Genomic DNA, 144,179 nt, shown 5'->3' with positions numbered 1-144,179 from the left:
ATAAAATGCTCCAAAAATCCTAATAAATGCTGCGTAAATTCCCTAGCAAGCTGGGGAGGTTGGCGCTTGCTTCTAGAAGGCTGGGCATAGCCTTTGCCCACAATCCATGGGTTGGGCAGCCTGTATGGGTTGCCCCATACTTGCCCTACAATCCTATGAAGGCTGTAACCTCCTGAAAATGGCCTTATTCTTGCCTTAGGGCTGTCCCACAGCCCTTCCATGTCTGGTGGGTCCCAGCCTAGGCCTTACTGGCCCACATGGGGATGGTTTCACACCATTCCCATGCCCATACTAAGCTTTGGGGTAGCCCTATGGGCTAGCCCCTTGTCCTAAACATACTCTACTCAGTGATCTGGCATCCGGTACCATAACCACTGACATCATTCTAGAGGGAGACTCACAGTGCGGACTGGCACTGTTTCATGTGCAGGACAGTTGCACATCTGACCTTGGACTCATGTGCAGGACAATGCACACCTGGCCTCGGACGGCTAGATCCCTGGCTCGGATGGAACCAATTCACCATCCCAAGTCCTGCACCTTCTGTACATAAATGTCTACGTGGAATCCAAGTGCGGGATGCACGTGACATCCCCTTCTGCTTAACTTGATGGAAGCTGCATAGCCTCCAGATAATCCGTCAATAATGCCGGATAGTCTTTGAAAAATTCTCTGTCAAGCCATACCGCTTCATGAGTTCCTCGGTCCTGAAACTTCGTTGATGAGGAACTGGCGTAGTCTTCGTTCGGCCTGAGCCATGCTTGAAACGGTGCAGAAGGATCTGTTCTGGAACCATTACTTCTGCTTCATCCACAATGTCTGGTTCCGCTTCGTCTTTGACCTCTGAAGGGGGTGGACCTGCATATGGCTTTAACCAACTGACATGAAATACATTGTGCATAGTCTAACTTGGAGGTAGCTTTAACTGCATAGACACCTCATTAATCTTTTTTCGGATGGGAAATGGTCCAAAGCTCCTGAAAGACAACTTTGGGCATCGCTTGCCCACCTGCTTCAATCTTTGCTTCATAATCCGAAGATACACCCAATCTCCTTCCGAAAATGTCATATCCCTTCGATCTTTATTGGCCTGTCCAGTGTAGGCCTCTTGTGCTTTAGCCAATCTGTCTTTACTGACTCTAGGATCTCCTGGTGGTAAGACTCCGTCACTCTGTTTGCCTCCGGTACTCAAGACAAAGTCCCAGTTCATAACGACTGGAAAGGTCTTCCAAACGCTACCTCATATGGAGTCCTGCCAATAGTAGCTGAAGAAAAAGAGTCAGTCCAAATAGCTTGAACTAAAGGCAAAAACGATTCCCACTTACCTTGCTGATCATGGACATAACACTTCAGCACACCAAAGGCCAACTGGTTGTATATCTCTGTCTGGCCATCTGCCTGTGGGTGGAAAACGCGATGCTGGAGAGTGGGAACGCTCCTCCAGAGCCAAGATCCGCGCCTTCTGCTCATCCAACTTGGCTGTCTGTTCTCTGTGAGTGACGAGTGCTCGCATCATCTGCTGGAACATGTCTGTGACACTCAAGCCGGGTGTCCTAGCTGGGCTGCCTAGTGCACTCTGGTCCCATGGTTCTGGTTCTCTCTCGTCGCCGAAGCTCGCCATAGCAGGAAAATGCAATTCCTTTCCGGAACGCAATCTGACCATCCACTATCTGTGTGGGAGACTTCCGGAGGCTAAAAACCAACCGTCCTTCGAGGGACAGGAGTCACTCCGAAAGGGGTAGTCCACCGGCGTCTAAAAACCAACCACATGAGCGAGAAAAATTTTCTGGTTTTCTTTGGCTGAATCTTTGTCCTTGAATTAGGCTCTGATACCATTGTAGTATGCGGAAGCTTCGGAGAAGGATCGGTACTTCAAAACTCAGAAATCAGCACTCTTTTCGCGAGACGGAAATTAACGCACAAACTGAAAGGAGATGTGCAGAAAATAGAGAGAGAAGGGGGAGATGGAGAGGACACAGTATTGGGTCCCAATTACCCTCTGTAGGGCCCCCACCACCACGGATGGTGTATTTGCTTTATTAGAATGATGTAAATCTGAAAACAAATACAGAAAACTTGACCTTTCTTGGCTGGAAAATCCTGCCCTTGACCTGAATCCTTCACCCCTTTGCGTTAGCAAGCCCTTGGCTGTCTTGGCCCCTTGGTTTGCTTGAGCACTTGGTGAAAAATGAGATGAATGATGGGATTGTGGACCTCTACTATTTATACTACCCTTCAGGGGGAGTCGGCCAGTATAAGAGCACGCGACCAGCAACATAAGAGCAGGTGACCAGCAGCGCTCCAAAAATCCTAATAAATGCTGCGTAAATTCCCTAGCAAGCTGGGGAGGCTGGTGCTTGCTACTAGAAGGCTGGGTATAGCCTTTTCCCACAATCCATGGGCTGGGCAGGCTGTATGGGCCGCCCCATACTTGCCCTACAGCCCTATGAAGGCTGTAACCTCCTGAAAATGGCCTTATTCTTGCCTTAGGGCTGTCCCACAGCCCTTCCATGGCTGGTGGGTCCAGCCTAGGCCTTACTGGCCCACATGGGGATGGTTTCACACCATTCCCATACCCATACTAAGCTTCGGGGTAGCCCTATGGGCTGGCCCCTTGTCCTAAACATACTCTACTCAGTGATCTGGCATCCGGTACCATACCTGCTGATACACAGAACCACTGACATCATTCTAGAGGGAGACTCACAGCGTGGACTGGCACTGTTTCATGTGCAGGACAGTGCACATCTGACCTTGGTGGACTCATGTGCAGGACAATGCACACCTGACCTCGGACGGCTGAGATGGATCCCTAGCTGACTCGTCCCGGAATGTGGGCTCACATGGGACCAGTTCACTATCCCAGGTCCTGCACCTTCTGTACAGAAATGTCTACGTGGCATCCAAGTGCAGGATGCACGTGACATCTCCTTGTACAGAAACTTCGAGATGTGGACGCATCTTGCTTGGAGTTATTTAGTCAATGTTTCTGATTAGATAGATTGAGCTCTCCTCTAACAATGTATCTCTAGTCTGACATATAGTTGTTTTAAATATATAGATACGATGAGTGACCACACCTGTAAAGTGAAGCTGGCGATCATCAAGACTTTGCTACGAGGCACTGGACTTTCTGGAGATACACTGTCAAAGGCCATGGCAGATTATGTGGAGATGGATGATGCGAGTTTAGACGGCGCCATCGAGATTCTTGGGAGATTCAGTATGCCCGTACGACCTGGAGAGGGTACATCCTCCTAGCCACATGCAGGAGTGGAGACTTTTCATGCACACACTACAGCGCATCGGTAAGCTTCTCGATTGATAAAATAGTAATGTCATCCTTTTTATATATATAGAATTCTTAATATATATATCCTTTTGATGTCTTTGTTTGCTTAGGACTCCTATCCCAGGTACATCACATCACGAGAGTCAGCGGCTTACTCCTGTGTACCTCCTGGTACTCTGAGTACCTCCTGGTATTTAGGTGACACCTGATTCACAGGCTAGTGGCCGTTCGTCCCGTAGGTATATCTTTTATGGCGATTATGGATTAAATATCAAGTACTTTTTAAGAACTCACATCTCAATATATCGTATGTTTGTATTGCACGTAGGCGTAGAGTAGCACACCACCAATGCCCCCACTAGTGCCGATGCGCACGTGCACTGGCACTTTGGGTGTCACATGCGACATCATGCCTGACCGAGGTATCCTTTAGGTAGGAGCCGACATCGCCTTCAGACGTCGGACGAGAGACCTTTGCATGTCTTATCTACAGCGAGTTCATTTATTATGGCAGTAAGTATTATTTAACATAAAGAATATGAATTACAGTTTTTTATTTGAATTACTAACTGACTTTATTTTGCAATGCAGCGATCAACTTGAGGATGACAAGAAATATGTCATCAACACATTGGAGACGGAGTTTGGGACAGGATGGAGTCGGAAGTGGTTGTTTGCTGAAGCAAATGTGCAAACTCATGAGTCATCGACGCGACAATGCACGGTAAGTAGAGAGAGAGAGAGATGAAACAAAATGAAATGCTATATTTACGTCTTTAAAAGGCCAAAATGACCTATGAGACCAAAAAGTTACCACGAGAGAGCTCTGATAACAATGTCAGGTAGAACAGCGGTAGTGATGGTTTGCTACGAAACAAGCGTGAGATCATACATATCTGTGGTCTCTCAATCTGCGTTCATGAGGCGGCTGACAAGCATGGGGCCCATATTGCTGCCGCATACATCAAAGCTGGGGTGACCATAGTGTCATAGAGAGAGAGAGCAGAGCTGGAGCAGCAAATGGGCAGCGTGGGGGGTGCTACGACTAAGGGTACTGCGGGTACTCAAGTGAGGGTACTGCGGGTACTCAACTGAGGGTGCTGCTAGAACTACTGCCACGAAATGCTAGAAGACTGCTGGCTTCGATGGTCTACTGCTAGGCCAAGTTGATCCAGGGAACAATGCTTGATTGCGGGTACTGAAGGTTGAGATGCTGATACTGGGGTTGAAATGCGAGATAGAAGCCTTGGTAGAGGAGGGGAATCGAATCCCGATACGAACTTTCTTTCAGTGAACTTGAAGCTGAAATTACCCTGTACACAGCTAGAGCAAGAAAAACGAGTCTGAGGGGAATCGAACCCTGACAGTAGCCATATGAGGCTATCACCAACGAGACTCCCCACCACCCACCCTTGTTAGTAAGTTTTCAAAAGAATAAAAATCATGACTTCACAATGAATTAACTCTTACCGAACATAGGTTGATCCGTGAGTTGACACATAAGACTAATAGTCCTCATCGTCATCTCTGAGATTAACCATCATTAAAATTTCATCTTCATTATCCTTGTTGACTTCTTCGAACTCCTCCATCGTTGAATCTGTGTTGACGTTCATTTCCTCCGTAGGCTCGACATCCATTGTTTCTTCCTCTTCGGTGTCTGTAGTGTCACAGTCTGGATCGTTGTCGTTCTCATCATCTACAATGTCATCATGATCGGAAAGAAGAATTCTACACCTCTCTGACGTCGATGTGTCTGTAGTGTCAGAGTCTGGATCGTTGTCATTCTCATCATCTACAATGTCATCATGATCGGAAAGAAGAATTCTACACCTCTCTGACGTCGATGTGTCTAGATTCGAGGATGTAATCAATTCATCCTGATCCGCTTTCTCAGAGTCAATGCTATCAAACAAGTGTCGACCTCTAGGTTGGACATGCACAACTTGCCACCATAGATGAGCATTTGTATTCTTGTAAAAGAACGCTTGCTCAACATGAGTTGGCAGAATGTAAGGCTCTTGTTGTACGCAATAACTTCGAGGAGTGGACGGACCAAAATCCGGACGGTTCTCTTTTCATTGTGGCATTATTGCCTTTATACTCGGCACGAAACCAATCCACCTTCAAAACCACCTGTCAAAATACACGAATCAAAACTTTAGAATTATGTATAGCTTCAAGAAATCTACTGTCATTGTTGCATGAAGAGAGATGTCATTTACTTGCTTGAAGATACGATATGATACTTCATAAATGCCGACTATGGTTCCCATGTAACCAAGTTCACTGTCGATAAGATTTGTGTCTCTTGAACTTGCACGTGATAATTGCTTGAAAGAGGCAACAACGCAAGAATCTTGAGTTAGACGTAAGTCGTCAATAGATTTTATCCGAAGATGTTGTCCCATAAGCCCACATGTTAGTATACATTCGAGCCTAGCCCACATGTCCCATAAGCCCACATGTTGGTATACATTCGAGCCTAGACCAATAAATAAATTATTTAAAAAAAAAGAGATTCATTTGTTTAGTTTAGAGTTTTCAAAACCCAACAAGTTACCTGTCTTTCACACCCGATCATAAACTCTCTTTGTTCCATTGAGATTGGCTCATGATCACTAACCGCCCGTTGCATACGGGTGTATAACCAATCCATGAAAGTAGGTACGTTCCCGTTGTTATTTACATTGGTTTGACGTCTGGATCTCCTCTTTTTACGTCTGCCAACTCGTTTACTTGGAAGTTCCTTCTCGTACTCATCAACGAATTGTTGCATGCATTCACTATTATAGACAATGAAAGTAGAAATATCCAATTTATCTTGGACCTTAAGTCAAAAAGGGACTCCCTTACCGGACAATATCTCGTCTGACATGGTAGAAGACGACTCATATATCCATACGCGTGGAGCTTTAGAATCGGTTTTCTCAAGGTATTCATCACAAACGTAATACATGCATTCTTCAAGCATCCATCCCTCCGCCATAGAACCCTCTGGTCTTGCTTTTTGACGTACATAACCTTTCAATACTCCCATAAATCTCTCGACCCAAAACATCCATCGAGTGCTCACAACACCAGCGAGCTCTATCTCGTCCACTAGATGGATTAGAAGATGAACCTGGATATCAGAAAAGGAGGTTGGAAATTCCTTTTTCCATTAAACAAAGAAGCTCTATACATTCATGCTTCTTTTGTGGAATTGACCCTTTGGCAATCTCTTTAGATGTAATCCATCTAATCAGTAAAAGAAAGAAGATATTAGAGATATTTTTGTGAATTAAGAAGATATCAAATAAAATTTTATACTAAAAATTAATGACCGATAAATACCTTGCAACAAGCGATCCAAGGCGATATATTACATCTCGGACTCCTCTTGTAGTACATCCATCAATAACAAGGGGTAGAACATGCTGCATACATGATTAATCCGATCAACAAAACATGCAAGAAAATAAAAACCTATAAAGATCTGGATAGATTTACCTTCACAAAATTATGCCAATCATGTGTTTTTAAGCCAGACAAGCTCTTGTCATTTAGAGTGAACATGTTTCGACAAGATGCTCCATATCCTGTAGGCGTACGAATCGACTGAATCTTCCTGTTGATAGTCTTCACCTCTTTTATCTTGAGCACCCATGGGGCAAGCTCGTAGGTTGTCTCACGTTGAGTTTCATCCCATAAAGTGGCCATAGATTGGGCTTTGAGTTTTGATCCTTTAAGTCATTTCTTGGTGCCGTTGTGTCTTTCAAGCCAACGAGGTGTTGCCATGACGAATGACCAACGTTCTTGAATATGTGCATAGGATCAAGAAGATGACAAATCCTCAAATCCTTCCAATATTCCAAAGTATACCATATCGAAGGACTTTGAGCTAGAGCACGTTTTCCTCTCGCTTGCTTCTTTACAGCGTCATCATCATCGCCGCTTATGATCTCCGACTCCGGATCGATATAGCGGGTCCAACAGTCCACTTTAGATCCCAATCCTTCGGTGTCATTGGTATTGGACATCTCCCTTCTTCTACCTTTCCATTAAAATGTATGGCTTGTCTTTTGTCTCGTAGATAATGATCTTCAGATGAAAATCGTCTATGTCGAAGATATATATTTTTGTTGAGGTTTTTGCTATAAGTCGATCTCAACCAATCACCACAAATTGGACAAGCTTTATAACCCTTGGTACATATCCCTGCATGGAAAACATAACAAAGTGGATTCACGCCATCTAATGCTACACCCATCTTTAAATTGCGTGGTTCTTTTGCAAAATCTGGCCATCGCAAATCAATATGCTCAAATGCAGGACTATCTGATGGAATTCGCATTACTCCATCTTTGCTCTTGTGCTCCGCTCCCCATGTTATAAGCTTAGCTAATTCGAGACTTTGGAACATATGTTTTATACGTGGAGCTAGGGGAAAATGTCTCAATACCTTTCTAGGGACCTTACCTTTCTCCTCTTATAACGAGGCGTTTGACATTTTGGACACGTCACACCGTCCTCGTACTGACCTCTATATAAAATACAATCGTTGGGACATGCATGTATAGAAGAATAGTCAAGTCCAAGACTACTTCACCTCATCATGTGATGCAGGAAGGAATTGCTTGTCGGCAAGAACTTCTGAGAGAGTAGCCTGCAAGTTCATTAAAAATATGATCAATAAGAAGCAACCATGTTTAGAATGTAACAAAAAAATATGTTAGATTGTTACATACTTCAAAAGTGTTGAAATGGATATATTACTCCATCCAAAATGGTTTTGAAGATTAAGAATAAGTAAGCTTGCACTGAGTCGTGTCAGCTTCCTGCGTAGATACGCTTTAGAGCTTCTTCTCAAAGATACTTCTCGTTGTTTTATTAGGAATATCGCTTGCACTATTATTTTGATACCAATCCTCAATAAAATCAGACATGCCATCGTCGTTATATCAAAGATATCATCACACCCATTAAAGTCTTGAGAATATTGTTTCTTTAGTCTTGCATACGCATTAGGATCACTCTTGCGTAGGATCCTCATGCACTCTATTGACATGTGAGATACGTCATGTGAACGTTGATTTGTGATATTGTCGATGTCATAATCCGGAATCTACATATTTGAAGGCAAAGAAGATTGTATCAATAGCATGCTTCTATATAAAAGAAAAGAGAGATGTGCATGGAATTCAATAATTATCACAGATACAAAATAGTTAGAGACAATAAAAGATGATTATCAAATTAAATTAGAGACAGTAGAGAACGTGGTGCAAATTAAAGTGTAGAATTAGGGTACAAGAGGTCAAAATAACATTAGGAATTGTATGCAATGAAGCTCTCAACCCTCATCTATTAAGGGTGCTAGTGGAGGTCTACGCCATCCATAATTGATCAGCAATTCATCACCAGCACATAATGATCTAATAGCATTGACAACTATGTATCTTTCTACATCCCTACTCATATGTCCTGGTTTATGACTATTCTCACACTCCACAAACGTGCAATTGGTTCTTGAACTCATCCCTCGACTACTATTGATTAAACCTGCAATGTTTCCTTGAGAGTAAGGTCTTCCGTCAACATAGAGTCTTTGTCCTTCTGCATGTGTAATCCCTCTATCAGAAAGAGAGGCTGCATTGAGACATAACCCATAAGTACTCATGCTCTGAATGTAGCAAGTAAGCTGATGCCATGGACCCCATCTATATATAGGTCCACAAAAAGACATAAGGGTGACCTCTGAACGAGGGGACACATGCAAATCCTGTGCAATAAAGAGGCCTCGTCCTGCTCCACTGATGGTAGACAGAGCAATCATGTAGCGATTGCCCCCCAGAAGCTAAAAACCACTCCATCTAAAGGAAGTGATCCTCTCTGCCATCCTCCGTATCGTCTTCGATCATACATCTGTACTAGAGAATGCAAACGAGTAGGCAACGGGATGATCTCCACCCGTCTCAGCCTCCAAAGCAGGAGGTAGAGGATGTCGAGAAACCTCGAGCTGCTGCAACTGACAAATGACCTGTCCGTGCCGTGTGCGAGGGACGTGCACCACTGATAGTGAAGTCATCCTCGTCATCAAGTGAATATACCTACATATATAATATGGTTGCATTATATATGAGCCTTTGATTTATAAAATAACCAATAATAAAACTAAGGGAGAACAGTCACATACCATAGGTCGATGTCGCTCCTCAGGTGGTGGTGCTCACTTAAAAGTACCATGAGTCATCTCATGTGAAAAGCACTCCCATCGTGGCCTCCGATATGTGCCACGACAACGAGCGCACCAGCATATAATAGACTCATCGTAGTAGAAATCATCGTAAAAACGGGTTCATGTGCAGTATTGGAACTCTGTGCACCCCAACCACCACCAGTAGGAGATGGCGGTGTACCCTCTGATTGGTCCAAATCTGATTTTCAAGTACAATAAAAATATGAGTCATTTATCAAATGATCGAAGTTAAAAAATCAATAAAAGAAACAAAACATTGAAATCTAACAAGTTCTATGGTATATTCTAATGCTTATTGTGATATGAAAAATAAACAAACGCTACTGTATGGTGGAGACAAACAAGAGGAGGGCTGATATGTGCCTGGAGACATGGCAATACTTCCGCAAGGAGAGACGCCTACGCATCACTTTTCCTCAATAGAAGGTGTGTGCCTTTGCTAACGTATATTAGAATTAATATGAACTTTGCTAGATTGATTCTAACTATTCTCTAATCTATGTTATTTTGTTTAATCAAATTTACATAGACGGCAGCACGAAAGAGACTGCAAGCTTGTCACACATCTAGACTAGGCCGGATGGGACGAGATGGATTTGTGGCCACATTTCTGAGTATAGACCGTTCAAATTTTAACTTTCAAAGGTAATATTATTGAATGAAGAAATCAATAAGTCTTTGGTTCTATCTTGATGCAGACCAAAGACTATGGTCGTGCGCCTACGGTGCAGGAGATGGAGTATGCCACATACTACGGCTACCGCACTTTGCAAGCAACACTTGCTGATAGGCCAAATCCACTTGTGGGTATCACTGTTTTGTTTTGTAGTTTATTTTCATGTTAACTATAATATGTTCTTATTTGATTTCACTAACTAATGCAGGAGCAATATGGCGAGGACGACATGACAGAGGTGGCTCGACAGGAGGTCGAGGGGCGACGCCGAGAGGCTGAGAGAAGCGGCGGCGTGATCGCGGGTGGGGGCACGGGTGGTGGCGCTGGTGATTGGTGGTGCTGCGGGTGGGGGCACGGGTGGTGGCAGTGGTGATGGTGATGGTGATCACGAGTCCGATACTAGCGACTCGTATAGTGATGGCTCATGTAGTGATCATACTTAGGGATCTGTTTTGTATATGTGAGGATTGATCACCACACACTCTAGACACATGTACATATATTTGTTGATGATATATATTGACGTATGTTCGTTGCATCATTGAATTTGTCTATTGTCAAACAATTAATTATTTGTCGGTAAGTTAATTAGCCTAAGTATCTATGAGAACGTTATTTATTTATCTTTACGTTTAAAAAAAACAAACCCTAAACAAGGAAAGAGGCGAGGCACGTTGTAACACATCAAAAGAAGCAAAAGATTGGCAAGCATCAACAATTTCTCAAAAGCTCTTGGAAAGCTAGATAGAGACAAATCAGAATCTTTATCGCAGTTCCAGTCTGTTTTTCTATGTTAGGCTCTAATATTAACAAGCTTTTGATTTTCATAATTTTTGCAGAGGTCCCAGATTCTACGCTACGTATCAACTCAAGCTAACTTTCAAGCCTAAAGATCCGAACTATGAAGTTTCAAAGCACGTGATTTCAAAGTATCAAGCTCAACATAAGCTATTACGATTACAATACCATGTACCATGTACCATGTACCATATACCAATTGCAAGTATAAGGTTCCAACATGATACCAAATCAAGTGCCAAGTACCAAGTACCAAGTACCAAGTACCAAGTACCAAGTACCAAGTACCAAATCTAACCCTCTCTCCTTGTTGATACCCCACGGGCTTCAAGCTCTACCTGTCGGCTATCACCTCGCAGCTACAGCTATGGAGTTTAATGGCCCTCCTTATATATAGGAAAGCATGCATGCAGGCCGACCAGCCAGATAGTCGTGTGGAGAGGAAAAATGTGACAGGGAAAAAGTGTGTGCATATGTGGTACAATGGGCAGTGCCTAGGACTGTAACTCTAACAGGAAATAGTACTGCTTGAGTCTAGAAGGGCTTCATGAGAACTAGACACTATTTGAACAGGCAACAGACTCTGGAGCTCATGGTAGGCTACCTTCAAAATTTCCAAGGGGGTCCCTCCCCTCACGAGCTCCTAATAAAACAGAGAGAGAGTGTGCACTGTGCGTGTGTATGATATATATATATATATATACATACATATATATATACATATATACATATATATATATACATATATATATATATATATACATATATATATATATATATATACATATATATATATATATATATATATATATATATATAATATGTCCATATGTGTGTCAGGGAGAGAGAGTGTGAGTGATAGGTATATAGAGTCTAATTTTCATTTAATTTAAAGTTTCAATTTCAAAAATTAACAAATAAAAGAGAGCTAGATAGCGCTGTTTACCATAATTCATGTTCGTTTACGCCCGGTCTGACTAATCTCTACAAAAACAATGACAGCATCGAGTACAATCACAATTGCAAGGAAGCAAGCGGCAAAGAGAGAGAGCAATACTAGATAGAGCTAGAGAAAGAGAGAGAGAGGCGCTTATAAGAGTATGTATATATATATATTCCCATTGGTATAAATCTGTTTTTTTCCGTTGCGCAGGCGTCGCATAAGCGACGAATCGCTTATGCGATGAAATAGTCGTCGCTTAAGCGACCTTTTCGTTGCTTATGCGACGACTTAGAATTTTTTTTAAAAATTGACGCTTATGCGGCGTAGAGTCGCTATAATATTCGCTATAACAGCGTCATCGTATAAATGACGTACCGCAGCGACGCCAGTAGCGACTCTAAATAGCGTCGCGTAAGCGACGAAAAAGAGTCGCTACTGGCGTCACTGTGCACCCAATGACTAGTAGTGGTTTACGTGGAAAACATCTTGTTGGACATAAATGCCCACTCTGTGTCTTTGATCACATTTTGAACTCCTAGTTTTTCATTCGCCATATGTTATCCCATGCACTAACATCATCTTATGATACTTCTCTAACAGGATATTGGGATGAGGAGATAGAGAAAATGAACCTACATTGATCAGCAACATAGCCATTTGTGTAGAATTCCCTTGCCAGTTTCTTGTACCTAAACAACACTCTTTGTATAGAGGGGTTAGGCACAAGTCTCACAAGGGAATAGGTGGCAAAGGAGTGGATTTCTTCACTTGTAATGTACACACAGAGGTTGTGCTTGCCAGAGTCATAAAAATACCATATGCAAGATACTTTAAAAGTGGATAATAATTACCTTTACTCTGTTTTAGACTGTCTTGTAGGAGTTCTAGTCGCAAACAAGTTACATGTGTGACCATGAAGTGGTCTTTATTCTCACCTTCTTTTTCAGTTCCCTCTTCCACCTCCCCTACTTTCGTTGTTTCTTTCATGGATTTTGAAGAAGCACCTTTTTTTTTTGTAGACTTAGAAGATCGACTTAGATTTCTTCGTGGAGGAGCCCAATCATCATTGTCTTCTTCTTGCACTGTTTTCCTTCTCTTCTTTGTACTTATTACTTCTTGGCTTGCTTGCCTGGTAGCAGTGCTCTTTAAGCGTTGTGCATGCTTTGGAGATTTAACTACAAGTTGGTGGGTTTCCATTGAATGTGGATCAATCTAAACACATTGACATATACAACTCAATAAAACTACACAAAAAAAGCATAATTGCAAAGGTTACAATAGATATAACAGTGCTCTTGCTGGCCATACAATGAAGTAACCTTTGCTTTAAGAAATAATTATTTATGGGAGTTAGTTATGTAAGCATTTATTACTAAATATAATTATTAAAAAAATTAGATTTTGTATATTAATGACACTATTTATAATGATTGAATAATGTTTTATGATTAACAAAAATAATAATTTTTTTAAACAAATGAATATATTTTTTAAAATTTATTCTTATATATGTATAGGATTAGTGTTTAAAATTCAAATTCATTTTCATTAGTTTTTTGTGTGTTTGTGAATTGTTTTTGTGAGATATAGTACTTTGTAGATAGAGATCTCTTTCTCTTCTATCTTTTTTTAGTCTGCGTTTTTCTTTACTCACATGGAGAAAACAACTTTTCACATTTTTATAGGAAGTTTAGAGAGTGATCCTATCATTAAGATTGTGCAAGGACATTTTTATATTACTAAACCTGATGATTATGTTGGAATGTTATGTACTCATTTTGGATTGAAAGTTTTTGCAATCGAACCACAAGATTATGGTGTAGATCATCTTATATCTATCCAGTCAGCTAGATCCACTGGAGAGGACCCATGTTATATCTTTGATAAATATATAACAATAGAATACCTTGTTATTCCAATGATAGAAGAGTCTAGCAACATTATAGCAAGCACACCAAAGCAAGTCATTATTGATCTTACAATAGAAGATTCTCCCAACACCACAGGTACACCCCTTCAAAAGAGTATGGTCAAATACTTATTGTCTGAGGAATCTCATGTAGGTGTTCTTCATAGGATGTTATCAGAGCAAGCACAGATATTGAGAAGGTGGAAGAGATTCCTCAAATTTACAATGGTAATGTGGCTTTTAAGTTACTGAATGTACATGATTCTTAAGCCTCTCCAATGCAAGCAATGGAGTAGGCACATGATGGCCATTGTTGGGTGAAACCTATGGAGAGTCACGTAAAGTTTCTCGGAGTAATCCGAAAGAGTTCTTGTGGAGGCTTGTTTGAGTGCACTTATGCCTTTGTGTGGAAGAAGAACTATGAACGGTATGCTGAATACAACATCATGGATTGGTAAGCTTATTATCTTAGCTCAATTTCAATAAACCTTGATTAATAAGAGTATTTATTGGGACTTTGTAATTTTTAAAATAATGGGCAAGCTCAGAGAGAAGCTTCCCTCGCTGGACTCAACATCAGATGGATATGGCTCTCTAGCTTGTTTTTACTGCAAGAACAAACCTATATACAGAAGCATGTGTGGTGCTACAGTGTACTATTGTATGGTGCTACAGTGTACTATTGTATGCCTACTACAGTGTACTATTGTATGGTGCTATAGTGTACTATTGTATGCCTGCTAACCCACATATGACCGGATTGTTGATACATCAAGGGGAACATTTGCATGAGGTGCAAAGGGGCACATCAAGGCAAGCATTGCAAAAGATAAAAGAACTTGTGCAAGAGGAAGTTTTACATACAAGTGGTATATATCCCCTAATTCAATATCAAAGGTAATGCTAACTCCATATTTTTTATTATCATTCTTATCAACTTAATTCTACATAGTTTGTTAAGTTCTCCAATTCTCTTGTAGATTCAGGAGGATGGTACATGCATCTAGAATCAACAGCATAGTGTAAGGTGCAGAGTCCACTATCCTAGAATTGAAGAGACAATGCGCTTTTGAGTTCTTCCATGGTAGTAGTTTTCCTAGGCAAGCTTTGGACGTGTCAGAGGGGTGTTATGTGTTTAAAATTTCAACCAAGGACCCACATCGGCGGGTTTAGATTTGGTGAACCATATGCGCTGAACAGGAGATAGTGATTTGAGAAGGGCTTGGGTTTGTTTTGATCATGTTAGGCATGTGTAAGGATGGACAACAATGGCTGCACATGTATATGATCCAAGGTACAGTTTGGTCTTGTAAAGTTCTTAAAAATTTTGAACTTGTTTTCAGCTGTTATATGATGGCATGCAGCTTGCAAGAGCTTATGATAATTGCATCTTGTGAAATGAAAGAGCAGTGAGTGGCACACCAATGCATGTGTGCAACCAAACTATATTGGTGATAACATTATAGTTAGCCAGCATTGAAAACCCACAATTATAAATCTTGAGGAAGATAACTCATTACATCGTTCAGAGTATGTCATATAAAACCAACCACGCAAGAAACAAGGTAGGAGATTAAACTTTCCACAATTATAAATCTTGAGGAAGATAACTCATTACATCATTCAGAGTATGTCATATAAAACCAACCATGCAAGAAACAAGGTAGGAGATTAAACTTTCCACAATTATAAATCTTGAGGAAGATAACTCATTACATCATTCAGAGTATGTCATATAAAACCAACCACGCAAGAAACAAGGTAGGAGATTAAACTTTCCACCCACTATACAGAAGGTGGTTGCACAATGCAGAGGGATTAGCAATTGAAGCAGAGGTGTAGGAAATTGTGGAGAATGACATACACGACTCAATGTGGGCTATACGTCAAACACCACTACACAACAGGTCACTTGCCAAGGATGGTTAGGTGGCTAAGATGGAAAGTGTAAGAAGAGCATCAAGAACTGCAGGCAAGGTGTTCTAGCTCCATCTTTCTATGGTACAAGAGAGTGATCAGGGGGCTAGAGGCGTCAGTTCATGTGGTTTTGTAACAACATCGTGGATCATACTTGGAGAGTATATAATACTATTTATCAATCACCTGCTAGACTCCAATTAGACGAGGTAAAAACCTTACTGTGTGGATGAGATCTGAGCATTGGAGGCTGGTGGATTTGAGTTGTAAAAGGGAATACGTGCCAAGAAGCAAATGATGCAACCCATCGGTCAACAAAGTACATAAGTGGGATATCGGATATGGTAGCAAGAGAATAGATTCGGCAATTTCAAACACAGCTATGGCCTTTGAGCATTTATTCATTAAGGCCAGGAGATGGAAGTGTTTGTAATTGAGACTGAGGAATCGCTACTCCGTAATGAAAAATATCGGGTGACTATGGGAAAGAACCCATCATGCACATGTCTTGATTGTCAAATCAGGGTAGGGGATGGTAGACCATATTGTGCATGCAAGCACAATATCGTTCGCCATATTGTGCATGCAAGCACCTTTATTTTGTGTATTTACATATTTTTAGGTTAGATGGTGAACCATAATATGTTTATATATTAACCCACTCTAAAAAGAAGGACCTAATGAGAATGTTTAGCTGAGGAGAACATTCTGAAAAGGACCTTGTACTATTGATGACATTGTACTATTGTTTTAAAAATGTCCTTCATTTTACGATAGTAAAATGTCCTTTTATCATGGTTCTATCAACTCTCTATGAAGGTCTATTTACTATGTAGTTATGGTAGATTATTTTTTGCAAATAGTATTTAAGGTTGCAGCTCTTACAAGTACTTAGTTGTAGGAACCCTTATGTAGTTATGTGAGGCTACCATGATGTCTTTAGTCTTTGCCTACAAGGATGAGGTAATAAACTTTATGGAATAAAGTCTTCTTTTAACTATAGTTTGCCTTGTCATTCTTATTAATCGCCTTGTCAAATTTTAAGTTAATTGTTGTTTTTAGGAAACAGTATGTGGTCCCGATGCAATTTATTTTGGGGAATAAAATTATATTTCTCCATCAATTGGTAACTATGTTATCCTATTCAATTTTGTATCATTCATTGTTTTTCATGACATGAAGTCACATGCAAAGGCATCCAATGATATGCGCATGTGCATTAAGACGTGCAATACTCCTGAAGTGCATGCAACAATGAATAGATTTCGTGTTGCGAGAACCTATTTATATGAAGCACACGAATCCTTATCTGAAATGGGATGTACAAAAAAAAAAACAATACATAGTCACTCTTCTCCAAAAAAGATGACTTCATTATTGGGGTGTAGGATTTTGAGGGAATAGTTTCGACAGTGTGATGGATGGGACCGTGTCTTCTTGGATAAAGTCTAAACTCTAGAAGAAAAAGAAGAAAGGGCTATGGACATGTATAAACAATAGATCCCTTATGTTTTCCCATATGATACATGCTGCACACGGAATGAGGATGGGGGATGCCTTTATTATTGACATTAAAAAAGAAGAAAGGTGATTTTTTTTTTGTTTGGTGCAAAAGTAGAGTACACCTCTCGCACTACTATAAATATGGAGATAACCTCCATACAACTTTGTTAACCACCATTTAGCTAAGCCTTCTCACATCACCCACAACCCTTCTTCATATTGTTTGTGATGGCATCATCAAATATTAGCATCGAAGTTATTGCTGCACGTATTTCTAGGGAGGCCACCAATGCGGAGGTTAAGCAAAAGACCGTATGGTGCACAAGTATGGAAAGCTCTCACATCCTTACCACTTCCTGGTAGTGATGATGATATTTCTCAAGTGAAGACCAAAGTGGGGATTAATTTCCATATGGCGATCCCATGATTTTATTGATGATGCGTTTGAGTGTCTCTTTCTTGAGGAAGTGTGAAAAAAAACAAATGTCGTTTACTTACTTTGTGCCTTCACCCCGAAGGATAAGCAACACCCACCATGACATAAGATTTGTACTTGTAAGTTGTATGTGAATGAAATTGGTTTTATTTCCACTTAGAAGCAGTAACCTCTATCTTGAAGATGTAATGTTGTCATGTTTTTCTCCTAGTAGGCATCGAATCAAACATAATGTACTCTAAGTTCTAGTTATAAACTAATAAAAAATTTCAATTGTACACACGTTTTAAAGCTAGCTCTCTCTCGCCCTCTCCCTCTCAAATAATTATTTCATGACTCTCTTTCCCTCTTTCTTCCACTCTCTTTGCCCCTCACTCTCTTGATGTAGAGGGGAGGGAATCTCTTGATTTCAAAAAAGTGAGTGGGAGAGGGGGAGAGAGAGGAAGAGAGAGGAAGGAGAGAGAGGGAAGAGGGCGGGAGAGAGAAAGGGAAGAGGGTGGGAGAGGGGGAGAGTGAGAGGGAAGGAGAGAGGAAGAAGGGAGTGTGGGAAAGGGAGAAATAGTGGGATAGAGGAAGGTGAGAGAGAGGGAAGAGGGTGGAAGAGAGAAAGGGAAGAGGGTGGGAGAGGGGGAGAGTGAGGGAAGGAGAGAGGAAGGGAGGGTGGGAAAGGGAGAAATAGTGGGATAGAGGAAGGTGAGAGATAGGGAAGAGGGTGGAAGAGAGAAAGGGAAGAGGGTGGGAGAGGGGGAGAGTGAGGGAAGGAGAGAGGAAGGGAGGGTGGGAAAGGGAGAAATAGTGGGAGAGAGGAAAGGAGAGATGATGCATAGGAAGGGTAAGGGACAGGGAAGGAGAGATTATGCATAGGAAGAGTGGGGGAGAAGGCAAGGAAGGAGTGAGGGAAGAGGCTGGGAGAAGGGGTTAAAGAGGGAGAGGGAAAACGAAAGGACAAGGTTGGGAGCAGGACAGAGAGAGGGTGTGTAATATTTTGTGCACATGTGAGTTCCCAAAAGAAAGGAGGAGAGAGAAGGAGAGAGGGAAGAGGGTGGGAGAGGGATAAGTAGAGCGAGAGGGAGAGAGAAAGGGATGAGGTTGGTAGAGAGAGAGATAGAGGGAAGGAGAGAGATTAAGAGAGGGAGGGTGGATAAGGGAGAAAGAGTGAGAGGGGGAAGATGCTGGGAGATGGAGAGACAAAGGGAAGAGGAGAGAGAGAGAGAGAGAGAGAGAGGGAAGGAGAGATTATGCGTAAGGAGAGGGAGAGACAAAGGGAAGAGGAGAGAGAGAGAGAGAGAGAGAGAGAGAGAGAGAGAAGGAGAGATTATGCATAGGGAGAGGGAGAGACAGAGGGAAGAGGGAAGGAGAGATTATGCATAAGGAGAGGGAGAGACAAAGGGAAGAGGGAAGGAGAGATTATGCATAGGGAGATGGAGAGAGAAAGGGAAGAGGGAAGGAGAGATTATACATAGGGAGATGGAGAGAGAAAGGGAAGAGGAGAGAGAGAGAGAGAGAGAAGGAGAGATTATGCACAGGGAGAGGGAGAGACAGAGGGAAGAGGGAAGGAGAGATTATACATAGGGAGATGGAGAGAGAAAGGGAAGAGGAGAGGAGAGAGAGAGAGAGAGAGAGGGTGGGAGAAGGAGAGAGAGAGAAAGGGAAGAGGTTGGGAGAGAGGGAAGAAGAGAGAGTGAGAGGGAGGGTGGATAAGGGAGAAAGAGTGAGAGGGGGAAGAGGGACAAGGAGAGGGAAGAGGGTGGGAGATTTAGAGAGAGAGAGAGAGAGAGAGAGAGAGAGAGAGAGAGGAGGGAGGAGCTAAGTTTGGGGCTAGAGGGGAGAAAGTGGGCTGGGTGGTAGTGGAGGCTATAGGAGATAGTGGTGGGTAAGCTGGAGGTAGTGGTGGAGGGATTGGAGAGAGAATGCCCACATTTTTAAGAGAAGGGATTGGAGAGAGAATGCCCACATTTTTAAGAGAAGAGTTGCCTGTAAAAGCTCCCTCCACCAAGCTCTCTCAAAAAACACACTCGTGTAAGGTTTGCATTTTGAAAAGGGCATTGGCCATATTTGAGTCACATGCATCATACAATGTTATTTCCTTCTTGTGTCCTTCACATGCCAGCCTCCATGTTTGACTCTCTCCTTCAAGTGTTGGCTAGTTTGCTAGTAGTCATCACAACATAACAAATTATAAATAACCATAGATATAAATCAATCCACCCATTTTAGATATGATAACACAAGTCACCAGCTTGTTAGAGTAAATAAGGGGATTACCATAGGCATTGTTTCTCACTAAATGTGTAATACGGATCTCCCACCAACTTAACCAATTCTCTAAGGTGGGAATGTTAAATTTCCTTACTCTTTTGATCTCCACCAATTCCAGATTACCTTGCTTTGACCCATTGCATCTTCTTTTGTCCAAGCGATTCTCCATTGCTCACATAGTTATCTGTGCTCCATTTGGACTTCCTTTCTCACATATTAATGAGTAGTGTGATTGATTAAGCTTTGCTCCCAATTAAAAAGGTTATGATCTCTCATGAACTTCCATTTTATTGTCTTTTCCCCTCCATTTAATACTATTCTTAGAGAATTCCAATTTGCATGACCTTCATTTGCCATGAAACCATGGAGTTGTTTCCATTGTATGGTTCAAAATGGTCGAAAAAATAACCTAAGATTCTGCATCTTCCTGTTTCATCTTACATGTGGCAATAGTCATGAACTCTTGCATACATTGAAAAAAAATTTGAAGAAAAAAAACCTTTCAATGTACTAAATGAAATTAGCATCCAAGGGAAAAATTAAATGAATGCAATTGCGGTAGCTTATCGAGCTAGTTGTATTATAGCAACTAATAGTCGAACAACTATATGAGTTGGGTAAGGATGATGTTCTATGAAGGTGTGTGGAAGGAGATAAATTTGTGCACACTCTGGAATTACTGGAAGACACTTCATTATGGAAGTGATAGCATATAAGGTTCTCCAAACAAGCTTATGGTGGCCAATGTTGTTTGGTAATGCGGGCTGAATTTGTTAAAGGTTGCGATGACTATCTATTGTTTGCTGTACCATAGCAGAGGGACTGGATGTCCCTCACCCCAATAATAGTCTAGTAGCCCTTTGTAAAAAACCACATATTACTTCACAAACTGTGTAGACGCTATAGCTACTAGGAAGACTCATTCTCGTACCACTACTAAATTTTTATGCGACTTCTAGATTTTAATTGCTTTTGGAGATTGTGAGTGAGTGACCAAGGGCCACTTACAATGAGGTGAATGATCACCAAGGATCATTTCCAAATTTGGATGGCCTTTGGAGATTGTGACCAATAAGGTGAATGATCACCTCACCAAAGCTTTATGATAGTATATAGGAAGTCTTCACCCTACTATCCACCACAAGCGAATGGCCAGTCAGAGAGCACAAACAAGATATTACATGGCATTCTAACAAAAACTATTCATGCAAGTAGAATGGATTGGGAACACAACCTTACAATTTCTCTATGGACTTGTCCAACATCATACAAGGTAGCAACGAGTTGCACCCCATTTCGATTTTGATTTATGGGGTCAACGTCGTGTGATGCCCATGGAGTACATAGTTTCTAGTTTGAGAATTGTTGTCAGTGAGAGATTAAATGAGAATGTTCCCATTGTCCTAGAAAATTTGGAAGCCATGCATGGGTTGATTGTAGAAAAGATCTAACATAAAAAATTGTTTGACCAAAACATCAAGGACAAGAAGATTAAGAAGGCTAATGTGTAGAATCGGGAGTAATAAGTTAAAACTCAGAGGATTGGGACCTTTCCGGTTAGAATTGAGACCATGGATGGTATTAAACCTATGGGTGCATCAATGGAAGAAAATTAAAATAATATTATAGACCCCTGATGTAGGATATGCTAGCCCAAGAGGGAGGAAAAGAAAGAACAAGATAAGGTGAAAAGACTTTTCCAACAGGAGGCTTTAGCCAGGATCAACAAAGTAGAATAGAGAATGGGTAAAACCTTATCTTAATAAACATGGCTACACTATCATCCATGGAAGATGATGACCTAGGTATCGAGCTTGCAAGGGTTAATATTAGTGTCCGTATTGTTCTATATAATGGAAGAAATGGACCATTTAAGTGCAAAGACAAAAGACATCTCAACAAAGGTACCCCTTTGGTCCCCTAAGTCTAGAACAAGATTTGAATTTAGCAATGGCTCAGGGGAGTTCAAGCTCAAATGATGATCTAATGAGCTAAGAGATTGGCACTAGGGAAAGGCTAGTCAACGTGAGATCTCTAACAGTTCCCAAAGGCAGTAAATTTTCACATCAATGTTTCCGAACAAGAAAGAAGTGGGTTACGACTAACCTTCTAAAGGCACAAGGTTACTATGAAGGAAATAAAGAGGTTTGGTTGTCGAAGCAAAAGGAAGATAAGCCTCTATCGTGCAAAACTAGAAAGACCGATGCTACTGAGATGACCGCAGAGAGAACATAGCAAGGTAAACCAAGTCCAACCAATTGGGTTTCAAATGCAATGCTAATAGCATAAGGGTACTACCAAGGTGCCACAAAAATTTAGATACCAACAACATAAGGGTACTACCAAGGTGCCAAAAAGGGTACATAAGGTTAAGGTGCCAACCGGGTGAATGCATGGTATGGTGGCTCATATAGCTGTGTCCATGGACACTAGCTATTGCACTATATTTCAAGGGTTGGTTTATGTTTCAAAAGTCACAAAAAAGAATTATATTATATTATATGTATAACGAATTTGAAACTTCCACGTAGTGGGGTTGCTACGTGGGTTTCCTATTTCTTCAGAAGCCTTTGTTGCTTCCTCCTCCCTCTGTACCTATCTTTCTCTGCCCATCTCGGATTTGAAACTCCCACGTAGTGGGGTTGCTACGCGGGTTTCCTCTTTCTTCAAAAGCCTTTGTTGCTTCCCCCTCTCTATCTGTACCTATCTCTCTCTGCCCATCTCCTCGTCATCACACACAGAGAGCCGTATAGAGAACCTCTGTCCATCTCTCTCTCTCTCTCCCTCTCTCTCTCTCTCTCTCTCTCTCTCTCTCTCTCTCACACACACACACACACACACACACACACACACACACACACACACACACACACACATTAACAGGGTATTCCCATATTTGCTTGAGGCTATTTCCATATCTATCCTTGGTTTTGTTTAATGGAAGGCAGAGAAGATAGTATAGAGCCTTCAAATCAGGAAGGATGTTCTGTTGCGATTTGATGGTTTGCAAGCAACTCTTCACAGGCACATTTCATTTCATTTCAGGCATGTTCCCATTCTTCAAGAAGAAATCATCTTCTCACTGAGAAGATGAACAGGATGCAATTAGAAAGTATGAAGCTTTTACGAGAGAGTACCGAAAAAGGCATCGGTTACAGAACCAATCACCGGAAAAGGCATCGGTCACAGGTCATAGACAATAAGGAAGACATCGAATTAAGGAAACAAAATGTGCAGGGAGCACCTAGTTGAGCACATTTTGACAGAGCTAAAACCTTACTACGGAAAAAATGAGAGGGCAGATATCGTTAAGCAAGTCCTCAGTAATGAACAGCTTCTACCATATACAGAGGACAAATAAAAAAGTCTCTCTTTTGGTCTGTGTAATCAATAGCTCATTACAGGTGGTGTTGAAGACTCCACAATCCTCGGATGAATTGTTTTTGAAGCGCAGCACTCTGACAATGCTTGTTCATAGATTAAATCATGTTTTCGGATATGGTGACAAAGACCTCAGCCTTCTTCAAGCTGCAAAGCTTCTTAACATTCACCCAAGAAACCTTTATGCTGCAGTAAGTAGAGCTAGTAGTGATGCTCAGGCTTCTCCATTGCCACTGGAAGCATGTAAAAGAACAAGTTCCCATTCTAGGCTGACTGAAGAGGTCAAGGAAATAGTAGTGAAATTTTGGACGGAGCATACAAGGGTGTCTCCAAGCAAGAAAGATGTTTGTTGGCTTCAAACTGGCTACAAACAATCAATCAAACATCCAGTACACTTATTGGATGAATATCAGGTACATACCTCTACTGTGGATAAGAGCGTAGTTTGTTATTCATGTCTTGCATATCATGGTGTAGAGGTCATGGATTACTCATTGAAGAATGCTATATAGCTCACAATGCCCTGGTATAGCACATTGACTAATGCACAAGACTATTTTGCATGATTATGTAGTGAATAGCAGTCTCTACGAGCTATATAGCATAGTTAACCAATTAAAAGGATGCTTCTTGGCATATGTGTATAGCTGGTCATTGGAGATCTGCTCTAACAAGTCGTATGTCCAAAAATAGTCACATATTGTTCTCAAGCCTATAACAGAAGGGTTGGACATGGAAGATATGTAAGAACCAATCAATATACTAGATAGGGTGCCTGAGTTTGAAGATGAGAGACCCATGTTTGAGGGATCATTGGATATGTAAGAACCAATCAATATACTAGATAGGGTGCCTGAGTTTGAAGATGAGAGACCCATGTTTGAGGGATCATTGGATATGCTTGGCCAACTTCTTGTCGAGGGGGGAGACAACTATGCAGTCAATGCAGAGGCTAATAACGTAGAAGGAGTAGATTTCTATGTGCTGAAATGTGTAAAAGCAAGGTGGAAGACAGAGAAGGTTCTTATGGACACTTGGAAAAACAAGCGCGCTAGAGGCACATATGTTATCACAGGTCTTTATTATAAGCAACAAATGGAGAATTCCAATCACTACAAACTGCTCGATGACAAGAGTGTGAGCCACACATATTCTCACCTAGTTAGGTCGATCAAGTTTGGCATGCCCCTTGTGGATGCTGCCTCTAAGATATGTATTATTTATCCCCTCAACTTCACGAGTCCATTTACAATGCCATGCCGTATGAGGCTTCTTGAAATCTTTTCTATGTATCCTTTTTATATAGTAACCTTTCTTTGAAACCTTACAAAAACATTGTTGAGAGAGTCTCATGTGTAATCAAATATGTATGCAGGTTCTCATTTCTTAAACCTGATTTGTTAAATTTGATTTGTATGCAGGTAATTTCTTAAATCTAATTTGTGGAGGTTGTCATTAGCAAAACCTTTGTATAGCACAATTCTTGTACTATACAGCACAACACATTGCCCCTCTCACCCTAAGTTCACCATGACTGGTTATGCTATATAGCACAATTCATGTACACAACACATTGCCCCTCTCACCCTAAGTTCACCATGTCTAGTTGTGCTATATAGCACAATTCCTGTACTATACAGCACAACACATTGCCCCTCTCACCCTAAGTTCACCATGTTTGGTTATGCTATATAGCACAATTCCTGTACTATACAACACAACACATTGTCCCTCTCACCCTAATTTCACCATGTCTAGTTGTGCTATATAGCACAATTTCTGTACTATACATAGCACAACACAATGTCCCTCTCTCACCCCAAGTTCACCATATCTAGTTGTGCTATATAGCACAATTCCTGTACTATACAGCACAACACAATGTCCCTCTCTCACTCCAAGTTCACCATATCTAGTTGTACTATACATCACAACACAATGCCCCTCTCACCCTAAGTTCACCATGTCTAGTTGTGCTATATTGTGCTATATAGCACAATTCCTGTACTATACAGCACAACACATTGCCCCTCTCACCCTAAGTTCACCATGTCTAGTTGTGCTATATAGCACAATTCGTGTACTATACAGCAGCACAACACATTGCCCCTCTCACTCTAAGTTCAGTCTGGTTGTGCTATATAGCATTGGTACTATACCACACAACACAGTGCACAAGACACAGAACCAAGGATTAAGCAAGAAAAAATAGCATAGACAAAATAAGATCCAATTCTAGTTGAGCCATAAATCGTATAATAACTTCACCAGTTGTATTATATTCAAGTTAATGGTGGCTGTTACAAAAATGAGGGTGTATACAAAAAGGATAATGGGGGTGTATACAAAAAGCCTCCAATGTAGTGCTTGGTTAGCGCTTGCATATTTCATTGCCTTTGTCTCACGAGCGTTTATAGTATTCGATGACAGCAGAGCAGATACATTATCCTTAGGATTATACATCATGTTATCCCATGCGTAACGCAAGGGATCCTTAGCACACCTCCACTTGACCATCCATGGAAATAAGGTCCTCGTCAAGAATTCTGGCTCTTGAGATTCATCCTCCGGTTCAAATGAGGGTGGACATATACAACATTCCCAGGGGCCCTTCATGCTTTTGTACCATGTATCATCAATCAACAAAGTGTCTTGGGCAGAAAACCGTGGGTGCCATAACAAGAAGTCATCCCTTAATAATCACCTTCAAAAATATTGGTTTGTCTGTGGAATCAGAGATGGGGATACCTATCACATCTCTGAAGGTCAATGGTGCAACCTGGCATCTCTCTTGTGGCAAAATATCCACAAAAAAGGATCTTTGTAGTTTAGGAAAACATGCCTTCAACACTGCATATACAGGTTTTCCTTGACCATACTAGTCCATAAGGTAACATGAAAGTGTGCCGCAAGTGTAGAGAGGAATCTGAGAGCATCAGGCCTTACAACATATTGAAATTGAGGCTTTCTATCTTCCTTTGGGGGGGTGATGATGTGGTATAAACTGGATACTTTACCATCAATCCATGTTTGAGCGACTCCCCGATTATATGTTATTATATACCTTTTCACTAGTAAACCATTGACATCGAGCAATATGCATCGAGTCTTGACACGCAAGGGCGTACATATAACCTAACATGGGATTGCTGCAAGACCATTGTCCTATTCTGTTTCCATGAACATCCTCCTCCACACTGGCATTGTCCTATTCCACAGTGTCATTTCTTAAACTCACATTGTCCTGTTCTCTACAGTGACATTGTCCTCCTCCACACTGGCATTGTCTTGTTCCACAACCACATTGTCCTCAACGTTGGCATTGGCACCACAATGGCTATTATCCTCCTCCACACTGACATTGACATTGACATTCTCTTGAACACTGGCATTTTCCACAGTGACATTCACAGCTGTGTATTAACAGCCTCTTCCACAGTGGCATTCTCCTCCACATTGACATTGACATTCTCCTGAGAACATTGGCATTTTCCACACAGTGACATCCACAACTATGTCTATATTAACAGCCTCCTCCACAGTGGCATTCTCCTCCACATTGACATTGACATTCTCCTGAACACTGGCATTTTCCACAGTGACATCCACAGTTGTGTCTATATTAACAGCCTCCTCCTCCACTCCACACTGACATTCTCCTGAACACTAGCATTGGCCTCTACCACACAGTGACATTCTCTGGAGGGTTGGATGTTTCTGCACATGCATGTCAAATATTCATTTATGCACATGCATGTCAAATATTGCAAGAATAGGAACAACCATCACAAGAAGTTGTTCATTTCCATTGATGTGGCTACAAAAGAAAAATCCATGGCATGTGGCTGTTGGAGAAATAAAAGAACATTCATTTAAAAAATGAATATAGACACTTGCAAGAATAGGAAAGCCATAACAAAAAGTTACAACAATGAATATAGACACTTGCAAGAATAGGAAAGCCATAACAACAAGTTGTTAAAAATGGTGGCTACAAAAGGGAAATGCACAATACCATCATTAAGCATATAACTTTTGCTTTGTAGCATAATTTTTCTTTTTCCTGCCATGGATTAAGGGGACATCAAATTCTTCATCACCTAGTTGTTTTGGGGTGTATCGTAGGCACTTTGGGGATGGCTTCACAGGTTTTGGGGAGGGGTTTCTCCAAGATTCTTTGCCGCTTTGCTTATCTCCCTAAGTGACTCGACATATTGATCATCCAATAATGACTCTGCCTAACTCTTGCGTCGCACCTCTGGGTTTTCTTCAAATTGAGAACCCCCCACCTTGTCCAAACCAGCATGAGAGCATTGTTCTACATGTATATATGTAGAGACATTAGAAGATCCCCAAAGAAACTTGAAAGATACAGGTTTTTATTACGAATATATAAAATAAATTTACTAGTCGCATGCATTGACATGTTCTCTGGTATTTGCATGGTCTCCTCTGCCGCAAAACCAGACGTCGGCTTGTCACTACCTGAAAATGAAAATTCAATGTATTCATTACTCTAGAACCATCAATGTGTAGTACTTACTTTTTATACCAAGTCAACAACTTACCGGAACAGGGATCTATCTTAACAATTGCAACAACCTGACCTACCATGTGCTTTGCCCTCTCAGACACAACTCCACTACAGCCAGGGTATTCACATACACCTTGGGATATGCACATGTGTAAAAAGCAGATCATGTGATAAACATGGCAGCAAGGCAAGGAAAAGGCATCAAGGGCCGTTGCATCAGAGGGGTCCACATCCTGCACAACTATATGAGCCAACGACACAAGCTTCATTGAGAGGATCAGTAACTATAGTAGGGGGGAGTGGACGAAATGCATGCAGCCCTGATGTCTCAGCCATCCTCTTTAGGCTAGCACAAAAACTGGTGTGTGCAGTTTCCTTTGTCAATTCCTCCTCAAAGCTTGCCGATACAATCTACAATACAAATAATAGAAAGAAGACTTCAATCTCATTATTATCATGGAAAGTCCTAACACAATCTAGCTATATGACAGTATTTAGTTTATGCTTCATAATACAACTATATAGCAATCATCATCCTTAGGTGGAGGCTTCACTATAGCTATATAGCACATATCTCCCCTTGATGAGACCTCTTGAATGCGATGTAGCACAAGGTGTGCTATATAGCATAAGGTGGTCCTTAGGTGGAGACTTCACTATAGCTATATATACTATAGCTATATAGGAGAATCCCACCCTTGATGAGCTTCTTGAATGCTATATAGCACGAGGTGTGTTACATATAAAAGGAGCCTTTCTATGACACAAGGTGTGCTATATAGCATGTGTTGTGCTATATAGCACAAGGTGTGCTACATAAAAAGAGCCTTGCTATGACACAATCTTTCTTAGATATAGCATGTGTTGTGCTATATAGCACAAGGTGTGCTACATAAAAAGGAGCCTTGCTATGACACATAATATTTCTTAGATATAGCATGTATTGTGCTATATACCACATTCTCTACTATATATCACATTGCTATATAGCATCATCAATACTGTATAATATACTCATTATGCTAAATAAGATCATGAGTGAACTTTAACATATTCATTGTGCTGTGTAGATAATGTACCATGATATATCTAAGAAAAATTAGCTATATAGCACACTAATTGTGCTATATAGGAAGCCTACCATGCTATATCTAGGAAAAATAATCTATATAGCATACTCATTGTGCTACATAGAAAACATACCATACTACATCTAAGACAAATTAGCTATATAGCACACAAATTGTGCTATATAGAAAGCATACCATGATATATCTATGAAAAAAGTCTTATATAAAGCATGGTAATTGTGCTATATAGCAAGCATACCATGTTATATCCAAGAAAAATTTCTTATAGAAAGCATGGTAATTGTGCTATTCAGTATTATTGGTGCTACATCAAAATAAAGTTGATACACAATAGGTAACCAATGCTATATAGTACACTAGCAACCTAATGTAGACATGTGGCATGAAATTTTGCTATGAGCTTTATGAGGCAGTCTCGATCACCTTGATCTATGGCAAGTGCAAGCTCTCGCTCGAGCTAACTAACATAGGTGCTATTGATTTGCTAAGGACCCTCCTCCCTATGCAGATCTCTCATTCTATCTTATAATGTCTCCTTTGATTACTCTATAGAGCATCTCACATTCCCCAACCTTTGAACCGCTACATTGTGCAACTCAACCAGCTCATTCAGCTTTGTCTGGGTGAATTGAAAGGGTGTTGTCGTGCACGTGGACCTTTCACAGTATGTTGCTTTGCATCATCCCCTCAGATACAATCATCATCTGCTCTTCCCACTTTAAGCGCTTCTTTTCCAGATTGTGTCTCTCCTTGCTGCTCTTCATTGCCCTCTCTACGACGAATGGAGCCCAAGTGATGGTGTACTGCTCCTTGCTCTCAGCCCTTTTTGCAACCTCACAATTCTCCAGGGCAAATGCTTTTGCAAATTGATGCCCAATCTCATAATTTAATGGTACTTCTTGATAGACATCCCAATGTCAATGGACCAAGCATTCTGCAAACTCTGGCTTCACATAATATGATTTAATCTTCTTGCTATTTCCTAGAAGGGGCTTTGAGCACAAAAAAACAAAGCTCCAATTTTCATGAGAGATGTCATTCTTCCCATACAAGGTGTGGGGATCCACTCCTACCATGGAAAGACCCCGATCTTCATGAAAGTACTGTGCATAGCGACAAAATTTTTTGTGGTGAGGTGGGGCAACTTCCTTGATCATGAATGTGCTTCCCTCTACTTTCCCAAAAGAAGCTTGTGACTTCATTGAAGAGCCTGACCTTCCCATCCTTCACTACACCATATGCCAAAAAAAACACCGATTTAGCATTGGATGCATTAGTATTCTTGAATAAACACAATCAGGGGAGAGAGAGAGAGAGAGAGAGAGAGAGAGAGAGAGAGAGAGAGATTAATGAAATGCATGCAAGCTTGTGTGTGTGTGTGTGTGTGTGTGTGTGTGTGTGTGTGTGAGAGAGAGAGAGAGAGAGAGAGAGAGAGAGAGACGTGCAATATTTTGGCAACGTGCAAACTGTGTGTGTGTGTGTGTGTGTGTGTGTGTGTGTGTGTGTATTGCATATGTGCAATAGGTAAACAAGCAAACCTGTCCAGTGAACACATAGAGCAGGAATACACATACAATAGAACAAACACAGAGCGAGAATACGCGACAAGGAAGATAACGTTTTAGTCACACCATAGTCCAAACGAGTTTGAAATGACTGTGGGCTCATTATTGTTAGTAGTGGCCGTCCTACGCTCGTTATTGTTAGTAGTGGGGAAGTTGGCAGCCCTTCCTATAGTAACAGCCTCTGCTATATGGCTCTTTCACAAAACAGTTTAAAATTGTTATGTGCCAACTAAACCTATGCTATAAATTTGGGCTATATAACTCATATAGTATTCCACCATACTATGCTTAGACCCAACCACTAAAACATCAAAGGTTAAGCAATAGCAGAATACATAGGTCAATGCCAATAAAGGGAGAGAGGAAACTAAAGGCAAAAAATCAATAATGTGGAAAAGAAACTGCAGGTACAAGCTTGTCTCATTGATAAACAAGCCAAGAAGAACCAAAAGGAAATGGCTGAACTAGAACTACCAAAGGAAAGTAACATCACTCACAAGGGTAAGTGCAAAGTTGAGGAGGAAACTGCCATAGTTTCTGTCAAAGATCCTATGATCTGTTTTACCCAATGGTTGGAAGGGGCAATGCACAACTTAAAAAGGGAACTGGAAGATCTCCAACAATAATATCCTTCAGCAACCGCAACAAGATAAGGAAAGGCTACCACACAAGGGAGAGGAACTAAGAGCTTAGAGCAATTTCGGAAAAAGGAGGCAAAAATGATTATGTCAAGTAGTGCCATCCATAAGGTGGTCCTAGGTGAAACAAACTCATGCTAAACATATCACAAGGTCAAGGGGATAAATTTTTTAATGAAATCATGAAAGTCGACGTGAAAAACCAAGAGATACTCACAACTGACAATATCTTGAGTTTTTCACATCCAAAAAAATGCATCAATAAGAAAGAAAGACATACCCACTCTAGGACATAGGAAAACACTTCAAAAAATAAAAACTCATAAGATTTTTTGATGTGAAAAACTAGTAAACACTCACAATTATGAGCAACATGAGTTTTTCACACCCCAAAAAGCGAGTTTACAAGCAACAAAAATCATGCATAAAGACATGAAAAACTACTAGATACTCACAACCGTGAGTACTTGAGTTTTTTATGCCCAAAAATTTACATCAAAATAATGATCTAAGGTGACAAGAGGATTCTAGATGGTGTGAGGAAGCATCAATTCAAAAATGAAATAAAATGAATTTTTTTCGGCATGAAAATTTCACGTCCGTGAAAAACCTAGATTTTCATGGTCGTGAAGAAAACTGACCACTAACAAATTGGCACGTATCACTAATCCCTATTTAGGACTTAGCTGCCCATACTTGGCCCTTTGGGCTTGTATTTATACCCACTTGTCCCCAATTTTTAGCTATCTTATTTCAAATCTTCTTTTTGGCTCCTTGCTCTTCTATGCTGCTACATGGTCAGCTGCTCACCATCACATCTACATTGCCCCACACCTGCACCTCTCAAAGCTCCTTGTCAACACCAAGGTAGGGGTTCATCTCCTCATCTTGATAATCTTGTAATGTTTTCCTTGTTTTATGCTATGTGTTCAATGTTTTATGTTAATCTCCTCCAACTATGCACCTTTGCGTTTTTCTCTAAGACTATCCATGTTCCCTTACATCTTACTAACTTCTTACCCAAAAACTTCGCACCATGTCTTGTTTCATACACTCAAAGTAAGCAAACCCTAAAAAACAATCATGCGATGTTGCACCCCACCAAAGCCCTGCTTGTCAACAATCAAACATACAATAGGAATACTTTATACACCCTAAACTACTCAAGAACATCTCTGTATTGAAAACATCTTGGCCGTGAAAAATGAGTTTGGTTTTTTATGCCAAAATCACCATCTCAAAAAAGAGGGCAAGTGACCCAAATCAACCATTATATCTCAGATATTCACACCCGTGAAAAACCATTGATTGGTTGTCACACCAAAACTAATATAAAGACTTCTTACACCTCTGCTCCTCTTACTAACATTATCCTGATCATAAAAGTCACATTCCCTTCCTTAACTATGATTTTGTCCTAAAATTCACGGTTTTTCATGCCCTTATAATTTCTAATTTTGCATTTGTTCTTATAACTAGCATGCATTACTTTTGTAAAAGAAATGAACCTACTTTTTTGCATGAATATCTCTAATATTAATGATCATGAAAAACCAATCTGGTTTAAAATTTGTGCTCAATTAACATGATATCCACTAATTCAATATTTTTAAAGCTAACCAATTCATCTTTAGTCCTTTTCAATGACTAACCCTCATAATTTTTTCGACATGAATATCTTTGGATATTCACGGCCAACCAAGCTGGTTTTTCATGCCACCTCTCAAGCTTCCTCAAATGGTTCAAAAGTGCTTAATCTTTACTTCTCATCCATCATTAATAGTATTTTGCTAACAATAACCACCATCCATTTAGTGTAAATATTGCTAAATATTCATAACTATGAAAAACCAGACAGGTTTTTCACACCTAACCAAACCTAGTCCAAAGCAGCTCCAAGTTTCAGAAAGCTACAAGTAGTACTACTACACTATTAAAAAAGCCCTACCAACTAAAGAAGCTAGCGTAATGGATTACAGGATGGCTCCGAGTTAAAGAGACCAAAGATTCCGACTATGCATCTTTGGACCTAGAGACTTAAGCAAGATCCAGCACAACCCCCACCAAGAAGAAAGGAAAAAAGAAGGCGTCTCGAGCCCAGAAGCTCACTCATCTCAGACCATACTTGTGAGATGTGGTTGAGAAGACAATGATTAACAATAAGGGAAAAAACCTCTTTCTAGTACCACTCCCCAGAATGCCTACTTTTTTTTGGAAAGACCAGAGGTAAAAGAGAAACTACAAGCTATTGGCCTAGATCAATATGTTTAAACTATCAAAGGTTATCAATACCACCCTTTGTGCCGAGTTCATCGATAAGAGGACAAAGACGAGGAAAGTGACCATGCCCAATGGAAGCACAAGTCAGTAATTAGGGCCCAAGACATAGGTACAAACAGCTCACGAAGCTGCAACCAAGTATGACAAGCTATTTAAGGCACATGCCACAATAGAAGAAGCCATCACAGTGCTCCTAACAGAAAAAGATCAAGAGATAGCTCAACTAGAACATCAATTAAGCCAATAGATTTAAGCATAGCCAGTAGAGCCAAGCCCACAACTAAAGAACCTCATAGAGCATGCCTCATAGCAGTTGGCTTCGTTGTCGGTGGTTCCTCGTGCCCCTTCTCAAAATTTTACTTGTTCAACTAACACTCTCCTTCTTACAATATGATACTAGCATTAGTAGTGAAGATCTAACCGTGAATGACCCTGCCTTAATACAATAGAGACCTCTGATAGGGATGCAAACCCTACTATAATAATGGTTATTTTTCATAATGATATATATCTTACCGACTATACAACACCCTATAGTTCTTAATTTCAGATCATGGTGTAGAGTATTAATGAACTCTATAATTTTAAATGAAAAGAGATTCTAGAACTCTTTATGCCCCCTAACCTTCTCTCCACCCCTGTTAATTTTGAAACCCTTTCTAACTCTTTTGCTTGGTTCCAAACCCATGGGTGGATAGAGGCCTATAATAGATGTACATACTTAAGTCTTCATGAAAGTACCTTATACCACCCTTATGGTATCTTAAAACTTTATCAAAAAATCTATAAACATCTAAAACAAATTTTGATATATGTGGTATATAACTTTTCACTAGAACAAATTTTGACATTTGTGGTATATGACTTTTCACTAGAACATATTGAATATCCTACTGAAGTATCCCATGAAGAACAGTTAGAACTTAATACATTTCTAAATACCACTAAACCCCCACCAGTGTCGAAGCCTGATGATGACAAGGAAGGGAAGGTGCATATCCATATGCATACCTACTACATAGAGCTCTATCTTCTAAACTCCTCCCATCTCATGGGCAAGCCCTTGAGCGTACTAACTAACACTAAGGGATAAACTAACATAGAATCTTCTTCTTTGCAACATGACTTTCTCACTAACACACTAGCTCCCGAGAAGCCACCGGCCCCGAAGCCTATACCAACAAGCTACATGGAGGTAAATCCACAATCTATGTAGTTGTTTGTTGCGGAGTATCCTAATGAAGACGTTTTGGTGTAGCTATTGAATACCGAATATGAAGACTTGATCAGAGTTGGCAACCCAATGCTCAAGCCAAAGTTGTTCTTCAAGATGCTCATGCAAGTGACTCCATTCAACCCAACAAGGCTTTTTCTTGAGAGGCCTACAGTACCGCTTCTTACAGCCTACCCTATGCCCCCTATCCAATCAAAGCACCCATGCCAAAATTGGAAGAATCAATGCCAATGGCAAGGGAGGGTACTCTCTACGAGAATGTGACAGTATCCACCAATAGAAGCATCTACATGTGAGTGGGTGGACCCGCTCTACATGATGCCAATCAAGAGGTGGTTCACCCCAACTACCTTTGCATCAAGGCAAGGGATGGATTCTTATGTCTACTATAACTTCCCACTCTTTGAGTATCACTTTTGACATCATAGAGAGCAGAGAAAAGGAATATTGTTATGGAACAAAGCATGGAGGCGGTCCTAGACTTGACCATAGTCATGTCTACAATCAAGAATAAATCATACATATTTAAGCTGGGAGACATGGCTTTCAAGCCTTCAATGTTTTAAAGGACAAAAAAAAACATCACATAGGGAGGATGTTAAAGTCCATTTTGGGCTTAACAAAGGCACTCCCTACTACGGGAGCATCCAAATGAGTGTTATGTAATGACACTAAAAAAGTTGTATGTATTTTGAGAAAAGCTAGCAAATGACCAAGCTTAGTAGATTAGGATTAAGTTTGGGTATCCAAGTATGAATGAGGACCAATTCTATATAAGCGAATTTCTCATAATGAAAAAAGGACAATCCCTCTTGTTCCAATTGAGTTGTGTGTGTCGACTTGTTCTTATCTTGTTGTGTGTGTGTGTGAGAGAGAGAGAGAGAGAGAGTTGAGAGGAGATTGTATGACTCTTCGTACATGTGCCTCGTGCTCATTGTGTGAGAGTGACAGAGGTGAGTCCGTGCAAGGAGGTGGGAGTATATTCTTGGTGGTGACAAGAATAAGGAAATCACAAGAGCTTGGAGCTAGCAGCCAACTGGTGGAGCTTGGAGCTAACAACCACTAGTGGAGCTTAAAGACTGCATCTTGAGCCAAAAGCAAGGTAAGTCCCTTACGACAAGTATTGTTTATTCCACATTCGCTAGAATTGTACAGTTCTGGTGAGGTTGTGAATGAGCCATAACAGGTATGTCTTTAGATGGGGGAGACCATGGTGGGTGCAAGCTTGGCCTCTGGTATGATCTTATCGACTAGAGAACCTTGACCTTGCAAGTACTTCCAACGAGCTTTCATGCATGTATCCTCTCCTTCGACTCCAATTCATCACCAACACAAACAAAATCACACTTGCGAATGTATTCGCCAACGAAAAAGCCTCATGCTGTCACATCGAAACATACTCTCATGTTGTGCCATGTCATCTCCCCGTGTAGCTGAAATATGAAAAGATATGGCGGACCACCATCTCCCCGTGCAAACCATTCCATGGTGGTCTTGCCACTCATTTCGCCAATTACAGGGTGCAGGGTGCAGATCGCTTCTACCAACTACCTAATGATCAAGGATTCACGTCACTTCCACAACTGATGGAGGCCGTGCATGAAGAAGCTCTATATCGCTTTTCATACTGTCTTGACAAGTTGCCTACCATCACGACTACCCAAAGCTTCCCACCGATGTGCCCCAGTGGATCAGTTCCAAACTCTACCACTTACCCACCAACTTCATGGCACATCTTGGAGCACCCACAACTTCCACCTCGGCATAGCTTCACCACCAAATTGGATGACATGAGAATGCAGTCACCATTAGAAAAGAGGAATATTAACCTCTCTAGGTTGACATGGTTTCACCTATCATAATATAGATAGAGCGATAAGTGGTAGTGACCTTTAGTGTCGATAGCATCTATTTAACAAGGAAAGAATCTCTTAAGAAAGAGCTACAATACATTGACAAATATAAAAAAGAGAGAAAGGGAGAGAGAAGAAGAAGAAGATTGACTATCCCAATAGGCCTACCTCCTGGGGACTATAGCCCGATGGTAGTAACACCCATACCTAACAAAGGAGGTACTAGGTTCAAATCTACCCAAGTGGCATATAATTTCAATACTAACTTGCAAAAAAAAAGGAACCTAGTGGGTTTATGCTGAAATTGTTACATATGCTCCATATCTAAATTGAGCAGACGATTTGATAAATAGGCTCCAAGCAACCAAGTATTTTATGAAGATTGATCTTCGTACCGTTATCATCAGATCAAGATAGCTCATCATGTCATCAATGAGACGAACGAGAGAGAGAGAGAGAGAGAGAGAGAGAGAGAGAGAGAGAGAGAGAGAGAGAGAGAGAGAAATGAAATGACATGGACTAGGCTTTCTAGTATATGTCCCTAGAAAGGGCAATTGAAAAACTAGGTACATAAGCAGAGAGCTCTCATATCACTCTAATACATCCCTCATGGGCCGCTGACATGTTGCTCAAGGTGGTAAAACATAGCTGGCGCGAGAAGGTCCTGCGATGATGGGTGATGATGGGCCGGATCCTCCTGTGGTGGCGTGGCCGTGGGCGAGGGCCATAGGGTCTCGGGCGTCGAGCTTTGCATAACTCAGTGGCTCTGTTGAGTGTCACACCTCTCGGCCGAGCTCCTGCACTAGCCTGTGGTCTGATTACGATTTTTGGATCAGCCCTTGGAGTGTTGGTATGGAAGAAGTCGGTGGAGCTCTCTGTGCTGGTTCTCGAGCAAGTACAGCTGATCTAGATCTCACTAAGGACTCCTTGTGTCTACGGAGCTCTAGAAGAAAAAGTCCCAAGCATCTCTAACCCGGGAAGTCCATGATCTTGGAAAGTGGTCCGAACCCAGCTCGGAAGAGGCACTGGAACCTCCCCCGAATCTCATAGTATACAGGGCATCGGCATATGTAATGATCCTTTGTCTCAAGCTCTGTGTGACAGAGCTTGTCAAATCCCCACGGATCCCCTCGTGATCGACCTTGGTTCGAAACTCGAATCCTGCAAACAAACGAACAAACAAACAAGCAACCCAACCATGACAGCCGTGGGCAAGCCCACAGTCTTGGCTGTCCCCACCGAGCCACGAGCTGAGCTAACTAGGTTGACGTACCGACCAATCTCCTCCTCGCGACGTCCCATACCGCCACGAAGCTCCCCTCGCGAGCCTCGAGATTGCTGCCGGCCTCGGCTGCATAAAGCAGGTGCACGTCTGCACTAGATCCAGGCTCCAAGACCATAGAGCTCTCACAAACTCGCGAGACTCTCTATCATTACAATAACTAACCTTGGCCACCCTTTTATAGGCTCTTGGCCGGTCATCGAGCGTCCACACTTGGCCGCCCGCCCTCCATACTTGGGTGACCGCCCGTTAGTATTTCCCTAACTCAGCTCGTCAATCAGCCTGCCTAGTTCCAAGCTTCCCCAAACCTCGAAGCACACGGTAGATACCCACTGTGCACATGACGTACTCCCCTTCCTCTAAGAGCTCACTCCTGAGCTCACTAAAAAGCCAGGGTAATCTCTCTGAAGAGAAGTCAATGTCTCCCATGTAGCGTCCTCCTCAACACGATCCTTCCACTTGATCTTGTATTCCGTGATAAGCGTATGACGCAATCTTCGTTCGCGAAAGCCAGGAATCTTTTCAGGTTCATGCGGAGCAAATGTCATGTCTTGGACATCTATGATTTCTTGAGGAGTAACTAACTGATCTGCTCCACCCAGTACTTCCTTAAGTCTACTGACATGAAATACAGGATGAACTTTCACATGAGAAGGCAAATCCAATTCATATGCAACTGAACCAATCCGTCGTGTAACACGAAATGGTCCACAGTATCTAGGGGATAATTTCGGAGATCTACCTGTCCGTAAAGTCTCGGAATCTTTCGGAACTCGCAAATACATCATCGTTCCTTCAGAGAACTCTCTAGGTGAACGATGTCTATTAGAATAAAACCTGTCTCGATCTTGAGCACTTCTAATAGATTCCTTTGCAACTTGTAACATTTCATGCATATCTTGCAAAAAATTACGTGCTGCATCATGCTGAAGTCCTGAGAATCCTACTGTAACAGGTGATCTTGGTTGAAAACCATACATAAGCATGAAAGGACTAAACCTTGTACTCGTATGCTTAGTACTGTTATATGCAAATTCTAAAATAGGAAGATAATCCTCCCATGAACTCTGTCTTTTGGATACATATGCTCGAAGCATATCCTCCAAAATCTGATTCACTCTTTCAGTCTGGCCATCAGATTGAGGATGATCAGAGGAACTCAAATTCAAAGTTGTTTCCAACTTCCCAAAAACAAGTTTTCAAAAATCACTCGTAAACTTAGAGTCCCTATCACTGACTATTCTCTGCGGTAACCCGTATAGTCTAAACAATTGCTCGATAAATTGCCGAGCTAATTGCGTAGCTGTAATAGTCTTCCGGGTCGGTAAAAATCTAACCATCTTTGTCAAGCGATCTACCACAACCCAAATAGAATCGTGGCCTTGATGTGTTCTTGGCAATCCGGTAATAAAATCCATGGAAATACTTTCCTATTTATTACCTGGGATTTGCAAAGGATGCAACAACCCAGCCTGTCTAAAGCGTTCAGCTTTATTTGCCTGACAAATCTGACACTTGAGAACATAATCTTCTACATACCCTTTCATCTTCGGCCAATAAAAAGTGTGTTTCACTAATGATAGCGTCCTATGTACCCCATGGTGTCCAGCAGAAGGGGCGTCGTGACACTCCCTCAGAATCTTGGACCTAATGTCCGGGATCTGTGGTACATAAATTTTGTCATTACGGAATAGCAAACCATTCCGAATCATCCACTGGCCTCCTGCAACCTGAATGGTAGACACCGAGTCTTGGTCAATCAATGAGCTCCCGTCCTAAATCTTCTGCCAAAATGGACCAAAATAACTATCGGTCCTGCAAAGCCCTCTCAATGACTGAAATAAGTCAGTAGAAATCTCGGTGAACGACAAAGTATTCACCTCTCTAATCCGGCTAAGCGCATCTGCAATATTATTCATGGACCCTTTCCGATAACGGATCACAAAATCAAAATCTTGCATTAACTCTGCCCAACGAGCTTTCCTTCCTCTCAAATCATCCGCATCACACACATACTTGATTGACTGATGATCAGTCAATACCACAAACTTGGAGCCATATAAATAATGTCTCCAAACCTTGAGAGCATGAATCACAGCATAAAGCTCCTTCTCAAGGGTTGGCCAACGAGATTGAGTGTCGTCTAGCTTTTTACTTTCAAAAGCAACCAGTCTACCATCTTGAAATAAAGCAGCCCTGATAGCATAGTCACTGGCATCACTTTCAAGAACATAAGGCCGATTAGGATCAGGCAATGCTAAGATAGGTGCTTCCTTGACTTTATCTTTCAGAAGTCTGAAGGCCATATCCAAATCGTTATTCCAAGTGATAGGCTGATTGGACTTACGTCCACGACCTTTCAATAAGTCGATCATCGGTAGTGTGAGCTGAGAGTACTCCCGTACAGATTTCCGAAGAAAAACAACAAAACCGAGAAAAGAACGAAGTTGTTTCACTATTCGCGGTATAGGCCATTCCAAAACCTTCTGAACTCGGTCATAGTCAATGCTCAATCCATCTCTAGTGATCTTGTGTCCCAAGTAAATGATGTCGGTCATAAAGAACTCACATTTACTGAACTTAGCATATAGTCGATTCTGTCTTAAAATAGATAAGACAATCGTGAGGTGTCTGACATGATCCTCAAGAGTACGACTATAAATCAAAATATCATCCAGGAATACCACCACAAATTTTCCCAAATGTTCACGAAAAAGATCATTCATCATTTGCTGAAAAGTGGCTGGAGCATTGGTTAACCCAAAAGGTAATACGAGAAACTCGTAATGGCCATACCTAGTTCGAAAGGCGGTTCTTTCGACATGCCTTTCATGAATACGTATCTGGTGATAGCCAGTACGTAAATCTATCTTCGTGAAATATTTCGCTCCTGCTAACCGGTCAATTAGGTCATCTGATCTAGGGAGAGGATAACGGTTCTTAATGGTCAGCTTGTTTAATCTTTTGTAATCTATACACATTCTCCAAGTATTGTCCTTCTGTCTTCTAAGCAACACAGGTGCATCCCAAGGTGATTTACTTGGATGGATCTGGCCCATCCTCAAATAATCTTTGAGTTGTTTAGCCAACTCATCTTCCTCCGCTTGGCTCATCCTATAAGGTGGAATACTGACAGGATGAGTACCAGGGATCAAGTCAATACGATGATCTACTGCCCGTTCAGGTGGTAAACCCGATGGCAGTTCCTTAGGAAATACATCTTGAAACGAATCAAGTATCTTCTATAATTCTTTGCTTTCAAACACACTTAATTCATTCACATCCAAGGAAGGGATGAGAAAAGAAGAAAGTGAAATCAATACACAATGGAAAGCGGTATACAAAGAAGAATCCATTATATTTCCAAAATCAATTGTATTTACAAGAGGTCCCTGAGAGGGATGAATACAATCACCTAAAATACTATACTTGGTGTCCCTATGCTGAAAAGAAAAAATATGACTAGACCAATCTATCTGGACGTCAAGAGTCTTAAACCACTCAATCCCTAATAACAAGTCTACATTTTCCAGATGCATAACATAGCATTCCAGAGTGTCTTTGTAGTCCTGAATCTGGATTGGAAGTATCTCCACCTTGCGATCCCAAACTTGTCTGCCCGCAGGTAGACGTACCTCATAGGTATGGTCGCTGAGTGTCGTATCAAGACTCAATTTCTGCACAAGTTTGTAGTTAACAAAGTTATGCGAACTGCCAGGGTCTAAAAGAATGTGAATTTTATGGCCATTCACTTCTCCATAAACTCGGAGAAGATCATGCATGCCAAATACCTTAGAATTGAACAGACAATCAGAACAAGTACTAGGGCGAGAAAGTACAGTAATTGACGTACCTGTCAAAGACAACTGGTTAGCTGCCTTTGGCTTGGGTCCTGCTTTAGTCTTGGTACCCTTTTGCTTCGGGCACTCGTTACGCATGTGTCCTTTTTCTTCGCAGATAAAACGTCGTCCTTCCTTCTTGAGCTTCAGAGCCCTAAGGAGTCGTTTCTTCTTCGCTGGTGTCGAACTTGAATTCTTCGAAGGTTGGTCCGAAGACTTGCCTTCAATCGTGTTAGCCATAGGTGCGGAGAACTTTCTGTTATGCTTGTTCCCCTGCTCGGTAACGAGTTTTGACTTGGAAGAGACCATCGTATCATCATAGATATGAGCTGAATGAATGGCCTCGTTCAAAGTTTTACATTTGTTATTTTTAACCTGTAATCGGTACGAGTCTGGTAAACCAGCTACGAAAAACCCCAAAAGAGTAGTGGGATCCATCTTTGTAGCTTTCATCTGCAAGTCACGAAACTTTTGGAGGTAGACCTCATAAGTGAGGTGCTGCGAGGTCATGGTCAAAGCTGAAAACCGGGCAACAACATCCTCTTTCTTGAGGAATTCTTTCTTGAAAATGTCTTCAAATTGTGTCCAAGTCGTTGGCTTTGGGTTCAGTTCCTTCCACCAAAGCAAAGCTTTGCCGGACAAGAAACATACTGCTAATTGAATCTTCTTTCCATCATCATATGGATGAAACTGAAAGTGAACTTGCCACTTGTGTAGCCACGTGTCCACAATCTCCTTGGTTCGCTGCTTTTGCTCGCCCTTGAACGGTTCCGGAGTAATATTGGGGCCTAAAGCAGTAGCCAAGGTATCCATACCCGAGAAAGTAGAGAGGGTAGTGGTCAATAGAGCGATGGAGTTCTGCAAAGCTTGCATCTGAGCTGCGATTTGTGCCTGACGTTCCGTGGAAGAAACTTCGAGAGCTACTTTGAACTCTTGGAAATCTGATTTTGACACAAAATCGTCAAAAAGATCGGCATCGGTAGCTTCCGTAGCCGGCAAGCCTTCGCGTTCCACGAGGGGCTCCAACTCTGATTCTTGGGTCGACATCGTGAAGAGGGTACGTGGAGAGAAAATTCGATCTTTGCACAATGAAAGTGCACGGGAACTTGAGAGCTTGAGAGCTTGAAAACTTGAGAACTCGAGAGATGTGTGGCAAGAAGCCCACGTGAGGGGTTTATAAAGGTTTCCCAAAAGCCAAAAAAAATCTCGAAAAGCTAGGCTTAGCTTTAGCTTTAGCTTTTGTGTTTTTTTTTTGAATATATATATATATTAATATATATATATGGATATATATATATATTCTTTTTCCTTTTAAAAAAAAATAAGCACCTTGGAAACCTTAGGGAGGGGGGTTCTTTTAAAATTTAAAAATTTTCAACTTCCCAAAAAAAAACAAAAAACGAAAGCACTAAAAAAAACGTAACGCTTTACTTGCGTTTTTTTTTTTTCGCTTCCCTCCTGAATTCACCCGTCGGTGAGCTGTCGACGCCTGGATTAGCTGCCAGTTGCCATCGTGGACTGCTGACGTCACCTGCAGTTGGCTGCACCTTCGCTCGAGTGCCTGCGCCAACTTGTCCGCCAGCGTGCGCTTCGCCAGCTTGCTGTGCGTGGCTTGGGCGCCAACCTGCTGGACGTGGCCTGGGCGCCGGCTGGCCTGCCTGGCCTGGGCGTCGGCCTGGCCTGGGCTGCCTGCACTAGGCTGCGTAGGCCTGGCTACGCAAGCCTAGGCGCCTGGCTACGCAAGCCTAGGCGCCTGGCTGCCTGGCTACGCAGGCCTACATGGCCTCAGGCGCCTGCCTACAGGGTTTCTTGCGGCCCAAAACGCACACCCGCCAGCAACGCTTCAAGCAATTCTACGCTCGCTCTCTCTCTCATGCGCCAAAAAGCAACGAAAATCAACATGCTTTTTTCTTTTTTTTTTCTGTTTTCTCTCATGCGACTGCATAAACACACTCCTCTTCCTTGCAAAAGCAATCAACCCTATTACACTACATCTCCCATCAACATGGGGTTCTTTGATGAAGGAAAAGCACATACCAAATCTGAAAACTGCAGTATGCACAGAAACAACAGCAAGTTTTTTAACACATACCGTTCTTCGACCTCTTCTTCTCTACCTACCGACTTGCTCGTTCACGAGGTATGCTCTGATACCACTGTCAAATCCCCACAGATCCCCTCGTGATCGACCTTGGTTCGAAACTCGAATCCTGCAAACAAACGAACGAACAAACAAGCAAGGGGGTGCAGGCCTGACTCACCTCCCAACCATGACAGCCGTGGGCAAGCCCACAGTCTTGGCTGTCCCCACCGAGCCACGAGCTGAGCTAACTAGGTTGACGTACCGACCAATCTCCTCCTCGCGACGTCCCATACCGCCACGAAGCTGCCCTCGCGGGCCTCGAGATTGCTGCCGGCCTCGGCTGCATAAAGCAGGTGCACGTTTGCACTAGATCCAGGCTCCAAGACCATAGAGCTCTCACAAACTCGCGAGACTCTCTATCATTACAATAACTAACCTTGGCCACCCTTTTATAGGCTCTTGGTCGGTCATCGGGCGTCCACACTTGGCCGCCCGCCCGTCCGTCCATACTTGGGTGCCCGCCTGTTAGTATTTCCCTAACTCAGCTCGTCAATCAACCTGCCTAGTTCCAAGCTTCCCCAAACCTCGAAACTAGTCTTGCATGCGTATAGCACACGGTAGATACCCATTGTGCACATGACAGAGCTGGCATATCCTGTCCTCTGGTGCGGCCGCCCTAGGCCTATATCTGGCAATCTCCACTCTCAGCTGGTGGGACGAGGTGCGGATCTGGCCGATCGCACATCTCACCCCAAAGGATAGGTGTGTGTCCATGTAGCGTGGGCAGATGATGAACCCATCCTCTGTCAGGCATAGGAGGTGATCTCTGTAGAAGGCCATCTTCGTCCCCAGTGGACGACTAGGTGGACTCCATGTCCTCTAGTATCCAGTCTGACAATGTCCTTCTTGATAACCATGTTCCACTCTGTGCGGCTGAGAGCAGATGATGGGGCCTCTATGCTGTACTGGAACGGGGGGAGTGCCTCCATCTGCATACCATGCATGCCAAACCAAGTGCCTACCTGTGCATACCAGCACTCTGTATCTCCCTCAAGTCTCAACTGTCTGGATGACTCCATGGCTAGCTGGGGCTATCTATCAAGTGGAAGCTACCATAGTCTGTGCCAGTATGTCACTGTTTGGAATAGAGTCTCTATCACTATCGGTGCAGCCCCCATCTCAGCCCGCACAATCTCATGTGGCACTGATGGCTTACTCCTAATCATGCGTGAGATCATTGCTAGTAGGGGCCTGTCCATCGGCTTCCACCCATCATATACCTCCTCTGTATCTGTCTCAGCCGGCTCTCTCCTCTGTCTCTTCCTGTGGTATAAGCTAGGACCCCAGATGGGGGCACCATACAGTAGTGCAGGTGTAACTAGAGTATCAAATAGCCAAAGCTTCGTCCTCGGCTCCTTAGAGAGAGAGAGTACAAAAGACATGGACTAGGCTTTCTAGTATAGGTCCCTAGAAGGGCGATTGAAAAAAAGTGGGTCTACTCAAGAGAGGCTTTATACATGCACCTAGAAAAAGAATGAGAAACATCATGGACACATACCCCCTCAACTGACAATCATATTTGTAAATTCTAATTTCTGGATCTTACAATCAGGAAATTGGAATGCCACTAAGGCCCTCCTTTTCCAAAGTCGCCTGTCAATAAATTACTGTGATGCAGCTGTACTCCACCTTCTATCACTTCAAAAGGTAATATTTTATGTTGCAAACCCAACCACAAGTCACGGGATGACTCACCACTGAGGTGACAAATGCTTTCACAGCAAAAGAGAGCAATATGGTAGTCTATCTAAACTCCATACCTAGTATCCTCCCAGCATGGGGTACATGCTAGGCAACCTTGACTACATGGTTTAGACCATATATACTTCAGCATGGAGTACATGCTATGGTAAACATACAATCAATATTTACAGCAATTGATGGCTAACAGTAGAGATTGGTAACAGTTTGTCTCCCTTGACAAAGTTTGCTCCCATTTACCTGCAGTTGCACATAGAAATGAACATGAGATGTCAGATGTATAGCTGGTGAATGGAAGCTTTATTTTGCAATGAGGTATAAACAAGGAGTTTAGAATTAATGACCTGGAGAAAGCCCAGCAAAGATAAAATTGGAACATGGAATGCCTTGATCTAAGGAGGCTCACATGAAAACATCAAAGGCAATGCTGGAAGTTTGTTTACACTTGGGCAATCCTTGTTGGCATGGAGTTGCCTCTGAATGACAGCTTCATTCTCTCCTTCATCATCATCAAGATCATATTAAGGTTCATATCACCATGCTTCCCTTGGTCGATGAATAGAATGTTTTTCACCAGCAGCAGTAAGGCACATTTTGCAATGTGCTATGGGGGATGAATTAATAATATATTAGCTTCTCAGCTACTGGCCTCTCCCTGAAGACGTCTGCACATAATCCTAACTGTTCCGCCAAAGCTAAGCCAGCATTCAAGCCATCAACTGCAGCACTGACTATCCCACCAGCATAGCCAGCTCCCTCCCCAATGGGATATAGACCTGGCGCTGATACGCATTCAAAGGTTTCCGTGTCTCTATCAATCCTCACTGGTGAGCTTGTCCTTGTCTGCATTGTTCAGTGTCCCACTATCAGGCAAACGACTGTTTGATATGGCATCAAAACTACAACGAGCATGCAACAAGGAAGGTTCAGAAAAGAAAGCACCTCAACAGCATGGAGAAGTGCACGCTTGTCTATAAAGCCAGGAATCTGCCAAGACACAATTCAAGTTCCCGCAGCAGTTCGAAGTCAAAGACAGTTCTTTTGGCCATCTATAAAGACATGACGAGAGAACTGTAACCCTACCTGCTGATTGAAGTTTACTATTGCTGTTTTGAACATATCAGTCAGCCGTTCAGAGAACAGATTGTGTAGAGCAGCTTCTCTTACACCAAGTCTGTAGCTTGAAGAAGGGAGAACACTTCCTGTGAATGAATGAAACATGAACATTCTCTAGACCAAGAGGCAGCAACTAATACCATTAAGTCATTTGGAAAGGTACATTTGTTCATACCTGACAGGCAGTTGTCGAGAAAATCAGGAACAATTTGGACTGGAACAACCATGTCACCACCACCCATGGTTGCTGCCTCTTTTTCGAGTAGTTTCTATATGATCAATACACACATAAAGTAGTATATGTTGAGACTAAAAAGTAGGAAAACTGAGAAAAAAATGTCACCTGTGCCTGATGCAATTTAAAAAAAAAAACACTACCGGCATCATACCAACAAGAACAATCCACCTTAGTGTGATTGCTATATCAGGAGAGTGGCGCACTCTAGCATTTCTGCCTTGCTGGAGAATGTGGCCACTTTCTCCTCTCTCAACATTGCAATTTCGATGCTAACAGGTGTTACCTATGAGTTTTGTAGGAGGTGAGTTTAATCCCATGACACACTCTAATTGTATAGGGTTTTATGGCCAAAGGTGTCATGTGCACACATGGACCTGTCCCATCATAAGGCTAATCCCTGAAGTCGGCAGCAGATAAACAATAGTTTAGGGCAGTAGCAAGTCCCTGACAGGCACCGGAAGGCATCCATTTGGACCAGGACCACGTCGGCTAGGCATATCTAGTGGTTTACCTCAGTCAGCAGTATTTGTCCTTTTTGTGTCCAATGGAGCTGTCGGCCAGTTGACATGTCTTCCAAGAGCCTATAAAAGGCTAGGCATTGTGTTATTCTTGTCATCTGACCCCATTCTTGGGGCAGGTCAAGAGTCAGGTCTTTAGATTACCTTTTGGAAGGCCAAAGGCCACAGAATCTGTATAGTCTCTCTCTCTGTCTTTGTTGGTGTCTCCAAATAAGGTTCCTATTCAGCATACTTGGGGCTGAAAGAAGGTACACAGAGCTTCCGCATACAACAAAAGGTATGCTTGCCAGATTCACAGTTCATTTAAAAGAATGAATGCAATTAAAATGGGTGGCCCTTTATGTGAAGGATGGTAGGCACCCCCAAAAAGTGGGAGAGTTGTCCATCACATGGCATCAAAAGACATGGAAGGCTGATAAAGAGCCAAAATAAACCTTCACATCACCTTCTCATCATTGTTCTTGGAAAAACCAACCCCTTCCTCACCATATGGCTGGAATTTGAAGGGCAGGCTTGAACGCTCATGGGATGGGACACCACAAAAGAACAATTGCTGTTTTGGGATACCTGGCTGGTCGACCTCTTCTTTCTCTGCTACATGGACGTTGCTGAACTGGCCAGGCTTGAAGCTGTTTTATCCTCTTCTCTTTGATGCAGGATGGTCAGTTTGGCTTGCTGGAAATACATATGTTGCTGTCCTACATGGGGAACCTCGTTTTTATCATTGGGGGGCAAGTAAGACTAATGTCTGGCTGTTCAGGCTGCTAATTTGGCAGCATGTTTAATGAGAAACAAACTCTAGGACTTGGTGGCCACCAGCCATAGTACACATGCATGACCATGGTGAATATGCTGTGGACAGTGAAAAACATGTGTAGAGAGACAGATTAGACTTAACCTCATAGAGAATTGAGGTGAAGTGAACGTGCGTGCTGAAGACCTGCGAGCTCCCCGAACCTCCGCCTCTGTCGTCTGTGTCGCCCCCCTCGTTCCCCCGTTGTTCGCCCCTGCTTCTGCCCACCCCTCTTCCTCCCGCTACTGTCTCCAGTCTGCGCCCCATCCCCTCCTGCTCTCCTTGTTCGCCTCCCCTCCTTCCTCCGCAGCCCTTGCTGCGCTGCCCTTCCCCAGCCCTTCTTCGCCTGCAGCCTCCCCTCCTTCCTCTGCCTCCTCCATTGTGTGCAGCCTTTGTTGCGCTGCCCTTCCCCCGCCCTTCTTCGCCTTGTTTTTTCTTCTTCTTCTTCTTCTTCTTCTTTTCCTTTCTTTCTCTTTTTTCTCTTCTTCTTTTCTTCTTTTTTCTTTTTATTTTTTCTTTTATTCTTTTTTCTTTTATTCTTTTTTCTTTTCTTTTCTTCTCTTCTTCTTTTTTTTTCCCCTCTTTTTTCTTCCTTTTTATTTTTTCCCCCTTTTCCACCCTCCCTTCCTTTCCTCCGCTTCCTTGCCTGCCTCTTCCCCTTGGTTCGGATTGCTCCTCATCCAGGTTCAAGTCGGCCTTTTTCTTCGATTAGCATCATGGCTAATCAATCTCCCTCGGCCGGGCGAACCATTGTTTTTTCCGAAACCGAGCTCGCGGTCCTCTAGGCCGAAATAGAGAAAGACTCCAAAACGACCCTCATTGCCAGAATCTTTGGATCTCACCTGTCCCGTCTCCAGGCTCGGGATTGGGTCTTGGTGGCTCTGCCCTCCGACCTCGCTCCACAATTTCGAGATGTTAGGTTGCTTGGAAGAGGTTTCTTCCAAGTGGATTTTGATTCTAAGGACGCAGCCTAAGAGGTTTTGAAGGGCAACCCTTTGCCATTGGGCCCGAGGAAGATATTCTTTCTTCCTTACTCCAGCTATTTTGACCCTGTTGAGGAAGACCGGAACCGTTTCCCGATTACTCTCAGATTCCCAGGTCTTCCTCGTGCATATTGGCCTATGTTAGAGGCCATCGGGTCTACCTTTGGGCTGGTTCTTCAAGTGCCCCCCTCCACGCCTTGCCGACATCTTCTGCCCAGGTGGTCATTGCCTTGGCGGATGTTGTCCCCAGGGTCCTGGTTCTTGCCCGTGACATTGAGCTCTTTGAGGACTATGTTTTGCTTCCGGGCCCTTGTGGCTCTTTGAAGCAACGTATAGAGATTGCAAGTAAACCCGATCAGTGCCAGGTTTGTCACCAACAAGATCACTTTGCTCGAGATTGCCTTCGGTGTCATGTGCATGAAATGCCAGGACATTCTCAGAACTAATCCAGAAGAAGTAGCCAAGAAATAGACCATTAGGGCTAGGATTTGGGACACAAGGTGCAGTTTGGTCAAGGGTGGACTTGCAACAGGACATGGAAGGATTTGGTTGTGCTGTCGGCTGCTTGCAAAAGTGGTCGGCTCGACTAGATCAAAGGCAGGTTGGACCAAATCAGAAATGCTGCATTTTTATGGAATAAATACCACGACTGCTGGCCGACCAACAGTCGGCCAGTTCTCATTGTGTCCAAGAGCCTATAAATAGGCAGTTTGCTCATTGTGTTATTCATTCATTCCTTTATGGAATGGGTCCTTAGGGTCCCTAGAGTAGGACTAGATTTTGGTGGTGTTCACCTTTTTTACAAGGCAGCCTAGGGCTGTGGATTGAGTACCTTTCTGTACTATATGAAATATACCGAATTTCCAGCCATATCTCTCTCTCTCTCTACTCTCCCTTCTGTCTGCGTTTTTGCATTAGCATGTTCTCAGTGGTGTTTAGGGCTGAAAGAAGACCCCCATAGCTTCCGCGTGCTACATAACTGTAACATGCAGAAGCTTCGGAGGAGATCGGTAACTTCAATGCTCAAAAATCAGCACACTTTTTGCGACGGAATTAACACACAAACTGAATGAAGATGTGCAGAAAATAGAGAGAGGGGGAGAGAGGAGAGGACACAGTATTGGGTCCCAAATACCCTCTTTAGGGCCCCCACCACGGATGGTCTATTTGCTTTATTAGAATGACGTAAATCTGAAAAGAAAATACAAAAATCTTGACCTTTCTTGGTTGAGATCTCTGCCCTTGACCTGCAGTCCTTCACCCCCTTTTGCGTTAGCAACCTCTTGTCTGTCGTCCTGGCCCTTGTTTGCTTGAGAACTTGGTGAATTGTGAGATAACACAAATGGTTTATGGCTCACCTATTTATACTACTTATAAACAGCAGTCGGCCAGCTCTTATCCAGGCGGCCAGTTCTATTTTCTGCCCACGACTGTAAATCAGTATTAAATGCTGGATAATTCACATAAAAAGCTGCGCTTTTCTTCATGGCCGGCTGGGCATCATGCGCCTGAATCTCGGCTGCTTTGGGGACTGGGCAGCCTGTATGGGCTGCCCCAAACTTGCCCATAGGGCTGTCCTAAAGCCTCTCCATGGCTGGTGGGTTCAGCCAGGGCCTTCCTGGCCCTCATGGGGGTGGTTTCACACTATCCCCATGCCCACACTAAGACCTGGGGTAGCCCTATGGGCTAGCCCCTATTCCTAAAAGCAAACCCTAACTATCTACACAATGATCTGGCATTCGGTATCATACCAGTTACACAGAATCACTGACATCATTCCAGAGGGAGACTCACAGCGCGGACTGGCACTGTTTCATGTGCAGGACAGTGCACACCTGACCTTGAACTCCTGTGCAGCAGGACAATGCACACTTGACCTCGGACGATTGGGATGGATCCTTGGCTGACTCGTCCCGGACTGGGCTCACATGGGACCAGTTTACCATCCTAGGTCCTACACCTTCTGTACAGATATGTCGACGTGGCATCCAAGTGCGGGATGCACGTGACATTCCCTTCTGCTTAACTTGACAGAAGCTGCATAGCCTCCAAATAATCCGTCAATAACACTGGATAGTCTTCGAAAAACTCTTTGTCAAGCCATACCGCTTCGTGGGTCCCTCGGTCCTGAAACTTCATGAGAAACTGTCTTTGCCTTCGGCCGGAGCCATGCTTGAAACATTGCAAAAGGATCTGTTCTGAAACCATAACTTCTGCTTCATCAATAATATATGGTTCCGCCTCGTCTTTGACTTTTGAAGGGATTGGACCTGCATATGGCTTTAACCAACTGACGTGAAACACATCGTGCATAGTCCAACTCAGCGGTAACTTTAACTGCATAGACATCTCATTAATCTTCTTCCTAATGGGAAAAGTTTCGAAGCTCCTAAATGACAACTTTGGGCATAGCTTGCCCACCTGTTTCAACCTTTGCTTCATAATCCGAAGATAAACCCAATCCCCTTCCGAAAACTTCATATCCCTTCGGTCTTTATTGGCATGTCGAGCGTAGGCCTCTTGCGCTTTAGCCAACCTGTCTTTAATTGACTCTAAAATCTCCTGGTAAGACTCCGTCACTCTGTTCGCTTCAGGTACTGAAGACGAGGTCCTGGTCAACAACGACTAGAAAGGTCTTCCAAACGCTGCCTCATATGGAGTCCTGCAAATAGCTGAAGAAAAAGAATCATTCAAAACAGCTTAAACTAAAGGCAAATATGATTCCCACTTATCTTGCTGATCCTGGACATCATAACACTTCAGCACATCAAAGGCCAATTGGTTGTATATCTTTGTCTGGCCGTCCGTATGTGGGTGCAATGCACTGCAAAAATTCAATTTAGTACAAAAGTTATAAAACAATGCCCTCCAAAAATGAATGGTAAACTTGGCATCTCGGTCTGACACTATGGTCCTAGGAATCCCGCCAATCGGGTACCAATGCCGAATGAACAACTGGGCAACATCCTCGGCGGTCACATTGGCCCTGCAAGGAATAAGCATGACAAATTTGCTAAATCTATCAACAATAGTTAAGCACTGCGTATTACGCTTACTCGGACTGGGAGGCAGATTCGTGACAAAGTCCATTGAAATATCTTGGAAAGGACCCTCAGAAATTAGCAAGGGCTGTAACAACCCTATCTTCTTTCCACGAGGAGCTTTCACCTTTTGACAAATATCATAGCGGTGTACATATGTAAACACATCTCGCCTCATCTTTGGCCAATATTATTGCCGTTCTAATTTCTCCAGAGTCGAATTCATGTCCCTATGACTACCAGTAATGGCGTCATGGGCATCATGAAGAAGAGCTGCCCTGAACGACTTCATGACACATAGTCGGACTTTGTAGAAAAGCCAACCGTCGCGTATCAGAAAGTGACATGGTCCTGTGGCATCCAATGCCTGTTCCCACTGTGTACCGAATTTCTCGGAATCTGCATACGTGTGCTTCATGTCATCTACTCCTGTACCAATAAGATCGAGTCTAGTGGTTTGAATCGAAGTCACTTATCCCTTCCTGCTCAAAGCATCGACCACTGGATTGGCCTTTCCTAGAATGTACTCAATCATACCACCGAATTGCTGGAATATTTGGCTCCAACGGCGTTGTCGATCACTCCACTGTGCATTTGGCATTGTGTGAATCCAACGTAATGCCTGATGGTCAGTGCGAACCTCTAAGTCACGGCCATAAAGAAAATGTTTCCAATGTTTCAAGGCCTGTATAACTGCTAGGAGTTCACGATTGTAGACTGAGTAATTTTTCTCTGCGGGCAGTAACTTACGAGACATGTAAGCTACTGGACGACCATTCTGTTGTAACACATCGCCAATTGCAATATTACTTCCATTGGTGATCACTTGAAATGGCTCGTCCCACGAGGCAAGTGCTAAACAAGGCGCTTCTGACAAAGCCACCTTGAGGTTATTGAATGTCTCCAACGCTCGTGGAGTCATTCGAATCTTTTGCCTTCTTGTCTTCACATCCTTTAGCAGATCGGTGAGATCTGCCGAGAGGTCAGAAAACTTGTCAATGTGGGTGGAGTATGCTTGGCATATACCCACAAAGGATCTGATGTCATAGGCTGTCTGAGGTATTTCCCAATTGACAATCTCGACCACTTTAGCTGGATCAAGTCGAATGCTTTCGGCACTAATTATGTATCCCAAGTAATGCACATGGAACAGATAAAATTCCGACTTCTTTTCATTGACACAGAGCTTGTTGCTTTCCGACAACTTAAGGACTTTCTCCACATCAATGTCATGTTGCTCAACCATAGCTGAAAATACCAATATGTCGTCCAAAAATATGAACACACACTTTCCAATCAAATCCCGCAAAACACGCATTATCATGCGGTTAAATGTAGCTTGGGCGTTTGTCAAGCCAAATGGCATGACTGCAAATTCATAGTAGGCCCGTTCCGTACGGAAGGCTGTCTTGAAGATGTCCCTCTCCACAATCCGCACCTGGTGGTACCCACTCTTTAAATCAAGTTTCGAAAACACCTTTTCTCCATTCTGCCTCTCGAGAATATAATCAATTTGAGGCATTGGAAATCTACTCTTGATGGTCAGCTTGTTGAGTGCACAATAATCGACACACAATCGAGAAGACCCATCCTTCTTCTTGACAAATAAGATCGGTGCTGCAAATGGCGACACATTGGGGCGAATGAAGCCAGATTACAACAATTCTTGGAGTTGGCGGTCCAACTCCGATTCCATTGCCTTGGAAAGGCGATATGGAAACTTGCTCGGGGGTTCCGAGCCTGGGAGGACGTCAATCTTGTGGTCCTCTGGTCTGGACGAGGGGAGCTGGGGAGGGAGGCTGTGCCGAAGAAAATTCTTCTGTAACTTTTCACGCAGAGCCGAGTACTTCTCGGAAGCATTGGCCCCGTCTGGGCTGTTTGGATGTATATCATCGCACATTGTGCGCCTGTCCTGACTGCTCGCTTAGCCTGCAAGTGGCTTATGAGCGGAAAGTTCGGAATTCCTAGCTCACACTTAATGGTCACTGGGACGTTTGACACATTCCGATTGATCTAGAACGTGTGCTTGTCCCACTTGACATCTGGAAAAAACTTGTGAAACCACTGAATACCCAAAATTATGTCTGCTCCTACAAGAGGGGTAACCATAAAATCACGCAAAAATTCTATGCCCTGAATAACTAACTTAGCACCTAGAGCTTCATACTTGACGCTCGTTGTCATGCATGTGCTAAAACCCTCAACCTGTTTGTCCACCGAAGTCAGGTCGAAACGGGCACGCCTAGTGGCCTGTTCCGTGACCACATCCTCCATGCTGCCGCTGTCAAACAAGACAACAACTCTCTGGCCACCTATGTAGCCAAAGGACTTGATCAATTTGTTGCGCTCATACTCCTGGTCATGGGCGCCCTTCTGCTTATCTTCGAGCTCCCGGATGATAATCGCTCCAACTGAAGCACCGAGATTTGAAGAACTAGGGGCAACCATTAGGGTCTGTGTGGGAGCTGAGCTCACCACGGAAGTTGTGGAGGCAGTGGCGACGGGCTTTGGAGGCTTCTTAGGACACTCCCGAGAAGTATGTCCTTTTGTATGACAAAAGAAACATCTATCCTCCTCCTTGTACTGAGAAAGCTCCTCAGCACTCAACTTGCCACCTGTCTTGCCTGCCTTCGCTTTTTGGTCTGGAGTAAGCTTAGACGCATTGTTTGAGTTCTTGGAGCCAGAGGCTCCCGAGCTCTATCCTAGGGAAGACCCCATCTGGTTCTGGCCTTTGCCCCCCGAGGCGGTAGCCTTGGGAGAAGTCGGTTAGGAAGTCTTGGCCTTGCCACCATTATGCTTCATCTCTGCACTCTGCGCAAGCGAGAGTGCGTCTTCAAAGGTGGCTGGCCTAAACATATGCACCTCCCATTGGATTTGCGTGTCAAGGCCATACAAAAACTGCCCTTTCTTGTCCAAATCCAATAAGCCTAATTGTAAACATAAAGTCGAAATTCTATTGGCAAACTGAAGGACTGGTTGCGCGTTTTGACACGCTCCCCTAAACTCGTCTTCGAGTCGCTCAAGGTAGTGGGGCGGTAGAAACTGCTGCTTAAGGTCGTGGACAAACTCGTCCCACATAAGCTACCATACCTAATCTCGTGTGGGCATGAGCCCACTGAGTCCACCAAGGAATGGCCTCACCTTCCAAGTACCAACTTGGCTAAGATCACTCTGTCAGTATCTGTCTTTCTAACTGCGGCAAAGTAAGCTTCAAACTGATGCAACCATGAATAGAGAGTTGTGGGATCGAGTTTACCATTATACTTACTGAAGTTCACTTTCTCAAGAAAATGAGTCGTGGGCGCGCCGCTGGTGTCAATCTGGCATCCAAAGCTACTAGATAACGCTCGTGCTCCACGCGTCGCATGGCTTCGTCTTCACGTTGTCAAATCTCCAATGCATGCATCTGCAACTCAAGCAAAGAGCTCGGCTGCGGTCATGACCCCGCGAGAGGGTCCCTATGTCGAGGATCTGGAATCTAGGATACGGAAGGAGAGGAAGGAGGAGATGGAAAACGCGACGCTGGAGAACGGGTACGTTCTTCCAAGGCCTCAATCTACGCCTTCTGCTCTTTCAACTTGGTGGTCTGGTCTGCGATTGCTCGCATCATCTGCTGGAACATCTCTGCAACACTCAAGCCCGGTGTCCTAGCTGGGCTGCGTGGGGCACTCTGTTTTCAGGGTGTCTCTTGTCGTCGAAGCTCGCCATAGCAGGAAAACGCACTTCCTTTCCGGAGCGCAATCTGACCATCCACTACGTGTGTGGGAGACGTCCGGAGGCTTCCGGAGGCTGAAAACCAACCGTCCTTCGAGGGACAGGAGTCACTCCGAAAGGGGTAGTCCACCGGCGTCTGAAAACCAACCACACGAGCGAGAAAAAATTCTGTTTCTTTGCTGAATCTTGGCACTTGAAGTAGGCTCTAATACCACTGTAACATGTGGAAGCTTCACATGAGATCGGTAACTTCAATGCTCAGAAATCAGCACACTTTTCGCGACGGAATTAAAGCACAAGCTGAATGAAGATGTGCAGAAAATAGAGAGAGAGAGAGGGAGAGAGGAGAGGACACAATATTGGATCCCAAATACCCTCTATAGGGCCCCCACCACGGATGGTGTATTTGCTTTATTAGAATGATGTAAATCTAAAAAGAAAATACAGAAATCTTGACCTTTCTTGGCTAAGAAATCTCTGCCCTTGACCTGCAATCCTTCACCCCTTTTGCGTTAGCAACCTCTTGGCTGTCCTGGCCCTTGTTTGCTTGAACACTTGGTGAATTGTGAGATAACACAAATGGTTTATGGCTCACCTATTTATACTACTTATAAACATCAGTCGGCCAGCTCTTATCAAGGCGGCCAGTTCTATTTTCTGCCCACGACTGTAAATCAGCATTAAATGCTGGATAATTCACATAAAAAGCTGCGCTTTTCTTCATGGCTGGCTGGGCATCATGCACCTGAATCTCTAGGGGCTGGGTACTGAATCTAGGCTGCTTTGGGGACTGGGCAGCCTGTATGGGCTGCCCCAAACTTGCCCCTAGGGCTGTCCTACAGCCTCTCCATGGCTGGTGGGTTCAGCTAGGGTCTTCGTGGCCCTCATGGGGGTGGTTTCACACTATCCCCATGCCCACAATAAGACCTGGGTTAGCCCTATGGGCTGGCCCCTATTCCTAAAAGCAAACCCTAACTATCTACACAATGATCTGGCATCCGGTATCATACCAGATACACAGAATCACTCACATCATTCCAAAGGGAGACTCACAGCGCGGACTGGCACTGTTTCATGTGCAGGACAGTGCACACCTGACCTTGCACTCCTGTGCAGGACAATGCACACCTGACCTCGGACGACTGGGATGGATCCCTAGCTGACTCGTCCCGAACTGGGCTCACATGGGACCAGTTTACCATCCCAAGTCCTACACCTTCTATACAGATATGTCGACGTGGCATCCAAGTGCGAGATGCACGTGACACTCGGGCTCGGGGTCGCAAGAGGCCTCGTAAGCGTGCTTCTCAGGCGCCACCTCCCTTGGTTCCTTCCCGTCCTTCAGTCCGCCCGGTGTGGCGAGCTGTCTCTCACGCCCGCCCCCCTGGTGCGATTGATGGGAAGGCCTCCTCGGATCATGTACAGATAGATGATGTTTCTGGTCAGAGGGATGTGTCAGCTGATGCATGTTTGCAGAGAGATGATATCTCAGATCGGGATGATTTTGTTGAGTCCTCTCTACTTGGAGGGGGCGATAGGCAGGATGTTCAGCGCAGTGGGGATCATGTATTGCAGGATTTTCAGCATGATGCCATTGCCCTTGATGCCCCGCAGGGCGAATAGGTTTCTCGTACATATGTAGATACTGCGCAGGGCCTCAGACAAGGCATGTCACTGGACTTTGCCCCGTGGATTTTCTCGTCCTCTAGCATTATGAGAGTCATCCTCAGGCTGCCCATCGTCTTCTTAGATCAGGAGGTGTAGTTTATGGGTTTTGTAAGTAGCAAATAAAATTACAAGGCCCATGTTATAATTGCTAAGGTTTAAAACCTATGTGCAAGTGGAAGGATCATTTTGATATTTATATGAGAGCGGACCAGTTAAGGACAACTTATGCATTGGAAACCCCATTATAATTACAAGTGTGGATAGCCCACTACATGTAAACTACATGTTTGGACACACAAGGAGGACACCTCCAAGAGGCTTCACTACAACATGGCACCAACCACTTTTCAGCACATGGGCGATCCACTACCAGCCATGACGAGCAACATTCTCCATGGTTTTTGCTTAGGCAAGCTTGCGACTACACAATTTTGGCATTCTAAGGGCTGAAGCTCCCGCCTCCCCTCTCCCTGCTCACGATACTGCACTGCGCCTATCGCCCCCCCCCCTGCCTGCTCGCCCCCCCGTCTTCCCCTCGCTCCTTCCCCCCTCCGCCTTCCCTGCATTGCCCGCCGCCTGTCCTTTTAGCCCCCCCCCCCCCCCCCCCCCCCCCCCCGGCCTGCTTCCGCTGCTGCGCCCCCCCCCCCTTTTTTTGTTCCGCCTGCTGTGCCGCCGCCTTGCTCTCTCGCCTTACTCTCCTCGCGCCTCCCCCCTTGTCTTCGCGCCCCCCTCCCCTCTGGAGCGCCTCATCCCCCCCCCTCCGCCAGCTCGCTTCCTCCCATCCCTCTTGCGCGCAGCCCCCGCCTTCCCCCTTTTTTTTGGGTTTTTTTTCTTTTTTTCTCCTTCGCCTTCTCCCACCCCCCCCCCCCTTCCTTTTTCTTGCTTCCGCCCCCCCTTGGGGTTTTGTTTTCCTTTTTCGCTCCGTATCCCGCCTCTCTGTGTGCAGCTCGGTTCCAGCAGGATCCCGCCTTCGCCTCGCCTTCGCCGCAGCTTCAGACTCTGATGGAGGCTCCTCCTGCCCCGCCTCAGAGGGACTCATCCGCAGCCCCCTCGCCCGCCCCTGAGGTCACCCCCATCAGGCTTTCTCTTTCGCCGGAAGAGGAAGCGAGCCTCACCGCAGAGGTGGAACGCCTCCAGGCTCATTCCACCATCTGCCGTATAGTCGGCACTCGCCCCAGCAGAGGGGAGATCAGGGATCTTCTTCAGGCCCGCCTTCTTGCAGATGTGGGCAAGATCCTGGATGTACAGCTCCTGGGCCGGGGACATTATCAGATAGAGTTCGAGGCCGCCCAGAGCGTTGCCAAGGTCCTTGCCATGAGTCCCCTTGACATCAGGGGTGCTCGGGCTTTCTTCAGACCTTGGCAGCATGGATTTGACCCAGCAGCGGCGGAGCAGGGAGAGCGCCTCTTCCATGTTACAGTTTGTTTCCCTGGTCTCCGTCGGGAGTATCTTCCGCTCCTCTCCACGCTCGGAGCATTGGTGGGCTCGGTACTAGAGACGGGCCTCTCAGCAGCTTCAGTGGTGGCCAGAGCAGCTGAGCTACCTTCGGTCAGAGTGTTGGTGTCTGACATCTCCTCCCTTCCTAAGGTCATTCAGCTACCTAGGATAGGGGGGGGGGGGGGGTGGATAGATCAGAGAGTGGAGTTCTCGGGGCTCCCGAACCAGTGCTTCATTTGCAGGCAGGTCGGTCATCTGGCCAGGGCCTGTCCTCGCAGGAGACCCCGACCCTCACCACAGCAGCAGGCTACTGATGGCCCGCCCACAGATTCGGCTCGGCAGGCTGCCTCCGGGACACCTGCTCAGGCCACGGAGACCTCGGAGTGGCAGCCTGGACAGGGGCGCCGCCGAGGGAGACAGCCTCAGCAGCACGCCCAGAGACCGCTGCAGCAGCAGCAGCCACAGTCTCAGCCTCACTGGGTCCCCGTGAGGAACAGCTTTTCTCCCCTCCAGGAGGAGACCCCCGCGGCGACGTCCGAGGACCAGGAGATGCCAGCACCCCCACCTTCACCCCCCCCACCCCCGTCCCCTCCCACTGCCTCGCTTCCACCATCGCCTCCTCCCGTCTCCGCTCCGGTTTCGGCAGCGGCTCCCTCTCCACCTCCCTCGCCTCCCCCTCCTCCCCCTCCGCCCGCCTCACCTTCCCGGGAGGCCCTGGCAGTTCCCTGGCGCTCACCTGCAGTCCGGAGAGCGCTGAGCACTGACCTCGCTCGAGCATCACAGAGGAGACCTATGCCGATTAGGGCTTCACGGATTTCATCTATCCGCAGTCGACTGAGTCGCCTTGGCATTAGACAGCGCTCGGAGGCTTTTGATTATACCTTCACACGGCTTTTTGGAGCAGAGGGCCCCCATGAGCCAGCACCCATCCGAGTTCATGTAGTGATACCTCCGGCCCGCGGGAAGGAGGCACTAGACTCAGCGGTGGCCTTCTCGTTCCCTCTATGTGGCCCTTGCGACCGGGAGTGGACTCTAGAGCTCGCTCTCAGCACTTTGAAGACTCAGGCAGTTGAGTTTTCTCATCACATGAGCGATCTGGAGGTGACAGATGTGATAGGCCGACTTTGGGAGTTGGCTCATTTTTTCTTGGATCCCGGGAGTGTGGATACCTCAGGGATTCGGCATTTGGTCGTGCGCATAGTGGCAGACTTAGCACGCGACCCTGGATATGTGTGTATACACGAGGTTGCTCTGTCAGAGCGGGAGGCAGTCGCCATGGGCCACAGCCACTGGCGCCTGATCCGGGATTCTTGCAGTACACCGGGTGGGCAGATTCGCAGCCGTTCGGATGGGGACTACTCTCCATCCAAGCCGCTTGCGAAGGCCCGCCGTACGGCTGAGACAGCATCCACCTCAGCAGGGCATCCATGAGGATCATCTCATGGAATGTACAGGGCCTTGGCAGAGCACACTTTATACGCTATCGTGATTGCTTGAGACAGGAGCTTCAGAGATGCCTGGTTGGTGGCAGCATTGATATTTTGATGATGCAGGAGCACCACTTGGGTGAGAGCAGGATCCGGAGATATGGTTCGGTGATGCCTGGTAGATGGGACACTTTTTGGTCTGCAGGGTTTGGTCCTTTGGGTGGACAGGGAGGAGTATGCATGGTCATTGCAGATGTATGGCGGCAGGCCATTGTGGATCGAGGGATCATTGTGCCTGGTAGAGCACAGTATGTCATTCTGAGGATGCATGATGAGCTATTGGGTGTGCTCAACATCTATGCGCCCAATCATGCTAGTGCCAGAGCAGAGTTCTGGACTCAGGTTACAGATGCATTGCCAGAGGCCGCACATTGGTGTGTCGGGGGAGACTTCAACATGCTTGAGGACCCGGCAGATAGGGTGGGAGGCAGTCATGTTACAGTGCACGGCACGGAGCTTGCAACTTGGGACCGGTTTTGCATGTCACTGAGGATCACCGATGCATGGCAGCATGGGGCTTTCTCCCGATCTCAGGACAGTCTTAGTTTCTCTCGGTCGGATCGCCGGCAGGGAGGGACTAATCTATCACGGATTGATCGCTTTTATGTGGGCGACTGGTTAGGGGAGCGAGGGGACTCCGTCGGCATTCTCGCTGGCACCTCATTTTCAGATCATGCGCCAGTTATATTGACATTGGAGGAGGGGACATGGGAGCCCAGCTTGCAGTTGAGGATCCCAGAGAGGGTACTTACAGATCCCAGTCTCGCTGAGGACATTGAGAGGATCTGGCATGATAGTCAGTGCTCTGACCAGGATGCAGCGGGCCAGTGTGCCCAGGGACTCATTGATCTTAGCTCTTTTCTACACGCTGCAGCTTTGACACGACTGGGAGAGATTCGCGAGCGGGAGCAACGGCTGAGACGCAGCCTTGCTTCGCTTCAGCGCCTTCAGGAGCAGCAGCCTGCATGTGAGTGGGTGGCGTCCCAGCTGAGCCAGGCACGCCAGGAGGTTAGAGAGGTAGAGGAGCAGAGACATGAGTTTTACTATCGTCGTCAGGCCTCTCAGTGGACGCAGCTTGGTGATAGAGTGACTGGAGAGTTTTTTGAGATCACGGGACCCCGTCATGCGCGAGCAGGAGTCCGCCAGCTTGGTAGACCGGATGGATCGGTAGCTACTGAGCTCGGGGAGCCTCACAGGGTGTGGATCAACTCCTGCCAAATCCCCCGTACAGTCTCTGCTGCTGGCTCCAATCTCCCCTCAAAGGCCGTAAAGCACCGGGCCCTCCAGGTGAACCAGATGGTGAGGCTGCTGAGGAGCTCCCATCGTAGATCCCTCTCCTGTGTCCAGCTGGCAGACGAGAAATCCGGTGCCGGAACTAGGCGAGGCTGGCCCCTAATAAATCTGATGGCCTGACTGCCCTGCTCCATCTCATAGCCCATAGCAGGCCCTGACGAAGTCGACCAAGCAGCGGCACCCCATGTAAACATACCCTCTGGAGAGAGGGGGGCCAGAATACGCAGCATCCGCAGCCAAATCTGCTGTGCCTGAGGGCAATCCCAAAGGCAATGTCTTTGTGTCTCCATAGGGTGGCTGCATCGGACGCAGGCCGTCAGAAGACCGCTGTAAACAAGCCAAGTGCCAACTGCTGAGCCCCTGTGGTGGGCGACCAGCCACTGAAAAGTCGAGATCCTGCGGGCCTGTCGACTAGCCCAAAGCCGAGCCCAGAAATCCTCCAGGAACTCCTGTGAGAGTCCCTGTAGTCGCCAATGCCCCGCTGCCGCTGGAGAAACCGTCCTCCTCGCCGTCAAAATATGCCGCCCCAGCCGAACAGTATACTGGAAAAAGGTGATCTCTGTGGCCTCAAGGGATGCATAAGGATCATGCCACTCGTACTCCCCGGGGTCCCACTGTAGCCAGGCCAAGGGGCGCGCTACATATGCCCATATGCGCCAATCCGGGAGCACATCAGCAGGGTCGGGGTCAATATGCCACTTCCGAGAAGCGGCGGCCACTACCCGAATCCTCTGAAAGGTGCACTCTGCAACCAAAGGCGACTCCACCTCCACTCTCTAGAGTCTGCCCTCATCCTGAATCTCATAGTAGAGGCATCTGCCATCCTCAGTGCAAGCTCTGACAGCAATCAGGATCTCCAACTGTGTAAAGGCTCCCATCCACCGTGGGGCCACTGGCTCGAGAGGCGTGAACCACTCCTCTGTGAGTGCCTCCTGAATATCTTCCCTCATAATCAACCCCCCTCTGAAGTGACTCAGCCTCTCCACCTGGATCTCCTCTGGTAGACTGCAGAAAGCCTGCCAGTCTCCAAAACTACGAGCTGGGCCTGCCGCTAAAGGTCCCCAGGCTAGACGAGGCCGAGAACCCAGCATATGACCCTGCTCCGTGCGAACCGCTGGGCTCCAGATGAGCGGTTGTCTGGCCCGCTCTTCAACACAAGAAGGAGGTCGCTGAGAGAGCCCCGGTCTCAGCAGCTCCCAAGCTCTCAGGATACTCAAAGCAAATCTGTCCTCCCATCCTCTACTGAGGTCTGTCCTCCTCAGCTCTATGAAGATCCAGCGAATCTCTGGTGCCCAAGTACCCCCTGCTGGGGGCGCCCGAGCCTGCAGCCGCTGCAAGAGGAGCTCTTTCCAAGGCTCAGCGCCTGGAAGCAACCCCCGAACAATAAGCTTCCCCAATAAGGCTCTACTCTGATCGACTGGATCTATAATGCCCAAACCTCCCTGAGCCAGCGGAAGTGTAATAACTGCCCATGCAACCTTTGCCCGAGCTGGCTGGCTGACCGTCCCGCCCAGACCACAGAAAGTTCCTGATCAGCCTCTGTACCTGGCTGATGCAAGAGCTCGAGAAAATCCAGCAAGACGTAATGTACCACATGGTCGCTAACAGCACCTGATTTGCCACCACCACCCTCCCAGCCAAGGATAGTCGAGCTGTACTCCAATACAATAGCTTCTTCTGAATGCTCAGAAGAAGCGGGGCAATCTGCTGCTCAGGTGACAAATCTAGGCCAATCTGGCATCCCAAATACCGCACTGCTGTGCCTGGAGGAATCCATCTAAAACCGGGGTCCGGGCTCCATGCCGGAGTGGGAGCACTACTGATCCAAAAGGCCACTGTCTTGCGCCAATTGATCAATGCTCCCGAAGCTGCACTAAAAACCTGGAGCGACTGCTCAGCCCGAATAAGATTGGCCTCATGGCCATGCAAAAATAAGCCCGTGTCGTCTGCAAACTCAGCATCAAGCAGGTCCTCCCCCCGGACTGGGAGCTGCAGTCCTCTCAAACCAACCTCTTCTGCCGTCAAATACATACTCATAGCCTCCGCAAAGAAGAGAAAAAGGAAAGGGGCGAGAGGACACCCCTGACGGACTGATCTGGTCAGCTCAAAACTCGGCCCCCGTCCTCCTGCAATCAGCACCTGGCTGCGAGCTATGGAATACAGAGCTACCACCCCTCTGATCCATCCTGGCTCAAAGCCCAGGCGAAGCATAGTGCCCTCTAAGAAACCCCAATCAACTCTATCGTATGCCTTCTCAAAATCGAGAAGCATCACGACCAAGTCCTCGCCAAGAAATCTAGCTCGGGCCGTCGCCTCCCAGAAAGTAAAGATGTTGTCAAGGATACTGCGCTCCTTGACAAATCCTGTCTGTGTAGCATGAATCAACTCCCCCAGGAAGGGCTGGATCCTCAAACTCAAGGCCTTTGCTAAGACCTTGTAGACAGTATTGAGGATCGTAATAGGCCTCCAATGCCAAATGTCATCTGATACTCCCTCCCCCTTGGGGATAAGATAGATCAAGCCCTCTGAAAAGCTCTGCGGCATCACCCCAGTGTCCAAAACATGCTGAAAGCCCCTGCGGAGGCCTGGCCCCAAAAGGTCCCAATGGCGCATAAAAAAGGCCGGCGTCAGTCCGTCCTCCTCTGGGCAACTATGTCGCGGCAGGACCCTCAAGGCCTCGACAAGCTCAATCTCTGACAAAGGCGCACCTAGAACTGTACGCATATGGTCTGTGACCCTCCTCTGCACATGGGCCCACACAGTCTGTCTGTAAACATCTCGATCCTCAGTGGCTGGCTCCGCTGAAAGCAGGTCACTATAAAATGCAGTGGCAATGGCTCTGATCTCTCCATCAAAGCTTCTATAAGATGCGAGGAACAATAGCAAGAGAGTGTTGCTGCCCATAGGGTCTTTTGGTCACCTTGGAATGCTCTTGAAGAAAGATTTGGGAACCTACAGAACTTCAATAATAACAACAAAGGACTGTTTAGAGAAGCACAAATTGCAAAAAATCTCTACCCAGGCTTCTAGAAGGTGAGAGGACCGACAGCAAGAAAGTATTGCTACCCAAGGGCCTATTGGCTACCTTGGAAGACTCTTGAAGAAATATTTGGGAACCTATGGATCTTCAATGACAACACCATAGTATCGTTTGTTCAACATATTCATTTCATTTGTTGTGTTGGGAATCTAGAGCTCCGGATCACTCACAAGCTTGTACTACAAATACTCCCATATAGTAATAAGAAACCTACAAGGAAGGGAAGGGAAGGGGGGCAGGGGGGCCATCTTCAGCCCCCGATGTGATGTTAACTCTCTCTATTTTTTGTGGCATTTCTTTTTGTGAATAATTGTGTGTTCAATTTAGTAGTTAAGTGTTGCAGAATCCGCACTTCTCCCATTGCAACCTGTTCCCACAAAAGATTGTTCTATTGCTTCCACTTCCGGTCACGGTTTACCTCCATTCATGCAGATGGTCTGAAGCACCAGCTGAGATGCAACAGGCAAAAGCATGACCTTTTTTTTTCATGAGGTCTTATTCCATTCCTAGTCACACACGGGAATTCACCCGGTTACACACACACCATACTACTCACCACACACACACCTGAGTACCACAAGGGGGTACCACCCTTCCAAATATTGGCCATTTTGTAGGCGGTGGACAAAGCACGGGACAAGCCCCACAAGATAGTCGCTCGGCCGATTGGAGTGAACACCCTGCACAGCTTTGGTAAAACTGGGCATCATAAGTTGAGTCACGATCTTTGATGTCCAAGGCAACCATCATCCCTGATCCAGGGCGTGAGCTTGAAGGGCAAGCATTGCACATTGTTAATGTCGCAGGATCGCCGAAGAGGAGGGTGGAAGCAAGTACCATTGCGATTCAACGATGATGGCCTAAGGTGTGCATATGGCACCCTATGTGCCCACCTGCACACGAACACACCCTTAGTATAAGGTGTCCCTAAGAGGATTTGAACCCACGACCTCCCATAGAAAGTTCAATGTCTTATTCACTAGGCTACCGCCTTGGGGACAGAAGCATGATTATTTGATGACAAAGTAAACCCAAAATGTTTATTGCCATGGTATTATACATTAAGAGGATGGGGAGTAAGCTGGAAGAGTGCCACGGTGGTGGTGAATGTTAAGGGTGTAATACCAAACTCTACTTTACAATAAAGTAATATACAATGAAGGGCAGCTAATCTCCAATGTTGTGCCCTCTCAAAACAGCAGTTTGGATGGTATTGAGAACTCCTGCATGCAAAGTCACAATGCAACTGCTTAGTATAGTGTGGACTACTGCTGATGCAAAAATGAGGAGAGCTAGAGGATGTGATAAACAAGAGGAGTCTTTAGTTCCCCTCAAAGACCCTGCAGGCCCCTCCCAAATCAAATCACTGACTTAATCTTAATTCAGTATCTGACGCCCACGAACCAGGTTTTGGTTAGCTAATACTAGCTTCTCATGCATGGGGCCTTATCACTAGAACAAGCCAGAACCACAACTGGTCAGTGGGTTTAACAATGAAAGCTGAAAATTTATTTCAGAGAAAGTTCAGTAGAGTTCTCGCAATCAGGCTTGAGAACAATAACACAGACATATCCACTTTGGCAAATCTCTCATACCGTACCTGAAAGGCTACTCCTGCCAGAGCTCCGTGTTCAGAAACAAAAGGCTCCAAGTCAAAGGAAGAGACGGTCATTACAAGAGCTGCATTTGCCCACTTTGAGGACCGTTTAGAAAAGGACATTCCATTGATACATAATTCGGAAGGATTTGTACTAGTTGGAACAATCTGCACATGATCACAACGATGAGTGTTTCATACAATAATACAGAAATAATTTGACCCATTTACAGTACAAGGCAACGAAAGTACCTGCCCCCCTGGGCACATGCAGAAGGAGTAACAACCTGACTGCTTATGTCGTACAGAGTTATCACTCCAACCGCCCTCGACATTTGTTGCAACTCTGTAATCAGCTACTGGTATTTTTCCGCTGCCTCTATGTACCTCCGATGCCCATTTGTTGTACTGCAAATATTTCCAAAAAATGCTTGATCCATAAATTTATTTGGCAAGACACAGGAGCCATGAATGATGCTACAGAATGCTCTGACCTTATGGATCACTCAAGACACAGCATAAGTAAACATGCACCTGAATCTCATTAATAAGCTCTTGTGGATGCTCAACGCGAAAGCCAACCTGCATAGGTGAAGAGTATTTCAAATAGCTAGGGGAAACCAGAAATCTTTAAGAACCGTGGCATGTATCTGTTTTCAACCCTACTTCAACCCAAGCAAGACCAGTGGAATGCTTAGCTGCGACAACTCAAAAGCATATGAGGAGCTCCCAACCAAGAATGCCCCAGAAGACATCCAAAAAATTATTTGATCTCAAAGACGTGTATGCTTTACGATCTCAACCCACTAACCACCACTGGATAGAAGTCCCCTTGTCTTTCACTAAAAAAATATTGACTGAGGTCCATGCAGTGTTGACCCAATCAAACAGACAGACTCAAAATCATCTTTTATGTTTTACTCAAGGATCCTCAAGGATGTAGAGGAGTGCTCTTTCACGCAAGCAATTAAAAATTATTGACTGAGATCCATACTGTGTCAATCCAATCAAACAGACAAAGACCCAAAAATATTTTTTTACTCCAGAATACTCGAGGATATGGAGGCTCTTTCATGCTAGCCTCTGCAGACTTAGGCATTCTTTGTGTGGAAGGGTGGGCGTTCAAGTGCATCATTCCTATAGATAGGATTGACCTGTGGTAGACCTGGATTGGTCTCAGATGAATATTTTAGCACTTCTAAATGCTTCTTAATCCCAGAAGCCAGAACCTTAGATTAATGCAGGTAACTTTACATGTATTTTGTTGGTTGCCCACCCTGCCACAACCCTCTTGGCCGGTTGGCTTCCACCAAGTCCATCACTCTAGAAAACTTATCTACTACTAGTCTGGCCCATCTATCATATGTATATTGTATGGCTCCTACAACTAGGTCAGCAATCTACCCTGTTCAGCAGAGTGTCCATGATTTGGCCTCGGCTGCTCAAATGCTTCAGCCTGTAAAGACCAGGTGCTAGTGTCAGATCTCAAGAACTGAACTGTCAAAGTAGACACCATAGTCTTTCTCTACAATCTGAAACACTGAGAGCAGATTGCTAGAGAGCTTGGGAGTAGAAGGCTGGCTAGGAGAAGAGTTCAGCATGTTACCCACACAAGAGGCCTCAAGGTTGGAAGCATCGCCAATGGACACCTTCGAAGAGCTGGGCCAAATATCATCAAGAATGGACCTATCATGAGTCATGTGAGTAGTGCACCCAATCTGTAAAACGTGAGAGGGCAAGAACAAGTGAGTCCGTGGGAAGCTCGTTAATGCCGATGAAGGCAGTCTCCTTAGTGGAAAAGGAACTCTCGGATTGGTTAGTAAACCGAGGGGGTTTGATTGGTGGGCTTCTTTCCAAAACCACCTTCTCTCTTCTTCTTGCGACAGTCAAGTAGAGAGCCACACAATAGCTGAAATAACAAGTGTGAGGCCACTTGTCTCACTTTGATCCACTTTCTAACAAGTGTCAGGCCACTTGTCTCACTTTGGTCCACCTCCTTGCCACATGTCCCAATCTTCTTTTTTTTTTTCCGAGAAAAGATCCTTTCATTAGTTATAAAAAACGCCCGTAGGGCTGCAAAAGATCCTCTCCTGCTCACAAGAAAAAACAGAGCAGAGAAAACAGCAGGGCAGCCAGGGAGACTCTCCCTAGGTGCTGAAAAGTACAAGTATCAGTACAAAGAACTGAATGGCTATATCATACAATAGGAGGGGGGAAAAGCCAAACAGGTGGCTTGTAGTGCCAGCGGGGGGACCCCGCGTGAAGGGTATAGAAGGGGCCGCTGCGCCAGGTGGTGTGAAAGGCCTGGCACCGCAAGATCGCCTCATCCGAGTCGCCCCGAATGCGGTCGTACTAACCCCGCAAGGTGTGGATCAACTCCTGCAAGATCCCCCGAACAGTCTCTGCTGGTGGCTCCAGTCTCCCCTCAAAGGCCCTGAAACACCGGGCCTTCCAGGTGAACCAGATGGTGATGCTACTGAGGAGCTCCCATCGTAGATCCCTCTCCTGTGTCCAGCTGGCGGACGAGAAATCCGGTGAAGGAACAAGGCGAGGCTGGCCCCTAATGAATCTGATGGCCTGGCTGTCCTGCTCCGTCTCATAGCCCATAGCAGGCCCTGACGAAGTCGACCAAGCAGCGGCACCCCACGTATACGTACCCTCTGGAGAGAGGGGGGCCAGAATACGCAGCATCCGCAGCCAAATCAGCTGCGCCTGAGGGCAGTCCCAAAGGCAATGTCTCTATGTCTCCATAGGGTGGCCGCATCGGACGCAGGCCGCCGAAAGACCGCTGTAGACAAGCCAGGTGCCAACTGCTGAGCCCCTGTGGGCGACCAGCCACTGGAAAGTCGAGATCCTGTGGGCCTGTGGACTAGCCCAGAGCCGGGCCCAAAAATCCTCCAGAAACTCCTGTGAGAGTCCCTGTAGCCGCCAGTGCCCCGCTGCAGCTGGAGAGACCATCCTCCTCACCGTCAAAATATGCCGTCCCAACCGAACAGTATACTTAAAAAAGGTAATCTCTGTGGCCTCAAGGGATGCATAAGGATCGTGCCACTCGTACTCACCAGGGTCCCACTGTAGCCGGGCCAAGGGGCGCGCTGCATATGCCCATATGCGCCAATCCGGGAGCACATCTGCAGGGTCTGGGTCAATATGCCACTTCCGAGAAGCGGCGGCCACTACCCGTATCCTCTGAAAGGTGCACTCTGCAACCAAAGGCAACTGCACCTCCACTCTCTACAGTCTACCCTCATCCTGAATCTCATAGTAGAGGCATCTCCCATCCTCAGTCCAAGCTCTGACAACAATCAAGATCTCCAACTGTGTAAAGGCTCCCATCCACCATGGGGCCACTAGCTCGATAGGCGTGAACCACTCCTCTGTGATGAGTGCCTCCTGAATGTCATCCCTCATAATCAACCCCCCTCTGAAGTGACTCAGCCTCTCCACCTGGATCTCCTCTGGTAGACTGCAGAAGGCCTGCCAGTCTCCAAAGCTACGTGTTGGGCCTTCCGCCAAAGGTCCCCAGGCTAGCCGAGGCCGAGAACCCAGCATATGACCCTGCTCTGTGCGAACCGCTGGGCTCCAGATGAGCGGCTGTCTGGCCCGCTCCTCAACACAAGAAGGAGGTCGCTGAGAGAGCCCCAGTCTCAGCAGCTCCCAAGCTCTCAGGATGCTCAAAGCAAATCTGTCCTCCCAAGCTCTCAGGATGCTCAAAGCAAATCTGTCCTCCCATCCTCTACTGAGGCCTGTCCTCCTCATCTCTATGAAGATCCTTCGAATCTCTGGTGCCCAAGTGCCCCCTGCTGGGGGAGCCCGAGCCTGCAGCCGCTGCAAGAGAAGCTCTTTCCAAGGCTCAGCGCGCCTGGAAGCAGCCCCCGAACAATAAGCTTCCCCAATAAGGCTCTACTCTGATCGACTGGATCTATAATGCCCAAACCTCCCTGAGCCAGCGGAAGTGTAATAACTGCCCATGCAACCTTTGCCCGAGCTGGCTAACCGTCCCGCCCAGACCAAAGAAAGTTCCTGATCAGCCTCTGTACCTGGCTGATGCAAGAGCTCAAGAAGATCCAGCAAGACATAATGTACCACATGGTCGCTAACAACACCTGATTTGCCACCACCACCCTCCCGGCCAAGGATAGCTTCTTCCGAATGCTCAGAAGAAGCGGGGCAATCTGCTGCTCAGGCAACAAATCTAGTCCAATCTGGCATCCCAAATACCGCACTGCTGTGCCAGGAGGAATCCATCTAAAGCCGGGGTCCGGGCTCCATGCCGGAGTGGGAGCGCTACTGATCCAAAAGGCCACTGTCTTGCGCCAATTGATCAATGCTCCTGAAGCTGCACTAAAAACCTAGAGCGACTGCTCTACCCGAAGAAGATTGGTCTCCTGGCCATGCAAAAATAAGCCCGTGTCGTCTGCAAACTCAGCATCGAGCAGGTCCTCCCCCCGAACTGGGAGCTGGAGTCCTCTCAAACCAACCTCCTCTACCGTCAAATACATGCTCATAGCCTCCGCAAAGAAGAGAAAAAGAAAAGGGGCGAGGGGACACCCCTGACGGACTGATCTGGTCAGCTCAAAACTCGGCCCCCGTCCTCCTGCAATCAACACCTAGCTGCGAGCTATGGAATACAGAGCCGCCACCCCTCTAATCCAACCTGGCTCAAAGCCCAGGCGAAGCATAGTGCCCTCTAAGAAACCCCAATCGACTCTATCGTATGCCTTCTCAAAATCGAGAAGCATCACAACCAAGTCCTCACCAAGAAATCTAGCTCGGGCCGTCGCCTCCCAGAAGGTGAAAATGTTGTCAAGGATACTACGCTCCTTGACGAATCGTGTTTGGGTAGCATGAATCAACTCTCCCAGGAAGGGCTGGATCCTCAAACTCAAGGCCTTTGCTAAGACCTTGTAGACAGTATTGAGGATCGTAATAGGTCTCCAATGCCGAATATCATCTGATACTCCCTCCCCCTTGGAGATGAGAAAGATCAAGCCCTCTGAAAAGCTCTGTGGCATCACCCCAGTGTCCAAAACATACTGAAAGCCCCTGCGGGGGCCTGGCCCAAAAAGGTCCCAATAGCGCATAAAAAAGGCAGGCGTCAGCCCGTCCTCCCCTGGGCAACTATGGCGCGACAGGACCCTCAAGGCCTCAGCAAGCTCAACCTCTGAAAGAGGCGCACTAAGGACTGTACGCATACGATCTGTGACCCTCCTCTGCACCTGGGCCCACACCGTCTGTCTGCAAGCATCCCGAGCCTCAGTGGCTGGCTCCGCTGAAAGCAGGTCTCTATAGAACCCAGTGGCAATGGCTCTGATCTCCACGGGCTCAGTAGCTACAGACCCGTCCAGCCTCCCAAGCTGACGGACTCCTGCTCGAGCATGGCGGGGTCCAGTAATCTCAAAAAACTCCCTAGTCACTCTATCCCCAAGCTGCGTCCACTGAGAGGCCTGGCGATGATAGTAAAACTCATGTCTCTGCTCCTCTGCCTCTCTAACCTCCTGGCGTGCCTGGCTCAGCTGGGACGCCACCCACTCACATGCAGGCTGCTGCTCCTGAAGGCGCTGAAGCGAAGCAAGGCTGTGTCTCAGCCGCTGCTCCCGCTCGCGAATCTCTCCCAGCCGTGTCAAAGCTGCAGCGTGCAGAAAAGAGCTAAGCTCCATGAGTCCCTGGGCACACTGGCCTGCTGCATCCTAGTCAGAGCACTGACTATCATGCCAGATCCTCTCAATGTCCTCTGCGAGACTAGGATCTGTAAGTACCCTCTCTGGGATCCTCAACTGCAAGCTGGGCTCCCGTGTCCTCTCCTCAAGCGTCAAAATAACTGGCGCATGATCTGAAAATGAGGTGCCAGCGAGAATGCCAACGGAGCCCCCTTGCTCCCCTAACCAGTCGCCCACATAAAAGCGATCAATCCGTGATAGATTAGTCCCTCCCTGCCGGCGATAGAGAAACTAAGACTGTCCTGAGAGCGGGAGAAGGCCCCATGCTGCCATGCATCAGTGATCCTCAGTGACATGTGTCAGGCGTTTTTCTGAGTGGTATTCTGGGCTCGTGTAAATACGTGTGCATGGTGTGAATGAAAACTTGGCCGTGGAATGCCTTGCCAGGTGTGCAGTGTGGATCGGTTTGGATTTGAGCCTGTTACAGGCCTGTCCGGAATGTGGTCAGTTGCAGCTGTTCAGCCGTTCGATGGCTTGATATGTGTGTGTCGTCAAAGAAATAAATGGGCATAAGTGGCTTTTGAAAGTGTGGGAAGCATGGGAGTAATAATGGATGATGGCCAATGTAGCTTGGACATGGTATGGAAAGTATATGGAGGCCATCTTATAGGCCTTAAAAAATAATAATAATAAATGAGGATATAAAAAACGTGGCCATAAAATTGAAGGCCACATGGAACTTTAGGGTGTCGCCAGCGCACCTTTTGGAAGGTTGGCGAAGGAGTGCGAGTGGGCGTGCTGTAAACAAAAAAGAAGAAGGTCGCCGCGTTACGGTGGGGGGGCTTCTTGGGACACAGCCAGGAGAGAGCGCAGCTGCAAGTAAGAGCCATGTGGCTCTCTGACGTGGCTGCAGAACAGTGCCCAAGTGAGGCTGGCTTTCGAGCGTGGTGTGGCTGCTGTTAGGCTAGCGAAGGAAGCCGCCTGCAAAGCGGGCTCCTTGGACGCAGAGAGAGAAGGGCGTATGCAGCCGCTGCTGGTGAGGAGGGCGACTGGTGAAGCAGCGTGGAGGCGCTTTGGGAGCCCGCCAGCGTAGTTGCAGCCATACGCAGAGGAGGCAGAGGCTGGTGGGGCCTCTAGTGTGAAGAGAAGAGTGGATGCCGACTGACGGGCTGGTGTAGAGAGGAGCTGGTGCTGATGCAGAGTAAAGCACAGCCATGTGTGGCAAGGCGAGCTGCTGGTGTAGCGACTGAGTGCAGTGGAGCGCAGCGTTGGAGAGAGGCGCTGCAGTTAGCTACACACGCTGGCGAAAGGAGCAAAGTGGACTGGTGACTGCAGCGTGGGTGACAAGAGTAGAGGTCGCCTATGAGGTGACAGGCTGGCTGGTGTGGGCCGCCTAGGAGACAGGACAGTGGACAGAGTAGGTGCCGAGTGAAGCAGAGAGATAAAGTGTTGCTGCTTGGTGGTGGGCCGGTAGCAAGGCAGATAAGCTGCCTGGGTTTGTTGCAAGCTGACAGAGGATCAGCACAGAGAGATTGAGAGAGAGATGATGGTGTAGCTGCTGCTGACGACACATGCAGAAGTGATGGGTCGCAGAGGACTCGAGGGTTAGCTGGTGTGGGCGCCTTCTGGAGCGAGAGTGGCCGGGTTCATTCTGATGTGATTGGTACAGCAGGCAGGCGAGAGGTTTATGGTTATTGGGAATGTGGTGTGTCCTCGGCTGACAGGCCTGAGTGAGTTTTTTATGGTTGTGTGAGTAAGGCTTCTGTGTCAAAGAAGCTTGTATGAAGTGTTGTTTCTGGAATATATTGCTGGGTGTTTGCTTGGTCTACGGTGCCCCTGTTTTTGCTGTCAGTCTGGCATGGGTTGGGTGGTGAAGTGCGAGAATTGTTCTAGCCGGTGGCTGGTGGTGCCCCCGTTCGTGTGTGTTATTCCAAGTTTGCGAGGTGGAAGGGCCATAGAGGCAGGGTTTTCTTTCTTTTTTTCACCTCACATCCTTCTGGTGCCCCCACTGAGGATTGCTCTTGGATTGTTCCACTGAGGAGTTGCTCTGGCGTTGTTCTGTGCCTAGAAGGGCGTGTGTTCCACTGAGGAGAGCTCAGGGATTGGTACAGGTTGTCATGATGTGGTCTTATCCGGAGTTTCATGGCAGGAAGGGAGAAGATGTGGTTGACTTTTTGGAGCAAATGGAGTTGGCATGCATTAGCAATCATGTCACAGATGAAGAGCAGGTTCTGAAGCTGATAAGGATTTTCTTGAAGGGAGATGCCCGAAGCTGGCTTAAGGGCTTTGAAGCACAGGATGATGGTGTTTTGACCTTGGACAGGTTGAAAGAAGGCCTTTTGGAGCGTTTTCAGCAAGTGCAGGATCCTAGTGTGCTGTGGCAGGAGCTCAGCATCTTGAAGCAGGTCCATGGGCAATCACTGGATGATTTTGTGAAGGTATTTACATGTTTGTGGAGTAAGTGGTGTATGACATTGAAGCAGGAAGTTCCTCCAATGTTTTTGAAGAAAAGTTTGTTTATTGATGGTTTGCTACCCCATTTGAGGGTCAGGGTTGAGTTAAAGAATCCCAGGTCATTTGATGATGCAGTTAGGGTTGCTAGGGAAAAGGAAGGCAAGGTTTTGAAGCAGATGGAAATGGGTATTTATCCGTATGAAGGGGTTGTGTCTGTGAGAGATAAGCAGGTAAATTTGGTTGAGGTGGATAAGAGCCCAATGCAAAGTTGGATTAAGCAGGAACCTCAAAGGCCGATACAGGTGCAAAGGGGTATGTTTTATATGCCTTCTGATTTTTTTCCAAAGTCTTTATTGGATCTGGATGATATGCATGCACAGGGAAGTAAGGAGGATGATGCCTTGGGATTGGCTGATGATAAGAAGGAAGAGGAGCTGGATACAGGATGCTTTGAGGATGATTCTTTGCCGGATTCTACAAGGGAGGAGGATGGGGTAGAGACTTCTGATGAAGTGAAGACGGCTTGTGATGCGGATGTGGAGAGTATGGAGGAAGATCCTATCATCTTGGATTTTCTTGGACAGCTGGATGGTGGTCTGGTACCTGCAATGAAAGGTATGGATGTTTGTCCATTAGATGCAATATATGCTGGGGAGCCTTTGGACGATGATACCAGGGGGGTTGGCAACACTGAAAAAGGTATGCATGAAGATTTGGCTGATGAAGAGCGTTGTGAGATGAGTATTGTGCTTGAGGATGATATCTGGGAAGTTGCTAGCCTTGATGAGCAGGAGCCAGAGGTGGAGATGGATGCTGACATGGTCGAGAGTGTAACAAAGGCTTCTTTGCGGGTTGCTGAGATGCTAAAGGCAAAGTCCCTGGATGACAAGAATTCTGAACCAGGTGAGCTGTATGGTTGTGAAGAGATGTTTGAACCAGTTAAGCTGGAAGTGCTAGTGGACGCGGCTGTTGGAGAGGATGCGGATCTTGGTGTGCAGAAAGGTCAAGATGCTGGAACCTGGCCTTCACAGGTGTTGATGGATGGGATGCTAGATGCTGCAATGCTCCAAGTTTTGAAGACGAGGAGGTTTGTTGTGGACGAAGTGCATGAAAATGGTTTTATGGATGTGGTTAATGTTTGGTGTGCAGTGATGCAGCCATGGTGTTTAATGGATATTGGGGAATGGGATGGTCAGTTACAGATGTTCCCTTTTGATCCTGGTGGATAGCAACTGAGTTTGTTTAATGCTGCTGAGCATGAATGCTCTAGCAGATGGGGGGGGTGGCAAAGTATGTCAGGCGTTTTTCTGAGTGGTATTCTGGTCTCGTGTAAATACGTGTGCATGGTGTGAATGAAAACTTGGCCGTGGAATGCCTTGCCAGGTGTGCAGTGTGGATCGGTTTGGATTTGAGCCTGTTACAGGCCTGTCCGGAATGTGGTCAGTTGCAGCTGTTCAGCCGTTCGATGGCTTGATATGTGTGTGTCGTCAAAGAAATAAATGGGCATAAGTGGCTTTTGAAAGTGTGGGAAGCATGGGAGTAATAATGGATGATGGCCAATGTAGCTTGGACATGGTATGGAAAGTATATGGAGGCCATCTTATAGGCCTTAAAAAAATAATAATAAATGAGGATATAAAAAACGTGGCCATAAAATTGAAGGCCACATGGAACTTTAGGGTGTCGCCAGAGCGCACCTTTTGGAAGGTTGGCGAAGGAGTGCGAGTGGGCGTGCTGTAAACAAAAAAGAAGGAGGTCGCCGCGTTACGGTGGGGGGGCTTCTTGGGACACAGCCAGGAGAGAGCGCAGCTGCAAGTAAGAGCCATGTGGCTCTCTGACGTGGCTGCAGAACAGTGCCCAAGTGAGGCTGGCTTTCGAGCGTGGTGTGGCTGCTGTTAGGCTAGCGAAGGAAGCCGCCTGCAGAGCGGGCTCCTTGGACGCAGAGAGAGAAGGGCGTATGCAGCCGCTGCTGGAGCCTGGTGAGGAGGGCGACTGGTGAAGCAGCGTGGAGGCGCTTTGGGAGCCCGCCAGCGTAGCTGCAGCCATACGCAGAGGAGGCAGAGGCTAGTGGGGCCTCTAGTGTGAAGAGAAGAGTGGATGCCGACTGACGGGCTGGTGTAGAGAGGAGCTGGTGCTGACGCAGAGTAAAGCACAGCCATGTGTGGCAAGGCGAGCTGCTGGTGTAGCGACTGAGTGCAGTGGAGCGCAGCGTTGGAGAGAGGCGCTGCAGTTAGCTACACACGCTGGCGAAAGGAGCAAAGTGGACTGGTGACTGCAGCGTGGGTGACAAGAGTAGAGGTCGCCTATGAGGTGACAGGCTGGCTGGTGTGGGCCGCCTAGGAGACAGGACAGTGGACAGAGTAGGTGCCGAGTGAAGCAGAGAGAGATAAAGTGTTGCTGCTTGGTGGTGGGCCGGTAGCAAGGCAGATAAGCTGCCTGGGTTTGTTGCGAGCTGACAGAGGATCAGCACAGAGAGATTGAGAGAGAGATGATGGTGTAGCTGCTGCTGACGACACATGCAGAAGTGATGGGTCGCAGAGGACTCGAGGGTTAGCTGGTGTGGGCGCCTTCTGGAGCGAGAGTGGCCGGGTTCATTCTGATGTGATTGGTACAGCAGGCAGGCGAGAGGTTTATGGTTATTGGGAATGTGGTGTGTCCTCGGCTGACAGGCCTGAGTGAGTTTTTTATGGTTGTGTGAGTAAGGCTTCTATGTCGAGAGAAGCTTGTATGAAGTGTTGTTTCTGGAATATATTGCTGGGTGTTTGCTTGGTCTACGGTGCCCCTGTTTTTGCTGTCAGTCTGGCGTGGGTTGGGTGGTGAAGTGCGAGAATTGTTCCAGCCGGTGGCTGGTGGTGCCCCCGTTCGTGTGTGTTATTCCAAGTTTGCGAGGTGGAAGGGCTATAGAGGCAGGGTTTTCTTTCTTTTTTTCACCTCACAACATGCAAAATCGCTCCCAAGCTGCAAGCTCCGTGCCGTGCACTGTAACATGACTGCCTCCCACCCTATCAGCCGGGTCCTCAAGCATGTTGAAGTCACCCCCGACACACCAATGTGCGGCCTCTGGCAATGCATCCGTAACCTGGGTCCAGAACTCTGCTCTGGCACTAGCATGGTTGGGCGCATAGACGTTGAGCACGCCCACTAGCTCATCATGCATCCTCAAAATGATATACTGTGCTTTACCAGGCACAATGATCCCTCGATCCACAATGGCCTGCCACCATACATCTGCAATGACCATGCATACTCCTCCCTGTCCACCCAAAGGACCAAACCCTGCAGACCAAAAGGTGTCCCATCTACCAGGCATCACCGAACCATATCTCCGGATCCTGCTCTCACCCAAGTGGTGCTCCTGCATCATCAAAATATGAATGCTGCCACCAACCAGGCATCTCTGAAGCTCCTGCCTCAAGCAACCACAGTAGCGTATATAATGTGCTCCGCCAAGGCCCTGTACATTCCATGAGATGATCCTCATGGATGACCTGCTGAGGTGGATGCTGTCTCAGTCGTACGGCGGGCCCTCGCAAGCGGCTTGGATGGAGAATAGTCCCCATCCGAGCGGCTGCGAATCTGCCCACCCGGTGTACAGCAAGAATCACGGATCAGGCGCCAGTGGCTGTGTCCCATGGCGACTGCCTCCCGCTCAGACAGAGCAACCTCGTGTATGCATACATATCCAGGGTCGCGTGCTAAGTCTGCCACTATGCGAACGACCAAATGACGAATCCCTGAGCCATCCACACTCCCCCGGGATCCAAGAAAAAATGAGCCAACTCCCATAGTCGGCCTATCACATCTGTCACCTCCAGATCGCTCACATGATGAGAAAACTCAACTGCCTGAGTCTTCAAAGTGCTAAGAGCGAGCTCTAGAGTCCACTCCCGGTCGCATGGGCCACATAGAGGGAACGAGAAGGCCACCGCTGAATCAAGTGCCTCCTCCCCGTGGGCCGGAGGAATCACTACATGAACTCTGATGGGTGCTGGCTCATGGGGGCCCTCTGCTCCAAAAAGCCGTGTGAAGGCGTAATCAAAAGCCTCCGAGCGCTGTCTAGTGCCGAGGCGACTCAGCCGACTGCGGATAGATGATATCTGTGAAGCCCGAATCGGCATGGTAAGTCTCCTCTGTGGTGCTCGAGCGAGGTCGGTGCTCAGTGCCCTCCTTACTGCAGGTGAACGCCAGGGGACTGCCAGGGACTCCCGGGGAGGTGAGGCGGGCGGGGGGGAGGAGGGGGGGGCGAGGGGGGTGGAGAGGGAGCCGCTGCCGAAATCGGAGCGGGGACGAGAGGAGGCGAAGGTGGAAGCGAGGCGGTGGGGGGGGACGGGGGTGGGGGGGGTGAAGGAGGGAGTGCTGGCATCTCCTGGTCCTCAGTCGTCGCAGGGGTCTCCTCCTGGAGGGGAGCAAAGCTGTTCCTCACGGGAACCCAGTGATGCTGAGACTGTGGCTGCTGCTGCAGCGGTCTCTGGGCGTGCTGCTGTGGCTGTCTCCCTCGACGGCGCCCCTGTCCAGGCTGCCACTCCGAGGTCTCTGTGGCTTGAGCAGGAGTCCCGGAGGCTGCCTGCCGAGCCGCATCTGTGGGCGGGCCATCAAGGGTCTGCTGTGCTGTGGTGAGGGTCGGGGTCTCCTGCGAGGGCAGGCCTTGGCCAGATGACCGACCTGCCTGCAAATGAAGCACTGGTTCGGGAGCCCCCAGAACTCCACTCTCTGATCAATCCATCCCCCCCCTATCCTAGGTAGCTGAATGACCTTAGGAAGGGAGGAGATGTCAGACACCAAAACTCTGACCGAAGGTAGCCCAGCTGCTCTGGCCACCACTGAAGCTGCTGTGGGGCCAGTCTCTAGTACCGAGCCCACCAATGCTCCTAGCCTAGAGAGGAGCGGAAGATACTCCCGGCGGAGTCCAGGGAAGCAAACTGTAACATGGAAAAGGCGCTCTCCCTGCTCGGCCGCTGCTGGGTCAAAGCCATGCTGCCAAGGTCTGAAGAAAGCCCGAGCACCCCTGATGTCAAGGGGACTCATGGCTAGGACCTTGGCCACGCTCTGGGCAGTCTCGAACTCGATCTGGTAATGTCCACGGCCCAGTAGCTGTACGTCCAGGATCTTGCCCACATCTGCAAGAAGGCGGGCCTGGAGAAGATCCCGGATCTCCCCTCTGCTGGGGCGAGTGCCGACTATACGGCAGATGGTGGAATGATCCTGGAGGCGTTCCACCTCTGCGGTGAGGCTCGCTTCCTCTTCTGGCGAAAGAGAAAGCCTGATGGGGGTGTCCTCAGGGGCGGGCGAGGGGGCTGCGGGGGAGTCCCTCTGAGGCGGGGCGGGAGGAGCCTCCATCAGAGTCTGAAGCTATAGCGAAGGCGAGGCGAAAGCGGAGATCCTGCAAGAGCCGAGCTGCACACAGAGAGGCGGAAGACGAAGGCCGAAGAAAAAGGAAAAACCCCCCTGGGGGTGGAAATCAGCAAGAAAAGGGAGGGGGGGGGCGAGGCGGCGAAGGAGTAGCCCTAGGGGAGGGGGGGGCGGGAGCTACGCGCAAGAGGGGTGGGGGGGAGAAGGAGCTGGCGGAAGGGGGGGGGGGGGGGGGTCGGGGCGCTACAGAGGGGAGGTGGGCGCGAGAAGAAGGGGGGGCACGAAGGAGAGGTGGGGCGGCGGGCAGAACAGCGAGGGAGGGGGGGCGCAGTAGCGAGGGCAGGCGGGGGGGCAAGGGGTGGCGCGAGGAATGAGGGGGGCGCGAGGGGGCGAGCAAGCAGGTAGGCGGGGGGGCGCAGGTGTGCAGGTAGCGCGAGCAGGGAGGGGCAGGAGCTTCAGCGAGCTAGGTTGAGAGTATGTATGTTATCTGCCACATGTCCCAATCTAAGAGATGGGTCCTTCCATAAACTTTATCTCTAAAAATATCCCAACTAGTAGACATTTAGTCATAGGCACTTTGCCAACTCTTGGTATCTGCTCAATTCCACATGTAATGACGCGAACATAATTTCCATCGGAGTTGGGCCAAAAATAGCAACTCTCCTAAATTTTAGGAGTGTGGTCCTTTGTATTCTAGGATAATCCCCCATTCCCAAAGCTTGTACTTTCCAAATATTTAAACATCCTGGAGTCCACCAGACCCCTTTCAGACTGGGAAATGTCCAGGCTGGTGACATCCTCCCGAGCTTCTTAAAAGTTGTCCGCAACTTTAAGCTTCAAGCCATATATTCAAGATATAATCATGTCCCATCGATTGGGCGAGACGAGACAGTCTCAAAAATCCAATATAACTGAAGAATCCATGTCCCAAAGAAATGGGCGAGACTAAATAAGTCTCCATAATACCGATATCAAAATCATGTCCCAAGATAAATGGGCGAGACAAAAACAGTCCCATAAGTCCAGATATCATAATCATGTCCCAAGTAAATGGACGAGACAAATCAGTCCCATAAGTCCAGATATCATAATCCATGTCCCAAGTAAATGGGCGAGACAAAACAGTCCCATGAGTTCAAATATCATAATCCATGTCCCAAGTACATGGGCGAGACAAAATAAGTCTCCTGCCAACAAGGCATCGGTCCACATGACCCTTGGCATAGACATAAGTCCCGTCATGTCCACTTTACCACTTGCACTCCATGTTGGTACTCTGACCTCAAACCTTGGATGAGAGGTGGGCTCAAGTAACAAGATAAAACAATCACTCGCAAGCATAGATAACTTGGTGTTCCATAAGCATTTCTGCTACACATAGTTTATAGGCATTTCGGCCACCAATAGTTTGTAGGCATTTTGGCCACCAACTCACACTACCCTCTCAAGTGCCCATGTTCCCTTCCATCTTCTCTCTATTGTTCCACCCACACATGGTAGAAACAATCTTCAAGAGAGCACGTAAGACAAGAGAACACTACACAAGGTATGTTGTGCTTGTCACTACCCTTTGAAGTGCCCATGTTCCCTTCCATCTACTCTCTATTGTTCCACCCTCACATGGTAGAAACAATCTTCAAGAGAGCACGTAGGACAAGAGAACACTACACAGGGTATGTGAAAGTTTCATAAGTCCAATGCATCCCAAATAAAGTGAGTCAAAAGGAATAATCCATCCCAATAAAAGGGAGTCATAAACATAATCCATAAACCTGAGGATGGATCCAAATCCCTAGAAAAGAAGTCCAAGAATCCATAGACTTGTATACCATAACTCTTATCATATACTCTGTGCTAACCACACACCTTGGAGTAGAGGTGGACTTTATCCATAAAAGCATCATATCCATGAGATATCCAAAGATTTCTTCTCTATAAACTCGGACAGATTCGTCCATAGAAATTGCTTGTGAAGCCCAATGTCTATATAAATCTCGTCCAAGAAAGAAATCTCCATGGATATAATCCATCCCAATAAAGGGAGCCATGAAAAGAATTCATCCCATTAAAGGGAGCCATAAACAATGTTTCCCTGAAACCATCTCAAGGCAAAAACACCTTTCTCCTTGCATAGCTATACAAGGGTTAGTGAACATCAAAAACACTTCATAGTAAATAGCAAAAGCACCAACTTTGCAAACTCAAAGTATACTTAGCTATTCTTTGCCAGGTTGGTCATGAAGACAAAAGAAATATCTCCTCACCATATCCTTAAGATGTCCCGAGATATATCTCCATATAGCTTGCCTGTAAGCTTGATAATATAATCCACAATATCCATATGGAAAGAGTGCTAAACGTGTGCACATAAAGCCAACTCTTCCGAGACAAATTTTGTGAATTCATAAATCCTTAGATCAACAAGTTGTCTACTGCTCATGCTCTTGCTTCATAAGCTATGAAGTGATTGGCCATGCTTAACAGCAATGATATTAAGTGTGGTTCCCACTTAAGATCTTTTCTCTTCCTTATTGATAGAAGGAAGCCTCCGCTTCCAAGTAAGTCTATGCTCTGAAACCAATGAAACTCGCGGCGGGTGCCCGGGGGACTAGGGCCTTTGACACACTTGTTGATACCATCAATGCATATTAAAACACTTAAACATTTAAACATGGCCATAGCCTTAACACATATTTATCATCACTTTGCATAAAACATAAAGCTGGACAAAACATCCACAAATGCTGAAAATGGAGCTTGCACGTGTGACACTGCATAGAGGCCAGAATGGGCCGACCCCCCCTTGGAGTATTTTATTACCCAAGGAGAATAATATCATGTACAAGCTTTGAGGGCCTTACTCTCCCCATGGGAGATGTCTAATTATCCATATACAAATGCCATAACACAGCCCAACACGAGGCAACCAAGCAGGCTGTAGAAATGCCGAGCCAACAATATAATCCATATACCTCCGTGTGGGTACTGATTCTTCCCCAAAAACCATGGGTCTTCATGCAATAGAGTTGGTACAGCAAGTACAACTCCCCATTCAGCCAATACAACAGTACAATGGTTGGTACAGTAGGTACAGTGGCTGGTATAGTCGATACAATGGCTGGTACAGCAGGTACAATAAGTACAAGGGCTGGTTCAGCCAGTACAATGTCTGGTACAGCAGGTACAAGGGCTTGTACAGCTAGTACAGTGGCTGGTACAGCAAGTACAAGGATTGGTACAACAAGTACAAAAGCTGAAAATCATAATAAATGATTAAATATCCTTGCCTTCAGTATTTCTTCGCGATGGAAGCCTCCAAAACAGTCCCCAACAGCCGGTATTCTTCATGGGCAGCCTTCAAGAGAGAGAGAGAGAGAGAGTAGCCATCATTAGGGCAGCCTGTAACGGTGGTAGAGGCTAGTGTGCAACAAGAGAGCCTCTATTAATGAAGAGAGAGGGCTCCAATTTATAGATTTGGGCCTCCCATGAGCTAAAATGGCAAGAGAAGGCTACAATGACAAGTGGAGAGCCACACAATAACTGAAATAACAAGTGTGAGGCCACTTGTCTCACTTTGATCCACTTTCTAACAAGTGTCAGGCCACTTGTCTCACTTTGGTCCATCTCCTTGCCACATGTCCCAATCTAAGAGATGGGTCCTTCCATAAACTTTATCTCTAAAAATATCCCAACTGGTAGACATTCTCTCATAGGCACTTTGCCAACTCTTGGTATCTGCTCAATTCCACATGTAATGTGGCGAACAGAATTCCCATCGGAGTCGGGCCAAAAGTAGCAACTCTCCTAAATTTTAGGAGTGTGGTCCTTTGTATTCTAGGATAATCCCCCATTCCCAAAGCTTGTACTTTCCAAATATTTAAACATCCTGGAGTCCACCATACCCCTTTCAGACTGGGAAATGTCCAGGCTAGTGACACTAACACCTTCTACTAGGCCAATGGGGGTCACCTCCCATTGGTCGGCCATCCAAACACAGAAGTTGGCTGGTCGTGTTAGCTTGAGACTGATTGCATGGAGTGTGAATTCTGGCATGAGGTTTAACCCAGAGCCACCATCGACAATTACCCCAGCAAGTGGGGTACCATGAATCTCCACAGAGAGGCAGGGGCTCCGGTAGTGAGTGAGGGAGTGAGTGGTACAATTGATACCCATGCAACCAGCAACTCTTGACCCTATAGGGAGTGCAAACCCACCATATCGCCCACCTGTAGAGTTGGGTGGTGTACCATTGAGTTTCGCCAGTAGGCCCCTCTAACTTCAGGAAGCCCGATCACCACAAAGGCCAGTAGGAATGGAATCCCCTAGATAACTACAGTGACACCTACCAGGCCAATGGGGGTCACCTCCCATTGGTCAGCCATCCAAACACAGAAGTTGGTTGGTCTGAGACCGCCTGCATGGAGTGGGAATTCTGGCATAAAATTTACCCCAGAGCTACGATCGATAATTGCCTCAGCAAGTGGGATACCACGAATCTCCACAGAGAGGGGAGTGATTGGTACAGCTAATGCCCATGCAACTGGCAATGCTTGACCCTATAGGGAGTGGAAACCCACCATACCGCCCACCAGTAGAGTTGGGTGGCGTACCATTGAGTTGCTTCAATAGGCCCCTCTGCCTTCAGGAAGCCAGATCACCATCAAGGCCCTGGCGAGACTCCTGTCTCCTCCTCCTGTGGCATGTCCTCTGTAATGACAAAGTTGACGGGTCATGTTAGCTTGAGACCGACTGCATGGAGTGTAAATTCTAGCATGAGGTTTACCCCAAAGCCACCATCGACAATTGCCCCGACAAGTGGGGTACCATGGATCTCCATAGAGAGACGAGGGCTCCGATAGTCAGTAAGGGAGTGATTGGTACAGCTAATACCCATGCAACCGGCAACGCTTGACCTTATGGGGAGTGGAAGCCCGCCATATGGCCCACCAGTAGAGTTGGGTGGTGTACAATTGAGTTGCTCTGGTAGGCCCCTCTGACTTCAAGAATCTCGATCACCACAAAGGCCACCATCAACAATTGCCCCAGCAAGTGGGATACCATGAATCTCCACAGAGAGGCGAGGGCTCCGGTAGTGAGTAAGGGAGTGACTGGTACGGCTAATATCCATGCAACCGGCAATGCTTGACCCTATAGGGAGTGGAAACCCACCATACGGCCCACCATACCGCCCACCAATAGAGTTGGGTCGCGTACCATTGAGTTGCTCCAGTAGGCCCCTCTGACTTTACGAAGCCCGATCACCACAAAGTCCACTAGGAATGGGATCTCCTCGATAACTACAGTGACACCTTGTACCACGCCGATGGGGTCACCTCCCGTTGGTCAACCATCCAAACACAAAAGTTGGTTGGTCATGTTAGCTTGAGACCGACTCCATGGAGTGTGAATTTTGGCATGAGGTTTACCCCAGAGCCACCATCGACAATTGCCCCGGCAAGTGGGGTACCATGAATCTCCACGGTGAGGCAGGGGCTCCAGTAGTGAGTAAGGGAATGACTGGTATAGCTAATACCCATGCAACCGGTAACGCTTGACAATATAGGGAGTGGAAACCCACCATACCGCCCACCAGTAGAATTGGGTGGCGTACCATTAAGGTGCTCCAGTAGCGCACTGAGACATTCTCGAACACTGAGACTAATCTGGAGAAGAGAAAGGAGGTTCATTGTCATTGTATTTTCCCTGAGTAGATCCTCCACAGAGAAAGGTGAAAGCTATGGTTTGGAATGTGGGAGGGAGGGGGTAGGTGGTTAACCCGACACAGAAGAGTGGTGGTGGAGGTCCTTGAAGGCTTGCAAGAAGGATTGGTCTATGATTGTGCGAGAGAGTGCAGGAGTGGTATCATTGGGCTCATCTCCCATTTGCTCATCAGGCATAGCCTTCCTTTGTGATCGGGTGACCAATATGGCTGATGGTGGATCCTCATGAATGTTTGGTGTGGGTGTGACGGACACACCAAGGGTGGAAGAGGAAGGGGGGCAAGTGGATGGTGGATGTCCTACTGAGACTAATTGGGTGATTAGGACTGGGAATGTGAAGTCGGAGGAAGTAGATGCCCTTTGCTTGGGGAAATCCCGGGTATAATGATCCTTGGATTCTGGACAATGCCTGTAGCGTGGAGCATCTTCAGGAAGAGGGGCATCAGCTTTGGTAATGACCATATTCCCCACATCTGTAGCAGAGGACGAGGCGATTGCGGGGTTGGGGAGGGAGAGTAGGACGGTTCATGGGGGCTGCTACCATGGTGGCTGGTGCAGGAGGACTACGAATGAGTGGTGGGAGGTAGGTCACCTAAGGAGTAGGTTAGCAAGGGGAACCTGTAGCAAGTTGGAAGGTTTGTGGAACAACAAGTGCGGATGTGGCGTAATTGGCTAGGTTGGGGTTGTCGAGGTGGGGTGAGGGATTTGTTGCTGATGAAGTTGACGGAACCCCTTTAGATAGTAGCACTCTTTGTGTTCACATCCTCTTTTTTTGCAAAAGGAATAGTATCTCCTCTTTGGGCATTCTTCAACGGTGTGTCCAAGTGACTGGCATATAGCACACAACAAGCGCTTCTTGGCTTCTCGTTGAGTCTTCAATTCCTCAATCTCTCTTTTGAGTTGGAGTAGGGTACTTTCCTCGCTCGGAGATTTCTGGCTCACTTTGAGTTCCTCTATCTCCTGCTTCAACTGAGCCACCGGGTCATCCAGTTGGATGTAGAGAGCCCACATCACGCTCAAACATGAGTCATGTATTTTCAAATTAAGAGGCTAGCTTCTGGAATTCCAACAATGTAGTTTGCAGGGACCAACTCTCTCGAATCTTCTATTGGGTGGACCTAGGCAAGGCCTGTGTCACTCACTGAGTCACCAGGGTAAGTTGGTAAGCGGGCCACCAACACTGTGGTCCGTATCATGAGTTCCGACACCCTCTCCCTTGGTAGCAATTGTAGCCTCCTAAGCTCCTAGAGAATGCGGTCCTCATAGTTACCATGACGGAAGGTGCGGAGGAAGGTGTTCTTCAGGGTAGTCCAATCTACAATATGGTCAATTGGAAATTGACTGAACCACTTATCTGCAAATCCTTGGAGAGTGGACGGGAGAGTACCGAGAAGGCATCCTCTCGCTCAAGGTCGCGGCTCTTGCACATGGAGATGAATGCTTGATGTGGTCATCCACATCTTCAGTGGAAGAGCCTTTGAAGGTTGGGAGCTTGACATTTACTCGGCCCAACACTGTGGAAAGGGGTTCTATGCCAGGAGGATTGGCTGGACCAAGAGGATTGGCTTGGCCTCAAGCATTGTTACCGAGAGTGGGATTACCAAGGTTAGCTACCATAGGGAGAGGTGGAAGGGGGTCCCTAGGTGGTACGTAATTGAACCTCTTCTGACTGTAGCATCGTATTGAGAGAGGACTTTTGGATGGGCTGACCGGACTGCCACAAGAGCGTGTATTGGGCATACAGAGAGGACACAAAGATAAGGGTGAGCTAACAGGACTCCAGTTTTGAGAGTCCCACGGGGCGTGCCAAATTTTGTTGTACCTACAAGATTGGTTGTTCTGAGTCCTTGATGCTCACAGCGCAACACACAGCACATGTACCAGTAGACAGTATGGAGTGGAACACAACACAAGTGACAAGATTGCAAGAGAACAAGATTGCAAGAGGAACAAGAAGCTGGACGACACTTGCACTACTCCAAAACACTGTTACATGTCCTTCACCGTAGTGTGCACACTCAGTAGAGGTCACAGTGGAGGACGGGGTGATGCATCAATTAGAACCATAAGCTGGCCTGGTCTTAAGTCAAAAGTACACGTTCTGAGATAGTTAAAAAAATAATGTAAACTAGTAAAAAAACACAAACACTTACTGCAAAATCTTTAGATGTTAGATGAACATTGTGTTCCAGTAGTTTACTGTACACACCACGAGCAGAATGCCCCACCGCAAGTACCACTGCATCTGAAATAAGTTCTTCATTATCTGAACCCAGACAGTCACTAGCACTAGTGACCTCCACACCTGAAATCCGGTTCCCCCTCACCAGAAAGTCTACCATCTTGGTTCCAAACCGTATGTGGACCTGATTGCAAGAACGGGCATCTATTAGGCATCTCAATTAGAATGGATCAAATAAGCACCATCACAATCCTTTACATACATTGGGCTCACATCTCAAAACCTTTATGATGTTATAGAACCATTGGCCTGAGAAGAAAATAAGTAATGTTGAGGACCATTCAAACACCAGGCTAAGGTAGTGGGCATACCCCTAAAGACTGCAAATAGCTCCGAAATTGACGCAGAATGTGAATGAGTTTATCGGTTCCAATGTGTGGCTTGCCATCAATTAGTATATGAGGTGGAGCTCCAAATTTGATTAGTGTTGCAAGTACCTGGTATGACAAAGGTCCATTGCAAGTATGACAAATTATGCTTATGTTGTGAACTACCGGAGACAAAGACATACATAAACCCAGAAGAAAAGGAGCACACAAGAGACTATGCTGCAACTTCATTATATTCTACGACACCTAAACGACAGAAAGATTGAGGGTGGCAACATCATTCTGGTCGAGCAACAAAAGCTAACTAAGCCTTAACTTGACATTTGGAAAGAAGTGACTTTCAGCACATCATTACACACACGATAATGAGCGGAATTTGATATACGTTCAGGCTTTAATTTATAGTCATTTAATTGTGGCAAGGCTATAACAATCCAGCTCAACAAATTCCGCACTTATGCTCCAACTGTCCATCCAAAAATTATATCTTATAATTTAAACTAGCCCTTGGGTTGACAATATTGTCATGTGTGGCATATACAGGCAATCAATCAATCTGATTTCAAAACTAAACCTTCGGGTTCTAGCAAGATACACTAAATTCTTTGCAATGACTATGTCATTCCAGCTACTACCAAAGCGTTGTATATTCAACCATTGTATATTTTTTGCATGACAAGAAACATTACCAGGTTCAAGCTATTGCTGCTGCATTGTAATCAGCTGCTGTTGGAGAAAGAAAGGAAGATTTCGTAGTGGTCTTACAAAAGACCATAATGATCTATGCGACCATATGTATCATCCATATATCAAGTTTTTGTGCACAATGGCATGGACCAAAACAAAACAAAACTTGTTCCTGCAAGACATACGAACCCATATAAAATCCCGTGTTATAAGGAAACAACAAGGCCTTTTAAACATAGGCCCAAATGCTCCTCTCATGGGAGTCAACAAATAGAGTCTCTAGACCAACCATGGGTCTTGGTGAAGTGTTGTTGTCAAATCATGATAGTTAGTGATTGTGTGTAGCATTCAGTGTGTGTGTGTGTGTGTGTGTGTGTGTGTAATGCTCATGGTGTGTGTGTGTGAGGTGTGTGAATCCTCTGTGGTGGAGACCTGCTCGCCTGCTCCCTTGACCTGCTCGCCTGCTCCCTAGACGATCCGCTCGCCCCCTCTGGGTGAGCACGTGTGGTGAGGCGCCTTTCCTGGACTGTGACGGGCTCCTTCCTGGACTGTGTCGGCCCTGCAGCTCTCTTCGCCCCCTTCTCTTGTTCCCAGTTGCGCTGTCTTCTCATCGTCATTCTGCTCTTCTTCCTGTCTTCTGCGACCTGTGTACGTGTATAGGACTGTCTGTGTGTGTGCGCATGTGTGTGTGTGTGTGTGTGTGCGCACCTCCAATAGGTCACTGTTTTTTTCCCTTCTGTGTAAGATAGTTTTCCATAGAGCTGTCCCCTTTTTTCTGATCTGTGTCCTTTCGAATAGTCTCGATGGCAGAAACAAGCAAGTTTTATGTCAAGAGAGCTCTTTCCCCTGAACCTAAAAGACAATTAAGGGAAACTCTGCCCCCCACAGCTCCTTCATCTGAAGATGCTTCCTATGTGTTTGATATGTTGAATGAGGATTTTCAACAAAGTAGAAGAGAATGGATACTACCTGCTCCGGAACTCACCTACAAGATGAAGTTGCCTTCTCTTGTGCATCCTCTGAAGAAGCTCTCTCAAATTGCAGTCATCATCTTTTTTCCAGGTAAAATACCCTCGGCTAATGATGTGGGACAATGGGTGAATTCTCTCCTAGGTGGATGCTATGTAGAAGGAGTCTATTTTGCCTCCAGAGGATTTTATGAAGTTCATCTCTTGGATGCATTGACAAAACAAAAGATGCTGGAAATGTCCCCTTTATTTTTTGGTCGTCAAATGGTGCACATCATGCCTTGGTCTCCTAATAAGGATTATCAAAATCTCATCAAACATCACTGCCCTGTATGGGTTAAAGTCGTTGATTTCCCAGATTACATGAGAACATAGCTTCCAGGCTTAGCGATGACATTGGGACAAGTGATCTGTCCCCCTCGTCCCACAGGTAACAAAAACCGTTTTTGCATCTTATGGGATACTGATAGACCAACCCCCTCTTTTATTGCAGTTGAGATTGAGGGTGTTAATTTGGGAAAGAAATATTTCACTTTGAAATGGGGCATTTTTGCTGGAGCTTGTTTCTCTTGTCACAAGTTCGGGCATCTAGCTTCTGAGTGTCCCTCAATCCTTCATCCGCCTCCTCCAGCTGCCATTCCTCCGCCATCTAATAAAGGAGGTCAAAAGACTTATGTGGAAAAGACTGAAGCTAAAGGAGCAAAGCCTTCAGTTCATACAGGGAACCAAGCCGATTCAGCTCAAAACAAGGATAAAGGAAAAAGCAAGCTAGTGGAAAATAATTCATCTTCTCACGAGGGTTGGCAGAATGCAAAGAAGACGGTGCCTCTCAAATAAAGACCTCTCCAATCTCGCAATTGGGATGCTTCTGCTCCATCTCTTGGTCAACCTTCTACCTCTTCGGACAGCCCTATCTCAAAGGCATGGGTCAATGCAGTTAAGAAGGGTATTCCACTTTGTGAAGAAGATGATTTAGTCAGGGAATTGGATTCTGAGGGTCAGCAAGACCCTGTGGCAATGGCAGAGGCTTGATGCCTCCCTTTCTCTTTGAGGAATGCTTATCTCTTGTACATATTTTCATGCGTACTTCTTTTAAATGTTTTTCTTATAATATACAGGGCCTCTGCAATCAGCATAAATGGAGGCTCCTATGGCATTATATAAATAATACTCATCCAGATGTTGTGTGTCTGCAAGAGCATAATCAGCATTCTTTTGCTGGCCAGCATGGGTTCTTTTCAGGCTATGATATATTTTATGCAGGATCTGGACAATTCTCTGGGCTGTGCATTTTAGCCAGACATGATCTGCAGCCCTGTGTAGCATATAATGATCTTTGTGGCCGATGGATGATTATCCAATGCATGATCAATGGAGAGATTTTTGAAATAGGCTCCTTGTATGCCTCTCAAATTTCAGCTTCCAGAGCTCAAATGTGGGACTCCATAAACCAATATCCTTGGTCTTCAAATGCTCTACTTTGTGGTGATTTTAATAATTCTCCTCACTGGAAGGACAATACCACACATAAATCCCATATGCTTCCCTCTGAAATCCAGCGATGGGAACATATGACTTCATCACTTCATACTGCAGATTTATGGACAGCAACTCACCCTTCGGTTTTGGGATTCACGTATCATCATAATGCTTTTACAGAATATTGGGCCAAGCTTGATAGATGGTATCTTATTCATGCTCAGCAATATGATGATTATACATGTCAAATGTGGACTGATTATTCTCAACAACTATCTGATCATACTCCACTTTGGCTCAACCTTTCTTTTGGTATGCCTCTGGATGATATTCAGCTCTCTTTAGTCAGACATTTGCAGGTTAATCAATTATATCTTTCTCATGAAAAATTCCAGCAAATGATCAGATTGGCTTGTAAGCCATTGTTATCTCATGCTCAGGAGGATCTGGATTTTGCTTGGAACTCTTTTGTACATCGTATTCAAAATGTCATTAAGGAATATGGAAGATGGTACATGGCAAAAACCAGACAGCATATCCAGTGGGCAAAATCATACAAGCAGTCCTTGGTACAGATTAGCCATCAAAGGTCTCTTTCTGCTTCTGAACAGAATTCATTGTCTTGTGCTTCTTCCATAATTGATGCTAATGATAAACGCAAGCTTTCCAAATGGCAAACAAGGGCTAGAGTTAAACCTATGCTAGATAAGGGCTGCTCCTCGAAATCTTTCTTTCGAAACTTACACACGTACAGACAAAGTCAATCTATCATGAGAGTCAAGAAACCGGGTGGTCTTTGGACCCAGACTTTATCGCAGCTAGAAAAACAATGTTTGGATCATTTTCGGCTTCTTTTTTCTCTACTATCTTCTTCTACATCTCAGGCTGCATTGGCTCGGAGCAGATTTATTGAGCTTGTTTCTCCTATTGTTTCTTTGCAAAAAGCTTCAATGCTGGAAATGTCCTTTTCAGATACTGAATTGGATGAAGCCCTCAAGCATTTGGGTAAACATAAATCCCCAGGTTGGGATGGTTTGACGGTTGAATTTTTTGTAGCCTTCTGGGCTGAATTGAAGGGTCCAATCTTGAAGCTCATTAATGTAGCCTGGCAGCATCAACATCTTCCCTCAGCTTGGAAGCATGGTCTGGTTAAGCTTCTGCCCAAAAAACCCTCTGTGTGAGACAATGGATGACTGGAGGCCTATCACTTTGATGCCTGTTATATATAAACGTATTGCTAAAATGTTGGTACACCGGATAAAGGATATCCTTCATGATGGATGTTCCAAGAAGGCATATACATGATAATATCTCCAATACTCTCATTGCAATGGAATATGCAAAATACTCTGCTCAAGATGTCTTGGTCATGCAGGTGGATGTGGCAAAGGCATTTGCTACGGTGCAGTGGGATTATATTTCTCAAATCATGTCTAAACTTGGTTTTGGGCCAAAGCTAGTTAATGTCATATATTGGCTTTACTCAGATTCCACTGCTCAATGCTTTATAGGGAAACATTTGTCTGAGTCTTGGACTCTAGAACGATCAGTTCGACAGGGATGCCCTCTCAGTGCTCTGTTCTATGCTATTGCTTCGCATCCTTTGCTTCTTTATATGGATCATCTGGTTGATACTAGACAGTTAGAGGGGCTTCAGATTTCTAGTTCACGGCCTTTCATTGCACAGGCTTATGCAGATGATTCATTCTTCATGCCAAAGAACAGTCCTTTGGAGCTTCGTCTATTGATGGATACTCTTTCAGATTTTGGGCTTGGCAGCTGGTTTAAAAATTAATTTTCAGAAATCAAAACTCTTGCCTCTCAAGCATTGTGACTGGCATGCTATCCTGTGGCCTGGCCAGATTATTTATTCGGAAAGCATAGTAAGACATTTGGGCTATCCCATTGGCTAGAAAATCAGAAATAAGCAACAAATATCTTGGGTGCTAAACAAAATTCAAGACAAATTAGAATATTGGAAGATCTCCACTTGGCCATTACATGTACGGCTTCGAATTGTTCAGTCCATTGTTCTGGCTTATGTCCAATTCTACCTTCCTCTCTTACATTGGTCATCTCGAGATCTTTCTTCTTTTATGTCTCAAGCCATGGAGATTTTTTGGAAAACTAAGCTTCATAAAAAAGCTTTAAGGTTGCTCAAAATGGACCTGCTTTGCTCACCAAAAATGCATGGTGGTTTGAATATTATAAACATCAAATTTCATGTGCTGGCAAGAAAGATCACTATGCTCAAAACCTTTTTTCAACAAGAGCAGCCTTGGTCTATCATGTTGGCAATTTTGTGTGGTCGGATGCGCACAAATGCTTATGGTCGTTGGTTGGTTGATCCATCGGAAGTAGTACTTGGCAAATTTCAAGGTAAAATCCCTGGTTGTCCATTTTCTACTTCCTTGATTCAGGATTGGAAGAAAGTGCTCTCTCGCATCAAATGGTCTCCCCATCCTGCTTCTATAGCTTCCTCGCTTCGAATGGAAAGCATACATTGGAGTGCTGTTTTTTACTCTCCCCTTGCTGTACAACAACCAATCAGAGCTTACAATCTTATGAAGTTGGGCATCTGGTTCATTGACGACGTAGTAGATACTAGAGGGCAAATTCTTTCTTTTCCAGCAGCATGCCAACAATACAATCTTGAGATGCATCATAGATCTATATGGAAAGCTATTGCAGATCTCTTACACCCTTTCATTCCGATTCCAACATTGGATGTAAGAGACAGGCTTCAAGATTGGCATCTTCAGTCTTCAAGTTCAAGATTATCCTCTCAACCTTTGCATCTATTGACTTCTATACAGGCTTATCGATTGATATTACCTCCTCCATGGATTGCTCAGCATGCTAATTCTCTTTGGCATCTGGATAAGTCTTTAGCTTGGTGGAAAGCAAAACTGACATTGATATGGAAGTTGAAAATGCCATTGAAACAGAGACTCTTTCTCTGGAGATGCATTGTCGGTATTTTTCCAGTGGGGGTGAAATTGGCTCAAAGAAGGATTGTCTCTCCTCTTTGTCCAAGATGTCATCATGCTACTGAGAGTATTCCGCATTTATTGTGGTCTTGTTCATATTCCACAGACCTTCTGGATAAGATCTCCTATTTTTTATCTCTCAGATTTCCTGCACACAGGTTCTACAAGTTTTTCTGGATGTTTGGCACGTTATCGTGTAAATTCACATAAATTTTGGCTCTATCTTAAGCTTTCTTAATGCTACCTTGAGCTAGTTTAATCATTGGTTCATATCTTCAAGAAAGTCTTCGGTTGATTATACCTTTTTCTTCTCTTGCTAGAACTCTAGGCTGAAATCCATACATCATCATGAATGGGCTAAAGCCTATTGCTGAATGTTTTGCACTGTTAATGCACAAACTCTAAAATTGGTACATATTCTTCCTAATTACATTGCCTCTCTTATTAAGACATGCACAAAGCATATCCTCAATGATCTAATGACCCTCTCATAATGTCCGTCTGTCTGTGGATGTCCAATCATGATCATATATAACTTTGTATCCAACCTTTGAAAGACGACAACTCCAAAAAACTATCCTAGACACTAATAATACCACTTGGTAGCCCATAAAATCTAAATAGTCACTCCATAAATAGATGAGCTAATTCAAGAATCTTCACATCTTTTTTGGTTGGAATAAAATGAGCCTTATTACTTGAATTCATTTTGACCACAAAATTTGGGTCTACTACTCTCAGCCCATGAGCTGTAGCTATAAGTGGCTTAAGCTTTTCAAAGCTTTGTTTTGGGCTTCTTCCCAAGTGAAGGCTATTTCTTCCCCTTTGAGGTGATCCATAATTGGAACAACCATCTTCGCATAATCTTTAATGAATGTGCGATAGAATCCCGATAATTCCACACCAAAAAAAAAGTACTTTTTGATATTCTTTGGATGAGGCTACTTTAGAATAACTTCAATCTTTTCAGGATCCATGCAGATTCCTTCCTAGGATATAATATGTTGTAGATACTTCATTTCTTTCGCAAACACTTAGTGAATAGGGAATGCTCCCTGAGCAATTAAAACATCAATATGCTCCTCCTTAGATCTACTAAAGCTCAAGATATCATCTATAAAGACCACCACAAATTTCCCTAAATCGGACCTCAAGACACTATTCATTAGTGTCATAAATGTGGTTGGTGCATTGGTCAAACCAAATAGCATAACTTTGAACTCGAAATGTCTTTTACGAAATCTAAGCGTCGTTTTAGGTAGATCCTCACACCTAATGCATACTAAGTCAAGAAGTGTGACAGTTTGGGTTGGTACATTGGTGGAAATGTTCTACGAGTGGTTGGTACATTGGTGGAAATGTTCTACGAGACCTAAACATTGTTTTAAGTAGATCCTCACACCTAATGCGTATTGAGTAATACCCTCATCAAAGATCTATTTTTTTTTACAAATACTTAGCTCCTTGAAGCTGATCAAAGGGCTCATCAATTCGAGGCATAGGCTAATTATTCTTTATAGTGAACTTATTTAAAGCTCAATAGTCTATCCATACACTGATAGAACCATCTTTCTACTTCGCCAGTAAAATTGGTGAAGACCAAGGTAGCTCCATTGAACATATAAGAGGTGAGTTGGGTACATCATGTGCCCCTTGAAGTTGGATATTCTTCCTTCATACTCAAAAGAAATTGAGTTGTTTAGGTAACTTCTTTGCAAAGTTTGATCTAGACTCCAATACAAAAAAGCATTCTCTGCCTACGACAACATCTGTCATATCCAAATAGGAAATTTGAAAATCCAAAGGTTGTTCATACCCTTGAACTTCTACTTTGACGCCATTAATCATAGTGTCCCACACCTTCTTATCAGTGCTATTTTCCACATACTTATGAGTCCTTGACATTTCGAGAAATTTCACATTTGGACCATAGGAAAAGTGCAATTTTCCCCTCCAATTTAGGAGCCTAAATCTGAAATTTAGGAAATTTCAGATTTGGGCCTTCAAAACCGGAGAGGAAAAGTGCAATCCCCCCCCCCCCAATTTGGGGGCCCAAATATAAAGTTTCAAATTTGGGCCTTCCAAAATGGAAAATTTCATATTTGGGCCTTCTATTGGAGAGCGAAAGTGCAATTTTCCCTCCAATTTGGAGACCCAAATCTGAAATTTCAAATTTGGCCTTCAAACTTATTATTTACAGATTTACATTGATACTTACAATCAAGAAAACAAAAGCACCAAAATCTAACAACGAATAGCCAAACAAAGTTTAAAAATACGATGCGTGTTGATTGCATCCATGGATAATTCTGAGTGATTTTCTCATTCTGAGTCATTCTGTATAAATGTTACATAAACAAAAAATAACATGCCTCATAATTGGTGGAGCTGCAAGCACAAATTGCATAATGTTCAATATTTAACGTTTTTATTTCTTCCTTCTTGACTTTTTAGTTGCCCTAAAACGTTGGACAAAACGTTGTGTGGGGAATCCCTAGCCCCTCCCAAACCTAATGGATAGCTGGATGAGGTGTATATATGATGGAGTATAGTCAATCTAGGGTGGCGAAAAAATGCGTGGCAACCAAAGATATAAACGCAGGTGCGCAAATGGAAATAGCAAGTGTATGGCGACCACGAGGAGACGGGCCGTGCTACTTTCTGGAAGGATGCAAGGGCGGCGATGCCGGTTGAAGGAGAACAATTTTTGTGTTTCTTGGGAGAGACAGTCGTAGAGGGGGGTGGGCTTGCGGGACCACCAGTGAAGCTACTACAGTAAAGTGTGTCTTCTACAGTTTCTTTTATCTTCGTGAGGGTTGCAGGCTAGAATACTTGCAGTTTTTCCAAGTTTGTAGAGGAGAAGATAATGCAATGAGAAGGGAGCTGTTTGGATCAGAGCAAAGGTGAACTGGAGATCAGAGCCAACCAAGAGGCGTGTGCCCTGGGACTTCTGAGCAATGCCTCTGTTAGAGACTTGATTCATTTTGATTCGTCTTCGACTGTAGCTGTTGAAACTTCTGATTTGAAGAATTGTCACTAAGGACTTCCAGAGGGGAACCCTTGAGTTTTGTGTTTTCTTCTGAAACGTTTGCACCCAGGTCTTAGGGTTGTTGAGACAATGATATGTTTTTGCCTATCTGAGGATATTAGAGTGTTTGGTTCATGTCAACATAAATGATATCAAAGTCTTGTGTTTTATGGTTTCTATTGTGATGAGTGAGTTGATTTGATGAGGTTGAACCTTTGTGTGTGCTAGTCTGACAACTAGGAAACTGATTTTGAGTCAGAATCAGTTATGAAGGCACAGAGTGCGTTCTGAGTCAGTTGATCATCAGTATCATCAACTGAAGGTATAGGGGCCTTGGGCTGACTTGTCTGAGTGAGTGAGAAGTGCTTGTGAGCACAATGTGACAGTTTGTTGGCAACAATCAAGTCAGACAGGATTGTGGTCCAAATGATGTATCTGTGGCAGCTACAGTGAGGTTCATGTCAACATGGTGTGCACAAGGTTAGGTCCTAGCTTGGTTCGAGTATCTGGAGAGTATAGAAGTGCTAGCTGACACTTAGGGAGGGAAGCTTAGATTAGCTGAGTCAGATTAGTCATCCTTGAGAGGACAAACAGTTCGGAGGCAATTGTGGGCTTGAGACTGCAGAGAGTCATCAATGTGATATCTTGATCAATTTGGTGCATCCCGAGGATTCACAGTTGTCAGCGGACGCGGTGGAGATTTAATCAAACGCAGAGGTCAGTTTACTCTATTTCGGACAGCTGGGTATGTCTCAAATAGAGCAAGCAAAAGAGTATCAGTTGCTTTCAGCTGAGGGTCAACAAGGGTTCAAGGAGTTCCTGGGGATGTGGATGTGAAGTCAGTTGATGGTTGAGAACTACAGAGGACCCTCGAGGATAGATTTCTAAATAGAGACAAGAGGAAGGCATTCGGAGGCAGAACCAGACAGTTCTGCATCAGCTGGAGGTCGATTTGGTCAAGTGGATGTCAGCTAAGGTCAGGAAAGGCTCATACTTGGTAGATCAGAGCTTCTGGAAGTGAGAGCTGACTGAAGAGGATCGTTGGAGGAGGCAGTTGAATCAGATAGGGAGGTTGGGTTTTGAAGTGTCCTCTTGAGTCGACTGGAGAGTGTGGACAAGTGCAGGTCTGATTGGTGCCCTTGGAGCTGGGATTTTAGTGTCCCCCAGTTCTGATCCCATAGTGTTCTCTTTTTGTGTGCAAGCTGGTGGTGTAGAGAGGCCATCACCCAGCTACCACACAGCGTCCATGATTGAAACATTTCAATAGCGAAACACGTTTCACGTTTCAGCAGCAACAACGAAACGCGTTTTGTGGTTACCATGATTTGGAGAGTGATCTGCTAGCATGTACATGTTCACACTATCACTACTCAAGGGATTTGTAGGATTATACATATGTGGTAGTGACCGTGTGAACCGGGGCTTACCAGGGGCACTTTTTCTTGCAAATCTCCAAAGCTTCCAAGGTCCCTATAGAGTTTCTGCTTCCAAATTAGTAGGCCCTTCCCTATAGCAATAAAAGGTCCTCCCTCCCTATGAGCTTCCTGCTGCATACTGTCCTCCATTTCCAGAACCCTCAGCTTCCTGATATTCTCATCTCCAGCTTGCTTCACCTGGCCTTTAGATTACCCTGCCATTTGTTCCAGTTGACAGGAGTTTGCTGATGAGCTTCGCTGCCTCTGCCAAAAACATCTGTGTTTCTGCTTTCCAGCCTCTTCTCCCCGCTTGTGTTATGCAGAGCTCATCCTCCTACTTATTTGTTCTCTAAGATCCCTTGGCTCTTACACTTCTGTGCAATAGCCAGCTCTCATCTCTCCTTTCTCTGTCCACCAGCTCTCATTGCGCCCGCCCCCCCCCCCCCCCCCCCAAAAAAAAAAAAAAAAAAATCCCCAAAAGATTCTCTTCAATGCAATTGCCCCTCTTGATCAACTTCGCCTCAGGGCCTCCACCCTTTTGCCACTCCAAAGCAGCAGTTTACCATGGTAGTCACAGGCTCCAGCATTTCCACCCCTATCTATACGTGTACTCATGAATCCACCCATACCTCCAATCACCTCCATCAATCTTTTGTCATTATCACCCAACTTTTCATGTAAACAGAAGGTCATATGACCCCTTTTTGCCCTCGCACTCTGTTTTTCACATGTCCAAAACACTTTGTACAGTATGCATGCCCCAAGAACATCCTCAAACGAGCACTATATACAACTGGCCATCACTGGTGAGAATGCCTTAAAGTGTGCCCTTCCAGATATTGCCACTGTGAACAACAAACAAAATTGAAACCCATGCAAAGACTAATTCAAAATTCGTGAATGTGTACATTTGATTGGATGGATATTTACAATTTGACAGGAGACTTGCAAACAAACACACTGCAACAAGGGAGGGGGACCCGTCACCCCATACGATGACAAAAGAGACGTCGAGAAGAAAAGTCCCATGGCACCGAGGGGGCGGAGGGCAGAAGGAGACCATGCAATGGGAGGAGAAATCAGAAGAACATATAAAGCTGCAGAAGGGGGCTGAATCTGGAGAGACTGCAGGAGAGCACTTGAAGCTCAAAAGGAGCGTGTACAGTGAACAGCAGGTACGCAAGCAGCACAGACGTGAGCTGACCAGGGTGATTAATTTATGATGACGACTGTTGTGAGCAGCTGAAGGGCAAACATTATGTAAGTAGGCGTGCTAGCACGGCATGTGAAGATCGCAATAGGAGAGAAGCTGCACAACAGCTGCAAGCTTGGAGGCTTGGGTAGGACGGTGGGGTGGAGTGGGGAGGGGTGGTGCTGGTGCTGGTGCTGGTGCTGGTGCTGGTGCTGGTGGACAAAAGGGGAAAAGGGGCTTGTACAAGGAGGGTGCACCAAGCTTGTTGCTACAAAAGAGGTAGCCAACAGGAAAGGTGGGTGATGTGCAAGTATTGTACAGAGATTCTGGAGCAGAGTTTCAGAGTAAAGCTGCTCCAAAGGACCAGTTGTGCCTACAGAGGAGCCTTTCATTGGTAAATTGCAGTCATACAGGAAAAATCCCTCCTGAGTGAAGTAGCTCATCTTTGTGTTCCAACCAAAAAAAAAACTTTTATCTTACCGTTTTCACACTTCCACAATTTCTTCCTATCCGAGTTGTGAGCTTTCCATCACTCCAAGTACCTGCACCACCCTGCAACATTCATCATCTCTTCCATAACTATCTTTCACCATTATTGAAGAGGACTTAAGCATAGTTGCCAAACGTTTTTAAAGCAGGAAGTATAATAGAAAATTTATACTTTTAAAAACGTTCTTTGTTTTTGGGGAATTTTTTTAAAATAAGTTTTTTTATTCATTAATTTTTTAAAGCTATAATTATGGCCTGTATATATAGTTTTTAAGCCCAAGAACCACAGACTTTATGTATAAAAGTTAAACTTGTGCATAAAAACTCAAGAGTGAACAATTTGAAGCCTATGGCTATCATAATTCATTAAATCATAATGATAATACATTCACATGGCCCCATGCCCCCATGGGTCTAGTGGCGGCAATGCCATTCAACATTAACTTTCATATTGATTTACCAATGACCATTCAACATTAAGCATTCTTGTTTTAAAAAAAGCACATCCGGAAAAAAAATAAATAAATAAAATTAAACTACCTTTTAAAAAACATGCCCCAAAAACTAGGACGTTTTGAAATGTACACATTTTTTATTTTTTCAAAAAAATGTGTTTTTTTTGCAACTATGGACACAAGTCCACGCATTCATGTTTTGTGCAACAACTATACACAAAATCCTGACAGCATGTCAAAGCTTTTACCAACTACATTTGAAGTGCAAGAGTTATCAGATCAATCAGCAGAACATGTTGCTTTGCAGAACATCAACATATACCTCTCCATAGCAGAAATTGCTGTCAGGATGAAGCATTCGTCTAACCATCAACCCTCCAATGTCACGTCCCCTCCTCTCCACTGGTTGCCCTCTCTCTAGCAAAGTTACCACTGCACCACTTTCTGCCAAAACAAGAGCAGCAAACAGACCCGCTGGCCCACTTCCAACTACTGTAACCTTTGCAAGCATACGAGGCTTCACACTATGAGCATCTGCATCTGAACCTTTCTCCAATACATTCTTTGTGAAGCTTTCTCCATGTGCTCTCTTTAAATGCTCTACAAGAGTAGTTACATCAACTGGATTTGTGTCACCTGATAAAAACTCTAGTTTTCCAGGCCTGTTATGAAGGTGGGAGATAATGGTGTTGACTTTTGGGGACACTGTATCAATTTTATCCACATGCAGATCCACTGCGTACACAAATTTGGGACCTTTTGTACTCTGTAGACCAACATTCGAAAAACAGAAACAAGAATGGCACAAAAAGAGTGATCAAAGTCTTACAAATTTGAACTCTTAAATAAGCAACAAATACATTGAAACCAAGATACTTACAAAATCAAACTCTTCAATTAGAACAAATACTTTGAAATCAAGTGAGACGATATTATGGGGCTCATTGCTTTGGACCTAGTCTTATAATAATTCATCTTCCTTGTCTATTGAGCCCAATAATACAAGACTCAACTATGTAGTTTGACAATGGCGCACCAGCAGAGCCTGCAGTGAGAAAGAGAGAGAGAAAGAGAGAAAGAAAGAAAGAAAGAAAGAAAGATTTTATTAACGTCTTCCAAAAGACCGAACTCGGCCTATGAGACAAATCGGAGTACCTGTATGGGGTATCCTCTGTCATCCCAACAAAATGAAAAAGTACTGAACAAAAAAAAAGCTGAATCTGGGTGTGCGGGGGATGGAGCTCTACTACTAGGAGAAAAATGCAAAGCTATATGCATGGAGTATACAATCATGATATGCAACCTAGCTAGCTCCAAGAAAGAAAGTTGTATTAACGTCTTCAAAAGGCCAAAATGACCTATGAGACCAAAAGGTTACATCATATCCATGAGGTACATCATCCAGAGAGAGAGAGAGAGAGAGAGAGAGAGAGAGAGAGAGAGAGAGAAAGAAAGAAAGATTTTATTAACGTCTTCCAAAAGACCAAACTCGGCCTATGAGACAAATCAGTGTACCTGTGTGGGGTATCCTCTGTCATTCCAACAAAATGAAAAAGTACTGAACTAAAAAGCTGAATCTGGGTGTGCAATAAGTACAATGAGTGGGGGAGGGGATGGAGCTCTACTAGAGAAGTAGCACAAAGCATTAAATGATGGTTTTCCAATGTTCATGAGCAATACCTTAATTGTGAAGCTTGTGTGATGGGCAGGCAGCACACAAGGCTTCAAATCTGACCAAGGCCGAAAGTTCACTCTGAAAGAACTTAATGATTTCTACCATCTACCAACACACAAAGTGCAAGAATAGAGCAATCTCTAAAGTGTCCCAAGGGTATGTTTGACATGAGAGGGCTTGCCCCTTCAAAATTCTGTTGCATTTGCGTTTTTACATTTTTGATGACCATGCCATAATTATAATTAATTCCAACAACGTAATTGAAGACACCAACCTTGTTTACAACCTTGCGTGCATCAAATGACTTGCGAACAACAGAAAAAGCTGTGGATGGAAGACTCTGAATCTGCAAGAGAAATCGAAAAAATTGGCAAAATCTCATCAATTCCATGATTGTCACATTTCCAAACCAGAATGAAATATACAATATTCGCTCCTTGAGTCTCTAGTACAATGTCAATAACACAATAAATCATATGCATTTCCTGGTCTTTTATTGTTTGCCCCCTTCTTCACCCTTCTCCCTTTTCTACACCTAGTCATGCATACAATATGCATTCATTTTCACTTAGTGTCCCTAACAGCACCGAAACCTAACCCATCACCCAGGCTGAGAACCACATTCTTACAGAATGTGAGGAACAAAATGAGCAAGCTCAAGACGCCATGCTTAGGATTGTCGAATGTCACACTTGTTATAACACTGGATCACTTGTTATAATTGAACAACATAATATCAAATCCATAAAAGCAACCCAAACACAAAAATAAGAGGAGCACCGAGTTCCCTTTCAAGAGGAGTACTGTAACATGCAGAAGCTTACAAACAGGATTATACTTTAGATAACGAATATTCAGCACCTCGGTTCCTGATGATTGCACAATGCAGTGGAAGTAAGAGAGCAAGAGAGGGGGGGGGGAGAGAGCATAGTCACATGGGACGCAAAATGGGAACAGGGAAAGGGGACGGAAAAGATTGAGAATGGCCATTCCCTGTGACTTTAGAGTGACATGGGGCGGAAATGGGGACGGGAAGATGCTGCCATCCCCAACATTCCTCAGTCTTAAAATGCCCATTCCCTGTGACTATGGGAGAGAGAGAGTAGAAGCACAACAAAGACATGGTGCACCCGATTGGGTCCCAAATACCCTCTGCAAGGCCCCCACCAAGGATGGTGTATTTGCTTTACTGGATGATGAAAAAAGACTAACTTGTAGAGATCTTCCTTGGCTATAAACCTTCAGCCTAAAGATGACCTGGTTTGGTTCTTGACCTTCAAGTTCACCTTTGCATTAGGGATTCCCTTGGCTGTCCTGGCCCTTGAATACCTTCAGCACTTCTGTGAATATGAGATAATTAAAGCCTTGGGCCAACCCATGCTTATATACTTATCCTAGATACTGGTCGGTGGACTATAACTGTTGGCGGCTTGTTATTTTATTGCCCATGACCTGTTTTGCCAGCCTTTAATGGGCGCATTTTCCCATGTAAGCTGGCCGCCTTGAATTGGGTGCTGGCCCTCTATGGCCTGGCCGCCTGGCTGGATTAACCCTCTAGCTGTACTGCCCTTGGGGCTGGCCGACTGGGCTACAGCCCTTGGGCTGGCTGCCGTGTTGGCCAAGCTTGGTAGAAGCTGGTCGACAAGCTGCCCATGCCCTCCTAGGGCTGGCCACTAGATGCTATGGGGCTTCATGGGCCAAAGCCATGGCCCAAGTACTGGGTAGAACCCTATACTCTATGCAATCCTACATGCAACTACATGTTTCTCAGGTGCCTGGCATCTGACTACAAGCCGAATACTTGGAACACCTGTCATCATTCCAAAGGGTGACTCGCAATACAGACTAGCACTGCTTCATGTGGAGGATTTGCACACTTGACCAAGACGATGTAGGGGACTTGTGCACCTGACCTTGGACGCTTAGAGTGGAACCATGGCCAATTCGTCCCGGATTGGGGCTCACAAGGGATCAGTTTCCACTCCAAGTCCTGCACCTGCTATACAGATATGTGCAAGTGGCATCCAAGTGTGGGATGCACATGACAAGTACAGAGTCCTCTTTCAAGAGGAGGAGGTACTGTCTACATAACTTCTTCTTCCACCAATCCAGGGTTTGGCATTTGCACACATGGCTCCCCTAGGCTGATCGACTCCTTCCAGACTCACGCACGCATAGGCGATTGCTCCAAGAGGCTGATCAGGGCTGAGCATAGAGCTTACAGGCTGTTTCAGGCCTATTTGTACAGAGCCGTACAGCACACGGGATGGGCACAGGTGTCAGAGAGCAAAACAGTGCTGGTCATATAGTCTGCACAAGCCATACAGCAGCGCACCAAGTGACAGCCATAACAGGACTACAAAATCTTATTCGCATCTGATCATACAGTTCCCTTCACACGTGTGGGACTTCTATCACAAGAATTCCCAGATTTAGGGTTGGCCATACACCACACAGGCTGGACAGTAGGTCAATATATCTTCCGAGAAATATTAGGCCACTGCAAGACAATTGGTGTGTCCAGGAAGGTTTTGTCCTAAGTGCTCGGGTTGCTCTTGTAGGACAAGAGAATCCTGAGTCTTCCTTTAGGACCAGAGAATCTTGAGTCTTGTGGAAGCTCCTTTAGGACAAGAACACTTGTTTGGGTGATTGGGAATCACCTCGGCATACTTGTGTCACGTGCACCATTGTCCTAGGGTGCCACATGGACATTTTCATCCGCTTCAGAATGAGCTCTTGTTGGCAGTTGAAGCCACCCAATTGGAGCTAGCCCACAAGTCGCAAGTAGAACATGGATGCCCTCTGGCTTCTCAATACCAAGCACTAGAGACCACCAAGATTGCGCCAGGCACATGACACCCAAAGAGACCAACTCCTAGTAGATGAGATCAAACAAGCTAAAGCGGAAGAAGTGAGACTAACCAATTTGTTAAGGAATGTGAGGCTGCCCCCTTGCCCACAACTGATGAGGCAACCAAAGCTCTCACTGAATTCCATGAGGAGTTCATTTGAGCCATGAACAAAGGGACCACTTAGGAAATAGCCTACTATGTAATGTTGTACTGGCCGGGCACTTATTAGACTATTTGGTCAGGTGCTTTGGGAAGCCCAAGTGTGTGTCTTGTCCTTGTCCCAAGTCCCAGGCAAATGTGTCGTGTCAATGTGTCAAAAGGAAACCACTTATATAGTCAAAAGCCTTAGTCTTTCGGGGGCCATCAGCACCCTTGGTGTTACATACCTACTACTAATCCTCAAGATTAGGAGGAAGCATGCTAGTACGGGCAACTAGGGTTATTATTAATAAATCCATGTGTATTGGCCATTTATATATAAGTGAAACATGGGTTATTGATGTCATAACCTCACTATTGGCCTGAGTTCGACCAAGACTCCGGCTACGTGTGTGGCAGAGCATAGATCGGCATGCCGAAGGATCTGTGGGAGTCAGACCTTAGCCCTTGGCTCGAGAGTGGTTCGAAGAATAGAACCTACGGTTGGAAGAAGAGCTAGCATTCATCCCTTTCAGTGGGTTTGCACTAATCATTTGTGTTTTGCGTTTAGGAGATCAGTGGGTTGTAACACTTGGTGGGGACCAAAAACGGGCAAGACGGACCAATTATTAGGTTGATGGAGGGCGCCTATGTAAAGAGACTTTAAGGGCACATCTTTTGAGAGCAGCCCGACCTCTTGATGCCTATATAAGAGCAACCAACCTAGGGCATAAATCATCTTGCAACCTGTGAGCTTAAGGGTCAGCCCAAGCATGAAGAGGCAATTGACCCTTGAATAGCTTGCATAAGGGGACCACAGAGATCAACCGTACCTTCTCATCATCGAAAGGAGAGCATAGAAGGCTGTCCAGCCAGCCTGTAGCCATAAAACACAGCTCATCAAGAAGGCCATCTCTGGAGCAAATGGACAGCAGCTAGGAAACACAGCATACAAGCCGGTCAGTGAGCTGCAGCAACACGGTATATACAGGGAGAAAACAAAAGTGCCCTAAATCAGTCCCAAAACAGAGGTTCCATTCAGCCCAAAACAGTCCCCAAAGTGTCTCTGTTTACTGTTTGGTAGACAGTCAGTAAGTCAATCTTGTACTTCATTTACATCTTGCAAAACATAAGCAAATACACCTCGCAAATAGGTGGGGGTCCTTAATAGGGTGGACCCAATCGGGTGTGGTGTGTGCTATCTCTATCTCTCGTTTATCATTACTGCAAATTTCAGCAAGCACTTTAAGCAATTTCTTCTGTAACTCGCGGCGGCGGTGCCCGGGGGACTAGGGCCTTTGACACACTTGTTGATACCATCAATGCATATTAAAACATTTAAACATGGCCACAACCTTAACACATATCCATCATCACTTTGCATAAAACATAAAGCTGGACAAAACATCCACAAATGCTAAAAATGGAGCTTGCACGTGTGACACCGCATAGAGGCCGGAATGGGCCGACCCCCCCCTTGGAGTATTTTATTACCCAAGGAGAATAATATCATGTACAAGCTTTGAGGGGCTTACTCTCCCCACGGGAGATGCCGGATTATCCATATACAAATGCCATAACACAGCCCAACACAAGGCAACTGAGCCGGAACATAGGCTGTAGAAATGCCAAGCCAACAATATAATCCATATACCTCCGTGTGGGTACTGATTCTTCCCCAAAAACCACGGTTCTTCATGCAATAGAGCTGGTACAGCAAGTACAACTCTCCATTCAGCTGGTACAGCAGGTACAATGGCTAGTATAGCCGGTACAGTGGCTGGTACAGCAAGTACAAATGCTGGTACAGTAGGTACAGTGCCTGGTACAAGTATGGTGGCTGGTACAGCCGGTACGGTGGCTAGTACAGCAGGTACAGCAAGTACAGTGGCTGGTATAGCAAGTACAGTGGCTGGTACAGCAAGTACAATGGTTGGTACAGCCGGTACGGTGGCTGGTACAGCAGGTACAACAAGTACAAATGCTGGTACAACACATACAATGGCTAGAAATCATAATAAATGATTGAATACCCTTGCCTTCAGTATTTCTTCGCGATGGAAGCCTCCAAAACAGTCCCCAACAGCCGGTATTCTTCATGGGCAGCCTTCAAGAGAGAGAGAAAGAGAGAGTAGCCATCATTAGAGAAACCTTCAATGGTGGTAGAGGCTAGTGTGCAGCAAGAGAGCCTCTATTAATGAAGAGAGAGGGCTCCAATTTATAGATTTGGGCCTCCCATGAGCTAAAATGGCAAGAGAAGGCTACAATGACAAGTGGAGAGCCACACAATAGCTGAAGTGACAAGTGTAAGGCCACTTGTCTCACTTTGATCCATTTTCTAACAAGTGTCAGGCCACTTGTCTCACTTTGATCCACTTTCTTGCCACATGTCCCAATCTAAGAGATGGATTCTCCCATAATCTTTAGCTCTAAAAATATCCCAACTAGTAGACATTCTGTCATAGGCACTTTGCCAACTCTTGGTATCTGCTCAATTCCAGATGTAATGACGCGAACAGAATTTCCATCGGAGTCAGGCCAAAAATAGCAACTCTCCTAAATTTTAGGAGTGTGGTCCTTTGTATTCTAGGATAATCCCCCATTCCCAAAGCTTGTACTTTCCAAATATTTAAACATCCTGGAGTCCACCAGACCCCTTTCAGACTAGGAAATGTCTAGGCTGGTGACATCCTCCCCAACTTCTTAAAAGTTGTCCGCAACTTTAAGCTTCAAGCCATATATTCAAGATATAATCATGTCCCATCGATTGGGCATGATTATCCCATCGATTGGGCAAGACAAGACAGTCTCAAAAATCCAATATAACTGAAGAATCCATGTCCCAAAGAAAGGGGCGAGACTAAATAAGTCTCCATTATACCAATATCAAAATCATGTCCCAAGATAAATGGGCGAGATAAAAACAGTCCCATAAGTCCAGATATCATAATCCATGTCCCAAGTAAATGGGCGAGACAAATCAGTACCATAAGTCCAGATATCATAATCCATGTCCCAAGTAAATGGGCGAGACAAAATAAGTCTCATGCCAACAAGACATCGGTCCACATGACCCTTGGCATAGACATAAGTCCCGTCATGTCCACTTTACCACTTGCACTCCGTGTTGGTACTCTGACCACACACCTTGGATGAGAGGTGGGCTTACAAGAGACACACAATGAGCCAAAACGGCCGACCCCTCCCTTGAGTAAATTGTATTACTATTGGAGAAATTCAATACATAGCTTCACGGGCATCCATTGCCAAATCCTCCATGCCAATGCATATGAAATTCAGCATTTAGAAAACAATGGTATGTCGATGTAGATCACCAAGGAGCTGCCTTGACGTCCGACCCGACTTCAGTGCCCATATTCTCTACCATTGGCTCTATGTTCTACCAAGCAAGGTAGCAACATCTTGAAGAGCACTTAGGAAAAGAGAAATACTACACAGGGCGGCTAAACAAGGAGTCCTAAAAACAATCACTCGCAAGCATAGATAACCTGGTGTTCCATAAGCATTTCTCCTACACATAGTTTATAGGCATTTCGGCCACCAATAGTTTGTAGGCATTTCGGCCACCAACTCACACTACCCTCTCAAGTGCCCATGTTCCCTTCCATCTGCTCTCTATTGTTCCACCCTCACATGGTAGAAACAATCTTCAAGAGAGCACGTAAGACAAGAGAACACTACACAGGGTATGTTGTGCTTGTCACTACCCTTTGAAGTGCCCATGTTCGCTTCCATCTGCTCTCTATTGTTCCATCCACACATGGTAGAAACAATCTTCAAGAGAGCACGTAGGACAAGAGAACACTACACAAGGTAAGTGAACCATGAGTTCCATAAGTCCAATGCATTCCAAATAAAGGGAGCCAAAAAGAATAATCCATCCCAGTAAAAGGGAGCCATAAACATAATCCATAAACCTGAGGATTGTTAGAAATCATCTCCTGTCTAGATTTATACACCAGGGCCTTTGTTGTGGGTGTGCGCGCCCTTATGAGGTGTTTTCCCATTTTTCCCCACTCTCTGCATTTTTCCCCTATTTTTCCCATTTTTTCTGAGGCTTGGGAGGGCTGCCAGATGATGCCGAGAGCACCCCAGTGCTGGCCGACTGGATCTTGATCAGTCGTGGGCTTCAGGGCTGCTGGCCGACTGCCTTTTACCAGTCGTGGGCATCAGATAGCTGGCCGACTGCATTTATGCAGTCGTGGACCTCTTTCTTCAGTCGTGGACACTTTTAGTGCTGGCCGACTGCCCTTCCAGGGAGGTATATATAGGTCCTCAGCCCCCATCCCTTATTTGTATCATTCCTCGGGATCTTCTTGTGTATATAGAGCAGAGTTACACGCCTACATCTGTCTCTCTCTTGTGCTGTTTTTCTGCCTGCGTTTTTGCTTTTGCTCTTGTGTTCCCAGATTTGGTCATCATCTCCGCTGCATATTCTGACATGGTATCAGAGCCCTAGGCTCTAGATAGGTCTTGGGATTTGTGTGAGCAAGAGGGGGCTGTTTTGTGGCTGATTGGTGGACTGTTTTGGGCTGATCGGGAAGAGGAGAAGCAAGAGGAAGGTGGGCTGATTTGCTGGACAGCCACTTGCAGGTATCAATTCTTCTTTGTTCCCACCCACCCACCCTTTTCAGAGGACATCCCCGCTATGGCAGATCTGTTTGAGATGGCCGAGAGACATGTGAAGATCCCGACACTCCCCACGTTCCCGGTGGACCGTCAGTTGGACGGGAGCAACTACGGCATATGGAAGGTGATGATGGAATCCGTTTTGGAGTCTTACGACCTTACCGATTTCGTCATTGTTGGTGTTCCACGGCCGGAAGTAGAGGAAGGGGAGTTACCGTCAACTCGAAAGGACCGGGAGGCCCAGACGCAGATGTGGGATCGCGTCAACGCCAGGGTCCGTTCGTTTATTTTCCTCAACTGCACACCACAGGTAATCAACCATGTAAAGCACATGACGCTGGCCAGAGGTATATGGCAGCATTTGGCCTCACTTTACAACAGGGTATCGCCCATGAAGAGGATCTCCTTGGAAGTACAGATGCGGGTTATGAGCCCTGCAAAGTCGTCGACGATGCGGGAGCATATTAACAAGCTGCAGGCTCTTCAGTAGGAGGTTCTTCAAGCTGGGAAGGAGATATCGTCAGAGGACATGGCCATCACGTTGCTGTCACATTTGCCCTCTTCGTACTCAGCATTCTACTCGTCGTTGATTACCAGAGGCAGGCTCAGCACCATCACGTGGGAGAAGCTTGTGCCTATGGTCTTGGACCAGGAGGAACGATTTACGAACCCTCCTCAGGGTGGAGGTTCGGACGCCTTAACTGGCCAACGGTCGAAAGGCCGTAACACGGGCAAGGGGAAGGCTTCGTCGGAGAAGTCTTCTGAGAAGATGTCCATTAGTGACCGCGAGAAACTGAAGGCAGAGAGGACCTGTAATGATTGTGGCGAGAAAGGCCACTACTGGAGGCAGTGTCCCAAGCGGAAGACCGAGAAGGGTGAAGACTCCTCAGCAATCATGAAGACTCCGGCTTTTGTGCACCTGGAGGTGATGGACACCGATGCTTCATTTTCTTCAGGCAGGAAGGAGATTGGAGGACTCTCCGCAACAGATACTCGGGAGTGGATTCTCGATAGTGGTGCTTCCAGGCACATGACTCCTTCCCGTTCCGGTTTACAGGATCTCTGCAGGTTTTCTGGTCATATTCTTACTGGGGATACGTTCACTATCCCAGTTCACAGTGAGGGCAGGATGGAGATAGTTCCCAATGGCAGAGGGGAGAAGCATTCCTCCCAGGTGTTGTATGTTCCGGCACTTGGTTTTCATCTGTTGTTAGTGCATCAGGTTTGCAAGACTGGCGTACGGGTGGAGTTTGATGAGCATTTTGTTGCTCTCCGGGATAAAGCAACAGGCCAAGTGGTTTGGGAAGGTGGAGTGGAGAATGGAGTTTACAGGCTTTCAGCACTCTCTCTCTCCCAGGTCCTCAGGATTGTGATGAGTGGCAGTCTGGTAATGGCTACTCAGGTGTGGATACGCTGCAGGTGCGGGCTTTCCGAGACCAGGTGGTGGATAGCTTGCCAGTAGATGGCAGCAGTTGGCAGGAACTTTCCAGTACTGATGTTGGTAGTTCTTGTGTTCGTGAGTCAAAGGAAGCTGAACAGGTCACTTATGCTCTGATGTCTCGTAGTGTTCGGGACATAGAACTTCCAGTTGTTGAGGATGTTCTTTCCACGGGGACCTTTCGGAAAGCCAGGCAGGTGGCAGGTGCTTACTTGCAGAAGGAGGTGGTTTCTCCAGGCTTTGTGGTTTCGGATTCAGAGGGGGTTGTTGACAGGTTTCATCAGGTTTCCAGGACTTGCTTGTGCACCGTAACAGGTGTTGATCCTTGTGAGCAGTGTGATGTCTCTTTTACTCAGAAGCTGTATGGTTCATTGATCTGGTTGATGGACACCAGATTGGACGGGAGCTTCCTGATGAGGCAATTGAGCTCTTGGTTGCAGATGTCTCTTTGTGAGGCAGGATTGCGTTTCCTGTGGTTTCTGCGGCATGCGAAGGATCATGGACTCTTGTACACAAGAGGGGATGGAGTCCGACTCCACAGTTGGAGTGACTCAGTTTGGGGAGGAGATCTGGACACGAGGGGATCTACTTCAGGCCCAGGAGCAGTTCTACGGAGCAGCAGGAGGAGGTTTCATTGCAGGTTTGGGCTTCCACTGGAGGAACCCATGGTCATCCAGAGGCACTTTGTTCGTGAACAGATCGTTGCTGATGACATCTTGCTGGAGTTCTGTTCGACAGAGGACAGTACAGTGGACCTCTTCACGAAGTCGCTCTCAGGATTTGCTCAGGTGGCACCCCAGCTCCCAGTGGTTGGTTACACAGCCAGGAGCTGAGAGGGGGTGTTAGAAGTCATCTCCTGTCTAGATTTATACACCAGGGCCTTTGTTGTGGGTGTGCCCGCCCTTATGAGGTGTTTTCCCATTTTTCCCCACTCTCCGCATTTTTCCCCTATTTTTCCCATTTTTTCTGAGGGTTGGGAGGGCTGCCAGATGATGCCGGGAGCACCCCAGTGCTGGCCGACTGGATCTTGATCAGTCGTGGGCTTCAGGGCTGCTGGCCGACTGCCTTTTACCAGTCGTGGGCATCAGATAGCTGGCCGACTGCATTTATGCAGTCGTGGACCTCTTTCTTCAGTCGTGGACACTTTTAGTGCTGGCCGACTGCCCTTCCAGGGAGGTATATATAGGTCCTCAGCCCCCATCCCTTATTTGTATCATTCCTCGGGATCTTCTTGTGTATATAGAGCAGAGTTACACGCCTACATCTGTCTCTCTCGTGCTGTTTTTCTGCCTGCGTTTTTGCTTTTGCTCTTGTGTTCCCAGATTTGGTCATCATCTCCGCTGCATATTCTGACAAGGATGGATCCAAATTCCTAGAAAAGAAGTCCAAGAATCCATACACCTGTATACCATAATCCTTGTATACCATAACTCTTACCACATACTCCGTGCTAACCACACACCTTAGATCAACAAGCTGTCTACTGCTCATGCTCTTGCTTCATAAGCTATGAAGCGGCTGGCCATGCTTTACAGCAATGATGGTAAGTGTGGTCCCCACTTGAGATCTTTTCTCTTCCTTATTGATAGAAGGAAGCCTCCGCTTCCAAGAAAGTCTATGCTCTGATACCAATGTAACTCGCGGCGGCGGTGCCCGGGGGACTAGGGCCTTTGACACACTTGTTGATACCATCAATGCATATTAAAACATTTAAACATGGCCACAACCTTAACACATATCCATCATCACTTTGCATAAAACATAAAGCTGGACAAAACATCCACAAATGCTGAAAATGGAGCTTGCACGTGTGACACCGCATAGAGGCCGGAATGGGCCGACCCCCCCCTTCGAGTATTTTATTACCCAAGGAGAATAATATCATGTACAAGCTTTGAGAGCCTTACTCTCCCCACGGGAGATGCCGGATTATCCATATACAAATGCCATAACACAGCCCAACACAAGGCAACTGAGCCGGAACATAGGCTGTAGAAATGCCGAGCCAACAATATAATCCATATACCTCCGTGTGGATACTTATTCTTCCCCAAAAACCACGGTTCTTCATGCAATAGAGCTGGTACAGCAAGTACAACTCTCCATTCAACCGGTACAGCAGGTACAATGGTTGGTACAACCGGTACAATGGCTGGTACAGCAAGTACAACAAGTACAAATGCTGGTACAATAGGTGCAGTGGCTGGTACAGCAAGTATAGTGGCTGGTACAGCCGGTACGGTGGCTGGTACAGCAAATACAGCAAGTACAGTGGCTGGTATAGCAAGTACAGTGGCTGGTACAGCAAGTACAATGGCTGGTACAACCGGTACGGTGGCAAGTACAGCAAGTACAAATGCTGATACAACACATACAATGGCTAGAAATCATAATAAATGATTGAATACCCTTGCCTTCAGTATTTCTTCGCGATGGAAGCCTCCAAAACAGCCCCCAACAGCCGGTATTCTTCATGGGCAGCCTTCAAGAGAGAGAGAAAGAGAGTAGCCATCATTAGAGAAACCTTCAACGGTGGTAGAGGCTAGTGTGTAGCAAGAGAGCCTCTATTAATGAAGAGAGAGGGCTCCAATTTATAGATTTGGGCCTCCCATGAGCTAAAATGGCAAGAGAAGGCTACAATGACAAGTGGAGAGCCACACAATAGCTGAAGTGACAAGTGTGAGGCCACTTGTCTCACTTTGATCCATTTTCTAACAAGTGTCAGGCCACTTGTCTCACTTTGATCCACTTTCTTGCCACATGTCCCAATCTAAGAGATGGATTCTCCCATAATCTAAGAGATGGATTCTCCCATAATCTTTAGCTCTAAAAATATCCCAACTAGTAGACATTCTGTCATAGGCACTTTGCCAACTCTTGGTATCTGCTCAATTCCAGATGTAATGACGCGAACAGAATTTCCATCGGAGTTAGGCCAAAAATAGCAACTCTCCTAAATTTTAGGAGTGTGGTCCTTTGTATTCTAGGATAATCCCCCATTCCCAAAGCTTGTACTTTCCAAATATTTAAACATCCTGGAGTCCACCAGACCCCTTTCAGACTGGGAAATGTCCAGGCTGGTGACATCTTCTCTATTCCATTGAAAGAATACCTTTGCAAAGCGTTGAGTTACGCGCCTATTGGCATATATGCTATGAGTCATAGTTGTCAGGTACGTACTGTACGGTTCGTACGATACGATACCGTATGGGAAAATACGGTACGATATAAAACATTTTCTTATAGTATGATAAAATACGGTGTTTTAAAAAAATACTTATAAACTTAGGTATTTCCAAGTCTAGATATGGAGTATTTTATAAAGGAGGGAAGCATCATAGTACAGAGGAAGCTCAAATAGCCATAGATAAGCAAAAAAAAGACCATTACCTTCCAAAAAATTTGCTTTTTTTGGGAAAAAAAAAACCAAGGTATACAAGTGTGTTGCAAGGTGTCTGCTGAAGACCGGGCAAAGATGACTAGCGAAGACCACGACAGCGCCATGAAGAAGCAAAAAACTAGCAACACTCAACAATGGACAGCCGTCAACAAGCTTGCTAAACAACCGTCTGTGGAAGGTATGTTCAAGAATGCATCCCGCGATGAAGTAGATGAGGCAATTGCCCGATGCTTTTATGCATGTGGTATATCGTTTGTTATTGCGCGGTCTCCTTATTATCATGATATGGTGGGTGCAATAGCATCTTTTGGCAAGGGATACAAAGCTCCCAACTATGAGAAGCTTCGCACCACGCTTCTAGACAAGGAAAGAGACAGGGTGGGCAACCGTCTCTCTGCAGTGAAGACTACATGGCCACACTATGGGTGCTCCATAGTGTCAGATGGATGGACAGACACGGCAAAGAGGCCCTTGATAAGTTTTATGGTCTCGAGTGCAAGAGGTGTGCTATTCAAGAGGTCTATTGATACATCGGGGAGCCAGAAAACAAGGGAGTTCATTGCAAAAGCTCTTTTGGAGATCATTAGGGAAGTGGGTGTGGAAAACGTAGTGCAGGTAATTACAGACAATGCTGCCAATTGCAAGCTTGCAGGTCACTTGGTGGAGCAAGTATTTCCCCACATCTTTTGGACACCATGTGCAACTCATTGCTTGAATCTCTTGCTAAAGGACTTGGCTCTTATCGAGTGGATGGATCGCGCAATCACCCAAGGCAAAGAAGTCCAACAGTTCGTTTCAAACCATGATGCAACGAGGGCTATGTTTAGTAAACACTCAAAGCTCAAGCTTGTTAGGCCAGGTGACACTCGTTTTGCTTCAAATTTTATGATGTTGCATCGATTGGTGAAGGTGAAAAGTCCCTTGAAGCAGCTCGTTACGAGTGAGGAATGGGATGCATGGAAGAAACACAATGAGCACGCTTTACACACAGAGAATCGAATCTTGTCGGCTGCTTTTTGGGATGACACAAAAAAGTATGTGAAGGTCTTATGGCCAATCATGGCAATGCTTCGCATGGTGGATAGAGATGAACCTTGCATGGGTATGGTGTACGAGGGCATTGATCAGATGCTTGAGCAAATAAAGGAGATTTTGAAAGAAGAAAGCGAGGGCGATGCAATGTACGAGGAGGTTCAGGTGCTCGCACAAGAGCATTGGGAAATGCTTCATTCGCCTCTTCATGCAACAGCTTTTGTCCTAAATCCAAAGTTGTTTACCAAGAAGCCAGACAAGGATAAAGATGTGATGAAAGGGTGGCGGATGACATTGGATAGGGTGGGCAAAGATGCGGCAGAGAAGACAAAATTCAAGGCACAACTATCACAATACATCGGACAGCAGGGTGATTTTGCTGAGGCATCAGCTTTGGAGGACATGCAAAAGCTTTCTCCTATTGCATGGTGGGAGAACTACGGTACAAGCACTCCAGAGTTGCAAAGATTGGCCATTTGGGTCTTGTCTCAAGTGTCGAGCGCTTCAGCATGCGAGAGAAATTGGTCAACGTATGGATTCATACATTCCATGAAGCGGAATAAATAGGGCATAAGAAGGCTGATGACTTGGGTTATGTGCATAGTAATCTTACGCTCTTGTCACGGAAAGAGCCCTCTTATTCTTATGGTCCATGCCAGGCATGGGATGTATTGGATGAGGATTCATTGAATGAGTACCTTGAGGATCTAGTTGAGGATGAGGGTATACTTCCCATGTAATAAATTTGTATCTTGCACTGTCATTGATGGCTGAAATTCAGCCCTTATGGACTCCTACTTCCCATGTAAACAAGTTGTATCTTGCACAATCATTGATTAATGAATTTCAGCCCTTATGGTCTTCTTTTCATCTACTTTGTTACATGCTTTTACATGTTTCCTTCCGTCAAAAACTATATGTAAACATGTGCTATATTTTTTCTAAATGTCTGTGTTCTTTTCAAATCTTAGCCTACCCCCGACATTTCCTAGTAGATGGATTTCGCGTTTCCTTGCATTTACTTAGGCTTGCCGTTTCCTGAACGGAAACGTTTGCTGCAACCTAGCTTGCATCATAACGGGCGGCCCTCCAGCCACTTTGTGACTTATGTGGCACTCCACGGATTTTTGAGAATTTTTGGGCCCGTCTATCCGGCAATTCTACCTAGACCGTTGTCGTTGTCGTCGCCGTCGCCAGTTCTGCCCAGATAGTCGCGGTAGCCGTCCGGCCACAATCAACCTCACCGCCCCTCTGTAGTTCGCCGGTTCGCCATCGATCTCCCTTTTTGGCTAGTAATCAAGAGACAGCTACATACATAACTAGGATTATTAATCAATGTAATACTAGACTGAACCACATCAAAAGGCACCAGGGCTAAGGTTATTTGATTCATGACACTGGGAAACACGTGTCTGACTCAATTTGGGTGCCCAATTTTCATTCGTATTAATTAATTTATTAAAGGGACGTCTCTGCTCCACACTAGTGTCTTGTCCTGACCTCGCACATGGCAAGCCTGATCTGACCTCACACACACCTGCTTCCTCCCTACACACCTCATCCCTCCACCCTTGCCCTCCCTCATCAAACCTCGTGTCTGCCCTAAGACACACCTCCCTCCTCCCTCCACACCTCAGCCCACCATGCTTCCAGCTTCGGCTCACACCCGCGAAGAGACCAAACCTGAGGAGAGAGACCCTAGCAGACCCGTGAACAGCAAAAAAAAACTCCAAAAATGCCGCCACCCTGAATCCTCAAAAAAATGCCACCACCCAAGATTCTCTAGAAAATTCCAACCCGCATGTGCCCTCCAAGTGTCTATAAGCGCAAATATCTCATTTACATAAGGTCTATCTTCAAATTTTCTAAGGTTACCGGGTGAAAATCAAACAGGTTGCAGAGTACAGACCATCTGTAAAGATTGAGGGGCGGGGGGGGGGGAGAGGGGGGGGCCGGGGGGGGAGAATAAATGTCCATTAATTTCAAAGCTTTTATGGCAAAAAAGGGCATAAAGCATCAATGCACGATGCCATATTCTCCTCAGCAAAATGGTGTTGCTGAGAGAAAGAACAAGTCATTGATGGAAATGGCTAAAAGCATAGGCTTGCCTCACAAATTTTGGATGGAGACAATCATGTGTGCTACACACGTGTTGAATAGATGTCCTACCAAAGCATTGAAAACCATAACGCCATATGAGGCCTGGCACAAAAGGAAACCTAAAGTTGATCACTTTAAAGCTTTTGGATGTATAGCTTATGCACGTGTATCTCAGCAATTGCGAGGTGAGATTGATGACAAAGCAGCTAAGTGCATATTTGTGGGTTCCAGCAGTGGCAGTAAAGGTTATCGTCTCTTTAATCCTTCCACACAGAGGATTTTGGACAGCAGAGATGTGTTTGCTGAAAATTCAAACCAGCCATTGGCTAAATTTTTTGGACAGCCACCTTTAGGTCCACTTAACATGTTTGAAGGACTTCTCCCGTTGAGAATTGATGGCACAACAAATCAGCCATCAACTTCTAATGGACAGCATTTGGATGCTCAAAATCAGTCCATAAATGGGCTCATTACACCTCAAAATGTAGAGGAAGTAGTGGAGCAAGAGCAGACAACAACGGAAGAGGCTAGAGTTGTGCCTCGTTGGTTGCTCCGTACCTTACAGGAGAGAAAGCTTTCAGCTCCACTTGGTAGGCAGGACACAGGCTAGTTCACGTAATGGGAGAGAACATACAGATGTTGCTTGCATGAGTACACTTTGTGATGCAGATAAGCCAGATTCACGTAATGGGAGAGAACATACAGATGTTGCTTGCATGAGTACACTTTGTGATGCAGATGAGCCAGATTCATTTGAAGAGGCCCATGAGGATGAGCATTGGGTAAAAGCCATCCAAAATGAGATGAATTCTATCCATAACAACAACACAAGGGATTTGGTAGAGTTGCCTGCTGGCAAGAAGCCCATTGGCACGAAGTGGGTATACAAGTTGAAAAGAAAGTCTGATGGTACCATTGATAGGTACAAGGCCAGGCTTGGGCAGCCAATGCAACAACACATCTAATTGTGGCCATACGAGAAGTAGGTGTGAAAGTCTCATCATAATCAATGCCCTTTTTTTGGGCATATCCTTTGGCCACTTCATAAAGTGCATCAGTTGGACATAAAATCTACTTTTCTCAATGGGGATTTGCAAGAAGAAGTTTATGTAATTCAGCCCATTGGTTTTGTAATGCATGGTCACGAAAACAAAGTATGCAAGCTTCGAAAAGCACTTTATGGTCTCAAGCAAGCTCCCCGAGCTTGGTATGAGAAGATACATACTTATTTGACCACGTAAGGTTTTCGTAATAGTCCAACAAAGAGCACCCCCTATGTAAAAGAGGGTCAAGGCACTTTGTTTATGCTCATTTTTTATGTGGATGACATGTTGCTAACTCGGAATGATATGGAGAAAATTTCAGCATTCAAAGCTAAATTGCAAACATCATTTGAGATGACAGATTTGAGATTGTTGCATTATTATGGGATTTATGTACAGCAAATAAAATACATTCAAAAGCTATTGCACAAATTTGGATTTCAAGATTGTAAGTAAGCCCATCTCTACTCTAATGGAGCCAAGGCTCAAATTGAGCATGCATGATGTTGGAGAGCCTTTTGATATGAGTGTTTACAGTCAGGCAGTGGGGCTGACTCATACTTATGCAACACACACTCGGATATTCAGTTTGGGGTTTCCCAGTGTAGCAAATTTATGCACAGCCCAAGTACAAAGCATTGGCAAGCAGTGAAGTGGATCTTCTGCTATCTTTAGGACTCCCTGGATCTAGCTTTGGTATATCTCCAGGGGGGCGGCTTGCAGTTATATGCTTACAGTGATTCAAACTGGGCTATACACAGCAATCCACCAGTGGGAATTGTTTCTTTTTGGGGCATTCATGCATATCATGGTTGAGCAAAAAGTAAATCACTATTGCAACATCTACTTGTGAGGCTGAGTACAAGGCAGCCTTTACAGCCACAGTAGATTGTGTATGGTTGAGGAGATTGATGGCTAATCTACATGAGTGTCAGCAGACACCCACCACCATACTGACACTAAGGGTGCTATACCCATTGTTACGACCCTGTGTTTTTCCCTCTGGACAACAAGCTGGTGGGCACGGGCACGGGCACGGGCACGGGATGCACAGTGTGGACAGGCATCAGTTGAATGTGAAAAGGGCCAGCCCAAGTGTGAAAGGGGACAAAAAGGAACTTTAAAAGTTATAAGGTTTTTAAAACCTTTGATGATTGAGGCATGCGTTTTTGCTAAAGTTGCTTTTGGCGTTTTTGAGAAAGCAGAATCGCATCTTTGTAAAGGGTGGCGAGCTGAAGAGGAAGGTGGCCGTGTGGAGGTCGCCGGATGGCTTACGCTGGGCATTGCTGTTACGCGTGGGGTGCTGCTGCTGCCACCGCCAAGAGCTGCTGCTGCCGCCGCCACCAAGAGCTACTGCCACCGCCAGAAGCTACCGCTGCTGTTGGGCGCTGCTCCCGCCAAGTGCAACCAGGCTGCTGAGCAAGGGCTAGCTGGAGGGGCTGCTGCTAGTCGGGCTACCAGGCATCTACCAGACAGGTGACCAAGCGGCTATCATACGTGCTGTGTGCACGGGCTGCGCAACAGGTGCCCGGTGGACTACTGCCAGCAGGCGGGCTTCAAGCAGGGAGGCTGCACGTGTGGGTGGCACCTCGACTGGGCTGTTGTAGAGCACGCTTCCATACTGTTTTCAGTCGCGTGGCTCTCCATCTCCCTCTTTCGCTTGACTCACAGAGGACTGGACTGCACGTTTATAAGAGGGCTGGTTGGGGAGTTTACGGGCAACCTTCTGCAACGTGGAACAGGCATACCAATGGCGACTGCATGTGTGGAAGCAGCCAGGCAGGCGAACTTTGGTATCATGGATTACAGGCCTTGTTTATGAGATTGGGATACAGAGGATCAAGCTGCATATGCACAGGATGATGTTCTTGGAAGAGATGTGTTGTTGCTCTTCGACTCGGACTTATGTGTATTCAGGGATTGCTTGACACGTCCTCTATCTTTCTCTCTCTAGGTTTTGGCAACCGTGATCTGATGGTTTATCCGTCATGGAAACAGGACATTGGTCTTTCGAGAAGAAGCAAGACTTTGGTATCGAGGAAACGGGCCTATGGTTATGGGATACAGGTCTATGGTTTATCAAATACAAGTCTTTGGTTTCGTGTGGAAAGCATGTCTCTGGATTCATGTGAACAGGATCTAGTTTTGTCGAGGTTACATGCAAGCTGTGACTATAGGAAGGACATATGGTTTGGTACAGCCCTACTGTTGTTTGGGAAAGGGTTCGTGGGATCCATGGTTGAGATGGAGAAGACCTTTTCTAGCAGGAAGGTGTTGTACAGGTGTGCCTTCTCTATAGAATGCTTTGCTGTACTAAGCGAGAGTTCTTATTTGGAAAGTCCTGGTGAAAAGCTAAAAGGGATCCTACTGGTAAAGGATTCGACAAGTTGTACTTTGTACTCATTTTTTATCAAGTAAAGAAATACCGCAAGGGACGCCATTGCGTTTTGGGGCCAATCGGTGTCCTTGTATTATTTGCAGGAGCGTTCTAGCTCCCCTGTTTGTTTTTCTTTTTCAAGTTCCCATGGGTGATGAAGTGTTTTGTGTGCAAGTGTTTCTTTCACCGCCCGTCAGATTTCTGAAGGCCGGTTTCAGCCATGGCACGAAACCCAGTGTTTCATGCACGCACTAGGCACATAGAGATTCATTATCATTATGTCAGGGAAAGGATACATTCAGGGGAGATCTCATTATCTTACTACTCTACACAAGACAATGTTACAGATCTGTTCACAAATGTGTTGCCTCAAGAGAAGTTTGAAGTTGTCCGCAAAGTTTTAGGCTTACTCTCCTACAGAGTGTGATTTGCTCTGCCGACCTTGTACTGGGCTAACCAAGGGCACTTTTCACTCTATGGGTTTTACCCCTTGGATATCTAGTGTGAAAAGGACACCACCACTTTTATTTGTATTTTGAGATTATGGAGTTGACTCTCCAACTCCATGCATTCGAATGCAATCATCTCTTTGCATCTTATTAGCTTGTGTGTGCCTTTTTCTCTCTATGTGTGTGGGTTGCTGTGCCAAAATCCTAGTTCAGCTAGGGCCAAGAGAGCCACAACGCCACCCCCCTCTCTCGCTCTACGTCTTTGCAGAGACGTCCTTCCCCGCAAATAGGTGGGGGTCCTTAAGAGGGTGGTTGGGACCCAATCGGGTGTGGTGTATGCTATCTCTATCTCTCCTTTATCATTTCTACAAATTTCACCAAGCACTTTAAGCAATTTTTTCTCTATTCCATTGAAAGAATACTATTGCAAAGCGTTGAGCTACGCCCCACCCCCCCCCTTCCGTCCCACTCTGCGTCTCTACCGAGACATCCTTCCCCCGAAATACACCTCGCAAATAGGTGGGGGTCCTTAAGAGGGTGGTTGGGACCCAATCGGGTGTGGTGTATGCTATCTCTATCTCTCCTTTATCATTTCTGCAAATTTCAGCAAGCACTTTAAGCAATTTCTTCTCTATTCCATTGAAAGAATACTTTTGCAAAGCGTTGAGCTACGCACCCCCAACAACACCCCCTTCCCTCTCCCGCTCTACGTCTCTGCCAGTGTCCCTCCCCTTCCCCGCACCCCCCCTCCCCCCCGGGCTTCTATTGCGCCTCATCCCCCCGTGTTCCACCTACAGCCCTTCCCTCCTCTTTCGACCCCCCCCCTCCTGCTGTCCTTTCCGCCTACGTTCCCCCCTCTACGCCTTTCCCCTAGCCTTTGCCACCCCCCCCCCAAGCCTCACACCCTTCCACCTTCCTATGGTTTTTTCGTCTCCTCCATTTTCCTCCGCTAATGCCCTCAGCTTGTGGGCTGTTTTTTCAGCAAGTCTCGGCCTCTTCTGGTCTTTGCCCTCGGGACTCCATGGCAGCCGCTCCGTCATCTCTGACCGAGGCCGTCGTTACTTGCTTGTCTTTTTCTGAAGCGGACCTGCAGCTTCTGATTACGACTGTTGCATCCCTAGAAGCCTCCACTCTGGTATGCAAGATTGTCGGTAACTGCCCCAAGCGCGAATGTAACATGCGGAAGCTTCGGAGAAGATCGATAACTTCAATGCTCTGAAAATCAACACTCTTTTCGCAACGGAATTAACAATCAAATTGAATGAAGATGTGCAGAAAATAGGGAGAGAGAGGGAGAGATGGAGGGGACACAGTATTGGGTCCCAAATACCCTTTGTAAGGCCCCCACCACGGATGGTGTATTTGCTTTATTAGAATGATGTAAATCTGAAAAGAAAATACAGAAATCTTGACCTTTCTTGGCTGAGAAAACTCTGTCCTTGACCTGCAATCCTTCACCCCTTTGCTTTAGCAACTCCTTGGCTTGTCTAGCCCTTGTACGCTTGAGCTCTTGGTGAAATCTGAGATGAAACAATGGGATTGTGGGCTCTCCTATTTATACTACTTCTAAACATCAGTTGGCCAGCTCTTATCTAGGCAGCCAGCAACAAAATGTCCCACGACTGATAAATCAGCATTAAATGCTGGAAAAAATCCCATAAAATCTGCGCATCTCTTCCTGGCTGGCTGGACATCAGGCGCATGCTTCTACATGGGCTGGACACTGTTTTGCAAACAGTCTGGGGGCTGGGCTGCCCCATACCTGCCCTACAGCCATACAAAGACTGCATCTCTTGAATGTTTGCCCTTAGCCTGTCCCTAGGGCTGTCCTACAGCCCCTCCATGGCTGGTGGGTCCAGCCAGGGCCTTCCTGGCCCTCATGGGGATAGTTTCACACCATCCCCATGCCCACACTAAGACTTGGGGTAGCCCTATGGGCTAGCCCCTTGTTCTAAAAGCAAACCCTAACTATCTACACAATGATCTGGCATCCGGTACCATACCAGATACACAGAATCACTGACATCATTCCAGAGGGAGACTTACAACACGAACTGGCACTGATTCATGTGCAGGACAGTGCACTCCTGACCTTGGACTCTTGTGCAGGACAATGCACACCTGACCTCGGACGACTGAGATGGATCCCTGGCTCACATGGGACCAGTTCACTATCCCAGGTCCTACACCTTCTGTACATATATGTCTACGTGGCATCTAAGTGCGGGATGCACGTGACTAACTCAGAGATCTTCTTCAAGCTAGCCTCCTTGGTGGGCTTGCAAAGATCACAAACATTCATCCTCAGGGACGTGGCTACCAGGTTGAGTTCAACTCACCAGAGGCGTTAGATCGCGTCATGCAACTGAGCCCCGTTGCATTGCGTACCGCCCGAGCCTTCTTTGCGTGGTGGTAGCACGGCTTCGATCCCACATCCGACCCTCTTGCTGTCGTTTCAAACTTTCCCGTGACAATCTGATTCTCAAGCCCAATGAAGGAATACCTTCCTCTTCTCCCAGTGATCGGTGGAGCCATTGGGAGAGATAGAATCCCCACCCACTGCCGCTTCGTCCCTCGCATGGGCGGCCGGGATTCCATCCCTTCCCATCTGTATCGCCTCGCCGGAGACAATGCCCCATGTCATGTCCATTACTTGCCTTCGGGGAGACCCCATCATTCAACAAGTGGAGTACTTAGGCCATCCCAGCCAGTGTTTCATTTCTAGGCAGATGGGACACCTTGCCAAAGCTTGCCCCCGACACTAGTCCAAGAGACCACCTCCGGTGCTGTCCCCCCTTGCGTCCCCATTCAAAGCCTCACCAAGGGGTAGAGAGAGAGGCAAGCTCCCAAGCAGCCGAGGACCACCCCGAAACATCAAACACTTATGATCCAGCATATGGTTTTAGCCAACAAACATGGAAAACATCATGCATCGTCCAACTGTTATTGATCCCTTGGAATAAAACCCTAATATGATGTTTTTTTTATTTTATTTGAAAGCACTCACAGATGAGAGGTTCGGCATGAGCACTTACAGGGCAGCCTAGGACAGAAGAAATGGCTTCAAGGAGAGGCTCTGAAATAGAGTAGTTGTCTTTTCCAGGGTCTTCCTCTGCAGAGACTTCAAGGTTGAAAAACCTCCACACTCCACCATCGCCGGTGCCAAGGGGCTGCTTGTTAGGGGTGGGCCTAATAAGTTTAGAGCTTCGCGGCCGCTGCCTCTGCTGGGCTGCAGAAACAGTAAGGCGATGGACTGGAGGGCTTGAAGAGAATAGGGGTGAAGGGCTATGGGAGAGGAGACTGTGTTCGAGAAGACAATGGTCGAGTAGCACCTGCATGGTGGGTGTGTGCGAGAGCGGATGGATGATAACTCATCACCCAACAATGTTGAATAAACCCCCTCTCCCCCTCCTCTACGCATGTTTGGTGGTAAAATACTTGTAAAATTTTAAAATGCCTGGCAAAAATTATACTAAAATATCTCACCAAACCTGTTACCGTCAAAAATTAAGCCTCCTCACAAGATTGCCCATGCATTCTTACACACCATGTGAATTCAGACTCCACCTGTGGGACGAGCGGTGGCGGCGACAGAAGAGAGAGAAAGAGAGAGCACTTGCTCCATTGATGAGAGAGAAAGCCTCTGGTTTTTGGGAAAAGAATTGCAAGACTTTTCTTTTACTATTACTTTTCAACTTGAGTTACAAAATGCTTCGCAGAGATAATCTAGACGATGAATAACTAAGCTTTTTCAATTTCCTTTTAGCTTTACTTTTCAACTTGGGCTACAACACTCATGGGCCCTTCAATTCCCATGGTAAAGATAAGCTTGCAAACAAGTTGGTGTATATAGTAACTTTTAGACATCCTTATTTGAGAATCTAGACACCAAGTAGAATCTCTCATCAACATTTCATCTATAATCCAATGGACAAACTAAAGTGACCCAATAGTATTATTCTATGCTTCAACCTCTCAACCAAATACTTGGGATAAATACATTATCTTTTTTCAATTTGAGCTGCTCTTTTAACGAGTTAGTTGAGTTAAGCTGATGTGGATTGATTTACTATTATTGCAACTATGAAGTCTTTTGTGGGTTAATTTCAACTGTTGGAAGTAACACTTATACAGAGCTCAATTGGATTTATTTGAGTTTGTAAAGGAACTGTTTTACAGGTTTAAGCTCTACAAGTTGCTAAAAGTACCGTAAATGCTAAGCTCACACTAGCTATGTGGGTTGATCTTAGTTGCTCAATGCACCACTGCTAACAAGGGTCTAATATGCTAAGTTTTAAGTGCCACAACTACAAAGCTCTAAATTGATAGGGTCGTGTCAACTTGTTTGTCATGGTGTTGGAGTGTTCCTTACTTGGGTGGTTTCTCATGTGTGGTAAAGTCAAATTTTGATTATCTTTTAAGGGTCGATAAATTTTATTGAGAGCTTAAATGCCTATAGCCTCTATAAAATTTGGTATTCCTCCCAATCTACAAAAGTTTTTGAAAGTAATATAAATATGGAATCTTATCATACTATTGACTAGTGTTCACACTCGGCTAGCCAAAGCTTAAAAATGGTTTGGTCACTATTACTAGTCTTAAACTCATGGTCACCCAAGTTGGTGGTAAAGCTAGGTGTAGTGTCAACGAGGTGTAGATGGTCCAGGATATGCCGTGAAGTTGGTGTGTAAAGTTAAGTGGTAGATTCAGGATAGATCTCTACAATCAAATGCAAGGCATGTTGGTGAGTGATAAGTTTTGGGTAGCCCTAGTGGTAGGCAACTTGTCAACGTGGAATGAATGGTATAAGTTCTTCGTGTGAGGTCTCCTTCTTTTGTGCTTATGTTATGGAAGTGCCTTATGCCTACAAAAGCAATTCATGCCTTTTGATTGGTAGAATTAGCCCTAGGATCACCATTGAATAATTTGCATGGGTAGATGGCGTTCTAGACCTTCTTGGCAGCATGACATGAGATATGATGCCTAGACATGACAGCTTAATGCTTAGAGATTAGGCTTTTTTGTGGCTTTTATCCCACATTGTCTCTCCTTTCGCTTGCTTAAGGTTATAGATATGTGCAATGGGACTCCTAAGAATCCTATAATGAAGATGTGTCTCAAGACCTCATATAGCTAGAGTTTTCAAGTGGGTTTAGGGATCTAAACCACTAGCATGCTATGCCTTGGAGGCAAAGCCTGAATGACCAAATCTTGGTGGGATCATCCATCCTCCCCATCAAACTTCTCTAAATATTGAATGGGATTTCTAGCTCCATCAAGTTTGATCATCATCCTTGAGATGGCTATGTTTTTCCCAAAACTAAGCCTCAAGGTGCTATGTTTTTTGCAAATCTAAGCCTGAAGGTGCTATGTTCTTCATCCTTGAGATTGGCTATGGTTTGCGCCTTGTATATGAACACCGAATAATGCTGCATACATTGTTCCACAGTAAACTTGGCAAGTCTTTTTTTGTTAACCTTTCTTTCCCAAAAAAAAACATATGCATTTGGTGTGGTAGCAGGTCGGAGGTCACCTTGGCATTTCACCAAGCAGCATCATTTAGTGATCATCGCCTTCAAGGCTCAACCAACGTAGTGTGCATGATCATGGCCTTCAAGGCTTAGCCAACGCAACGTGCAACAAATAAAAATATCCAAGGGGATACACCAACCATAGCAAAGTTTCCCAAGCTCCCACTCTTAAAAGTTGCAAACATCTCAAGATTGAGCATTATCGTGCTGATGCTGAAAATTTGATCCCTCTGAATGTTGTACATACGCCCTTTCTTTTCAGGTAAACAGGTGCCAAAGACATGGATAGCATGGAGTTTGCTAAATAAATCCAAGGGTTTTTCCCCATTGAAGTAGTATGGATTGAAAGGTAGAAAGTACATATGAAGTTCTTCTTCAACTTTCCACCATCGGTATGCTAAGAGTAGAGCAAAAAGGAGATCAAGGACAATCCAAGAAATCAGAATATGTACAGTTTAGACACAATTTGGAATTCAGATTCAGATTTCAAGACACTTTTTAGGTTTGCATCTAAACATGAATCCAATCTATCAAATGGAGATTAGACATCATAGGAAACACCTCTGCAAAGTCTCATATGATTTGGATTTCATCTTGGTCAAATCAATAGTTCAAATCAGGTTTTTAGGACATGATCTGATTATAATTTCAATTTTCGACTGAATTTAGGGTTTTAACTAAATTCAAAGTATGGATCTTCATCAACATTATCAACCTAAGCTACATATAAGATTTTGTTTAATTCAAATGAGGAAAAGATAATTTAGATTTCAGATTTACGAAAAATAAAATATTTTCCTGATTTGCAGATGAGCTTGAAATATAGGGATGAGTTGGCATATGTTGTACACATAGAATTTGAGCTATCCACGCAAGAATCCACATTAGATGCCAAGTTGGATGCCATATAGGCAGGTTTCCAGAATCATGGAGGTAATTTTAGTAAAATGGAGAAATATTACGAGGCGCACCTTTCTTGCCCTTTTGAGAGTCTTTTGAAGAGAAATAGTCGAAGACAAGTTCTAGAACTTGGGAAACACGAGTTCAGATAATTTCAGCAACATGTAATCACACCTGAGATGTGTACAACACGTGTGTGGATAGCAAATTCCAGAAAGTAAGAAAGCATGTACTTGCAGGTCAAGGAGGGCAATTAATAATGAGAGGAAGCCATATCTTGAAAGGGGAAACACATTGACATGTATTGGGTGGAAGAGGTCTTCTCTCTGTTTTTCTATATATTTTTTAATAGAATTCTGATCTATGATCTGAAGCTGATCCATTAAAGTGGTTGATATGCGATCTCTCCCAATGCTTCTCTAGTTCTAGAGGAAGATATTGAGCTTCTAGTATGTTGAGAACAATTGATATAGGTGACTGTGCAACAATTCATGATTTTTAAGGTTTTGGAATCATAATTTACACTATTGATTTGAGATGGAGAGTTCTCTTGGGGATAGATCTTCCTTTTGAATTGTTTTTGTGAGTCTATAGTGTGAAGCTTGAAAATCAGATCATATATAAATATCATCTTTCCTGAATTTTTGAATTTCTCTCTACAAGTGTCTGAATCAGTTTCTGATTTGACTAGTCCTTTTCATGTGATATTATATGAGCTTTATAAGTGGTGAAGCGAGAGGAGCTGCCTTGGATAGGACTTAGCTTTCTTTTCTGAAAAGGGTTTTCAATTTGTTTTAATCCAAGCCACCTAGTGATCACCTACTAGGGTTTCTTGCTGGCACTTTGGGAGAGCTATCACCATGAGTTGAAAATGTTTTGTCTTGCTTGTGGTTTGAGAGGCTTGGGTGACTGGGAGATTGATGCCTAGAGAGATGTTGGGTTTAGGGCTTAGGCTACTAGTAGCTTAGTTAGTTGATGGTGGTTTTTGATGCCTAGGGAGATGTTGGGTTTAGGGCTTAGGTTGCTAGTAGCTTAGTTAGTTGATGGTGGTGGCTGTTTCCTAGGGGTGTAGAAGCCATCTCTAGAAAAAACTCAGCTTAAGTAGTAGCATGGAAGAAGAGAATTGATTTATCTTTTTTGTTTGAGCTTTTAATAAAAATGAGAGAGTTTTACATTTGACTTATACATTTTCTTAGATTCACTATTGATGGAGCTAGATCCTACCTATGAGGATTACTTTAGTGACTTAGGAGATTCTAGGGTTAGTGACTATGTGGATGACAAAACCACTTATCTCTCATGTGTAGATACGTTGTGAATCTTTAGCGATAATGATTATGATGATCCTATTGATCATATTCTTACCTTAGAGGATCATGCACACATAGAGGGATTTGCACATGAGGATGTGGTACATAGTTTAGATCATGCACATACACACATGGATATAGTGGATCATGCCTTGGATGTTTCGAGTTGTGCTACATCAGGCGATGGCATGTCGATTCCCATTCGACTTTGCATGATGCTAACTATGAGCTATGTGCGTTTGGTTCCTGTGATTGTCGACAGACCCTATGTTTTACAAAGCCATGACATTTACCTTTGGGTGCATCATTTTCCATTTGTAATGTATAGTTTTTTATTATGTGGCTTGACATTCAGATGCACCTGTGACACATCCTAGTCTTGGCCTACATGATGATGGTTCTTTTGTGCCAGAATAGTTTGATATTCAGCCACAAGTTTTGAGCTCATTATGTGGATATCTTTAGTGTCGGATTCGCATTATGATTGTAGGATGGGCTAGTTGTTAGGCTCCCCTTCAACCTAGGTGGATTTGGGGCTAGCCTCATCATCGACATTGATCTCCCATGTATACCATTTGATCTAGGTGGTTGGAGGGCTATTCTTTTAGAGTTTGGATGGTTTAGATTTCTCTTTGATCTAGGTGGTTGCATGATTAGCCTCATCATCAACGAGAGTCTGTTATCCTCTCCATTTGACCCTAGGGATCATACGACTCCTTGACTTCACATTTTTGACTTGGAGGATGTATTGTTAGCTTCATCATCAGCATTGTACTACATTCCTTTCCATTTGATCTAGGAGGGATCATATAACCTTGATTACATTTAGTTTTGGACGTGATTTTTATCTTTTGTATATAGCCTTTTGTTTGTGTCTTTTGTACACAACCACCCTTTAATTTTTTGTACACGACCACCCTTTAATTTTTTTGACAAATTTATTATAGGAGGGGATGGTTTGTAAAAAAGGTATTTTCCACCAGCACATATATACATTGGGGTTGAGGCACATAGGCTTTGGGCATGGGTTAGTGTGAACATATGAAAAATGGCCATATAAGTGAGCTATTAGATAGCTATTGTACCTTTGTTGATATCTGTTATGATCATTTGACTATTATGTCATTTCTTGGAGCTCATGCTTCTATGGCTGATTCATGGGGTGATAGTCTTTCCATGTCTAGGTGGCTACTCTCTATGAGAAGCACATGTGTGTACGCCATGCAAATGAGTGCAACCCTAGATTTGCTTCATTACATGATGATACACATACACTTGATAGTATCGATACATGTGCACATGGTGATGATATTAACACATACATGTGCACATAGTGATGATATTAACACATATGCACATGATAATGATGTATGTGGTATTGATATGTGTGAGGTAGATCACGAGGACATGATCTTGAGGATAAGGATGGCACCGAGCACTGTGGGTTCTACGACTACCTACCTTTCTAGGGATCACTTGGATGCATTAGATAATCATGAGGTATCTATTAGAGGATTGTGAGCATCGATGATACATTGGATACCCATGAGGATGTGATTGTTACACATGGATTTGATGATACTTCATGTGTGGGTTCATGGGATACCTACTATGAGCATATGTTGGTGGACCATGAGGAGCATTTAATTGGATGCCCGTGAATATGTGATTAGTGATGCGTCTATTGTTACACATGGATTTGGTGATACTTCACGTGTGGGTTCATGGGATACCTATGGGCAAATGTTGGACCATGCGGACCATAGGCTTGAGTTTCTTGTGTTAGAAGGCTACTCTTTTAGGGTTTTCACATATGGAGGTGTTCATAATTCATCCACCACTAGTTCTCATGCTTTCATGGTAGCGTTCGTATGGATATAGTTCATGTGTTTAAGCAGCCATGCATTATACATGTGGGTAGTGAAGGTGGGGTCTTGTTGAGTGCTTTATATTTGATTTAGGTATTTTCTTAGATTTAGTGATTATAAAGGTTGACCTATCAAGGGATTTGGGTCATGTATCGGCACCATTGATGGAGACAAACCATGTCTATGATGATGACGATGACTTCAAAGACTGTGAGAACAACATGGTCAGTGACTTCATGGATGATACTACTTATTTCTCATGTGTGGTTACCTTGTCAGCATGATCCTGTTGATCATGTTTTTGCTTTGGATAATCATACACATATAGATGGTCTTGCACACAAGGATATGCTAAATGGTATGGATCATGCTCATAAATACGATGATGTAGTGGACCATGCTCATACATATGTATGGATCATGCTTATACATATGATAAATACATATGTAGTGGACCATGCTCATAAATACGATGATGTAGTGGACCATGTCTTATATGGTTCAAGTGATGCTATATGGGTGGATGGCATTGGCTCACATTTGTTCTTGCACCAACTATGAGTCATGTTCAGTTTGCTCCACCCATGGAATGCCAACATGATTCTATGTTCTTTTGAGCTCTAAGACCCCTACCTCAGTTACTCTATTTGGATCCTCCTATAGATGTCAACACGTTCCTATGTTCTTTGGAGCTGTAAGATCCCTACCTTATTACTCTATTTTCAAATGTATAGTGGAAAACTTATTTTAAAAGGAGTAGAGTGACTTACTTAGGGCCTCACCTACATTGACATGACAAATGGTTCTCCCAGTGGCTCCCCAAGGCACTGGGAAAGTCCACTGCCAAGTAATGTAGACAATTCCTCCAAGAAACTCGTGACCTTCCTCTACATTAACCCCATAAAATGATTGTCCAAGTGGCTCCTCAAGGCTCAACTATAAAATTACTCTATGGTGTAATGTAGGCGATCCAAGTTTAAAAATTATACATAAGGTACATGGAGAAAGTCAATGCAAGCTTATTGGGGCCTTATCTTTCGCCAATCACTATTTTTCACTTTCTTCTAACTTGCTCTATGTTTTATATTTATGCATGTGCTAACATCTTTAAAGGTTATTTGAACCTTTAAAATTATTTTCCTTAAGTTTTAGCCTTCAAGTTTATACTACACACTTTAATTTCATTTTCCTAAGACCTTTGGATATTTAGCCTTAGGTTGATGCAAATAACTAAGGTTTTATAAGTCCTTTGGATATTTAGCCTAAGGTTTATGCAAATAACTAATGTCTTATCCTTTAAATCTTTGCTATTATTTTGAGCAAAGAATTTCCCAATGCTTCCTAAACTTATTAACTCCAAAGTTCTTTCCAACTATGTTGATTCTACACACGACCTTGCTATTCCTAGGGTTTCTTACATACCACTGCTTCATATGAACCATGGGGGTGCATGTGAATAGAGTGCATTAATGATGTAGGATTTTTGATTTAATGTATATGAGTCATTTAACATCTTAATAATAATCTTGACTAGGGTTTAAGATAAAAAAAATTACCCCTTTTTCCTTCCAGTTTCCATGAGACTTGGGTGGCTAGATATAGTTCACGTGTTCCTAGAGCAACAAAAGGTTCCAATTACCTATGTGGGTGGTTTTATCGGTTTTGGGGCATTTATCTTTCATATATTCAAGTTTTTGTAAAGTTTGGTCCCATGCAAACCCTCCAAACAACTCTTTTTATCTTCACAAAGTTACCTAAATATTACTTGGACGAGTTTAACCAAATGAAAATTTTTCCTTCTAAGAGATTTTTAGAACTTAACATTCTCTTTCTAGAATTATTTACTCTCTCTAGCCTTTTTTGAGCAAATGATAATATTTTGATTTCCTAGTTTATGGGCTTCAAGGAGGGATCTTACATCCTCCCCCATTTTAAAAATCAAGATGTCCTCATCTCGCTACCTGGGGATCATCTCGCTACCTAGGGATCATCTTTGATTAGATCTTCCTCTTTTTCTCAAAGTAGCGCTTTAGAGTGGATAGACCTCACACCTAACACTCTCTTAGGATTCTATCCCCTTAGAGACTTTTCTCGCACATCCATCTCATCTTTAGGTTCTATTCATGAAGTGGAAAAATGTCTCGCTTGCCATCTAAGATACGACTAGGATAAGGCACATACTTTTTGAGAGGGTAAACATGAAACACATTATGGACTTCCAAGTGTAGGGGTAGTAGTAGTTTATTTTAGAGGTTAGATATAGTCCTAAATATCTTAGAGGTAACTTTTGTACTTCTCTAAGGAATATTACCCTGCCTAGGGATACCCTATTTCCTTCCTTAATCATTTGGTTAGACCGCATGAGATTGACATCCTGCTTTTTGCTGACTATGATGTCCTCTAATAATTTTATTTTATATGCTCCTTGCTCCATTATCTTTAACCATATTGTACTCATCAAGTCCTAAGAATTATATGTTTATGACTCCAAATGATTTCTTAGAACCCTAATTCAAGGATTAATGTGTTTGAGATCATATTATTCCTATGTAAAAACATTATTAAGTCATATTATAAGAAAGAATTCAAAATAATCACAACTAGGACAACCACTTCATAACCCAAATATTTTAGGCTTCATGCTTTCAAGGTTTAATTATAACCCGTTCATTTTAGCCTTTCAGATCATAGGTGTATTCTTTTCTAGTCTCGAGAGGGCAAAATGGTGGGTCGATCGTTTTTGCACCTTGCACTTATCATTTCTTTTATCAGTAGAGTACATAATTCAATTTATTTTTCAAAAACATAACTTCTGGGGTGAAATATGGCTATGCTCTGCCCACTTTGCGAAATAATCAGTGGCTACTACGATTATGTAGCGGGCTTGTGATGGATGAGTTGTCGGACTTATAGGCCCCACAAAATCTATTCCCCATTTCTCAAATGGTTGCCTGACAATGATGGGGGTTAGTGGCATCTTGTCTCTTTTTTGCGGGATAGTGAAACGTTGGCATTTCTCGCATCTTTTGACAAACTCATTGGCATCCCCGAATAACGTGGGCCACCAGAGTCTAGCTTGGATCACCTTCTGGGCTGTAATTTCTCTGGCAAAATTCTCGCTTGCTATCCCGGAATGAGACTCTTCCAGTATGGTCATGAATTCATCCTCCCTTACGCATTGTCTGAGCACATTGTCTTTGCCCACTCTATACAACTCTCCGGCAATCAATTGATATGGTGCTGCAAGCTTGATAAGCCTTCGCATCTTATCCTTATTTAAGGGTACGTCCTGAGGGAAGCCATAAGCCAAATACTCTAAAATCTCTTCACTCCACTCTGGTACCATATCCAATTTGAATAGACAAGCATCAGGGAGGTCATCGTCGACACCAGTTGTTGGTTCTCCATTTGGAACTCTGGACAGGTGGTCGGCCAACACATGTTGTGTTCCCTTTCTTACCGTCGTGATAGTAAAGTCAAATTCCAACAATAAACGTGTGATTCTTCCTGGGGTGCAAGGTTTATTCACTAGATATAGCAAAGCTTGATGGTCCACAAAAATATGAATTTGTTAGCTAAGAGATAATGTCGGTATTTCTTGACTGTGTAGACCATGGCCAATTCTTCTCTTTCGGTAGTGGTGTAGTTCACCTCTGCATCATTCAATTGAAGACTAGCAAGGCAAATTGGATAGTCCAATTTTAATTCACCAGGTTGAGCTATTTCTTGACTGTGTAGACCATGGCCAATTCTTCTCTTTCGGTAGTGGTGTAGTTCACCTCTGCATCATTCAATTGAAGACTAGCAAGGCAAATTGGATAGTCCAATTTTAATTCACCAGGTTGAGCTAGCACGCAACCAATTGCAAAATTTGACGCATCGATGTGTACGTGGAATATAAGATCCCAATTGGGAGGTTGCAAAATGGGTGCGTTTGCCAAGGCTTGCTTTAGACAATCATAAGCCTCTTGACACTCCTTGGTCCACTCAAAGACAATGAACAATTTATACAAGGGTTTGGCTATCTCCGCATAAAATACGATGAAGCGTCGTTAATAAACCACATGACCCATAAACCTTTGCACACCTTTGTAGTTGGTGGGCGGTGGTAGTTCCAAGATCAACTTGACCTTGCTATCATCAGTGGATATGCCATTTTTCAAGACTATGTGTCCTAGTATCACACCATGCTTGACCCAGAACTGGCACTTCAAAGGGTTTAGTGATATCCGATATAATCGACAACGTTCAAACACCTTCCTCAAACAATTCAAATGATCTTCCCATCGAGAATGTGCACATAGATCATCAATAAACACTTCCAACCACTTTTGCCAAGTAGTCCAAAAGCTGTACACATCAATCTTTGAAAGGTTGCTAGGGCATTTATAAGACTGAACGACATGACCTTGTAAGCGAATGTTCTCCACATGGTATTGAAGGCAATCTTATGTTGGTCTTTTGGTGCTATGGACACGTGATTGTACCCTAAAAACCCATCCAAGAAGCTGTACGCTTCCCTTCCAGCCACACTTTCCAAGACATGTTTGGTATACGGTAATGGGTAATGGTCCTTTCGAGTGGTTGCATTTACTTTCTTAAGATCTACACATACTCTCAATTTTCGATTCTTTTTAGGCACTATCATAATGGGTGATAACCAATCTGCAGGCAATGAGCTTATCAATTTCCTCCTTTACAATTGCTGCATACTTTGGATTCATCTGGTATGGTTTCTTCTTGGCACGCCGTGATCCTTCCATAATTGGAATCGTATGTTATACCACCTCGGGCGGTACCCCTTTCATTGCCTTATAGTTCCAGGCGAAACAATCCTTGTATTCCTTGAGAAGAGAAATAAGATCTACTTCCTCTGCAGAGGTCAAATCCTTGGCAATATATATGGGCCTTGCTTCTTCCCCTGATTCTGCAATATCAACCTCCTTGACTTCTGCCAGGCCATCGTATGATGTCTACTTCCTCTTTTACCCTCGTGGGGCTGTTAACCAGACCACTCTTCGATCATCAATTGTATAGTTCTTGAAATGGTCTCGAAGATGTTCTATTAGCCATCTTAACGATTAGATCTGCTCTTTTTAGATCCGGCTTCCCCTAATTTTCCTAGCAATGTTTGGTAATGATGCTGACATCTGCCCCACCATCCAGGATGGCCAACGCCTGGTATCCATTATGATGAATTAGAATGGTAGCATTCGTATCATCACTCTCATAGTAGCGTCCCAATTGATTAACTAGTATCTTAACCACTCGCATTTCCTTTGTATCTCTCAAGGGTCTTTTTACCAAGGGTGGTAGAGCCTCATCCATATTCTCCAGTGGCCTTAGACCTCCTTTGACCCATTCTTTTACATATGTCGTAACAACTGACCCAAGGGCATCTGGACAGGCGTGGATAACATAGCTGCTAGGCTTCCTATATCCCTGGGTTCCTTAGATATAGAGTGTTCTTCCCATCGAGGTGTCTCGTATTCTTCCACCACACAGGGAAGGAATGAATGGACCCCCCCAACTCATTTTCCTCGAACATTCTAGTCATTGTGTTTGTTTGGGAGTCTGCTTCAGTTCCTTCCGGAATCGGGGTGGGTAGGTTCAAAGCCCTATTTTGTAGGGTGGTACATCTAGTGGATAGATGGTATCCCTTACTCGGCTGGCCCTAGGCTTAGTTTCATGAATTTGTTGGTACTTTTCAACTAGGGCCTTGGCATCTTCTAACTTCCTTATTTCTTCGTTCAGCATTAGGATATTCACCAACTCCCTTTGGGGTTACTGGTTGTTCTCCTTGTTTTCCCAGGTCTAACCCTTCCAGATTGATCCCTTGACCCCCTCTTCCTTTGATTGTGTGGATCCGGTATCAATTGTATCTTCTTCGGATCCCTCTTGGATTGTAACCCGTGTGTCCCCCTTTCTTAATTTCTTCACTCTTCTCCTGCGACCAGATTTGGAAATAGTAGCATCCACCCAGTTCCTTCCTTTGTCACCTAACTGAGCTTGAGCTCGTGTTAGGACATTGAGCGGTGTGATCTTCCTAGATTGTACACTAATGGTATGAATGGTGGCCTGATTAGCAGTAGAAGCTGAACCACTTGCTCGGTAGGGACAATCTTTGATCAGATGATCAATTCCACACTTAGTGCAAGTGAGCACTGGCATGTCATTGGGTGTGGTCACCACTTGTTGTGCTGGTGTGTGTCATATTCTTATTTGGGCATTCGGCTACTCGATGTGGCCCACCACAGTCATAGCATTGTAAAGGTCCTTTTCTCAGATTTGAGTTGATTTCCTTGCCCTTCCACTGAGCCGTGGTTTGAAACACAGGTATTGGCTTGTTATTCTGTAGGACATAATACTCTAGTGTGACCTCACCCATATCCTCATAGTATTCCCCACTAAATTCTAGTTCCCATGCGAGTTCAATATCTTCTGATGGCTCTTTAATCACTACTTGATTGATGTTGGCCTGTGGTGGTTGTGGTGGCAGTAGAACTAGTGGTGGCAAGGGTAAAGCATCTTGTACCCGGAACATCCCCCTAGTAAGTAAGAAGGGTTGGGTTGTACAACAGCGCAGTGGTTTGCACAGGTGGTGCCGGCAAGGCCAGTGGGGCTCTATTTGGTTTCAGTTGTGCTATATTTTGAAACCTTGGAAATCTACATGATGATGTGTCATGATTGCCCAATTTTACACAATGTGCACAATACAGTAATGGTCTTGCCCTTAATTGCAGACATTCAGTGGTGGTATGGTTTAGCGTGTGCATGGATCACCACACCAGTTCCATGCGGGGGTAAAGGTGACTATGCCCCCATGACCTGACATCTCTCTTCCTTCCCTTACCTTTAATTTCTCCAATATGGCATCATCCAGTCATATGTCCGACTTGTTTGCTTTGAGTTCCAATTTCTTGATGACTCGAGACGACACGCACGAAGTCGTGGTTGCTGTACCAATGTTCTAACATCCTCAGGTTGTGGCAATTCTAACATCCTCAGGTTGTGGCAATTCTAACATGTTATCTTTATATTTGATTGCTAATTTGCAGCATGCATCAAGGGTAGCTGGTCGGGCTAGTACCAAGTAATCATGCATCAAGGGTAGCTGGTTGGGCAAGTACCAAGTAATCATGCATCAAGGGTAGCTGGTCGGGCTAGTACCAAGTAATCATGCATTTTATGGTCTCTAACCCCTCTCTTGAGAAACAAGGTAACAATTGATCATGTGTCAATCTTTCCCAAAGTTTGCATCTTGAATTCAAGTGTTTTAGCCGAGAAACATAGTCTCTCATAGACTCATCTTCCTTCTATTTGATGTTATGTAGTTGGGCCACAGGGCTCCATCTGTCACCACTACGTGCAAGCTGGGCATAAAAATATTTTTTAACCTGGTGAAGTTAACCTGGTCCTCAGGCTTAAGGGTTCTGAACCATTGATGAGCTTTTCCTTCTAAGGTCAACGAAAAAGCATGTATCATGGTCACATCACTGTGACTGGTCCGCAGGTTTCACATGTAGATTAAAAAATCTTTGCATGTTGGATAGGATCTCCATTCCCATAGAAATTTTGGACAAGTTTTGAGATGATATGGGGTTTCATCTGAGAAGGTCGAGGTTCTAGAGTAGAACCTAACTCCCTGACCATCCCCCTACCCATCTTAGCTGCAATATTTAGCAAGTCTGTCCTTGTGGCTCCATTAAGGTCCATGGCTGGATCATTTCTAGGTCTCTGGGGAATTTCTCCCCCCCTTCCTAGACCTTGCCCCCTACCCATATTGGCTCTTCTTGATATCTCAAGTTCGTGGACTTGTTTGGTTGTGGTATCCTGGTGGGATTCCCCAATAGTAGCCTCTGTGCGTCTTTGTGTAATTAAGAGCTCCATATCTTGTAAGAATGTAGGGTGATTGATCATTAGCTCTATGTCCTTTTCTTGGTATAGAGCCGGTCCACAACTTCTACAGCTAGGTTGGCTATGTTATCCTCTTCTTCTCTAGTTATAAACCCTTTCTCCATTCTAGATTCCTCACATTGATGGGTTCCAGGTTCGGAATATCCCCATCGACTCTACCTGTAGCAATTTTAGATTCCTTCCCATGTGATTGGAGATGGTTAGCATTATTTGTCTCCTTTCTCTCAGCTCTTATCCTACGAGTATCAAGCTCTTGTTTCCTTAAGCTTAATTCTCGGAGTTGTCATTCCACCTCACTTCGTTGGAGGTCCAATTCCATTTCCTCGGTGGTGGTGGAAAAGAATATTTAACCCGTCCTAACTGCACTTTCCATATCTCGTCTAATTCAAGGGGTGCCAGTATTTGACAGCCTAGAATTCAACGTCTGGAATGGCCCTTCTTGTCTTGGACCGAGTCCAGCGGCGCTAGTTGACGGACCCATGGTTGCAGATTGCGCTTCTTCATTATGACTGGTTTGGAGACCGAAAAATCCTCGGGCTATATCAATGATCCCACTGGACTTGGTTGGAGAGCGTGGTTTGTCACCTTCCCCAAACCTACTAGTGTATCATCTCAGCCCTTCTTCCATGGATTCCTCACTACTAGTTTTTGCAGTGGTTAGGTTTCTAAAGACACTTAAGTGTGTGCTTACAGACTGTCCCGATCCCACACTTATTTGATAGGAAGTTCCTGGATGATTTGATGCACTATCATCAGGTGTAAGATCATCTCCGACGAGTTTTCTAGATCTTAAGTGCATGTATGTATGATTTGATAAGATAGTATCCAACCCAAATTGATTTAATTCTTGGTTCTATGCTCTGTTCAGGAGGCTTGAATTAGTAGAGAATATTTCACGTCATGAAATAGCAGGACTTAGTTCACGTCGTGAAACTGTAAAAAAATGGTTCACATCATGAAACAAAAAGTTTCACGCCGTGAACTACTTCGAAAATGGTTCACGTCATGAAAATCTAATGCACTTTCACATGATCCAATTTTTCTCCTTAAGATTAAATTCCTTCACAGCCTTAGTTTTGTCAATTTGTTGGTTTTGGTCTTCTCGGTGAAACAACAGGATTGAGTTTACGTCGTGAAACAAAAAGTGTTTCACGTCGTGAACTGCTGCTTGCAAAAGTGTTTCACGCCATGAACTACTTCGAAAAATGGTTCACGTCCTGAAAGTCTACTGTACTTTCACGTGATCCAATTTTTGGCGGACTGAATCGTGTCAAAGGTGTCAGGATAAGGGTTTCTATTTTTGGAATGTAATCCCGTGGTTTTTGATGAAAAGCTCGACGCTGATTTCGTAAGGGACTCCCGGCATGAAATTGCACGAAAATGGTTCATGTCGTGAACAACTTCCTGCACTTTCACATGAAGTTTTTTACGTCGGCAATTTGTAGTCTTGGGTGCATAATACTTATCCAATTCATGAAAATTAGATTGTGCCAATGCTAGGGAATGAAATGCAAGTTCCTGGCTCAATCAATGGTCCCTTATGTTTTTTATTTCATTGAAGTTTGAAAAAAGAAGAAAACAACACAAAACCTGCTTCTTCACGTTGGTGTTTTTTTGTGGTGCTAACATTAAACTTATCAAGAGTAACCAATGGATCCTTTCTTAAACTACTTTTTCCACAACATTCACAGCATCAAAACTATAATTTTTTTCTCAACCACACACACCTTATCCTTCCATTTTCCACACAATGCATTACCAAAATGCAAAGGCAACAATGAATACTATGTAATGGGAACTGAAACTCAAAGAGTATAGAAGAAACAATGGTGTTTCCTTGGCAGCAGGCGGTGCCAAAAATGTTATGCTTGACCACACCTCCAAGAGGGAACTCTACACATTCACCTAGATGATCAATGAAACACAACCGTCGCGGGGTTCTTACCAATGCTTTGAGCTTGTGTCTCTTGAAGCCTCCAAGCTTGCATGTATGCTCCAAAATCCAAGCTCCACCTCTACACTGTCTCACTATCTCACTGTGGAGGAGTTGCTCACACTGTTGGATAGGTGTCATCTCCAGATGATGGTGTCACGCTAGTGGCACACTCTTTAGCCTCTAGGCATTTTTGGGATTTATAGCATTCATTTCCATTTTTTCCTATTTACACATTTTTGGGTGGAGGAACTTTTCTAGAGATCCGTTCATCTTGTGCCTATATATACGAGGCATTGTAGTTCATTTCTAATCAAGTTGGCTAGTGGTTCATTGATGAGTTCTTGAGTACATTGTCTCTTCTCTCATCTCTTCTTTCTCTCATGTATGAGAGCAAGGTGGTGGTGCACATAGAGCCTCCTTATCCTTCTTCCTCTCTACCTCTAGTTCAACAACCCCGCTTTCAATGGCGTTTTTTCATTTTTTGATTTTCTGCTAAACGAATGCATTTTTGAGGATTGTGCCCGTGGGACCTACTGGAATCATCGTGGTCTACAACTTAACAGAAGAAAGTTTTCGCAAATTCCTCACTGTTTTTGAGTTATTCTTCGTGCAGACTGCTTGCATGCAGAATTTTTGCTTGCATTTTTTGTAGAAGCCCTTACTCATCATCCTTGCACTCATTTAATGATGAAAAAGGCTTCAAACCAGCCCCTTACCATCCTCTACAAGTGTGTTTTTAAAGCACTTCAATCTGAGTCCTACAACTCTACTTGTTTTGCAGAGCGGTGAAAACATTGCCAACTAGTTTTCCCTACATGCGGTAGCGTTTTTTTGGAGGCTTCTTGTGGAGAGATTTGTAGCCATTTCTTGGCTGCGTTTTCATCATCAACTTCAGCCCTCTTCATGGTGTTTTGAGGTACATATTCATCCTCTTTTCTACACCTTTCTACCGGCTGCTTTGTGTTTGTGTTTTTGTGGACAATCAACTCCTCCATACTTCTTCTACCTAAGGCTACATTCTTAGCCCTCTTTTGGTGGTTTCTATGGAGTTTAACTATGGATCCTACATCTCCTACGACGACGGTTGGACCGGCAACTACTACAACGGAAGTTGGTGCAATTCCTTCTTCGGTAGGTGCTTCTACTTTCTCTTTTCCGTCATATCCATTACCTTCGGATCCTTTCTCTCTTTCTTCTTTGTCCTTTATGCCTTCCTATCCACATACTTCTATGCCCTCCATGGTATATCCCCCTACATCATCTATGCCTTTTATGGCAACTACTTCATCTACTATGATTCCTCCTTCTACTACTTCCATTACTACTCCTCTCCCCACTCAATCATATCAGCCCTCTATGGTATATCCCCCTGCATCATCTATGCCTTTTATGGCAACTACTTCATCTACTATGATTCCTCCTTCTACTACTTCCATTACTACTCCTCTCCCCACTCAATCATATCAGCCCTTTAACCCATTCACTCAATCTTTGAGCCTTCCAAGTCTTTCCGATTCACAAAAGCTTACCCCAAACAACTACCACACTTGGTCCTTGTTTATGCAACTTCTTTTGGAAAGCATCGGGGTGTGGTCTATAATCACTTCTCCTCATATGGTGCCTTCCCAATATCAAACCTACATGGATGCATGGACCAAAGCTTTACTTGTGCATGGCATGTCTACATCGGTTGTGTCTCAATTTCTTTCTACAAGGAGTACGGCTCAACAATTATGGCACGCTATACAAATGCAATATGGAAGACTTTCAACAGTTAAGATGGCTAAGTTGGAAGAAGATTTGGATAAGCTTTCTATCTCCGAATCCGACAACATAGTGGAGAAGCTTGGAGAATTCAATCGAATCAAGCGGAAACTTGAAGAGTTTGGTACATTGGTAAGCAATCCGGTCCACAAGCTACTTGGTAAATTACCTTCTTCTTTTGAATCGTTCAAAGATAACATATTTCTTCGAGTTCCTTTTCCTTCCTTTGAAGAGACTATGGGTCTTCTTCATGATAAGTGCCTTACTCGCAAAGCAAAACAAAAAGGACTCGGCTTTTGTAAGCCAAGGCAAGGGCAAAGGCAAAGGCAGGGGGAATGACAACACAAAGGCTCTAATTCCAATGCTAAAGATTCTTCAACCAAAGGCGACAAGGACAAATCAAAGGATTCTTCCAAGGAGTGCACTTTCTATGGTCGTAGTGGCCATACAGAGGATCGTTGTTTTGCTAAGAAGGCGGCATCCAAGAAGGTAAAAGCTGAACTTGAATCCAAATCTAAGGGTTCTTCTACATCAATATCTTCTCACGACAAAGACAAAGACAAGAAGGAAGACAATAATGCCAAGGTTGCATATGTTGCTATGTCTTCTACTTCTTCATGTGACACATCACTTGTGGTAATCAAAGATCTTGATACGCATACTGCGGATGAGTGGAGTGGTGATACATCTCACATGACGAATAGTTCTTCCTTATTGGAAAACCATAAGTCTATCTCTTCATCAGTACACATTGGTGACGCTTTGTCTCTCCCTGTGATTGGTATTGGTGATGTTTCATTTGGAGATGCTATCTTACATGATGTTTTGCATGTGCCTAAGATGTCTGCCAACTTATTTTCTATCTCTAAGGCTACTTCTAAAGGTCTTGGGGTTTACTTTGA

The 144,179-nt window shown here is 45.0% G+C and overlaps 2 protein-coding genes and 1 pseudogene across 4 annotated transcripts; 2 read left to right on the top strand and 1 right to left on the bottom strand.

Annotated features, from left to right (window-relative positions):
* The first annotated feature begins 3,066 nt into the window (after nt 1-3,066).
* Nucleotides 3,067-11,086, top strand: LOC147615374 (uncharacterized; annotated as a pseudogene).
* A 34,225-nt stretch (nt 11,087-45,311) lies between these two features.
* Nucleotides 45,312-125,465, bottom strand: PDE327 (FAD/NAD(P)-binding oxidoreductase family protein). 3 transcript variants are annotated; one of them, XM_086779463.1, is made up of 14 exons: nt 125,087-125,465; nt 102,847-102,918; nt 101,220-101,663; nt 100,434-100,505; nt 88,177-88,302; nt 87,777-87,989; nt 66,975-67,022; nt 66,693-66,848; nt 66,444-66,608; nt 46,807-46,900; nt 46,599-46,717; nt 46,458-46,502; nt 45,860-46,358; nt 45,312-45,755 (listed from the first exon to the last, which is right to left on the bottom strand). In XM_086779463.1, exons 1-13 carry the CDS (start codon nt 125,387-125,389, stop codon nt 46,134-46,136), a joined length of 2,082 nt encoding a protein of 693 aa, XP_086635589.1. In that variant the 5' UTR covers nt 125,390-125,465; the 3' UTR covers nt 45,312-45,755; nt 45,860-46,133. The 3 variants fall into 3 exon arrangements, with proteins under 3 accessions (XP_086635589.1, XP_086635591.1, XP_086635590.1); XM_086779465.1 differs by lacking the exon at nt 125,087-125,465 and adding an exon at nt 106,396-106,464; XM_086779464.1 differs by lacking the exon at nt 100,434-100,505 and having other exon boundaries at nt 125,087-125,463.
* Nucleotides 115,107-120,705, top strand: LOC147615373 (uncharacterized). The gene is made up of 3 exons (XM_086778873.1): nt 115,107-116,524; nt 118,338-118,772; nt 120,431-120,705. Exons 1-3 carry the CDS (start codon nt 115,126-115,128, stop codon nt 120,703-120,705), a joined length of 2,109 nt encoding a protein of 702 aa, XP_086634999.1. The 5' UTR covers nt 115,107-115,125.
* Nucleotides 125,466-144,179: the final 18,714 nt, after the last annotated feature.

Source organism: Cibotium barometz, chromosome 40, assembly GCF_041138505.1.
Source record: "Cibotium barometz isolate CiBa-2024 chromosome 40, ASM4113850v1, whole genome shotgun sequence".
Lineage (NCBI taxonomy): Eukaryota > Viridiplantae > Streptophyta > Polypodiopsida > Cyatheales > Cibotiaceae > Cibotium > Cibotium barometz.
Note: the sequence above shows the minus strand (reverse complement) of the source record. Positions and strands in the feature narration are given on the sequence as shown.

Coding starts and splice junctions, on each gene's coding strand:
- LOC147615373 (XM_086778873.1), top strand. CDS start 115,126: ATGACTAGCGAAGACCACGACAGCGCCATGAAGAAGCAAAAAACTAGC. Junction 116,525..118,337: donor TGCATGGTGGGAGAACTACG/GTACAAGCACTC, acceptor TTGGATGTATAG/CTTATGCACGTGTATCTCAG. Junction 118,773..120,430: donor AAAGCTTTCAGCTCCACTTG/GTAGGCAGGACA, acceptor TTGAGAAAGCAG/AATCGCATCTTTGTAAAGGG.
- PDE327 (XM_086779463.1), bottom strand. CDS start 125,389: ATGCAGGTGCTACTCGACCATTGTCTTCTCGAACACAGTCTCCTCTCC. Junction 67,023..87,776: donor TAACATCTAAAGATTTTGCA/GTAAGTGTTTGT, acceptor TCACCTATGCAG/GTTGGCTTTCGCGTTGAGCA. Junction 46,901..66,443: donor TGGCAGGAGTAGCCTTTCAG/GTACGGTATGAG, acceptor TTGATCATATAG/AAACTACTCGAAAAAGAGGC.